Raw genomic sequence first — 121,896 nt, 5'->3', positions numbered from 1 at the left:
ATGGCTGGCCATTGTGGTGAGTGGCGGAGTCACTGGCCAGTCAGAGACCACCAATGCACAGTGAGAGGGATACAAGGCACGGTCAGTGGGTGTGAAGGAACTGGCACTGGCTGGGGAGGGAATGGGGAACAGCCAAGGAGTCATAAAAATGGAGGGTCAAAATAGGAAAGTAGACTGACCCCAGGTCTGGAAGGATTCACAAAACATTTAGCAGTTCAACACCCAGTGCCTTTAATTTTGTTAATAACAACCAGTACTGCAGAATGCCACGGCATGTTTCTTGGAAAAGGACCAGATAAATATGCTGTAAACCTCCAAAACATGTTGTACAATACAGCACCGTTCAACTACAAGCTTCACAATACTAAATGCAACGCAAAGCTCAAAGTAAATAACTAAAACCATGTTTAAATGGCTTAAATGACAGCCGAAATCTTACTTTTCCCGTTTTCCTGTTTGGCAGTAGACTACATACTACAGGTCAACCGATGATGTCTGTCCAATGCTAAGGACAAGTCACTCCACAGCACTTCAACAACTGATATAGGTCTGCAGGCTCTGCGTGTTGGCATGGGTATCTAGGAATAAACTGTTCAGCTTGAGAACATCAAGTAAAATACTGGCCCAGATTCTCTTTTACTCACACAAAAATGGATGCTCTCAAGAACATCCTGATAGAACTCACTTTGAAGTTCCAGACAGTACAGTAAGTCATGGTTTATGAGGCTGACAAAGAACTGAGAGCTTGTAGTCGGATTCTGTAACACCTTTTTATTATACGAGGGGCCCTAGAGGGAACCTCCTGGCCTTCTTCTCAGACACGATCGTTTCGACAACAGTACAGCTCTTGAGCATGGTCTGCATGAGAACCATGGGAAGGAGTGTTCTCTGATGTCACAATGAGGCTCAGGACTGAGAACACCACCCTGTCTGTATGAGCACAGACATTTATGGAAATGACACCAGTGCGTCAGCAATGCAACTTCAGGACTCTCAAATGTAAGGAAAATCTCTTGTAATATTACATCAGCATATCATTCAGTGACTTTGAAAATGGCTTCATCAAGGGTGACATCATCAGTCACCAACTGCAATTATGTTATATACCTGTGCGTAACAGCATTAAAACACATATGCACTGAGCACTTCAACTGTCAAACTTCTCAACAAATAGGGTGCTGACCCAAATTATTAATCTTTTGGACTTTACCATCAGCCAGAATAAGATTGTTGAGTGTTGTGAACAAGTGTTCTAAACGCAACACTTCTGTAGAACAGTTTGACACATGTATAAAAAATACACAGACTGTAACAGGATGAGGACTAGCCTCAGGGACTGTTGAGGTAAAAGTAGTTGTCTGGTTCCCAGAAGTCTTCATGGAAACCAACAAAGGAGCAAACCAAAACACAAACAACGATGATAATAACGCTAATCAAAATGAGACTAGTAAACACACAATCTACAATAGGTAGAATCGCTTGAGTTTCAATACTGCTAGGAACCATAATCTCCTTTTCACTGTCAACAAAATGACCTTCTCTGCATAAAACATCCTGAACCAAATTCAGGTGCCATGTCATCAACAGTCTGAAACGAACATCTTTATCTATAGAGGACAGATAAGCGGCAGGCGCTGCAAACGGATAAATCAGTTTCCTGCTCCTTGGTTTCCTGTTTCAATTCCGTGTCTTGTGGCCTGAGCATAAGCTTTTCTCTTTCTTTTTTAAACCTACTACGACGTGCAAATGAACTGACGGCCTACTTATAAAATGTGCTGTGCTCAATTAGTCTGTGGGGGATTTGTGGACATGCCTAATAAATACGGATACTACGGTGAAGCTACCCGAAAGGGGCACGCGCCTGTGCATTTCGATCCGTGGCAAGAAGTAGTGCAAAAAAAAAAGAGTATCACAATCACTATGTGTTTCACTGTGGATCACAGAAGCCACCTGCAGAAGCGTGACCCTGCCAGCATGCGCTCAGGGCGTGTGCGTGTGTTTGCGATCACATCCGCTGTGTGTTATCTGTGCGTAGCGCAGCCCTACTAGGCCCTGCCAGCTGCCTGTGCTGCTGCTGCGTGGGAGCGCTCTCTCGGCAGCAAGCTACTGGCCCAAAAGGCCTCTCTTTTGTCCTCCCAACGTCCAACGCTTTGCTTGAAAACAGAAATTCGGATCCTCTCCCCCATCGATCAGCCCCCCTCGGTCTCTCTGTGTCTGTTCGGGCTCTTTCCAGAGAGACCCCAGCTCAAGCCGCAGCTCGGGCACAGGACGGCGTGACTTGGTCATGGGGACGTCGTAAGGACAGTTCCGTGTCGGTATTTTTTTCCCCTGGTGTTTTGACTCCCCTCCTGCTTTTTAAAGGAACCCGTGAGGGTTGCTCTCTGAATTGTGCAATGTTTCTATCCAACTGGGGCATGTAATTTATCTGAGTATATATAAGTAAGTGCTTGAAGATTACACCCAGGGAGTGTGTTTGGTTTGACTCAACAAGAGCACATCAAGTACATGGTCCTTACCATCATTACTGATAAATGCCCTGCAAGCCAAAAACAATGTTCCCTGGGTATACTTGTCTCTGAAAACAACCCTTGGATGCACTTTAAATGAACAGTCTGAAATTAGGCGACACTGAAGTTTGGGGAATTATAGCTCAGCAGTGTAAGGTTCAATGTAGTGTGAAATTCAATGTGCTGCATGATGCACTTTATATGACAAATATATAGAATAACGTCTCTGTAATGGCCCAAACACACAAATATGTAATAAGGCTGGTTGGTTCTAGACAAGAATTGATAGGGTAAATCAGACCGTGGCTTGTTCAATGGATCAAACCAAACGTGATAATAAATCAGGGATATACTTGTCTAGAATGAAGTGGGCCTCCCTACTGACGCAAAGGGGCAACTCAGTGTCGACCATGGCACCATGTTAATATTGAGCTTCAACTGATACTAACAGTGAAAAAAAGAGAGAAAAAAACAGAGAAGGGAAATCGGAAACACCAAGAGGAAAAAAGGAATGTCCCACAGCTCTGAAATCTCTCTTCTGTAACTCTTCCTCTCAACCCCGCCGCCCTGCTATACGCTACTTTCCCCACCCGCAGCCACGCCTCCTCCTCCCCCTCCCTCCCCTCCGCCTCTCCCTCTCCGACACGCCCCTTGCGCCACCCCCATCCAGGAGTACCCACTGAAGGTGGGGCTGATGGGCAGGTACTGGAAGACGCGGTGCCTGCGCAGGAAGTCCATGCCGAACGGGAGGTCGTAGGAGCGCATGCCCTCCAGCTCGGCTGCACCAGGGCCCGACCCCCTCTTCAGCTTCCGGATACCCCGCTCCTCCGGAGTGCCTGGGAGAAGGGAGAGGGGAAGAGGGAGAGAAAGGGGGAGGAGGAGAGGTACGAGGTAAGACAGGTGAAGACAGTAAAGAAGTGAAAGCACAGAGTTTCAGGAAGTGAAATAGTGACCTGTCAATTCAAGACATCTTGTGAGACGGACGAGGATAAGATGCTTCACAGAAAACATCCTCCAGACCATCAATGGCTTAAAAGTGCAGAGGACGCTCACCAGGAATAGTGTTGTCCAGCACAAATGCAACTGAGCCCCCTACAAACATGGCCGTTGTCAAGAGCACGTTCAGTACTTGGTCAATGCTGACGATGCCTGTGAGAAGGAGAGGGAGACAGGATGTGTGAAACTCTGGTCTCTTGGATCATGACCGTTTTCAGGATGTGTAGGCAGGTGTTTCTCAGCGGCTGTGTATGTCTGTGTTAGCGTGCCAGTGGGATTAGATATTTACATGAGGTATTGCACCTGTAGAGAAGCTGCACTGGTTACTTCAGTGGTTTTCACAGTAGCTAGCATGTGATGCTGAAATGAATCCACTGGCTGTATGTATAGCCAGCAATGCTGAAATGACTGCTTCAGCTTTTAGTCAGAATGCTGTATGTGACTGAAATTGCTGCTTTAGCTGTAAGAGTAATAAATGATACTGAAATGGCTGCTTTAGAGTTAAGAAGCACAGTAGATGGTACTGAAATGGCTGCCTTAGCCAAAAGCATGTGCTCTTGGTCAGCACCTGTGACCAGCGGGTTCCCTTTCAGGTAGCTGGGCAGCATGAGGCCAAAGAAGATGGAGAAGCCCAGGACGAAGAGGTTGCGGGAGGAGTTGAGGTCGATGAACTGCAGGTTGGACAGGCCCACGGCCGTGATCATGCCAAAGAGGGTGCAGAAGAGCGCCCCCAACACCGGGTCGGGCAGCGAGGCAAACAGGGCACTGAACTTCCCCACCAAACCCAGGAGCAGCATCAGGCCTGCTCCGTACTGGATCACACGTCTGCTGCCCACCTGCAGGGGACACCCGGCATGGGGTCTTAAGACCTGAAGGTTGTGGGTTATGTACCCTTGAGCAGACAACTCAGCGTGAATCATCTGGCTTTATACACTAACAGTATTTAGAATAAATTAAACACAATGTCAGTTGCGCTGGATATATAGTATTATAATAAAAACAGTCATGCTACACAATGAGACTAATGCTGTAACCCAAGACCCGGGTAGAAGGCGTTTGTGTGACATCATGCATGTGGACGAGCTCAAAGGGCCACACCTTGGTGATGCCCAGCACCCCGATATTGGGGCTGGATGAAGTGGAGCCGTTTCCTGTCCCGAAAATGCCATCCAGGACACAGGACAGCCCCTCTACGAAGATCCCCCTGAGGATTGGAGGGTTCGAGGGGATCACAAAGTGGAAAATAACAATGCTATTTCAAAAGCCAGGATGTGCACTGTGAGATAAACCTTCGCTGAAATAACTTGATGTCATAACCTCAAGCATTTATGGTCAGTGGCTAAAGAGTGTGTCACATGTCAACGTGTGTCAATGTATAGACACCTAGCTATTAGCTCTAGCCACTGGTCCCTCGGAAGGGGAATTGCTGGTATGTGTGTATGGTGAGGAGACGACAGAGGGCCTTCCGTACCTGTTGATGGCATGGATGGGGGGTGGGGGGGCGCAGGAGAGGCGGGCACAGGCGTAATAATCACCGATGGATTCGATGATGCTGGATACCACTGCACTCATCATGCCAATCACCCCTGCAGCTGACACGGTGGGCAAACCCCACTGAACTGTGGGTAAGAAGAAACGCACAACACTGATGACATTACTGCCAGCTCCAATGCTAATGCTCACTGTAACAGCATGTTACTGCCAGCTACAGGCCTGACGCTCACTCAAAGAGCACTGCACTGACTGCAACAGGGCTAATCCACCCAAAGCATAGTGCACTGCTGGCTACAGGGTTGGCTCTTAAGCAAAACAACAGGTGAGCACTGTCAGGTACAGGGCTGGTCCTCTCACTGATTGCATGTGGTTTTTATTGCATGTGGGGCAGCTCATGGTTCACAGGTGTGTCATATTAAACTCACAGGGGTAGGGGACCTTAAACCAGGGGGCGGCGGTGAGGACACCCCGGCGTGCATCGGTACGGGCGTAGAAGCCATACTGATCCTTCTGTGGCGGGAAGATGTCCGTCACCGTGAAGATGAAGCACAGCAACCACGACACCAAAATCGCCATGATGATCTGAGACAGGGAGGGAGAGAGAGAAGGGGAGAAGAGGGAAGGAAGACAGGGGGGAACAGAGGGGGAGGGACAGTGAGAGAAGAAAGGAGGATGGAAAGGGAGACGGGAGGTGTGAAGGCAGAGGAAAGAAAGAGGGAAATAGAGAGAGAACCATCAATACAAGTATCAAGCTCGACCTCTATATGGAACTCCAAAAGAAATACAATTTAAGCAACTCATATATTGGGGGGGGGGCTTACTGGAAACATTTTGAAGAGTTTCAGGCGGTAGGATGTCCAGCCCTTCTTGGACTGGTAGACGGGGAGGGGCAGCTGCACATTGCGGGCATACTGGGAGAACAGCAGCACCAGGAAGATTGTCCTACAGAGAGAGACACACACAAAACAAGGTCATCTCCCACACACGGTGTGGCTCTCCACCATCCCTTTTTCATCACAGGAGCTGGAACTCGAGAGAGAGAGAGAGAGAGAGAGAGAGAGAGAGAGAGAGAGAGAGAGAGAGACATCATGGCAACCTCCCACACCCTGACAATACACTCAGTAATGTTCTCAATAGCCCCTGAAACATTCCATCTCAAATAATGCAATGCTTCATGTAAGTGGGTCCTCAGGTGCACTTCAAGTTGTTAGGAAGTATTCTTCAGTCACCAGCTCATGTGAGTGATTGAGATATATTTCCTAACAAACAGGAGTAACTCCAGATACCAAAGTGTGCGAGGCCTCCCCAAATACACTTGACTAGAGATAATATCTCTTATAAAAGAATAACATCACTTCTACCTTTTCCACCATAGGAATAGCAACTCACAGGAACTGAGGCTAACAGTCAGCCAAGAACTTAACCACTAAATCTACAATCCTCAGTGCTTTGGACCATTCAGAGCCTGGGACTCCCGTGCTTAGGAGAGCACAATGGCTGTAATGTGCTGTACATAATACATGAAGCACCCGAGCCCTGAGGCGGCACACTCACAGCATGGCGATGCCCCAGTGCTTCCCCGCTCTCTCCCCGGCCGCCTGGAAGCCGGACAGCCCGATGAGCGCCACGGTGGGTGTGATGGTGAGGGGGCCAATGTATTTGAGCAGGATCCCCGGGAGACCCAGGGCCCCGATGCATACCTCAACCAGCGACGACACAATGATGGCCCCCTGGATCTGCGTGAGGGGGAAAACAAGGAGGGGTGCTCTCTGAGTGTGTTCCAGGGAAGCCTGTCTGTGACAACACCCCTATTCTCAGTCTACAGCAGACAGACCAGCTAACTACACCTTTATATCTTTTGATAAGCAGACTCCTGGATCCAGAGTGACTTACATCTATTTATATAGACAGTTATTGTATCCATTTATCTGGACGGATTTTTACTGGCTTACCTGGGAATTGAACAGGTAACCTTTGCGTTAGCCCTGAACATTAGCACCACACCACAGCCCAGCGCTGCCAGCAGTTTAGAGCAGGTAGCACACGCTCAAATGCAAGTCGATACATAAAGGGACTGATCTCCGCAGTAAGATGCCTGAGCAGAGCATTACCCTGAGGGCCTCTCTCCTTCCCTCCCTGGCTCTTACCTCCCGAATCCGTGGGTGCCAGATGTGCTCGGTGTGTAAGAGCTCCGTGCCGTTCAGCACAGGGATGGCTGGGAACAGAAGGAGAGACGGGAGAGAGTGGGAGAGAGAGGGAGAGAGACAGAGGGAAAAGAAAGACTTTTATAATCCATGGTCTCTGATTCCCAGGAGAAACTTTGACACTGATCACACCTGTAGATGTTGCCTCTAGTTCTTCTTAGCAAACACTGAGCATGTGTATGTGTCTGAAGGTATGTGTGTGTGTGTGTGTGTGTGTGTGTGTGTGTGTGTGCATATGTGCCCATGAGAGCATGGATCAGTGTAATTTACCTGTGTCATTACACTTCCACTTCTCCAGGGACAGGATGGCACGGGCAGGGGCCAGGAAGGCAAAAGCACTGGCCTGGAACAGGGGAAGGCTAGGGAGGGAGGAAGAGAGAGAAAAGTGCAGAGAGGAGACCAAGAGAGACACGAGAGAGACAGGGAAGAGAGCAGGGAGAGGGAGACAGGAGTGAAAGGGGAGAAAGACAGGAGAAAGAGGACAGAGAAAGTCCAAATGTCACTTTGATGCCGGAGACAGTACATACATTGGGACTGCGTCTCATGCATTTTTCTGTCTTAATTTATGCTGCACCAAAGCGTTATCCCTGTGATATAAAGGTGTTAAAGGCCACAAAACTGCAATGGGCATATTATAAAGAATGAGAGAATTTCAGATCAACTCAAAAAAGCTCAATATGCAAACTATGGATTTTTCTGCTCCCTATGGCAAATTGCATTTTGCTAGGCTAGAAATCGAGATGGAGTAACACAGAAGTACAGATGCGGAATAATGCAATATTTACTGGGAAAAATGTACATCAATGCAACATCAAGGCACAGAAGTCACTCCGACAGCTAGTTCACCACTGTTCCAGTTTAATTTCCCTTGGTGGTGTACTACCACTGAGCAACCACATGATGTCGCCACAAGCTGCTGAAACGCAAGTTCACACATAACGTTACAACAGAGCAAAGGATGGCCGGAGCAAAATTACAGGTGTTCTCCAGGCCGCGCCTACCAATGCAGTGCGCTTCTCATTCTGCTGCTTCCTGGCCATCTTTAAATTGGAGATCTTAACTTGTTAACTTTGTCTGAATTTTAGAATCGGCTGCGGTATGAAAATGCTCCAGTGAAACCAGTGGTTGGGGTTGCCTTCGTCAACCAGAAACAAGCTTTCACAAAAAGAGGAAGAAAACTTCCAAATTTCACGAAATGCAATGTGAAGTGAAAGTGAACACTGCCTTGGGTCACACAATTATCAAGGGTATTCTTGCCAGATGGGACTAATGTCACCAGTCCTCAGCACAAGGTGGCAGAGAAAACAAAACTGAAAAAACGAAAAGCCGCATAGTAAAACCCAGAGTTCTCCTTTCCACAAAGAACGTTTCCTTTCGCTGGTTTTACAAACTCCGCTGGAAGTACAGCAGGCCACCTGGAAACATGTACACTGTAATAAGCAGAATCTATTTCTGGATGTCTGGAAGCAAAAATAAATTGCGAGGGAGGCAAAGGAGAAAAACCCAGTGCCAAGACCACAGGCATTACTCACATTGCTTACTTGTCACAGTGAGTCACCTAAGATGACCATCCTTCCATCAATCTGCTCAACACTATTTCTCCCCATCCCTCATGTGGGCTGGGCTGATCATGCCCTAACAAGCTTTGCCAACAGGGGATAACTTGTGTCATGATAATAAACATGACGCGATAATAAACATCCTTGAATCAGATCCATCTCTCTACCTCTCTACATCCCTCTCTTTCTCTCCCTCCTATTCTTTTGCCCCCCCCCCATCTTTCTATTTTCAGTATTCAGTGCTTTTTTTTTTTTTTCCTTCACCCCAACCTCTCGCTCTTTACCCTCTGAGGCAGTCAGAACGGCACAGTGGTGTGGCACAGAGACCTCCCATGTGGAAACATTCACCCTCTGAGCCCGGTGCTGCAGAATCCCTTGCAGTGCCTGATGGCAGAGGCCACTGTAATAGGCTGTTGTCGTTGGATGACATCAGGCGTGACACTGTTCGGCCCTGAGGATGATTCGTGGCAGTGATGTCATTGAGATGTTAGGTCTCAGAAACGGCATGTCTCCCATCATTACAGAGACATCAAGGCAGTATTTATCCATAGGCCTTTAAAAGACAACTAGGGTGGTTACATCAGAGAAATAAACCCAGGAAGAACCTTCAGTTGAACATACAATGTATACAAAAAAACTAAACTTACAAAAAAACACTTCAAAAGGATCATTTAACTTTCCCAGGAGGTGTTACGGTCTGATGCTTATTTATGTCTCCCAAAACCTTTAATACTTTTCAGGTTCACTTCAGATACATTTGCTGAAAGATAATGGTGAAGAAAAGGACCCTGTTCAGAAAGTAACACTCCTGAAAACTGACCTGCTGCCTGTGCAGCACAACTTTAACGCAGTTTACACTATTGTGCAAAATTAGCACAGCTATAAAGCCTTTCCACAGAAACTTTCACTGTGGACCAAAATGAACGCTTTGGAAATCCATATATTGCCACAAGCCACACAAACGGCTACCTCAAAGGAGTCCCTGCCCCCTCGGCGCAATGCAGCCAAACATGAAAACCAACCTCATCTGAAGCTAAACTGACCCCCGCTGGCCAAGACCTCTACTGGCCCGTGCTGGCCAAGATCTGTTCTATCCCATCATGCATTTCAACACACCCAACAGTTGGACAAAGCCAGAAAGGGTGTTAAGCTATGTGAACAAATGGGTATTTGGACTTCTAACACCTTGGTGAAATGATTTGATTGTTTGACGCATTCATCTGTGTAACCCATTCACTGCACACAGACACCTGCAAGGAGGCTCTGACACCACTGTGGGAAGTTTCCCTTGACTTTTGCTGATCAACTGTGAAGCATGAGCCTGGACAGAATTAACTTCAGTCCACTTCATTTAATATGTAAAAAAACAAGTCAGGGTGACAGAAGACGACCTGTGGTCACTGCGGCTAAAAGAGAGCACAGAAGAGAGAAAGAAGAGGAACTTCTTAACTGGAAAAAGCGAGTCGGGGTGAGGAAGAGAGGAATGACCTAAAGACAGGAAGAAGAAAAATAAACAAAAAGAAGTTACTGAGATAATGGGTAGTTACATGCTGCAGAGTGAGCGAACAGTGAAGACTGTTACATGCCTTCCACACCAGCTGTCCATTTATAGTGTTTAAAAAAAGCCACATTCCTCTGTAGTCAGTGGTGTCTTGTACACCGGCCCCCACCCCCTGCTGTCACGACTTTTCCCCCTTCTGCATGACACACCAGCGTGGCACTGTCACTTGAGGGTCTTTGCCCCACCAGGTTAGGCATCCATCTGTAGCCTCACAGGCCAACCCGTGGGCATGCAAACTGCGCGATTCTGACACAGAGCCTTAGTGCCACGATGGTGGTACCCATAAGTGAACCATCACAGACGAACGTCTGGCTGTCGAAACATGCTGCGCTGAGGGTCTTCAACAACAACCAAGAGCATCTAAAGTGAGGCATTTGCTGGCTACTACAGCCTACACAGTCTAGAAAGTGTAGGTTCACATCGGGCCTGATGTGACACAGGTGTGCAAAAACAGAATTACTAATTAACTAGCACCATGTGAGGTCTACCGGGCAGTGTCCTCGAGGTGGGGTAACTTGACTGCACAGAGTGGAGACAGTCACATAGCTGAACTATGCTTAACAACACGCTTTTACTATATTGTATTTAATGATACCCTCTCTTGTCTTCATAATTCACTGCAGTTGAATTGCTTTGAATTGATGTAAATAATGGTTTTCAACAGTCCCATTTATACTTTTGCAGACAAGATGACATTTGTAATGGCTTTGTTTGAGCTTCCCCAGTTCTCTCTCTGCACCACATCCCCTCCCTCCATATTCTGTGTGTGCTCAACAAAGGGTCATAAAACTAGGACCCTCCTGTGCATAGCTCACTTTCTGAGGTGTGAAACCTGGTTATTGGGTGACATTGAATCCATGCTGGCCTTATCTTTCAACCTTTACAACACAGCTATTGGAGAGATTCTGGGAGACAAGAAATGGAAAAGAGGTTTTGCACAGCTGTTGAAGATCTCAGCTGTGCCCACATCCACAATTGAAGAAGGGCAGTGAGTGAGTGCCTACTTCAGGTGACATCACAAAAGTACATAGTGGAGGAGGAAGGGGAAGGGTGTTATTTGGGACTGCATTTGAGACACACTCCACTGTCATCATTCCTGCACCCTGGCTTACGATGGAACAAGAGCAACTCCAAAAAAAAATTACACAAAACCATGGAAACGGGAGAAACGCAGACATCTGGACATTAGGGCTGAAACACAGTACTAATCTGAAAGTGGGTTGTAACTCAATTTTGAAAATTCCCCAACTTTCCCATTATTTCAAGTACAGTCTGCAAATTGAGGGACTGTATGGAGGTAAAGTTAAATCAATCTGCAAGAAGGAATATTAGATGCCAAATATCGATATTGACAAATGTGCAGAACATTGCTGTAAAGCAAGAGTCCCACTCCCATTAATCTTCCAGTTTTAGGATAAAAATGTAACAATTTATTTATGTTGATTGTGTTTGCCCTCATCAGGCTACGTACACTGTAGCAAAGGGCAGTCATTTATAAATCTACTGACAATCACTGCTTGATAATCAGAGACTAGCACAGAGAGAACACCACAGTCATTCAGAGTAGCTTGAGCCTTGAAATCCTCGATAAGAGCATCTGGCAAATGAATTCACATAAATGCTAAGATGTTTCTCACAGTGTCTGTTAACTTCTAATTAAAACGCACTGGAATCATTCGGTCCAACATCACCACTGTTTTGTGACTGCATGTGAAAAACATTAAATTATACAGTAAAATTAAATACTACCTGTGGTAACATTCTAGTATTTTTGGTATCCCTGTGGTTGAACTGAACCCTAAGATGGTGGCCAGATAATTGCTGTATGTTGTTATATTCATAAGAAGAATGCAATATTCACCACATTACTAGGTGCCCATTGTGAGGATGGCCACATTCACTCCTTTCATACAATAAGGATTACTATTATTATTACTCGCTAGGCCTTTCACAGCTCTCTGAATGACAGCTGTTCTGACAGACTCAATGAGGCAGGCCTGTTTTGTTGTTTGAATCAGCATCATGCAGACAGTACGTGGACTGGCAGATGGTGTGGGGCCTGTGAACATGATGGGCCATCCAGGTCACTGAAAGATCAGTGACGCATCTGCCAAACACTCAGGCACAGAGACCCACCAACTAAGTGACCCACTGACCCCCTGATAGCACACAGCCAAGTCACAGGGGAAAGTGATTCCACACCAACATTCACCACAGTGGATGACAAGTGTGATGTCAAAGGAGCCGAAGACATGGCGTGACAAACAAAATTAACTCGTCCTCTTAGTTTTTCTCTTAAAAAAAAAACTCTCTCTCTCTCAAGAGTCAGCAGATTCAGGTTCATTAACGCATGGCCCACAAAGTAGGGCAAGACAGGTCACTCGACAGGGTGAATTATCACGGCTAATCTACAGCTGAAATGACACACACCTGAAAGCAATCATTTCCACGCTCTTACTTATTTATGTTCCAGGACCCGCTGAACTAATAACATGATAATGTAGAGAAGATGAAACTCCCTTAATTCACTGCACTACTTTAAAGACAAATCAAGACAGTGCTTAGATTGACCCTAACCCTAGACTAAATATACAGGAAGAGAAGACGAAATAAAGAGCAGTGGCTAGCCAAGTAGCATCCTCTAGTAATTAGTTGTACAGCACACCTGCATAAGCCATTAGGTATTCAGATACACGATATTATGAAATGCACCTGAATATCACGTAGCTATGAAGCAACATATGAAATCAAATTAAATGAATACCTAGCCTGCTTTTACATTCAGACGATGTGTGTAACCTTACCTGGCTCGCTAGTGTTCTGCTCAAATTACCACCAGCCTCTCTCCATCTGGCCATCTACTAACCCCCCATATTAACTGGCTACAGAATTCCCTCCTTCTCCAACCTTGCTGGTGTGTGGTGAGCATGCTGCTGCAAAGTGAGGTGTGTGCTACACACTGGTGGCCGAGTCACCCCTGGTCAAACCGTTCTCAGAGATACCAGAACACCACAGTGCAATTTATGACAGAGGAGGAAGTACAAAATATTAACTACTGGGGTGTGACTAAATGTGACCCTTGTGTTTTGTGGAGTAAAACTTTGCTCTCTGCAATGACGTTCAGATTAAACTGTGATATTTATGACATATACCTTTTCTGTGGTGTCATGTTTTTTTTTACACTGGAAATCAATTCCATTGATATTATATTTATTTCGCAGCTGTTTGACAGCTCCAGACCCCCCTCGTACCGGCAGCCCAGCGTGGTCTGCAGCAGGGTGGTGATGCCCACGCAGAAGAAGATGGTGCCGATGAGCTGGCTGGTGGCCCACTGGTCGAACCCCACGCACATGGCGTCAGCCAGCAGGAACGGCACAGCGATGGTCCCGCTGAAACACGTCAGGTAGTGCTGCAGACCGTGAGAGAGAGGGCGGTCAGGACCCTGTGTGTGTGTGCGTGTGTGTGTGTGCGCGCGCTTATAGACTCACCTGCAGGCCCAGAAACAGACAGAGGTACCAGGGAGGAGTGTCCTCAATAGTGTAAATCATGTCCATTCGTTGCGCATCCAGGCTTTCCACACTCTCCAATGTCTCAGACAAAGAGCTCTGCAGACACACACACAAACAGAAGGACACACTGTCAACATAAAGGAATACACCGTCAGCTGCGTATTGATATTTTTGAAACGCTGTCTAGAACAACTCACAAAACAGGATTAAGTAACTTGTGACATACCGGCAGTTGAGGTCTTTGAAGCTAAAGAAAAGAGAAAACTTTCACTTCCCGATGATCATTTCTTGGTTCTGGGTTGGATTTAATGTAAGAAGATTACAGCTCCCCCCTTTCTGCTTCTGTGTAAAATATGACTATCAACTAAACGTGGTGGTGTGAAGAATATGAATGCTGACTATACACAGAGAGAGAGAGACCTCTCTCTGGAGACTGTGTTGACATCACTGTAACAGAAGCTCAGTGAGCTGAGGGTGGGGTCAGGAGAGAAAAGCCAAGCAGCTAAAGGTGAGATCATGGGCAGGGCAAAAATCCTCATCATAAATCTGGGTAGAATGTTTGACTGGTGCTTGACACATCTAAAATTACACTTGGGGACCTAAACCCAAGACAAGCCGAACCAAGGGCCAAACTCTCCATCTGCTTTCTCACTGTGTGATCTTAATACGCTGCCAGTCCCTGGGTCTGCTTGTTCACAGAAGGTTCCATGCAGATCCATATGTCATCTTGACTGACTGATAGTTCACACCAATGATTACACAGAATGCCCATCCATGAAATATCTAGATTGGTGCAATGGTCCTAAAAACTCTTCAGTGACCTAACTGGTGACTCAGTCATTTTGATTTTTATTCTGGTATATAATCTGCTTCTGGTATTATATTCTGTGCACACCCAATATGTCATTCACTCCTTAAAATGTCTATCATGTACACCCTAATAAGATTCATTTACCCTAATAAGTCCATAACTGCTGGGTCTGTGCAGGGCCTGACTTTAAATGGTTTCTTAAAGCTCTACACTAAAGGAGGTTGTGGGTTGAGAACATGATGTGCCCCACATGGGAGTGCGGCATTTCACAGTCCCATGGAGGTGTGTAAGAGTGAGTTTGTGTGTGTGTGTGTGTGTGTGTGTGTGTGTGTGTGTGTGTGTGTGTGTGTGTGTGTGGAGACCCTGAGTGGTCAGGTCTCTCACCTTCTCTGTGGCTCGGTTCTCCTTGGTGTAAATGGCCATGAGTTCCGTGTCCTCTGTGTCCTGGTCTGGACTGGACTGGGCCACCCCACTTATCACCACCTGCACAAGAGAACACATGGGGCCTTAATGTACACACCTGCGCACGCACGCACGCACGCACACACACAGAGAACACACAAGGCACTGCCATCTGCACACAGTGGACAGGGAGACGTGCTGGCATCACGCGACACATGCAAGGTGAGAAATTTGCATTTCTATAGTGACGTCAGCACAGCAGTTCTAAATCTGGGTACGCATTGTACGTAATGCTGGGTGTGGTGGGGTTTGCAAAGTGGTTGGGTTTGCAAAGACAAAGAAAGAGAAGAAGAAAAGAGAGAAATAAAAAAAGTCAGCTTCAAGCTGTGAAGGAATGTTGTTGCCCACTTCTGGGCCAGACTGGCAGTGGCTTTGTCCCCCTCTCCAAGAGAATGGACATGCTAGAGAGGCAGGGAGATGGACGAGGGATGATGGGAGACCGTTACGTAAGCCGGCCAGACTCCTCCCCCCCTCCCCCTCTCTGGCCTGTATGAAAAGACAGCACTGTGTGAAAGGTGTGAGACGGTCAGAACAGACAAACAGGAACACTCCCTGGCCCCTAACCTGCTCTGATAAGGCAGAGCTGAGCCCAAAAACAGGACCAAGGGTATGGCAAGGAGTGAGGGCCACTGGGAGGTATCCCAGGAGAGGAAAGCCCATGGCCTTATCCTGTTATGTCTGCTGCCTATCGTTTACTGTGAGGAATGAGCGTCCTTGTTTGGAGGGGTGTTACTCTTACCATGAATTTATCCGTGTTACTCAAAGGGGAGCGGGAGGGGGTGGTTTTCAGGCCACTCTGTGAGTCACTCACTGTGTTCCACTCGAGCACCCGGTTTCGACCACATTCCACATTTTTGCCCTTTTCAGCCCCAGGCTCTGAATTTAGTACCTCTTTACAATGTCTGCCCCGTTAGTCTTAATATTATCTATGATCACCAAGTGGTTATGACTTGATGACTTGGGACTGCAATGACTTGCAGAACGCTTGGGGGTGGGAGAAAAATCAACCCAATCTGGTTGAAAATCAAGTGTCAACAGCAGAAGGCAGTGTCGAGGGAAAAAAAAACACATCGAACAACAATGAATTTGTGTATTTCTGTATTTGTATTTTTGTATTTGTGCATTTCTATACTGACTTTTTCCACCTTTTAAGCATATCAGCCATTGGCATGGAAATGCTGTGTGACGCTGCAGAAGGACAGGGAACAGGAGCAGGTGGGTGTTGATGCCATGCTTGCTGCTGCAGGGAGCAGTCAGCCGACACTAATCACTAACCTCCTTTTACTGGGGACACACCCTGTTATTACCAGCAGTCCCATCCGGCCAACCTGTCCCAGCATGAATCATCACAAATCGCTGTGCGTCAAAGGGGGCCGATTGTGCACCAGTGATTCCAGCTACTGGCAAGAATGAATGTGTGTGTGTGTGTATATGAGAAAGAGTGAAGGGGGACAGAGAGAGGAGGAGAGAATATGTGGGTGTGGTACTGTATGTGTGCATGGTATGTGATAACAGGTACATGGGCTTGTGTGGTATATGTATGCATGCATGTGTGTGGTATGTGTAAATATGGAATACGAGTATGTACAGTTCGGACGGGTGACTGAGGGGGTAAAGGTTTTCCTGGCGACGCCACATGGTTTGAGGATTAGAGGCATTGATTGTCTAGAGTTTAAATAGCTTGAGCCCTGGCTGAGAGTCAAAACTCTGGAATTTGGCTTGATCCATTAAACCCTGCAAGAAAGTGTGTCAGATACAAAGAAAATGGGAACAAAGTGGAGACACAGTGAGACTGTAATCTCACATGGAGACAGAGGAGACTATGGAAGCCCAACAATGCACAGCCACAGACCACACACACACACACACACACACACACACACGCACAAAGACACACACAGTTCACCTCAGTCCAAACACATGCACAAGCATGAGCACACACCCACACCCACCCTACCATGCCCACAGGCACACTCACTCAAAAACCCCCGAGAGGAGCAAACACTTATGCAGAAAGACACACACACACACAAAAGCAAGCAGCCATGGGCTTGAAAAAGGCACAGGCCCACATTACTTACAGGCATGGGATAGAAGTCCTCATTGTGCTTGCTCTCCTCGTCGTATCTGCCTCCTTCTCCTCCCGAGTCCAGAGATTTGGAGGTGGTGTTCTTCCCCACACCCATGCTTTTCTCTCCTGCTCTCTCTCTCTCTCTCTCTGACGCCTTCTGTCGGGTGACTTGCTCTCGGCCGGTCTGTCCCTTGCGAGTCAGTCAGTGTGTGTAAGTCTCTCTCGCTCTCTCAGCACGTGTCACATGACCCAGGGACTGGTCATCAGGAAGGCCTGAGGAGGGAAGAAACAAGTATCACCATGGTGACTGTTCACAGGGTTCCAGCCTGGACAAGAGAAATAGCAGATGAAGCAGGGTCCTGCTGTACCGCATGGGATTTGAACCCACAGCTGCCCACGGGCATTAAACAGAGACACACTGAGGGACTACTGCAGTGGGCGTCTGTTTGCCGATCAGTGTCACTACAGCTGGCTGGATGCAATAACCTACAAAAGCGAATGGAGGACCAGAGCGACAGAGGAGGTTGAAGAAGAGGGGGAGGGAACAAGAGAATTCAGGCAGAGAATGGGAAAAGGAGAGCAAGGGGTATGAGAGAGGGATGGCAAAATGAGTGGGAGAGAAAGAAACAAGGTCACTTTATCCCTCTTAAGAGGTGGCCGTTTATTACTGGCGCCGCGACACCTCCTGTTGACTTTGGACACGGCCTTCAGCTCCTCTCCCTCACTCGTGGGTGTCATCGTCCTTCCCCCCAACCCACCCCAGCCGTCACCTCAGTGTCTGTTAGTTTTAGATATATCTTCATCTCCATCAGGACTGCCAAGAGCCTGGGTGCACATCGACGTTAAAGTGAAAAGCCACGGCTGCTGTGACAGATTGCCATCTCCGCTCCACTCCCCCTAGACTTCCTCATCCCAGTGTCCAATCATCAGAGCGTCCTTCTGCGCCCTGCATTTCCGTCAAGTGATGATCTGTCCGGTGGGACGCTGTCATGGCCACGGGAAGCATAAACAGAAAGCACAAACAATGACAGGAAGTACCTGGTTCACACGCTGGCGGGGCTGTGGGGATGTAGATCAGTTTGGGGGGGACATACTGGAACTACAGAGGGTGGGGAGGGGAGGAGCAGGCTAGGTACGGATTTGTGTGTGTGTGTGTGTGTGTGTGTGTGTGTGTGTGTGTGGGGGGGGGATTGTGATGGTTGAGAAGTTGATTAAGCAACTGACATTCATCCTGCCACAGCCAGGCAACGACATCACAATGAGGTGGTAAATGTGTTCCAATCAAAGAGAGAGAGACAAAGACAGGGAGAGAGATGTACTGTACAGGAATATATCTGCAGATATCAGATGCCTTGACTCACTTCCTGGCCTATGCTAGCTGATTAAAAAGAACATGAAAGCTGAAAAGAACAAAGAGCAGGCAGGGTGTACGAAAGACAAAGGGAGTGCGTAAATACCTGTGACAGAGAGAAAGAGAGAGAGAGACATAGGGGGCAGAGGAGTCCGTGGGAGAAAGGTCACGAGTGTGAGTGTGTGTGTGTGTCTGTGCCAGAAACGTTCTAATAACTCAATCTCCTCGCCTCACTCGGATCAGACTTCCTGCAGAGCCTCCGGCTCTTCCCAAGACACAACAAAAGGATAAAAATGAATATCTCCTTTTTACAGCAGCACAGCTATTTTTACACGGATGCTCATGTATACTGTGTGTGTATTTGCAAGTGTGTGTGTGTGAGAAAGTTCCAAACTACTGCGCATACCCAGTGTATAACCATGCACAGAACGGGAAATCCAACAGGCAAGATGCCCTAGCTGAAGTGCAGTCTGAGTGAACGCAATCTGGGATGTTTCCTCTCTGTGTGAGTGAATCTTTCAGAGCAAACTGTTTATATTTTTCTTCCTCTGAGTAAGTCAAGGTTGAGGAGGTTTACGCAGAAAAGAGGGGAGAGGAACGCGGTTAGTACATGGTGTTGAGATGTGTGTAGGAAATCTTTCCGGTTATGCTAATTACAGTTTCTAGTGTGACCACAAGAGGGACCGAAATAAGATCATTACAGAGAAGTCTCATTTCGTCTCCAGTATTATCACAATTATGTTCAAAACCTCAGAACAGCTTCATCAGCAGTATTTCTCCATAGCACTAAATTTAATGAGGTGTGTCAACACGTGCTCTCACTACTGCTTTCCCATGATGAATGACATTAACGGCTCTCCTGAGAAGTCAGAAACACACGAACATACAGACACACACACAAGTTGTTCCTTTAAAACTATTAAGGCTTCAACGGCATCTGAGATGAGAATGATGCTCAATAACCTCAGAAAATGATGTGACAAAAACACTCCACTGAAGAGTCCCACTCCAGCTGACAATTAACCCCAAGAGCTGAGGCAAGCTGTAATACACGTCCCACACCCCTCCCTATATCCATGCCTTTTCCATTTTCATCTGGAAAAAGCACGTATTCCAAATTCCCCTTGTGTGGACCACTGTTGTTCCATGTTAATACAAGCGAAGAACCCTGGCTGAAGAGCCTATCTGATTTGTTCCAGACATTCTACAATCATGTATTTCTTCCAGAATGATGTCATCCGTCGTGACCTACATGGATGAAAGGGTGCGCTCTGCCTCTCAAGCCTCCTGTAATAGTGTGCACCACGGGGGGTGGAATATGCGGGGAGGGCGGAGGAGGGGGGGCTACTGTTCGCGAAGATTATGTGCTAAATCTGCTCAACTGGAGACCACCTTTCAGCACAAGCGAGCGAGAATGCTTCTCCACCGCTAATTCATGGAAATATTTATTCAATTCCCTCTCCCCGCGGGGGCCGGCAGATTACAGTACGCTGCCGCCTGGTAACCGTGGCTACCGCAGCCCCGCCGCGGGCTCCCTGCGGGGCGCGACCCAGTCCCGCTACGTGTCGTCCTCTGGCATTCCTCTTATGACATTAATCTCGTTAACCGTGGCACGATTCCTGGCCTTTCCGCTGTAAGCAGGCAACTAGGGCGAGTGCTAAACACACTCAGCACTAAAGTGCAGGAGAGTCTCTCAGCATAGGAAAACTGCCTGCTTCCTGAAGGCAGCACTGGGGCAAAAATGGACCGTGCACCTGTGGGCAGCTACAGGGCAAATCTAACCTAATCCTAACCCTAATCCCTGTTCTGTTTTCTTCAGAGCGCCTAAACTGCGATTGCTGCCTTTGTTCAGATTTACAGTGAATAAATGTCCACTCAGTGAAATTCAGAGGTTGCTGCTTCCTACGTTGATACCACAATAATTAGTCAGGTATAAGCCCGCTAATAGAACAATCCAACACAAGGCTCCACTAACAGCAGATTACGCTTGGTCAGCACACTGCCTCACATAGCCAAAAACTGGCAAAAATCTGCCAGGGGAGCATGTGGTGTAAAGGCTAGAGCACTGGACTCTGGCCTTGAGGTTGCAGGTTCAAATCTTGTGAGGAAGGCTGCTAGTAGAGCAGTGTTTTACCTCAACATTTTGCTGAAAACATCCAGCCAAATAAACAGGTTACAGAATGTGTAAGATGTGGTGCTTGACGTGCTCTGCATCCCCCTGTACAAGTGCGTCCACAGCACAAGCAAGCACACAAACAATACAACAAAATAGTAGGGATGCAATATATGTACAGAGTAGCCAATCATTACGGGCATCATGGGCCTCGTGAGAGGATGTTGGCTATCTTTGTTACGTGTTAAATACCACTTCCTTTCAGCTGGCTGAGGTTGAGAAAGAATGGAGGGTTTGTTACAGTATTTGTTGTGTTCTGTTCCCTAGGGGAAGTCTTCTTGCCAGTGTACAATGGGATGCCCGGATAACTGGTACCTGAATGCGTCACGGCCAAGCGCATGTTATTATGTCCACCTCTGCACAAAATGCTGCAAGGAGTGGCTCATGGGAAGAACATCCACCTATTGGCAATGAAACTACTGTGCATTACTCATAGGCTGATGCAAGTCACAAGGCCATTGTGGTTCTTTGTGGCACCTCCACAATGAAGTGTGCATGTGTGGGTGGGGACCAGCTGGAACACAAGCACATCTGGCCACAAAGGGTAGTGTCATCCCAATCCATCTCTCTAAATTTATTCATCAGGCCAAAACCTCTCCTGTAGTCAACCTATACTTAGAATAAGCAGACTCTTGCTAGAAGGGCATCCATTGTCCATTAATGAAGAGGGTCACTTGGATGATGTTGCATTTTTGGCCGTATCTGCCTTCAGCACCTGCCGCAACAACATAAATTAAGACCCTCCAGGACTAGGAGAGGTAGAAACAGGATGTGGAGTATGGGTTACCTTCAAAGGGGGCAAGAGGACATTTTGATATGAAAGGGGTGTCTGATGTGGGTCTGAAAATTAGTTCTGTTTTCAGAGGTGGGGCTCTTCCTGGGCACATCGTGATCCCTTACAGTGCACCACAAGCGTCACTCTCACCATGTCTGCAAAGAGCAGAAACAACAGGCAACAGAGATGACCGAGGGCCGGAAAGAGATAAGAGCGGAGAGGAAGAGATAGGACACGGAGATGAATTAAAAAATGAAGAGGGTGACAAAGGCTGATACTATCACGGTGATGCACTCTGCAAACAAGCAACCCAGCTATGAGGCCTTTACTGATGGAGTGAATGCCTTGAACACACATCTGTTAAACAGCAGGTGTGAACAGCACTTGCACTGCTCAGTAATGCTTTACCGTAAAACTGCCACAACAGTCCTTCAGCAAGGGGCAACTCTTTCAAGGTGACACACTCCAGTAGTGACTATTCGATATGCACTACCTAAAAGCCAAACATCACATAGAAACACAGCCCACGTGGTATTTTGAGGAAGCAGTTACTACACACACTCATCCTGCAGTGTGGAAATAGGGGGAAAGTAGCAGACGTTCATATTCATATCTATCCATGTTAATCTTAAGGCAATCTTGTCTTAAGGAACCTTCCCAGGGGTACATCAACAGCAGGCCACCTCCCAATTAAATCAGCAGGAACTGTTCTCCTTATTAATGTGCCATACTGCTGGCCAGCTTTACTAGCTATGTTTTCAGCAGTAATGAGATACCCAGTTGTGGTCACATTAATGTACCATGGGAACACAAAAAAAAAACAGTTGATGCGCCATTTCATATTTCATTAATTACACTTCTGCTCTCCGTTGCTGAGGAAACACGTGGAAAATTATGGACCTCAATAAACACCTGTTTAGGTGATGCAGGTATTACTTTGCGATCCAAGACTAAATTCTAAAACAGCAGTTTGCTGTTGTCTGTATAATCAACGGCACACTATGCGCAAAGTCTTCCATATCACTTCTAGCTATAACAAAAACATTCACAAAGCTGCTCAGATTACTAGCTAAACATTCATTTCTGGATACTTTACAACGCTCGTGCCGCTCACAAAATTAACTATCTAGCCTCTTACGGGTGATAGTGCGACTGGGCTACACTACTAATCTATTGTCATATTCTATTTACGCTCTTTTCTCAACTGCGAATTGTTTCAGAAAATTAAATACAAAGATATATAAATGTAAATCTTCACATAAGTGAAATGACCTGTTCTACAAAGTCAAATGTCGTGTACCGAAGTGCAGTACCTGTTAAAGGTCTCCCAGATGAAGTTGCCAAGAAGAAACCTGCAAACGTACACATAACGTTTGCTGCCGTGCCTACCAACATACCACTAACGTTATTAACTAGTTAGGAGACTTTCTTGGATGGGCTGAGTTTTTTTGAACATCAGAGGGTCTCCGCATCGTTATTTAAAAAGTAGTTTAGCTAATCACAATGTTTTACATCATGAGTAGCTAGCTGGTAGGATAACGTTAGCTACCCAGCTAACTATTCATAAACATAAGCATATGCTTGAACGCGTGGCTCGCGGGAAGACACAAAGCGGCATGCCAGCTACACCAAGCAGCTAGGATGCTAGTTTTGCTCTCCCCAGTGAGGATTATACACGTGCTCTAGTTAACCATAAACCACCTACTCTCCCAAAACTGTTTCCTCTTATTTGGTGAAAAGGAAGCCGCATCGATATGGTACGCTGTTAGCTAACTAGATTGTTTACATTATAATACATTCGTACTCGGCAGCCGGTGGGTTACCTAGCTACTTAATGGGCTGGTTTGTTAGCTAGCAAGCAACAGACTGTGCAGTTCACTGCAGTGGATTGATGTAATACTATCCGCAAGGATTTCATTTAATCAGTTAGCTTGCTACAGTTATTTAACCCCAGTAACGTACAATTAGTTAATGTAGCTAGTTGGCTACTAAATTAAACTCGTGATGTGAAGTCTATTTCATGACGACAAGAGTTAGCGCAGACTAGAGGCATCTAGCAAGCTAACCATCACAAGGATAGAACACACGATTCTTTCTGACTAACGCTACAACGTTAGTCTATCTGAGTAGATCGATAAATTCGCAGAATGGGCACTAACATGAAGCACATAACCGACCCTGCCACCGACCTAGAATCTACATTCCTTAGTCAAAAAACGGATCCCAGTCCCCAATCTCAAGTAGTAGCTAGCTGGCACCCTCGTGGTTTGCGGCTTGCTAAGTTAGCCTGCATCACGCCACTGTGTTACCTTACCGTAGGATAGATGGTTAGCTGTCTGTCCAGTCGCTGAGTCCAAGACTGCTGGTGACCCTCAAGCTCAAATGGATGCAGAAGTGATGCGACTGGAATATGTGCGTTCAGACCCTGTTTTATGCGCTAAATTAGATGGTGTCGGTAGCTACCGCGCTTGCTAGTCACACACAGTGTCGGTGAAAAATCACCACTGTACAAATCCAAACAGATGATGACGTCAAGGGCCGGCCCACTCCGGCCCGCCTCCGGAGAACACAGCAGCCAATCAACAACATTCATTACTGTACAGTTTTCGGGCTTTACCGCATGCTCACTTCTATTAATGATAATATGATAATTATATGTAATTCCATTCTTTATAGATGCGTGGGCAGTAATGCTATAAATGTAAAAAGGTGTCTGCACACATTTGTCTTACGCGCTGTTTCCATGACTCTACACGACCCTCTAGCGGTCTTTCTCTAGGTGGGTCATACTTACTTCAGTGACCTATATTGACAAAGTCACTCCTCTCTGCCGTGACACCTCCCACTTACCCGAGACTCAGATTCCAAGTTCAAGTCCAAAGTTATGCAGGCTGACAGTGAAATAAGAAACCAATACGTGTATCCCTGTATTTTAAGCAGTAAAATACATTGTTCCATTTTGACTATTAGCAATAAAATCACGAACACTTATTTTTGTCATTAGGTCAACGGTTAACATTGAAGCAGATGAAATTTTAATGTTGAGACCAGTCCTCTGCTTGGATGTTGAGCATAAACAGGGTTTAAAAAGACGCTCTGAGTTTATATTAGAAGGGATTTTACACAATGACAGATTTTTTTCAGAATCTTAGACATTCTGGAATTCAGGTCTCGTTGCTATGCCTCCTAGATGCTTTTGGAGAAATTTATTCAGTGAGATTACTGTTTCAGCCAGGAATCCTGTTGGAATAAAGAGAGGCAGAATGAGTCTCCTCTGTTCAGTAGGAAATTGCAGAATCTGATACCAGCACAAACTATATTGTTGCCAAGAATGAAATGAATTCAATCAAATGTATTTGTTTATTGAATACACGTTTCGGTGGCTGTGTAGTATTGTGATTAAGATACTTGTCTCTTCGCCAGAAGGATGAAAGTTATATTCTGTTTGAGATGCTGCTGTTGTACATGAGAACATACTACTTACCAGAAATTATGAAAGTGAATACAGCTAGCCACTTTGGAATGAACAATAGATAATTTAGTTAGCTAGTCACATAGCACAGCTGCTTTGCAAATCATGTATGTATATGATGGTATTTTTACTCCACTGTTGTCAATACAACACACAAACAAACAACAAAAAGATAACTGTTCCCCTTATAATAATGTAATTCCATATTTAGAAGTCAAGATGAGAGTGTTAAACCTGTGTTTTGAAGAGCAATGTCCAGGGGAGCTCATTAATCACGAAATTGTATTTCACCTGTTTATCAGGTGAGGTAACCCTTAAGGTTTAATATTTGCAATCTCATATCTTTGCCTGAAGGTAAGTGAAATGCACAACAATGTTGAGGATAATTTTTACCTTAACTATTATGATCCATTGTGGTCGACAAGGGTATTTATTCAGTACTCATATGCAGGTTCATCATTTAATGAATAAACAAATCTAAAAATTCAATCCCTTGTGTTAAGACACACATGTGTTATGGTGCTTTATAAGTGACCTGTCTTTGTGTTCTTAACATTTTGCAAATATAAATGCACATTTTACAGGTTTCTGCCCATTCCAGGCCTCAGCTGTCTTGAGATCGGTATGCCCTCTGGTGGCAAATTTCATAAACTGACGGTTCAGCCTTTTCGTGGCAGCGCTCGTCGCATTTCGTGCAAGTACGTAGAAGTAGGGTGCACGATGAAGATGAGTATTAGTGTAAATACAAAAGTTCCAAGAATCAATTAAACCTGCTCAGTAAGGATGAATTACATTCATCATTCACTACACTACGTTCTCGCTTTTTTATTGTAAATGTGCACTTTGTGTGCTAAGACAAGTTTTAAAATTTGTTAACATTATCACCTGCAGCTGTACCTCGAATTTCGATCTGGCTCCCCAGTAACGTGCGTCTCATATTCTTAACTGGCACGTCAAAGCTGGCCTTTTTCATAATGATACAACATTCCATCAAAACAATTCATGCAGTTAAAATCACAGGCACGCGCTGTTGGAGCTGGGAACAAAAGCAATAACGAGTAACTGAGTCACAAATCCGTGTACTATTACAGACTAAACTCATAACCACGAGGTTGTAAACCCAGGGCTCTATGTCTACATGTATATTGCGTACTCTGCATGAAAGCAGTACACATACTGGGAGTCGTGCAATTGCTGTCACGTGTCTCTATCCGTTTCAGTGAGCGATGGAGTCCTGGTGTCTGCTTACAGGTTTAAACTAAACTATACATCATGTTCCTAACCGCTCAATTCCCACCCCCTCACCCCAGCGTCCTTTGTCAGGGACAGCATTCACGCCGGGCGTTTTTTTTTTTTTTTTTTTAACTTAGGGGCCATGTTGGGCAGAAAAAAAAATACAGAAAAGAATAAGATCAGAACATACATGAAAAACGACAGTAAAACAATGGACACACGACTAAGAATAAGAAATAAAAATAAGAGTAAGAACACAACTTACTGTACATTTAGTGCAAGGTGCTTTATGTATAATGACAAAAAACAGGAAATGACATTCATAAGAGAAATAAGGGAATGTATTGAAACATAAAACATGACTTAACACATAAAAAATTAGACAATGATAATCCAAAATGAACAAAATACAGTGAAACGTGTAACCACTCCATTAAACAAAAACTTAAAAGTGGGGTTTAAAAGAGACATAAAGGAACACACCTATTTAGCTAGCCTGATATCTTTAGGAAGACTGTCACAGAGCTTAGGAGCTTTCACAGAAAAGCACAATCCCCTTTGGCTTTCATTCTGGACTCTGGAACCGTCAGAAGGACTTTACCCAATGATCTAAGTGGCTGATAAGTTCTACATGGGGTTAAAAGGTCAGTAATATAAGCCAATCCATGTCTTGTTTTAAAAGTAATTAGGAAAATCTTAAACACTAACCAGAAGCTAGTGCAAATAGGCTAGATTACTGGTTATGTGATTTCTCTTTTTAGTCAGGTTAGGAATCTGCCTGTTGTGTTTTGAACTGTCTGAATATGTTAAAATGCTAGATGACTGAGATGTGTATACAGTGAATTACAGTAAACATAAATATTATACTATCCTCCTGCAGGCTGCTGCCGTGCCATGTTGTAAGAAAAAAAAATACATAAATATCCAAATCCGCTATTCCTAAGGGTTTAAGTCTCAGGATTTTTTCCAGTATGTTTTTTTTTTCCAGAGAAAAAAAATGGGTCATTACTTCTGGGTTGCACTTGTATTTTAATTGTGAGCTTTGTGAGTTTGTGAATACCCTACTGTGCAGGCTCACAGGTGGTAATGACCTTTGCTGGAGCTGAAGTGAGTGTTTTTCATTGTTCAAAGCACAGAAAATTGTTGTAAAAAGGACAATGGTAAAAAAGGAAATGTAAAAAAAGGAGGCAGCTCTGGTCTCAGGTGGTAGGTAGGGCGGTCGGTGGGAGCACATTGCTCAGTCAGGCCATGCTGTAATGCTTGGCAGTGTGAAAGCCTGGCTGTGGCTTGGGGATCTCGAGGACGCTTGAGGACGCTTGAACTGAAGTGTGTCCTCTCCAACTGGCAGCATTAGAGCTCTCCATCTCCAAGTGAAGCCATCACAATTCCTCAATCTGTGTTTCCCAGAGGCCTGTTCTGCCAATGGCTCCATACCACCCAATCAACAGTAACACAACCAGATTTTATTCTGGAGGATGTGTGAGCAGGAAAGTATGTAGGGTAGGATAAAGAGGTTTAATGCATTTTGGGCACATACATGTTCTCTGTGAATAGAACGGATTACATGTCCAGCCATGGAAAGCAGGCCGGCAGGAGAAAGGCAGCTTTTGTACTGCTCCTGTACTAATTATGCACTCAGTCTGGACACAGCCCACAGGGGGCGGTGTGCCAGCAAGTCATGGGACTCAGGCTTTTGTGAAGAGATTATAAGTATTACAGCACATATGTGCAATAAGCCAACACCGGGACTTGCATAATGGTAAAAGCTGATCAAATCCAGGTACCCCACCTCCCACCTCTGCCACGCAACAAAAGAAGGCATGAGCAGAGTTTTAGTTAGAGAGACATGGTTATGCCAGCCTTCTGTTCTCCTGTCAGTGCAATAACAATAAGGGATTGTCCAAGAATTATGAATGGGAAAATCCGATGTCATTTCACATACGTTATATGGCCAAAAGTATGTGGACACCCATTCTGATTATTGAGTTCAGGTGTTTCAGCCACACCAATTGTTAACAGGTGCATAAAATCAAGCACATAGCCATGCAATCTCCATAGACAAACCTTGGAAGTAGAATGGGTTGTACTGGAGAGCTCAGTGACTTTAAACGTGGCACTGTCATAGGATGTCATCTTTGCCACAAGTCAGTTCACGAAATTTCTGCCCTGCTAGATCTGCCCCGGTCAACTGTAAGTGCTATTATTGTCAAGTGGAAGCACCTAGGAGCAACAACAGCTCAGCCACAAAGTGGTAGACCACTCAAACTTACAGAGCGGGGCTGCCGAGTGCTGAATAGTAGCAAGTAAAAGCCACCTATCCTCTGTTGAATCACTCACTACAGAGTTCCAAACTGTCTCTGGCTGCAACATCAGCACAAGAACTGTGTGTCAGGAGTTTCATGAAATGGGTTTCCATGGTCAAGCAGCTGCACACAAGCCCAACATCACTATGCGCAATACCAAGCAACGGCTGGAGTGGTGCAAAGCATGCCGCCACTGGACTCTGGAGCAGTGGAAACACTTTCTCTGGAGTGATGAATCACGCTTCACTATCTGGCAGTCTGATGGACGAATCTGGGTTTGACAGATGACAGGAGAGTGCTACCTACTGGAATGCACAGTGCCTACTGTAAAGCTTGGTGGAGGAGGGATAATGGTCTGGGGCTGTTTTTCAGGGTTTGGGCTAGGCCCCTTAGTTCCAGTGAAGGGTAACATTAATGCTCCAGCATACAAAGACATTTTAGACAATTGTATGCTTCCAACTTCGTGGCAACAGTTTGGGGAAGGCCCTTTCCTGTTCCAGCATGACTGTGCCCCTGTGCACAAAGCAACGTCCTTAAAGACATGGTTTGACAAGTTTGGTGTGGAGGAACTCCAGTGGCCTGCACAGAGCCCTGACGTCAAACCCCATTGAACACCTTTGAGATGAATTAAAATGCTGATTGCGAGCCAGCCCTTCTCGTCCAACATCAGTGCCTGACCTCACAAATGCTGTTTTGGCTGAATGGGCACAAATTCCCACAGACACACTCCAAAATCCTTCCCAGAAGAGTGGAGGCTGTTATAGCTGCGGGGGGGGGGGGCAACTTCATATCAATGCCCATGGTTTTGGAATGGGATGTCCAATAAACTCATATAGATGTGATGATCAGGTGTCCACATACTTTTGGCCATATAGTGTATTTAATACAATGAATACGTTCAATTAGTTGTCCTTGAAGGGGTGTGTACAAAGTGGTATAGAGGTTTCAACTGAACTTCAAAAATGATGGACTGACAACACCTGTTCTAATTCATATTTTGCAGGCCATTGAAAATTTGCCCTCTACTCTCTTCTTCTGAGGAGAAGAAGCTATAAAAAGGTGTAAGAATAACAGGATGTTCTTTGACCTTTGAGGAATGTGGAAATGGCCCTTCAAGTCCATCTGTGAGCGCATGAAGAGTGAGACCACATGTTGTTCCCATCAGTTATTAATTTGACTCTGTGTCTGATGCACTTTAAAAATAATAACAGATTTCATTGCACTTTACAATTTCCACAGCATTTTTGGGGGGTCTGCCATAGACTAGAGATATTCAATAGAAATTATTACTGGAGTGTAGGCTTACTAAGGAATGTGTCTCCTTTTGTCAGAAGAGGCCTGTGAAACAGGAAAAGAAGTTAAAATCACCCACTGAAGAGGCAACCTGGGGTTTCCAGCTGGTATGAATCACAAATGATGATGCAAGACCTGAAAGAATGCAACAGGATCACATCACTTTTAAACTATGGGAAGCCTTGACCGACATTATTCAACTCAAAGACTCTTTTCAACTCAAAAAGTGCTTTATTTTCATGACAGTCAAGTAGCATTATTTGTCAAAGCAATTATACGTAGGTGTGACAACAAAAAGTATATGTCAGAACATAACATGATTTTGTTAATGTAGTTCTTTGTTCAGTTTCGGCCATCATTTGTTTAAATCTAACAGTGCTAACTGGTTCTGCAGCCAGGACTTTACAGGGCAAATGCAGGTAGGTAAAAGCACCGCCCCAAAGGTAATCTGAACTCTAAATCAGTGACTGAAAACTAGAGATCTCAACACTTTTACTGTTGCTGGAACCAAAACACAAACCAGTGCCTTTACTCGGACATAACACACCACAGGGATATTCTACAGATCCTAATTCAAGTCATAATAACTCAACATATCTGGGTTTATAGTGGTTAAAATCATTGTGTTATGTTAAATGTTAAATAAGTGCTTTTATAAGTAGCCAAAGGCTAAGTTTATACTGTATGTTCCTCAGTCCAAACAAAACAAAATTTCAGACAAGCATGCTTATAAGTTACATTTTTTATTCCAGCAGAAATCTTTCTGTCATGCTTTCTTTTTGAAGACTGTTTTTTCCTTTGTATGAATGTTCTTCCTCCATGTGCCACACCAGCTCTCGACTCTCAACTCTCCCAAGCTCTGATAGTCCTTGAAAATCTGTTCCGCAGTCTGAGTCTGGCCCCGCTGGGCTTCCAAGGTCAGGAAAGCAGGAGGCTGCATGAAAGTTGCAGGCCTCTGAACCAGAAGTGACCATAGACTGAGTAAAAACAGATCTTTCTAGTACTTTCATTCCCCATTTCCTGATGTTCTTGAAATCCAATATGAGAAAAGCATAATTTCTTTTACCATTTTCTTCTTTAGGTCTGTCAGAAAAAAAATATCACATTTTTTCCTTCAAAGCAGAGGTTCCTTGAAACAAGTGAAAGCTGGGTCCAGTGCCTTGTCTTTTTCTGCTACAGAACCCAGCACTTGCAGGACTCTCCTTTAAATACACACACATAAAAAGTCTGCTGTGTTTACTTATCACCCATGTCAGGGTCTAGTACTAGGCAAAGGAGCATGCTGAGTGCTGGGAGTCAGGGGCTTGGCGAGATTATCGACACAGGATGCCAGTGGATATCAGGATAGTTTATTTTGGAGATGTTTCGTTGTGCTAGATGACATTCTCAAAGAGTTGCATGGAACTCATAATGTCCTCATCCTAGGGTAAAGGCAAGAGTGGAAGGGGAGAGAAAATTAGGGTAGAGACATCAATACAAAGTGACAGCATAAATGTCATGTATTACAGACATGTCAATTATAAATTATATTACATTACAGTATTGGCATTTAACAGACGCTCTTATCCTGAGAAACCTACACAGGTTACAGTTTTTACAGGTCTTATCTTTTCAAAGATATCCGTCATACAGCTGGATATTTACTGAGGAAATTGTGGGTTAAGTACCTTGCCCAAGGGTACAGCAACAGTGCCCGGGTGGGGAATTGATCCAGCAAACTCTTGGTTACAAGTCTTACTCCTTACCACTACACCACACTTGTCAGAATTTTCTTTTATATACATTAGAAATTAAATGTCATGCTGTAGCACATATCGTACAGGTTCATATAGTGTACACATAACACAAACAAACAATGACAAACATTGTCAGGATACATTGCCATCACTGTGGCGACAATGCATGCATCATTATCTGTGGAATGTGTTTGCATAATGTAATGTAAAAAGTGTATGTCACAGTGTTTGCCGTGGTGTGGCAGAGCTGTGCATTGGTACAGTGCATGGGTGTTCCTCTCACTGTTCTCTCCATTGAAGAGTCAGTGTGTGATTTGCTGGGTATTTCTGTGCCATGTTACGCCAGCAGCTGTGCCCCTGTGCGCACAGAAATAAACCGTTCCCAGGGGGTCAGTTGGTGGCACTACCTTCTGACAGGTCTCTATGAACTCATCAATGGTCACCACTCCGTCTCGGTTTCTGTCCATTTTCTGAAAAAAAAAGGGAGGAAGGATAGCAAGGAACATGGTGTTGGTGTATGGTGTTGTGTTTAACCTTCACTGGTCCACCAGAGTGAATCAGTGAGCTTTGTAAGCATTCGGGGGCTAAATGCTACAAGAACCCTATTTTTCACTAAACCCATGCAAGGGAAGGACAAGGAAATAGAGGATATACTTCAGCACAAAATAAAAATGGCACAGTACAAACAAGTAATGACTTTTTTGCTAACACATTTCCTCTTCATTGTCCCAAACATGCAACTTCATTACTGCAAAGTGCCATGTTGCCATCCACAATACAATCATAGTAGTTGACAAGAGCTTTTGACAAGCAACATGCAGTACTTTTTGAAGCATGACTAGTCATAACAGGTAATGCTGGTCACTGTACTGCAAGTTTATGAACACTTATGTTCATATAATATTATGTGTTATAAAAGTGTTATACATTTTAAAGTGTTATAAAGGTGTTATAAAATTGATGGATGACATAAACCATGCATAACAAATGACTGCATAACACTTTATAAGAAAGTACTACATAAGAACAGAGCAGGGGGAATCACCTGGAAGAACTTTTCAACATGTTCAAAGGGGGCGTCATCCCTCACACTAGGGGAGGTGTACCTGCCCATCATGTCGTAGATTGATTTCATGATCGCCAGCATCTCCTGTGGGCCAACAACCACAGCCACAGAGCAGCAATGTTGGGGGAAGCAGGTGTGGCAGGTGGTCATTGGACAAGAGACACATAAAGTACAAACAGTGAATGGGCCCATTGTCCTTTTTATTCCCCTGTAAAGTGTGAGTGGCAAATAAAACTGATCACTGCCTAACTTATAGAGGTGGTACAGAGTTTTGGTAATGGAATGCTTAGGATGTTCAACATAAAAGTCTAGAGTTTCATATCTCGTAACTGAAGAGAGTCTTTGCTACCTCTTTGGTGATGTAGCCGTCCTTGTTGATGTCGTAGAGGTTGAAAGCCCAATTGAGTTTCTCTGTCACAGAGCCTCTTAAGAGCACAGAGAGTCCAATCACAAAATCCTGCAAATAATTTTCACCAAATAAAGAGCCAGAAGATAACTACATCTGTAATATATGATACTAACATTTTAATATTTCTTATATTTTTGGTTTATAGTTTAACATTTGATTTTTTTCACAGATAAACATTTTTCAGAAAAGAGTAGAAGTCTTTCTCACCTCAAACCGGATAGAACCATTTCTGTCTATATCAAATGCATTAAACAGGAAATGAGCATACGTTGTAGCATCTGTGGGGTGGAGGAAGACAGGGAGAGACCGAGGGATAGGAGGGGAAAAAGAGACAGGGCTGATAAATATGTTGAATTGTCAGAATGCCTATCTACATTCACTATACATCCTACACTGTTACAGGTTGCAGGATTCCTTTTTTCACTCATTGAATGATACTTACTAGTCGTATGAGTCCTGCTTTATTGGAATAAATCTCTTTCATTTGTTTACCTGTTTATTTTCCACTCTGCCACTCTACCCTTCTTGGTACTTTACCACACTGAGCCCCCCCCCCCCCCCCCCCCCCCCCCCAGAGTGACTGCCAGGGCCTTGGATCAGTGCTTTATTTAACCACAATAAAATGAGAGTGTGATATGATGCCTACCTCCTTGAGGAAAGAACTGGGAATAGATAGACTTGAAGGTCTCTTCATCCACCAGTCCACTGGGACACTCCTGTGAGAGGGGCAGTGAGAAAATAAGCTGTGGGTTGTGAGTGCACATGCGCGAACACAGACAAAAACACACACATAGACATACACACAGACACACACACACACACACACATAGAGGCAGATCACAGAAGATCCACTACAACTATAAGAAAGCTTGGGTAGCTCAAGGTCTATGAGATATCATAGAGCTACAGATATTCTATATATTGGGCAGATATTCAAGTCTGCATGCTACACACTGAAAGCTCTGTGTTATGATTTGCTGGCTCATTATGAACATTCTTGAAGGAATGTGATCTAAAACAGCGCATCCATAGCTACACAGCATAACAACACAGACAGTGCTGAAATGTCTGTAATGCGGGATGGAAAGAACAAAGGAGCTGAAAAGCTTGTCATTACATACAACATCTGTGATGTTCTGTATATCTATGGTACCCTCCCTGTGATCAAGCAGCTCCACAGCCCCACCCAATTCCTAGCTTCACCCCCCAGCCTCACATTCTTGAATCCTCTGTAGAGTGACTGCAGCTCCTTCCTGGTAAACTTGGTCTGGGCTTGCAGCTGCTCCAACCCCTCTGGCTGATGCCGCACCGTAGACAACTCCAGGTCACTGTCACTGCTGTCTGTGAGAGAGACAGGAAGAGGGAGTGGAAGAGATCAAGAGAGTGAGTGGGCAGGAGGAAAGGAAGATGATAGGTGAAAATGGGAGAGAAAGTGAAAAAAGAAAGAGAATCAGGGAAGGGAATGAAGAGGAGGAGGAGAGAAAGGGGTGACTCAGAGAGGAGAATAGAAAGAAAGAACTACAGAGATTGACCATGGATAAAAAGACATAGGGCACAGATAGAAGAGTGGAACAGGAAGCTGGAGTGACACAGTTGTGGCCAAGAAAGATTGAGTGACACAGGTTTTGGAGTGGTACAGTCAGAACAGAGGTCACAGTGTAGATGGTTAGTAGGGAGATACAGAAACCCAAGTGTTTGGATTCACACAGGGTGAAAACTCACCATCTGTGGGATATGCGCAATCATGTAGAGGGAGAGAGAGACATAGACAGAGAGACAGAGGGAGAGGAGAGAAAAGGAGTTGGAAAGAGTGAGAGAGAAAAAACAGAAAAGACTCCAATTACACCGAAGCACCACTTTTCTATCATTTGAATTGGAACCGACGGAAGACAGAAAGGGAAGTGAAGAGATTGAGGAAGAGAATGAGAAACAGTGACGAAGCCATTAATCCCCTGTGGTGTGTCACTTTTTTTTAAGACCAATTGCCCACCTTTGATCCGTGTGTTACTGTACACTGATGCACCTGAAAAATGTAGAAGTACTGAAAAGTCTTGACCCTCCCCCACCCTACTAACCTCCCCAAATATATCACAACAGATAATGTCCTTGCTGATGGATGCTGGATGAGTCAAAGAAGCTTCATCAGTCTTTTAACACTGATGTTGGGGAATGGGGAAATAAACACAAATAGACGACATCCCTTCTTCTTATTCTTTGCCAGCATTACTCAAAATCCACACTTTCCATGCTCACTTAGCATATACCTCCTTAGACAAGTGATGCAAACAGAGGAAAAAATTGGCAAACATATAAATGCAGACACTGGGGTGAAGAGAGAGGTAGGAGATCAGCAAAAAAGGAGGGGGAGGAATGTGAAAGGGACTTCTTCCCCTCTGCAGGATTGTCTGGCTTGGTGTGCTTGCTGTTAGGTTGCATAGTGACTTCTGACCCACTGGAGCGGGAATCCCTTAGTCAGCTCACGTGGAGCGGCACCCAAAAATTGTGGTTATTATGCCACTATAGTATGGAAGCATTCTTCAGGGAGAAAGGAAGAGGATGCACATTCATTGCTGGGGCAAAAGCTACAACAGCTTTCTTTTAATTTCTGCTTTTTCTGTTGCTTGCATCTTGTAACAATGTGGATTTTTCCTCTTTTAAGGGAAACACTGTGAAAAGTTCAGCTGTTATGTATGAATTGTTGCAGTCAGTTTGGAAGCAGGGAAGCTAAATGAGGGAATGAAGGGAGAGTAGGAGGAAGGGGTGGAGAGTGGGACAGGCACAAAAATATGAGTGCACAAAAGTAGGGGGAGGAGTAATTCCCTGATGCATGTATAGTGTCCTTCAGAACCCCCAGCGACAGAGAGCAAGGGTCCATATTTAGCTGGCCGTAAGGCCAGCTCAATACCACATGTATAATTAATGGGAGGTAATGCTGGAACTGGCCAGGGGTAGGTGCTGACTCCCTCAATGGCCAAAAGAAGGGACCAAAAGAGAGAAAAAGACAGAGATAGAGTGAACAAGCCTGGGAACAGAGGGGAGAGGGGCAAAACCCACATACCTGCTAGGTGAAAAGGGAGATGGAAACGGGAGGGCAGAGGAGAAGCAGGGATTCAAAAAGTCAAGCAGAAAATACAGGGAGAATGAACCTGAGTTGAGACCTGCGGTTTAAGTAAGATCATTAAAGACAGCAGGGAGAAATTTGAGGATTCTGAGACACTCTGCATTGAGTGTGACATTACTGTTAGTGAGGGGCAGCAGGCCAATTCTGTGTGTTAGTGACATCTGTTTGAAAGTTGTAAAGTATATCAACAGGAAGCCTGCAATAAGTGCAAACTCTCTCCTTATCTGTGCATTTGCAAACCACACACAGATCTCCCCTCCTATGATAAAGGTAGACATTAAAATATAAAATCCAAAGTATGAAGACTATAACATACACATGCCCGCACTTATGCACACACACAAGCATGCATGCACACATGCACTCACCCACCCCCATAGACATACACACCACAAATATATTGATGTGTGTGCGTGTGTGCACTGATTATTTTTTTTATTACATGCCACATGTAATTTCACACATACGTTATACTGTAGAGCATATTGAAACCTAGCATATCTTACAAATAATATTTCACATATAAACAGACCAGTTTGTAATGGATAGGTCTGGTCATCGTAGAGGGGTGGCTTGAGGTGTATGCATGGATCTGCCTGATATGTACCTTGAACACATCGTCCAGCCACAGACAAACCAGAGGTTTATCCAGATAAATAAAATCCTTCCGTCTGTTAGTGCAAAGACAGCCCTGGAGACACAAGCCGGGACCAATGTCTCAAGTGATCCCCAGACCTAGTGAGGTAAGCGGCCTTGTTAGCGATGTCTCAAAGACAAAAGGACCTCTTTCATCACACAGCGCTCAAGGAGGCATTTTACACTATGGTTAAACCAGCAGCAAGAACACTATACAGCTCATGCAGTTACCTGCTGGACTGCACTAGGGTTGGACTTTGGATAAGGTTTAAAACTGGGGTCATGTATAGGGTTGGGGTTAGGGGAAGGAATGGAGGTGAAGAGTGGGATCATTTGTACAAGAAAGAAACCTGAAAATTGGTATTTCACATTAGTTAGAATGTATATAGCATATCATATTTAATTAGCATGTTCACATGCAGCAATTGCACAATAGATACACAGTCTTTTCAATGTAATGACATCTATTCTCCTAAGAGAGGTTGGCTGGTGGCTGATGGTGCTGTGATTGGACAAGGTATTAGATCAACATAGTCTGCAGATGTTCAGTGGGTCTGTGACAACAGAAGAGACTAAAATGATAAGGCTGCAAGTAAAAAAAATAAAAAAGTGTATTTTGATTTTCTTTCTCTAGTTTTACAGGTCCTTTAACCTCAGTGACACTAGCATGTCTATCTGCTCACTATGACTAAAAAGAATAAAAATCACACTGGAAAGCCAGCAGTATTAATCCTGGAAAATGTGAGGTGTCAGTTTTCCAGTTTGAGGGTTGAAGTGTCACCACACTGTTAGATACATGACCTGAAGGAGTGACTACCACAGTCTTATAACCCCCAGCCTTGCCTCTATCTTCTGATGTCAAAATGGTCAACAAGTCACAATGGCCAGGTTTATGTCAGTTTGTGCTATCACTGATATAAGCAAACTGACAGCAGTATCAACAGCAGTACTGTTCCCCTCCTATTTAAAACCAAAATAGCTACTCCCTGCACTCTCCCCTACGTTGCGTAACGTGCGTGTGGACTGAAGGAGATGCTCCTGTCCTGTTACTACAGTGCAAACAGGGCTCCCATAACCAAATCCTTACCTTCCATGGACATTGGTTCCAAGATGCCAAACTGCTTGAGCACGGCCACAAACAGAATGATGACCACGCCGACAGCAAACAGCTCCATGCCCTGCATCCCCATGACCGGTTGCTGGGGACAAAGCTGTGTGCTAGACTGGGGAGGTGGAGCTGGCTCGTGTTGACTCCCAGAGAGAGTTAGCTAGGACTAGTGGACACTTGCAGTAAGGTTGGTGCTGAAAGTAACGTGGACCAGTCCGGTGAGACTCACAAAGTAAACTGGAACAATGTAGGCCATTCTGAGACGACAAAATCTCAACAGTGAGCTGGCGTCACAGCGGGAATTACAGTCTGGTCACAGTCACAGTTTCTGGAGAATGTTCTCATTTTTTGCCTGCTAGAATTCTCCTCACCCTTCTTGACCCCTCATGAACGGACAAACACACTGAGACACAAAGGTACAAGTCTATTTACCAGACACAGAATGCCATTGATCACAGAGAGTCCAAGGATGTATCCTTCTCCAAATCACACTGTCACATCCCTGAAAAGGACTCTACTGCAACTAGTTCAGTGCAACAGTTGAAGGAAAGTAATTGATTTTCCACAATATCACAAAATTGTCATCCACATTTCCAAGCTTTGACTTATAGTGTTTACTAGTCCTTATGCCATGCTGCACAGCTGACACAATAACTGGGAGACATGCTAATCTACTGAAACTTTGAATCACAAGCACTTCGCACACAGACACACACAGGTGCTTCAAACAGAATGTAATCTTCTAAAAATCACATTTAGAAATTAATATTTTACTTTCTATCAAGCCTTGTTTCAGCCAGTGCATTAAGAACAGATCAGCACAAATGGTGGCTGAACTAATCTCTCCTCTCCTTCCCTTTCTCCTCCTAATGTACTCCCCCACTCCAAAGGAATACCAAATTAATGAACAAGGTCGTGCTTAAAAACCCTTGAGTGCCAAATTCAAATGATTCTTTATCAATATCTCATTTTTCATTCACCTCTCATGATATTTTTCCTCAGTGTCCTATGCATGCCACCTCATCAGCTGTTTCTCCTGTGGAAGCTCTCCTGGTAAGTTTTCAGCTTTCTCATGCTGTTTTTTTCTCTCTCATTCTTTCTCTCATGTCTTTCAGTCAAATCCAGGTGTTAGTCTGGTCATGCTATCCTCCATGCTGTCTTGGCTTCCAGCAGAAGCAAATGAACTGGTGTGTTTTTGATGCAAATAAGATGATCAGAATATGTCCAGTTTTGTTGTGTTCAAGTCCCATGCAGTCAAACCATATTTATACTATTTCTCCTCCACTTGTATTCCCAAAGGTGGAGTGCTGACTTGTCTCTCTCTCACTCGCATCTTCTCTCTGTCTCTCCTTTGATTGCTGTGATTTTATTGGCTGCCTTGTCCAATGACTCTTGTGCTCTCAGGTCCCGAAATTCATGTCAAGGGCTGCTCTTTCCATCTCCTCAATTTATACTCCCCTCCCCCCTCTTCCTCAGTCTCTCTCTCTCTCTCAATACTGTAAGAGTAACTACAGACTCTTGAACTTGGAAGCCCTCTCTTTCTCTCTCTCTCTCCTGCTCTCTCTCTGTCTGTCCTACACTACAACAAAGCACTAATAATTTTTGGCGAGCCCTGTGGCTTTCTCTCTAATGCTCTCCAATGAGTTAGAACTAAAGATTCTTGGGAACTAGAAAACTCGGGACCTCTCCTATTTCCTTGTTCTTTCTCTCTGTCTCACATCCTTCTCACTTAATCTATCTCTCTTTCTTTCCCTCTCTCACTCTCTCTTTCCCATCTCTCCAGTTTCTGCCTCAGTGCCTAGAAACATTTTCTTCTACTAAGCCCAAAGAGGCAGAGATGAAGAGGATTTCTTTCTGAGGACATCCCCTCTATCCCCCCCTCCCTCTCCCCTTCCCTCCACTTCCCCCTCCTCTTCCTCTGGACCATATCCCCAAAGCTGACACTACTGTCTGAATGAATGCTTTTGTACACATATTCTCTGTCTTTCGGACACTCTTTTGGCTGTTCTAAAAGAAACACAGCATCTCTTCACCGATGTTCCCCTCTCAGTTTTTCGTTTGCTTGGTTTTGAGAGCTGACAGGTTCTAACAGTCCAATTTAGTTTCATCCTCATCAATATGGCAGTTATTGATTTATCAATATATTACCGGAATAGTAATACAGCTTGTTACAGCAACACACTCACACAACTCTGATGATCCCACTGTTTCTCCCCTATACCTTAGCATTAAATCACCCACATTCATATACGTGCGATTATGTGTGCATTTGGAACTACGTATGTATACTCACATGCTTTTAAGTGCATATATATGTGAATGCTGTTACATAAGTTTGTATATGCACATTTCTATATCCACATTTGCACATGCATGCTAATGCATGCCCAGTTATATGTACACTTGTATATTTGCTCACAGGGCCTAATGTGAGGGACACATTGCGCAGCATGTGATGTGACAGCACCTACATTCAGGTTTTGCCTGTTATGCTGCTGATAATAGATGAGTGGGAGCAACTTCATTTAAAACTATGATATATCTCGATGCCTGGGAGGAATCGTTGCATGAAGAAATGGATTAAAAAGGGAGGGAGGAGCCTCCTTCACTTAAAAGTGCTTTTAATATTTTAACTGACAGCAGCAGATCAATGGCCTCTTTACAGATCTGTGTGCAGGAAAAGACATAAAATGGCAAGACTCAGAAGCAGTCCATAAGGGATGATGAATAAAATCCCCTCCATCTCTCCCTCCTCCCGCTCTCTCTCTTACTCATACTATTTGAGTCATGATAGCTATATCTCCATGTCTCCTATCCTTTTCCAAGATTCCACAAGTAATGTAGATCTAGGCTGGTACGGGAGTATTTTATGCGGACTCCAGGTCTTACAATCCTCCACAGTTTGGTATTTCATGTACCAGGTATTGTCTGTCCACAGCTACAGTTATGACTGGGGAGATCAGACCTCTGTCCAGAGAGATGAGATCACTGGCTGGGCATCGGCCTGGATCACAAAATAGTACAGAAAAGCATATGTGGTTTCATTTATACTTACAAAATTTATGACACAAGAGAGTTGGCCCAGCATGCACTGCTTTGTTGCATATACTGAAGCTGAAGAATGACATCCATGTATCTGTGTGTCTGTCTTCTTGTTTTTTTTTTCCAGAAAAGTAAACCTTTGCAGACAAGGCCACCAATTACAGAGTATCTCTAGGCAGTAGGCGACCATGCTAGGTTTTTAGCCAGATTTTTATGCATTGCTGAAGCTCAGAGGGTGGGCTATACAGAACAGTGTTGCCATGTCCCACCCACGGAGGGTTCCAACTGGGCTGGTGTGTCTTCCTGGCAAAGCAGGGCGAGGGGCTCCAATACCATACCACTATTTCCAACATGTTAAAGTGAGGCAAGGTTTGGCTTTACAATGTTCTGCCACTCAAGCCTGAAGTTTCTGAAAGCCGAGTGTGAAGTGTATCTGTGAGGGGAGTCAAGTCGGTGTGTCAAAATGGTGAGAGGGTCAGTACTGATGTGGCAGACATCTTTGTTGTGGCTCCAGGATTTCTGGGGTAGTGGTAGATTGGGTTTGGTTTGTGTTTTGGCTTGGGCCGTTATGCATTATATATACAGCCGTAAATGTATGAGAGTGTGTCCGTGTCCTCAATTTACAGGCAGGCCTGTCAGAGGTGATCTGCATGTCTACCAGTGCATCTGCATACATGTGTATGTGTGTGTGTGTGTGTGTGCGCGCCTGTGTTTGTGTGTGTGTGTGTGTGTGTGTGTGTGTGTGTGAAAGAGAGAGAGAGAAAGAGAGACAGGAAGGAGAATGGAGAGTTGCTGGTGATGACTTTGCACTCACTAATGCACAGAGTTAACAGCGATGGGAGATGAGGTGGAAGGAGGATAGAGTCAGAGCTAATCGATAAAGGACTTGTACAGTTCACTTTTTGTTTGTGGCTGAGATGGGCATTGGCCAGAAAAGCAATTTACTGGGGAGAAGTGGACAAAGAGAAATGACCACTGCCCTGACTTTAAAGAAAGAAGGCAAAAATCTCTTTTTCTTTAGAATGCCTTGCTCCTAACCTGATGCCCCCCCCCCCCTTACCTTTTGTAAATGTCTACCTTCTTTCATTGTTTTATCTTTAGCCTTAAGGGACTGTTATGGTTTGAATTCTGGTTGGGGGTGCACAGCTGTTGTACACCTGAAAAGAGTGATTATATCGAATGGCTGGGATAAATGTTCAGCTATAAAACGAAAGGGCTCTACTTAAAGTCACAGTGGACAGGGTCCCTGACAGGTAACTAAATAATGTATCACAAAGGCAGCCTCATTCACAGTAATTATATTGTGTATGCCCTTAATGAGTACCTTTATACTTCTGACCTATTACTGACTACCCGCTCTGTTTCAGGGATATAGAGTAGGGATGTATTCAGGAATTGTACAAGCAGGTTGGTGAATGGAATGAATACCAACAGGCAGCTTCCACACGAAAAACAAAGGATGGCTAAAACCACTATGCATTCTGTTGACATAAAAAAGACGAAAGTGTGATTGTTCACTTCAGAAAATTAAGGTTTTCTGTGAAGGACAATATATAATCAAAGCAAAAAAACATCTCAATGTCAAGGATCAATGTGTGATGATAAGTTCATATTGTTATTTTCATTATTATTCAACATTGATGAAACAGGTTCACTATTACATACAGTATATCATACTATCATATATATCATACACCTGGAGAGATCCCTGTAAAAGACGGCTACAGGATGTGAAGTCTAGCTTTTAGTGTATCAGAATGCCATTGACTCCTTGCAGACAAGCATTAAAACACTAACAGGTTTTTAAAAGGTGTAGACAGTGCTGACATTAGGTTCCACTCAAGGGCTCAAGTCATCTTTGGCGTCTGACATTACAAATTATGGTACAGAGGGTGCTCTTTGGAAGCGTGTGCACTGCAATGGAGACTGACAGGAGAGCTCTGGCTGCTGGAGCTAACATGTGCACCAGCTTCATTAGCTCCTGTTTCAAATTTAAAACAATACAAGTACCAATTGGTCATGTTGCAGTCACACTAGCTACCTATTTGGGCTAAACTAAACAGCTAGTTATTTTAATGGTAGGAATGTTGCAAAAAGCATTGTCAGCGTACCAATGGGCTTAAGAGCAAGCTTAAATCGTTAGCTAGCCAACATTGCAAGGTCTGACTAAATTAATTTAGTCAAGATTGATATGATGTGGATAGCTATCATAAAATGTCTGTGAAGTTCCCAAGCTAACCAACTGTTTTAAAAATAACTTATTCATAGGACATTACCAGTAACTTTATGACGCTTCATATAAAAAATTGTTTGATTTTTGATTTTGTTTGTTTGATTTTTGTTTTGATTTTTTTGCTGATGGATACTGTGAAAAAAAACACTGTGAGAAAATAGTCATCTATTGTTCTATGACTTACTGATTTATCCACTAACGTGACTACTCTCTCAGCTTCTTACTCACTCTCACTTTTGCTCGCTCCCTAAATCACTCATTCACTCTCTCCTGCTCACTCCTTACATCACTCATTCACTCTCTCCTGACCACCCCTACATCACTCATTCCTTCACTCATTCACTTGCTCCAACTTAGTCCCTAAATAAGTCACTCATTCACTTATTCACTCGCTCCTTTGTTAAGTCGTCTTCTCCCAACATCCTCATGCCTTGCTTTCCTTCTCTGGATCACAGAGAAACACAAGCCTCAGGCCCTGGCCACTCATTTCCTGATTCCATAAAACACACATACACTTACAGAGCCTTTAGTGCTGCATTAAAAACACTGATATGCAAACAGTTTGATGGCTCAGCATTAGGAGCTGATAGCAACGTTATATTGCCCATGGAGCCAACTTAAAGCCTTGTCCCAGGGGTGCACTGTGCACTGAAACTTCAGCTCTCTGCAATCCAGCTTTAATAAAGCACAATAAGGAAGGCATTATGTTTCATAACTCCAGGCTTTCAATCATGCCACAGATCAGACTCTACATCAACAACAGACTGCTCTGCACTCCACATGTCTCTCTGCTTAGAAGAACAGGAGACTGATGCACAGCTATCATTCCGTTATGCTATCCACTTCACAATAAAGCACTACTCAGAGCTGTCACTACAGAGATCGCAGGGAAAAGTATACAAAGGAAGTCAATCAGCCAGTTTTAAAGACTGGTGGCGCATGCACTACTCCTGGACATGATTGGTGCTGCTGAAATGCACTGTAAAAACCATATGAACAACCAGCAAACAGCAGTCAACTTCAGCAACTTTGGTCCTGTTTTGAAGACAGAGTTCTGAGGGCAAACTGAAGATGTGTCTCTTTAGAACATGGCAGTGCCCCCATGTGGTGAAAGTAATACAGAGCTAAAACCAAAAAAAAAAAAAATAAAATCCAGATTATCCCCAGCTAAAGTAAAAGACCCTTTACAACAAACAATAATGCATGGGTTTGTTCCACCTTTATGGTCATCACAGAAGCAGCTCTGATATCTAGCAGAGTCATATCTAAGCAGTGCAGCTAAAAGAGCCAAGACTCAGACAGACTGTGGCTAAGCTGATGCGCAGTGAGACAGACAGAGAGTCAGTCGCTTTTTTGAGTGATGGAAACATTCAGTGAAACAGACAGATAGGCAGACAGGCAGAAAGTACCTGAGCAATGGTAGCACATAGTAAGACAGACATGTAGACAGTCAGGCTTTACCTTAGTGTTGAAACCGTACAGTTAGACAGACAAACAGGCACAGTCGGTACGTGAGCATAGAACCATGCAGTGAGACAGACAGACCCACAGACAAACAGGCAAACAGAGACAATGTGGCCATCGAGTGTTGGTAGAGTGTATTGAAAGAAAGGCAGTCAGTATTTCAGTGATGGTGTTTAACAGTGAGACGGATGGACAGATTGTCAGTACCTGAGCAATAGTAGAGTATAATGAGACAGACAGTATCTGAGCAATGGTAGAGTGTAATGAGACAGACAGACAGTCAGTACCTGAGCAATGGTAGAGTATAATCATACATACAGACAGACAGACAGTTAGTACCTGAGTAATGGTAGAGTGTAGTGAAACAGACAGACAGGCAGACAGTCAGTACCTGAGCGATGGTACCGTGCAGTGCTGTGTCTGCAGTTGGACAGGAAGCTTTGACAGGAAAACCGTCGCCCCATCTCCATTGACAATGTAGCCATAATCCCCCCCATTGCTCCACACAGCAAATCAAAACTCAAAAAATCCTGTGGAATTCAACCAATAAAGTGACCAATCAGTAAATCAGATAAACCGTACTATGCAAAATTAACAAGCAAAGTGAAAAGAGAAGGACATTAAGATTCTTTTCCTAGGTAAAATCTCTGATCTTTCCAGAGCATTTGAAAAAGACTCAACCAGGTGCATCAGTGACTTTTAAGCCTGTGTGTGTGTGTGTGTGTGTGTGTGTGTGTATATGTGTGTGTGTGTGTGTGTGTGTGTGTGTGTGTGAGGGGAGGGGCATGCCTAGAGAGCAGTGTCAAAGGCAGTGACCAAAGCGTGTGACCTTTCTAATAAAACATCACACAGGCCTCCAGCTCTTCTTTTCTCCATGACCATTTTTATCTGCCCGCCCACTGCTATCCCTTCACCTGCGTTCCCCTCCTCTTCTCTACCTCTCCCTTCATTTCTGCCTCCTGAAGGTCTCTCCATTCTTAAATATGGAGTTAGATAGATAGATGTTCTCTGGACAGGTATCGTGCTAAAATCATTCTTCGGATCAGTCCATGCTGATTCATTTTGAAATACAGACCTGCACAAGTAATGCTTTTGTCTTGAAGATAGTTTTTTGGAAATGGGCATGAAACTACTCTTCATACAATTACTTGTTGACACCATTGTAAAATACAGCAATATGCATCTGAGTTGGTTATCAGGGGACTGTAACATAATTATCTAAGGATCTTAGCATAACCAAAATGTTTATCTCAAGAGCAGGAGATGTATAAAGAGCTTACAGATAACATCAGTATCGCTATTCTAAATTTTAATTCTAAATCCAGTGCTGTGCATGAGGCAGATAATGATCTCGTGATGACTAGGGGCTTGTAGAGCCACCTCAATTTCTCTTTGTTCAAGCCTCTAAAGTTCTAGCTGCCTATTTTTGGGGACAGTACTCAAAATATAAAGCATTCTAAAAGCTTCCAATTCATGGGTGATCATGACAGGCAAAATGCAAAGGAATTTTGTCATTTTGTAGATGCTCGTATTCAGACCGACTTACTGAGAGAACGAAGTGCATAGACTCAATAACACACATGACACATCTGCATGCATGTACAAGCACACACACACAAACATACACACACAGTAAGTGTATGCCTGCATGTACTTACAAACACACACATGCATAGACACACACTCTCTTTCTCTCTCTCTCTCTCACTCACACACATTTAGTATATGAATACCTATACATACAAATACACAAATGCATGCACACATGTACAGTCTTTCTCTTTCACATGACAAAGACACAGAGATGAATATGAACAGATACACAGTGCTTTACATTCCAGGGAATATGCACATGTAACCAGTGGTGCCAGTGGAGCAACAAGGACTGACAAATTGGCAGGCAGACAGAAAAAAAGAATGTGACCAATCAAGGCCTAAACAGTAATGTGCGCAAACAGGTGTGCACAGTGGCAAACACAATTATTAAAATTAAATTATTTTAATTAAATTATCCTCCCCAGCAGATACACAAACTAAGCTGGGCAGAGTTCTGAACAAGTTCTCCAGCATCACGACTAGAGTGAAGAGTTCTGCTGACCTCATCCTGACTCAGCACTTCTCCTTCTGCTTTTAATCCCATTTAACGCCAACAAACCGCCAGGAACCCTTGAAACTTGAGAGATAAAAGAAATGGACTCTCTAGAGTGTCTATGTGAAGCAGCCCGAATGGATTCGCCAGAATCGCAATGCTGCGCTGTATGAATGCATGCTGCTGCTGTTATGAGAATGTGTTTTACAGTACCCTCTCCAAATGTCCTCATCTCTGTACTCTGTGTGAAACTCCTGTGCAGCGAGTGGGAACAGTCTCAACCATTAAAATCCAAACTGCGCCGTGGAACTATAGAAGGAGAGGTGCAGTTTTAAATCCAAAAAAAAAAGCAATGTTAACCCCACTGCACGTGAAAACACCTGTGACAAAGGGAAATATTGACAGAGGAAAATACAATCGGGCAGGAAACATGGCTCACACAGCATTGGCCCCTCTCTTTTGGCTCCCCGCTTCCAGAAAACGGACCTCTTTCACTCTTTTTTCCCAGAGGGAACACTTTGTTTCTTTCATTTTTCCCTTCTCTGCTCTATTTCTCGATAGTGCTATCACAGCAGCGAAAATAACAGCATGTGACGTGGAGTAAACTTCACCATGTCTTCTTTTTTTGCTGAACTAGACTTTTTGAACATGTAGGTTGTAGCTTCAACCCGCCCTCTCTTATAACTCTTCTGCTTGTCTACTGTGCCTCTGGGTTACACTGGGCTATGCTTTGGTCAAATTCATCCGGGCACACAATGGTGTATAGAAACTGCTGACACATACAGGAAGAGTAAGGTAGCTGGAACATCAGGGGTAAGATTGCTTCTGCAATGAGGTGTGACTCTTCAGACAGGGATGTTTATGTCCAAACTCCCTAACTCCATCTCTCCACCTTTGGTCTCTGTTTGGTTTCTTTAAACCTTCCTCTGATCTCTGATCTCCCTTCCATCTCTCTCTCAAAGGTCAGAGATCAAAAGTTCAAAAAACACTTTGCTGGTATGAAATACCACACAGTAAATACTGACAATGCAATAACAAAGCATTAGAACATAACATACATACATTAAATATAGAACACTAACATATAGGAACCTACCAAAAAAAAAAAAAAAAAATTCAGCAATCTTTTAAGTTTATTGCAAGCCACACTGTGCGACATGGATCTAATAAACTTGGGTACGACATCAAGTTTGATGTATGTAGATTGTATAAAGAAGAATAAAATGTCATCAGCGTTTTACCTACGTTTTACCTACGTTTTACCTCCATCTATTACATTTGGGTTTGGCACCAGTGTCGCTTTGATCAGTGCGTCATTTCATGCTGCATTCCTATTGGTTGGTTAGTAGACGTAGGTTGTAGCAGCAGTCACATTGTGAGATGGTCATCCTAAATTTGCTTCTCACTCAGTTTAGACAAATCATCCAAATTGTTTGGTGTCATGGGACCACCATGGCTTTTACAACTCTCCAGAACAGTCAATGTTTTATTAGCTTTCTTCTTCAGATCTTCCTTCTTGTGTAGTGCCAATTTCTTTGCAGAACGTACTGTGGCAAGAAAGTCCGCCTCTAGCTTCTTTACTTGCTAGTTATTTTTGATTTTTAAAATTTAATTCTTCAATATTTTTACCTGACCATTTACCAACACCCTTGATCTTTCTGATTTGCTCATATTTGAATACAGGGACCCCTGAAACATCATAAAAATGACACATTACAAGCAATGGGTGTGGGACTTCTGATGTCTTTGTCAAAACAAGTCTTCTGTGTAGACATGGTTATGCTGAAATAATGAAAAAAACATTAAAATTTCATTGTTTTCGTCTTGATGGCAATATGAATGTACCAGTGCTTTGATTCATTCATTTCTTAATTCAGCAACCTTGAAAACCTATAGAAAGATATATTTCAAGCCATGTTGGTAAATTTCTAAGAAAATTTCCAAAAAAAAAAACCCATGAATTTTTCGCCGCCATTTTGAAAAAGTCCACTGAACCAGTTCAAAAAATAATTTTAGGGCAAAAATCTTGATGGATTCGTGTTCAGCAGCCAAAACGGCCATAAAATCTATTTGTCTATTTGTCTAATCTATTTTGTTCAGATTTGCCCACCCCTAGTATACCCGCCATTATAGGAAATATTATCCATTTAGAAGCACTAGAGGGCGCCAAACTCCTTCAACCATAGCGTGCACATCGCAATACGAGGCATTCTCCTCTTCCTGGTATCAACACACGAGTACTAGTCGCATCATGAGAGTGCTGCAAATGTGGTACAGGTTCTGAGCCTCTCTAATGTTCGTTCTCTTTCAGTCATGAAAAATACAATGTGCTCTGTGTGAGAGCAAGCAACACAAGGCAATCACTCACAGTGAATCGTCCCTTTGAAAAAAATTAAACTCATACTACCATATCTGCTTTGCCAATGCTATCTTCTTTTTAATTACAGTAGTAAAAAATGTCTAATTGAGTTTGTTCGGTCATAAAAAAAAAAAACATCCCCGAAATCCCAAAATGAATGAGACAATTATAACTGTCTGTGAGTACAACAGACAAAACCAATCTCGTACAGGAGGAATTAAATGAGCTTAATACTGGAAAGCAAACAACAGTAAGGAGCTTATATTTAATGGCAGCAGAGATAGTATTGTGCTCATTAAAATGTATGTGTGTGTGTCTCTCTGTGTGTGTGTGTGTGCTCTTATGCTAAAACTGGTTTCCCTTGTCCACCCATAGCAACAGCACAAACGTGTGTTTTTAAGCAGTCTAGTTTTTCCCTTCAGAAATCTGATATCCCCGATCCCATCAGGGACTCTCTAAAAGCAGTGCAGGTCAATTCACTGCCAAGGACGTTTGTACTCCTATGAGTTCATCTGCATGACAAAAACGTGGGAAAATACAGGCGGCAGAGAACCTACTGTTGTGTGTCCTAAATGTATGTTCCTCCCAACCGGCAAGTTTGCCAGTTTAAGAAATGATTGCCAATCTGCTTCTGATTCCTTTTTAGTTAAGAGCATCTGATTACAGAATTCAGATTACGGTGCTTCTGTGCACGTCACCTCGGTCATCTTGATCTGAGATCAGAGACTGGTTTAAACTTATTGGATCTTTTAAGAGCTTTCAAGTGAAGTGCACATGCACAGATCTGCTGCGGATGTAATCAATTAAAAAGAAATCAGCTGCTGGTGCGTGAGCCTTATTTAATCAGACATTCGTGTTGATCATGCCAAACAATCTGAAAGGAAAAAAAAAACACTTTTCATCAAATAAAGATAATTTCTGTGCCTCTCTGTCTGTATCCCCTGCCGCTGGTGCATGGGGTTTCTGGCTAGACCTTGATACACTCCAGGTCAAAGCTCAGCACAAACAACATCATGCTGGAATCAGCAGAAAACTAAATAAAGGTCAGGCCTTTGGGGCCTTAAGCTCGCCCGCCTGAGTGAACAGTGTCTCTATAGAGGGAGGTAGAGGAGGGGGGGAGGGGGGCGGCAGAGTCAGAGGTGGGGGCTGCAGCTCGGCACAGCTCGCACGCACACGTTCGCCACAGCGCCAGCACAGAAGGGGAACTGTCAATAATTTCACTGTCAAAAAGATCTGGGGCAGGGAATCGGGGGGGGGGGGGGGACACAGCGGAACCCTGCACAACCTGTGTTCTGTATCCACTCTCTGCTGCACATCCTCAGCTGTCCTTGTACATACAACAGTGTTAGGTGTTTTAATCTCCCCTCTGGATTCCTACACCTATTCTCTCATACAGTCAAAAACACGTGTCTTGCAGAAAAGGCATGACCGCCAGGTATTACCGTTGATATACGTGAAGGGCTGGTAAAGTCAGTCTGCTTAAGCCACACTGCATCATGCTCTCTTGATCTATATTACTCTCTTGCGCCCCCTACCTGGGCCCTGCGGTGCTGCGCTAGCGATGATCCACTTGACCAGGCAACACTTCATGAGGGCCTTGCGTGTCAGCCGGGGTTTCTGCCACTTCCCGCCCTCCTTCTGGCCTCCGGGGCCTGGCTCCATCCCGTTAGCATCGGCCAGCAAGCTGCCATCCACCGCCTTCCCATCTGCCTGCATGACAGAGAGTGAGGAGAGAGGGGTTAGGACATTACTGAGAGAGAGGAGAGAGGGGTTAGGACAGTACTGAGAGAGAGGAGAGAGGGGTTAGTACAATACAGAGTGAGAAGGGAGAGGTTAGCATAATACAGAGAAATAGGAGAGAGGGTTTAGTATAGTACAGAGAGAGAGGAAAGGGAGGTTAGTATAATAAAGAGGAGAGAGTGGTTAGTGCAATACTAAGTGAGGAAAGTACAGTACAGAGAGAGAGGACAGAGGTAAAAACAGTATGCAGAAAGAGGAGAGGATACAGGGGAAAAAAAGTATAGAGTGAGGAGAAAGGGGTTAGTACAGAAAGTAGAGAGAGAGATTAATACAGTACAGAGAAAAATGAGAGGGGGTTACTACGGTACTGACTGAGAGTGAGGGGTTAGTGCAGTATAGAGTGAGAGGAGACAGAGGTTAGTACTGTGCTGGGAGAGGATACAGGTAGTACTCTAGTATAGACAGAGGAGAAAGGGGAAAGTAAAGAATGAGAAACAGAGATTAGTATAGCACAGAAAATATGGGGAAAGAGGGGTTAGAACAGAAGGATGAGAGAGGGTTTATTCCAATACAGAATGTAGATGGGGATTAACACTGAGTAGAACTGGAAGGTTTTTTCAGTACAAAGAACAGAGAGGGTTCACTGAGTAATTTAGAGAGCACAGTGAGAGGGATAATTAAGCACAGAGAGAAGTTAATACAGAACAGTGAAAAAGACAGTAGAGTGTCAGGTCATAATGGCTCAATAGCTGTTTACCTTTAAGATGAATCAATAACTTGCAGCCTTTAAAAATATACTCAGAGCAGTAATACGTATAAAAATACAATTTAGTACCTTGAGAATAACATAAACAATAGTTAGTTCAGGTACATGGAGACAGCAGGTTAATGTATCAGAGAGACTCTGAGATGTGGATCAATATTGCCCTCTGTGGAGCAATTCTGACAGTGTGTTTTGTGTTATCATTTTCACAGAAGACTCTCACTGGACCGTGGCTAAGTAAATTAAGGGCAGGCCTACTGCAGGTAATGCAAGCCCCCAATGTGACCCTTTTCCCGTGCAGCCAGGAAGCAGTTCAATCCCCATTACAGCTCTTTTTTGGCTTGCTCTCATCATTTGTGCCACACAACGAAAGACACACAGAGGATCCCATCTCGTCCCACCAGTTTCAGGGGGCAATGAGGAATACCACAAGACTGTGCGAATGCGTCTGTAGACACACGCAGATGAAACGGAATAAAACATCTGAGCAGAGCACAGGTTGCAGCAGCTCCAGAGTCTCCCGGAGTCTAGGAGCCTGAACAAGATCAATGCAGGGATTGACAGAGGGAGACAGAGAAGGGACTGAGAGAGAGAGCGGGCAGGAAGGAAAAGGGTGGAATTCAGAATGATCGTGTGCGTGTGTGTGTGTGTGTGTGTGTGTGTGTGTGTGTGTGTGTGTGCGTGTGTGTGTGTTGGGGGGGGGGGGGGTATAGTGGGCTGGGAGGAGGGAGCATGTGCACTTCCTCCTGTTTATGTTGTCGTGTTAAAATGATATGGGATAAAATACCTTGGGAGACCCCTGCAGACTCCCGCTCTCCAATTTGAATATGAAGCAGCACACGTGGACCATTCAGAAATGCACTCAATAATTCAGACTCCTTAAAAACAGCATCAATAAAAGATCAGGGAGGACCAGTGGGCTGAGGAACAATGTGTGGAAGGCAAGGAATGATGGGAAAAAAAAAACACATGCACATGCACATGCACACACATGCAACACACACACACATATACACGCAGGTATACACACATCCATGCACACACACACCACTATTCTGAGACAGGGAGGAAATTCATCAACTCTATGCCCTAGTGCAATTGCCATCCAAGCACCTAAATGAGCTCCTAAGAAGGTCATGCAGCTACATAATGAGATAGGTCTGATTTTGTCATGGTTTCAGAAGCGAGTGCCGACCCTTTAGCAGAGGTCTTTGGATAAAACAAGTGAAATCTTCCCTTCTCCGGCACACACTGTGCCCCTTTTCCATGTCCATGACAAAACAAACTCCGGGAACCATGCAGTACTTGAACAGCCACATATCAGGGACAATTTCCTGCCCTGATTGAGAAACGCTGCCCCAGCCACACTGGACCTTGAAGAAGGGAATCAAGTGATGAGACTCATGACGGAATCAAGACGAGGGGAGGTGACGTCATCAAGCTCAAATATTTTTTGTGCCACTGCAAAATTTTATAGTGTGCTATGCTGAGCAGAAAAATGAAAAAACACAGTGCCCTTTGGTTTAAGATCTGCAGACTACATTTACCCCAAAGTAAGGTCATAGAACTATCTGTTACCTTATTAAGGTTCTGTAGGAGTCACTAGTGCTCCCACAACAAAGGAGCTGTAGAGGGACTGCGAGGACACAGTGGGGTGGGGGGTTGCATATTGTTGCTGCACCCGAAGGAACTGTAAGCCCCCCCCCCCCGAACTCACAACCAGAAGGCAGTATGTGATAAAAGGGACAGAGAGGGGGAGGGAAGGAGATAGACAGATAGGAAGATGATACAGAGCCGTTTTACAGAGCATACATTAGCATAACTATTTTTGTACATTCCACAAGAAAAGAAAAACCAGAGGGAGGGAGGGAGAGAGATGAGAGAGAGAGAGAGAGAGAGAGAGAAGGAGGGAGAAAGATAGAGTGAAGGAATGTTGCATAACAATCACACGTGACAATTTAAGCCCACACATCATTTGCTCAAGATTGGTCGATTTTCAAATACACGCACACATACAACACATGCATGCAAACAAAAACAAACACAACAGAGATTAAAAAAAAAAGAGAACAGAAAAGCTCCCAAGAAGAGTTCCAGTTTCTGGTGCTAGGAAGGACAACAAGAGCAGAGAGTGTCCACATACTGATGTGTGTATGTGTGAGCGTGTGTGACTGTGTGTGTGTGTCTCTGAGCAGCTGTGATGTACACTGAGGGTCAGAGAGGAACAGAAGGCATTGACATTGCATCTAAGATGCCACTGAAAAAGGCAAAGTGCACCCCCCATCTCCCTCAACCTCTCTCTCACACACTATCAAACATCTTTGGTGTCTCGAAGGTGACTGAATTAGGGCCCAAGCGAAGCTGCATTATTTATGAGGAGCCAGTGAATCAGACACACACGCACAGAGTTTTTGAGTAAGACCAAGGGTGCAGACTCAGACTAATTCCTCCCAATGAGGCTGGTGCCGTCCGCCTTCCACAGTCTGCTGTGTTTCAGACCCGCCATGACTCACGCCCCATTCCTCTCCACTACAATTCACACACACACACACACACACACACACACACACACACATGGGCTGAGGCACAGAGCAACTCTGCACAGAAACTCCGGTACTCAACATTGTACAAACACAGATGCGCACAGCACACAGACTCTTCAGCATTCTAAACACACACATTCAAAATTGTTCGCATGCACAGGTTTACACGGAGTGTAAGCACAGCTCTTCTGCCACTCACTTCGCTGGTCAGGAAATCCATATGGTAGAAACGTATCCATAATTCAGTGGTCACTTTCTACCACTTTATCTCTGAAAAATGAATCAGTTTCCCCCTTTATTTTTCTCCCTTCTTTCAAATAACCCACCTGCTCTCACTTTGGAGCTCCCCTCTCTCTGTTTTACTCACACTGTACTCCTGTGATCTTTCACAGTACTGATCTCTCTGTATCACCACAGTCTCTACATTCTCTCTTGCTGCACTGTAATGCTGCATTTTTTTTTTTTAACCATATTACTAATCCCACTCACAGTACTGCACTGCTGATCTCTCTCACTGTAATGATCTTTCTCACTATATTGGTTGTCTCTCTCATATTGTACTGCAGATTTCTCAAGATTTCTCTATAGATTTTCTACTGTACTGTATAGAATCACTGTATCTTTAAAAGTTTCCTACTTTATTTACCATTACTTGGGTCTTGATTAATAATGACGATTATAGATCTTTCTCATTGTACTGTGCTTTGGATCTCTCTCACTATAATGCATTGCTGATCTCTCTCACTGAATGTCTGATCTCACCCTCTGCATGGCTGATCACTCTAACACTGATCTGCCCCCTGCAACCGTACAAAGTCTGTTCTCTGATCTGAGGCACATCACAGCAGGACGAGACAGTGCAGCAGTGCTGTACGAATCACAGTGAGACAGCAGGATCACCCCCCACAGGAATATAGGTGCATTCAGAGCTTGCATACGCTCAGACATACGCTATCTTGCCAAAACACAGACTATGTGACCCACTGGGAGGGGATGGTGGGTGAAATAAGACTAGAAATAGAATCAGCATGCAGCTAGTCCTGGTGTTCGGTCCTCACCACTGCAAATCAACACCACAGCTGCCCTGTTGCTTTTTTAGAAAAAAAAAAATTGTCGTGCATGTGCCATTTCCTTGCCACATTCATTGTTGACACACTGTGCTTTTGGGAGTCCATCGAGGCATCATGAAATATGTTCTGAAAGCAAACCAATTCACAGATGAAGAATGCAAAAGCTTTAAAGGAGGAATCTCTCTCTGTAAGATAGATGTGCGCTTCAGTACAGCAGGGGACCTCCACCCTGTCCTTCCACAGAAACTCAGACCCCCACACATTACATCCTGAGACACCTACACATAAACATCCCCCCCCCCTTCACCCCCTCCTACTGTAATAGGCCTGTGTTTTCCCCTTTCTGCCAGTCCCGCTGCTACTTATGTACTTTAACCCCGGGGCAGCTCTTCAGAAAGCTCCATTTGACAACAGATTCAATGGCTGGGGAGCAAGGGAAAAAAAAACTTTCTCTTCCTGGATGGGTCTTGGATGAAACTGTGTAATCAAATATTTAATATCCGTCACACTGCTATTTTGTCTGAATCTTTCTCTGCACTCATACAAAGAAAGCATAAAAGCACTCCCTCGCTCCCTTTTTCTGTGTGATCTTTCAATATTATGTATTTCACAAGATTCAGGAAGCCATTTTCCAATCCATGACTCTCTCATAGACTTTTGTTCTGATTCTGTGTGGCCAGAGATGTAATGGTTTAAATGTATTGTCCTGCAATGTGTCAGTTATGAAATAAGTTTCAGGTAGAAAGACACACCCATTTCAGGTTCATAAGGACATGACCTCCATGTCTTGTTTTGTGCATTACAGAAATGAGAGAGCAGTGGAGGGGACTTGACCTTTGACCTGCTATCCAGCTCTGTGGACTTGGACCATCCACTCACAGTCCTCACAGGACAGCAAAAAGGTCCTTATATTCAACCTCACCCCTCTACAGCATATCCGCACCCATTTCCAGGAGTTTACCCCAAATGATTTTTGCAAGGGGTCAGGGGCATAATTTATCTTTTTTTTCCATTCAGTTTTGCTTTGGGATTTTTGTCTTTAATTACCTCTGGTGTGCTGTAAAATCTTCTGTGGTTGATTGATTTATTGATTTATTGATTGACATCTGGGCTGTATGTTCAGTGCTGCTCTCCACTTAGCTGTCATTAATCTGAGCTCTAACTCTGGACTCTTCTGAAGGTCATCTTACTGCCTGGACCACACACATGCACCCAGCCAAATCTGACTCCTTTAGTCCGGAGCACAGACTCTGGTTACCAAAGATTCCCTCTTTCACAAAATGTCAGGGGGAGGGAGAGGAGAGCTGAGAGGAAAGCAAACACAAGGACAGCCTGTTCTATTTCCAGGGTTTTTTTAAACTCTGCACTTGTCTTTTTCTCTCTCACTCTTTCATCAACTTTGCACGAGTTGCCTTCTCCGTCTGTGTCTTCCTCCCACTCCAACTCCCACTCCTGCATCCTCCCTTCCTTCCTCTGTCTGCTTCCACTCCTGTTTGTCAGTTTATTCCTGTATCAAGTTCTCAACCCCAAATTCTCTGACTCTGACTGCAAGTAGAGAGTGTTAGCTGCTCAAAGGAGGCTGTGGATCAAAGTTGAGTGCTCCTCTCTTTCAACATATATAACTTATTTTTAAACAAATGCTCTACGTAGAAGAACAGGCTTGTTACTGTTATCTGTGTCTGAGTATTGTCTGGGCAGGTTATTTTTGAACATGTGCCACGTCCCCAACCTCAGGAAGAAAGCAGGTAGGGAATGCATAGCCAATGAACTGTAACGGGATGTTTAGGTGGCTACATTAGGAATTTGACCAAGTCACCAGGGTTACTGTGTTTTTCAGTAAGTTCCATGGAAGCTGTATGGATGGATGCACAGGCATATGCTAAAGCATGCTGTAAATGCAGGTGAAGCATGAGCCTGTTTCCGCTCTACATCATACAATTCTCTTAGTGAACTAGCTGTTGTTAGATTCGTAAGACAATTCCCTCGCCGTCATCAATTAGATGTGCTAATTGATTCCTTTCAACGATGATCTGTGCTCTGTGTCAATCATCCCTGACGACCGAGGAGAGGACAAAGGCAGCCATCACTCACAAAACACAATGACGCAAGGTAAACTTCAGCATTACAGGCAGGAATCTAACCTGTTACTGTGAGAAAGGAAAAACAGTGCACAGAGGGTACAAGAGACATGGATTCAGAGAATGAGAGAGAGAGAGAGAGAGAGAGAGGGAGCAAAAGAGAGAGAGGGAGTGCAAAACAGAAAAAGAGATCAAGATGGTACATTTATTGTTTTTGTGAAAGAGATATGTACTGTATGTGTGAGTTAAGAAATTTACGTGTTGTCATTGTGTACTTTCATTTTGTCCTAGTGCTACATGTGTGAAATTTAAGCTAAAATACAATTTCCAGCTGTTAAAAGTAAAAGCCATTGGAAGTTAAACATGGAAACCATCACACAATGTGGAGAAATGGAGAGAAAGACAGGATGAAGCAGTCAAAAAGAGAGGGAGAACAAAATGAAAAGAGAAGGGAAATACACATGCTAGAAGACGTGAGAATGAAACAGCTCAGGAGAAGAGGAAAAACAAACAAGGGTGAAAGAGGAGTCATCACATTTCTCCCTCAGGACTGAAAGAGCTCCCTGTGATCATTTGGACTAAAGCAAAATTCTTACTGAATTTTGAATAGTGAGCTCCATATCCCATCATGCAGCACTCATCTACCATGATGTTCAACCCCATTACTGACAAAGGCATTCTTCCCTTCCAGTCATCCTATTCCCTCTCCAGTGCTGTCAGATAGCTCATCCCACCCCTCAGTCTCCAGCTTGCCAGTGTGCACAACAATGTATCACCCCCAACCTTACTTCCTTATCCCTGCTACCATCGGCCTCCAGCTCAGAGCTATGGCTATGAGGGACAGCTTGACAAAGCCACGGTGATAACAAGATGTGGGTCGTTTGACCAGTCATAGCTGATATAACTGTGTGTCAATCTGCGCTGATCTGACAGCGTGACCACCCAGTCTCTGCGCTCGCTTATGGTAATCTCTCAGGAGAGGATGCATGATTGCTGCGGTGGACCTTGACAGGTGCCACATTCTCTGTGCGTGGGTGGGTGACAGCTCCTTGTGTGCGTGTCTGTGTGTATGTGTGTACGTGTGTGTGTGTGCGTGCATGCGCGTGTGTGTGTGGGATGGTGGACGACGGGACACGGGTATTGCCGTGTGCATGTGAGCATCTGTTTGCATTGTGGAGTTCAGTGTCTGTTTTTGCTACGGCACACAGAATGTGAGAGTGTCTGTGACTGTGTGTTTATAGTGTGGTTCACAGCGTTTCTGAATACATGACATAGGGAACGAAATAACATAACGGGATGCAACAAAGCGAGGATGTGTGTGTGAGTGTGTGCGTTTGCATGCACATGTCAATGATGACAGAGCGATGCTTCATGAATCCCATAAGGACTGGAGCTCTTTAATTCACCAATCACCATTTCTTGAACCAATCAAAAGATCGCTCCCTAGCAGAACATTTTGAATAATTCAGACCAATGAGTCATTGATAACATGATATCTCCAACACTTTAGGGGTTCAAGAAGCCTTACTGCCCCATCTCTAGCATTTGTGTTAAATGGACGTGTACAAAGGTCTACTGTACATGAGAGGAGCATGCTGTTTCAGAGTTTTTCGATTGGTTCATACAAGTTACATTGACAAAATATGGTAGGACTACCATGACTAGTTACAGACACAAATTAATAGACCCATCTGCATAGTGCCTAACCATAACCCTAACCCCCTCCCCAGACCCATCTGATGGCTGCATGTCTTCAGGGAAAAGATAAAGGGGCTGCTAGATACAGGCACATCATCAGCAATAACGTGTTTACCTTCCCAGAATAAATGAACCAGTTTGTCATCCAATAATGAAACCAGCGACAGTAAAGGTGTGGGAGCGTGCGCGAGACTTACACATCTCATTCATCACCTGTTTCCTTGGAGACGCACAGAGCACCAGTCCCCTGACCCTCCCTGCTCTCCTGTCTCTCAGCTACAGCAGGTACAGTGTAAGAGAAAGGGAGCGTAATTCTTTTCCCCAAACATTCTTTGGTCTTTTTTTCTTTTCTTTTTTTTTCTTTTTATCCATGGGGGAGATTTGTTTTCTTTTCATCCATGGGGGAGATTTGTTTTGAGATTAGTCCCTGAAGTAAAACCAATGCTCAAATAACAATAACAACCAAAACGAATATTTAAAAACTAATGTATTTAGTATTTAAAAAGGCAGGCTTGTTTCAAAGAGCCCAAGTCACAATGCATCACCACCAGCCTAAGAAAAGATAATAAAAACACTATTAATAAGTAACACTGTGCTCTATCTCCTACACCTTTCACAATGGAATGTTTGAACAACCCATGGGACTCCCCTATGAGTTTCTTTCATTCTTCCAAACTGGGTGTGACTACAGTTACCCCCACCCCTCAATAAATTATACATGAAAGAGTGCCTGTCCCTGCCAGGACTAAGTACTGAGGCAGGAAGCATTGTTGTGTTGTATATGAAATGCATGTCCATCCATCTATCCTGGCGGCTTATTGCATGCAGTATGAAGCACTGACATGAACCATGTAACACAACCAGTCATGTGAGTTTTACAATAATACTAATTAACTTTACACAAGTAAAGTAAGACATTCTCCAAGTAAAATAAGACATTCTCAACAACAAATCTTTCTACACACAACTGTTCCGCCAGTGAGTGCATGCCAGCCTTTGCATGAGTGAAATAAGAGTGGGGCTTCATGACCCCCAAAATGGGTGGGGCCAGTGTGAAAGAGTGAGAGTGCTAAATCAGTGATTCATTGATTTGATTGAATCATGACAAACAAGTCAGTGATTGACAGCACATGGTAGCTCCACCCAGTAAGGGGTTTATGAAGCCTCGCTCTGCTATCACGATCTGGCATCTCTTTGACCACTCTGTCAAGGAAGTCGCCCCTTGCTGATGTGTTGATACAGTGCATGCAGCTGAGCACTTACCCTAGGATTCAGATTCAAATACATCTTCATCTTTTTTTGGGAAAGCTTCAAACTATAATTATAAGGGACGAAAGTGATATTTTTTTCAGACAGCTTTGCCAAGAGCCTTTCAGCACACAGGCAATTGTGTCTGGATTGCAGTACCCCATCATAAGGGAGCCAGAAGTGCAGACCAGCCAATTGTAAACCAAAAATGTCTTTCTCATTCAGGCTCATATTCCTTATACCATCAACATGAAAATGTATCTAACCAGACAGTTTATAGTTAAACAGTCATTTGCGTGTAAGGTAATTTAAAACAATTATTGGGTCTATGGAACTGCTGTCTGAGAGAGAAAAAAATCAGGTCAATTATACAGTAATTATGAATTTCCAATTAATATCGCTAACAGAAACTCTGTACCTCTGACATGCAACACTTGGACAAGCAACACTAAGTGGATGAACACAGAATTAGTTTAGGAAACATTTATGCTTACCTCACTGTTTGCGTAATTAAAATTACTACTGTCAGCCTTTCATTTGATTAAAATGGATCAGTTTAAGATAATGTATTGATACCCTGGAAGTACATTTGACACAAATTTTTCATGTGGCCGAACTCACATGAATTAATGTAAGATAATTAACCGCGCAAGCCTAAGTGCTGCTCATGAAGTTAAACTGTGGTTTTGCCTGCGGCAATACTTTCCATAAGCCAAAACTCATTTCCATCAAAACTGATACATATCTGGAAACAAACTGAACACATGCTACTGCTTGTCTTTATCTTCAAAGGTAAACAGCATGAAATGAAAACGGAAATAAATTAGATGAGTGTTCAGTACGTCATTAAACCTAAAGAAACCTTCAATGCACATTTACGGTCTTTAATTCACATGAAAACACTTCAACTCAGTAAAGTCAAATTACACAGTTAACTTTTATCGAGAAAACTCGAAGCAAAACAGCACTGCCACTGCGAGACAGTAGTGTCTCACGCGGGTCCGAATGTAACGCTTCCGTGATAAATAGCTATGCTGTAGCCTATAAGAATAAAACTAGAAAATCAAAACAAAAGAAAGCATGTTGTGTCCACTTAATTGAACAGGTGTGCGTTCAAACAGCACATCGAAAAGAAAGCAAACATAGCGCTCGTTTCAGCGCAACCCACCACTCCATCTGACAGTAATCGCACTGCAAACGCTTACTCTGCGCTTTACAAATGATGCACAACGAACTAACGGTCGGACTGCGCTGCATTGGACAGAATGGACCCTAACGCATCAGCCGCAAGCATCTTTTCATGATTTCAATGAATCAGTGTATAATGCACAACAATATGAATATTTTGAAAATATTTAAAAATATAGAGTCCTTCGTTCGAAATATAGTAACAATCGGTGACAAAGAAAATCTGTTTTACAGTAAAGCCAAATGAAGCCACTGTTAATGCGCTCAAAGACTAACAACTTCAGTCAAACCACAGCATACGTGAGGGCAGTATTGAGCGAGCAATGAAATATTTTTAACCTACAAGCAAGAGTTAGGGTGCAATACAGTGGTGACATTAAAGCCATGTGCGCGTTCCGCGTGCCATAGGCGGCAGCCCAATGCAACATCTGTAGCAATTATGTAACTCTTAAAACACAGTAACTCACTTGAGCGTCATACACTAAAAAGAGTGGATGGAAAAAGTAACGGTTTTCGCTCTTGCATCGATCGAACCGTTATGGCTTTGCGTTCTAAAGAGCATATCTCCTTTAGTTACACTACAAATAACACCGAAAACGCCACAGCGACGCCGACGAAAGTGATCGAAATAAAAGTGACAATAATCATGATAATAATTTTACCTGCATAGTATTCCTCTAATCTGCGTGCACTCGTGTTGTGCTGCCTGTGGTCTTCGTTGTGTTCTCACTCACTTTCTCTCGGGTGACTCTTGACAGCTGGACTGTCATATAAATGCCCAGTGCTCTACTTCGCGCAAGAAAGACAGTGGGTGAGTGTGAATGAGAGAGAGAGAGAGAGAGAGAGAGAGAGAGAGAGAGAGAGAGAGAGAGAGAGAGGTTGTGGGGAGCAATGGAGAGCAATATGCCAAGATGAGACACACTAGAATTCCCTTACATTTTTAACTCTTCATTCTCTGGCAATAGTCTGTTATTATGACCACGCCTTCCAGAGAGCAGTGTTTCTATTCTTTTTAAAACGGTGAAACAAAATAAGAACAATTAATTGCACCAAATTGACCGTAAAAGTGTTCATATGCGGAACTTATCAATATGCATGCTTGCTTTTACAGGTTGAGTCAGCTTTTTTTAAGATACAAGAACACTCAGACTTCTATCAATGAATCTGGGCGAACATTGCGGGCGAACATTGCGGGGCCACACGTCGTACGCAGGATGGTAAAATGCATGGACTGAAGACTTGCTTTAATGTTTTAATATCAAGTCAAATCAAGCCTATTTTCAGTGTCAATTCATATACAATTCCGCAATACACCACAATTAACGATAAAATGTTACTTTATCGTGCACGACAAAAGACGCGAGTTAAAACGGGGTTTATTTATTTATTTATTTATTTATTTATTTATTTTTATTTTATTTTTTTGCAAATTCCTGTAACACCTACAGCCATCACTGCGATAATCATTAGCCAGGAAAGGACCTAACACATTCACTGGTGTCTCATTGCATTAACCAAACATTACACGACATTACATCATTGTCATTTAGCAGACGCTCTTATCCAGAGCGACTTACACAGGTTACAATTTCATCTATTTATACAGGTGGATATTTACTCAAGCAATTGTGGATTAAGTACTTTGTACAAGGGTAGGCCTACATTTTCCCATGCTACCCAAATACACGGATGAATCCAGTCAGATGGTATGCCGCCGCGTAATATCATCACCATAATCATTAGTTCGCAAATTGCCGATCTGTAAAGGCGTAATGCAAGTGTGAAGAGACGAGGCCCGCTTGAGTGGACTCTATGGGTCCTTCAGATAGGCCTACCCTCCGTTGACCATAAAACAATAAAACTAAGATAATCTGTATGGCACGGAATCCGAAGACCACAGGTGTATGCACACTGACCGAGGCGGTATCAGAAATAAAGCAGCGTATGATTGTACGCGTCTTCTGCGTAAACTGACACAGATGACGAGAGTTTAATTCTATAAGCAAAACAGGACATGGACCTATTCATTTAAGGTAAAGCTTGTTGAAATGTCTGCATCAGCTCCAGAAGGCGAGCTTAATCTAAAGTCAGCGCTTAGTTGCCTGCACAGTCTTAATTAACACTTTCATTAGTATCACCGCTGCAGTCTTTTGAACTCTGATTGTGTGGGTAGAGTTGCTGAGAAACGTCTCCTTGTACAACCAAGAATAACTACTTGACTCATGTTAAGTGGACTTTTTTTGTGATCAAGGAGCCAGCAACGAAATTGCTTCCTGAAGTACATGATCAAGCCATTATTTCCCCCTCCACTTGCCTGAGAATAACAACAGTTTTCTAACCTACAGGTGAACAGGACAGCCATTCCTAAAAGAAATCTTGGTCTACAGAGCTGCTGCTCTGCTGTTTCTGCCAGGCTGAACATCAGAAACCCCTGATATGGAAAGGGGTGCAATGGCAAATTGCTGACTTTGTTATCATAAGGATGTATTAGAATTCCATTACAAGCTTCACAGGTCTGTTACAACATCCTAAAGCCATGCAAAATGCATCAAAGAACCACCGGTAATCATGGCGATTTTAGTATGCAAGGAAACACTCAAACCCAGACCTGATGGACCACGGTTTGTTTTAGTATAAGATGTGTTGGGCCAAGGGAGCCTGCAGTAGTCAAGGATTCGTGATAATCAGATTGAAGCTTGTCCTTGGAGCAGCCAGATGCAGGAGCGGGCCTGATGCTATCATATATCAATTAAATCAATTCCGAATTACAGTGGGATCGATGGCCTCTTCAGAGGGAAGACGATCCTCTCCTCATCTTGCACAGTGCTTTTAGGAGAAAAAGGGAGACACACACAGCATTCTGCTTCTCTACCCAAAGCCCTGTCACTGCTCCAGCAGAGCAGAAGCCACCGCTCCAGACTCATTGAGATTCAGTAATAACGCTGCGCAGGCATGGGTAATGTCTGTTGCCATGTTTCAAGTTTCTATGGAAAAGCTAGAACAATGTGGCTAATTTTAGAAGGAACAAAAAATAGCTTGCTCTTTGTCGGTTGGATTTACATATTTTTTTCCTCTATAATTTAGACCGAATTATACAAAGATATAAAGGCCGAATGGACACAATAGCATTCTTCAAGTCCTGTCTTTACTCTCACACTGTGAAAATAAATTGTTAAGATCACAGGAAAAAATGTAATGTGATGAAGCAACCGTTTCAGTTAAATCATAGTTTTAATCATCAGTATTATATGATAAATACTTATTGGTTTGCCAAAACAACTTCAGGTGCCTGGACAATGTGGGGATAACAGGGTATTTTAAAAACCTGTATGACCTCAAACCTCAATGAACATTTAGAACACCTGACTGAAACAAAATACTAAAAAGCACTATGGCTTATTTAGCCCTCTCTAACCAAATGCATTTACATGCATCACTGTGTATCATTCATGATTGTCAAAATATTTATTGCAACGAGTGAGAACACCATCTACTACTATTCCTAATAATACTATGCAGTATAACAGTGTGAGAATACGGGGTAGAAAACATGCAAGCTGAAGCATAGACCCACATTTTCAGAGCTCACATCCTTTACACTAGTGGGGAGTGTACTTTGTAGCTTTGACCACTGTGCAATCTCTGCATGCGTCATGCAATAGCCCAAATACTCAGCATGCAAACCCCACCGTCCCTAAGCTTTCTGGGATGTGTTCACCAGAAACTGGACATGACTAAAGGATTGTTCATGGCTTATTTCAAAGAGAGAGAGCAAGGGGGGGGGGGGGGGGGCATTTAAAGGGAGGGGGGGTCTTTGTTGCCATGGAAATTGTTGCTAAGTTGCTGTTCCAGAGCTGCTTAGGAAGAGAGGGATGGGGATTTAAAAACTAAGTGAAGGAGAAGTACTGCCAAAGGAAGAGAAAAGAATTCAGGGAAGTAGGATGGAGTTTGGGAAGAAGGGTGGGTGTTAGTAGGTATAGGGAAAAATAGGAAAATACCTGCTCGACTATCACATGAAACCTGAGCTGATTGACAGATGCTAGTTACATAGGTAGTTTTTTCATAGTTTTGACTCTTTTGCTGTTGTTTAGGTTCAATTGCTCAGTTGATCAGTCAGTCAACTTTTATCTGGGATGGAGCCCTTTAAAATCTGATTGTCACAGAGTGCTTTATGGTGCTCTCTCTGTACTTACTTACTTATTTTACTCCTTCAATCCTTTCAAAACTCTGCTTCATCCCATTTTCCCTCTCTCCCTCTGACTCACTCACTTACTCCTTTTTCGTTTTTCCAACATCATTAGCAGATGGCACTGTGTGAAGTTCTAATATGAGCTTGCAAATACCATATTTGTCAGTATTTCCACAACAAAAGTGAATTTCTGAAAAAATAAAATAATTAAAGCTGATCCGTTCTGCCATTTGAGCACATGTGAGACACATGCCTGTCGACATGCCAACCTCATTGCGTGTAGCTGGCTGGCATGTCACCAATGTGTGAAGGGTTCCTTGGAGTTCACATCAATTATTCGTAGGAATTGCTCCTGAGGGATCAAGGAAGGACTTAAAGTAATCTCACTACCCGTGTTGAACTTGGACTGTCCATTGGCTGCTCTCTTTCCAGCTACAGCTTCAATCTTACTCTTCGCTGTTTATTTATTCATATATTCAACCCCATTCTGACTTGGAAGGTCAACAGAGAGATTGTTTCTCTTTTACAATGGCCACCTGGGGAAACTAAGCAGGTAAGGAATAAAAGGGGACTGTGGTGTCAATTATTGGTAGGTAGATGATTAGAAGTTTAGTCATACAATCCTACTGGTTCAATGGCACTTTGCTTCATAACAGTGAGTCAGGACCTCAGCGTGATACCCTCAACTGAAAGGTGGCACCTCCTACAATACAGTGCCCCTGTCACTACACTGGGGCACTGGATTTACTTTACCGAGAAGGAAGCCTCTTCTGCCTTAACCACTTGCAACAGCTCCTATATTTTCCTAGAACCCTCATTCAAATACTAAGTATAAACCCAGTCCCACTTAACCTTAGCTTTTCAGTAGGTTCGGTACCCCCAGGGTGATATTACTGCTGGCAAACCTCCACACATATCTTCCCATCTCATTCCTTCTCATGGCCTGCTTCTACTGTATGTCCAATAATGCTCAGAAGGCTGGAACATCTTTATCTGCACATGCACATTTTGACTGTTTGGCTTTTATTTAGCAGAGATTTCATTCTATTGTGCATTTTTGATTTCATAAGTTGCAGTGTGTGAATTGCTTTCTTCTGTTAAATTATTACTAATCCCTTACAAGTTTTTTTAAAGGATGGGTGAAGTTCTTGAAGTTTCATGGCTTCTATTTCTCTCTCTTCTCTTCTTATCTGTCTGAGGTAAAATTCCTCCCGCATTTCGTCGCAATTTGTCCCGCTGACGGAAATGCACCGCACCAGCACGGACAAAGCTACTGAACAGTTTGGACAACATTGATTTATGTTCCTCCCGGCATCAGTGGGGACAGCATGTGTAACAGTAATAGAAGTACCATCAAGCCTCTCTCTTGCCAGCGATCCATCAACCTCTCTTCCTCACAAACATTCTCCTATCCTTTCTGTCCCCCAGTGCCCCCCTGTCTTGATTTCCATTCCTCTGTGCCCAAATTTTTAACCCCCGCCATCCTTCATGGTCTTTTCCATCATCACCTAAGTACAGACAGACACAGGAATCAGTCACCACATAGCACAAGGAGATTTGATGGAGACGGGTCTGTGGTTGATTTTGAACTATGGTCTTCACTGTCTGTGCATCACAATAAGGTGCACAATTAGGTAAGGGAACAAATCAAGGTCATGCTCTGGTTCTAGGTGGTGACATCACTTTCTGAGGCTGCTGGTCTCTCACACTTCTGCGCTCCACTAAATCCTCCCCATCTAATCTCCTGCAGCAAACTCGGTCCCCGGCAGTGTAACAGGGTTACGCCTGCTGCGAGTTTCAAACCGTGGGCCCTCGCCATCCTCACACTACAACAACAGACACGATTAACTCACCAGGCTAAAAACCCAAGGTCCCACTTCATAGAACTTGTTGTGTTCTTGCTCTGGTTGTACAAGGGGACATCACTTTCTCTTACAGTTGCTGTCATTTTTACTCGCATTACTGAGCTCTGCAACATACGCGGGCACATGCACAAATTCAAAAGCAGACAGTTCAAAAAACAGCAGACCCTACAGAATCTCAGCTTACTCATAGCCCTCTGTGAACAGAGACACTTGACTTGACTGCAGCCTCATCTCTCTCCTCACTGCTCACCTAGCTTCCATCACTATGTATTCACTGGCCAGGCAGAATGAAAGAAAGAAAACCAAACCCAAAGAGTACAGCAACAGAGAGAAAAAGGGGCATTAAGAAAAGGGGAAAGGACAAGCATGGGAAAGAAAGGCTGAATACATTTAGGGTGAAAATCGTGTTGGAAGTGGACCATGAAATGTGCATCTCCCTTTACATAAGACAAAAAACAGCACCCCCACCATCCCCTGAAACACAGACTCAACAAGACTTATCAAAAATAGATGTTTTTAATTTTACATAAGCAGGCTTAGTTCTTGGTGTGCAAAAAGTGCAAGATGTGCAACAGCGGAGGAGCTTACAGGCATTTGAGTTGAACCAGACCGTCATCAGTCCCTTCAAGTTGGACAATGACTTCAGAAACCACCTTCCGGGATAGCTTGCGCAAGCACCTTATCTCTCCCGTCTCTCTGTGGAATGCTTATACTGCTTAATTAATGGGTCAGAAAGGGGGAGGAGGGATGAGAGAATGATGGAAGAACAGACAAAAGAAAAGAGTACAGACACTTTAACATGACAGCCACCGACTGACATAAATAATGCAAGACTCAACAGAATTATTGCTGCAAACACAGACACACACATGCATACACCCACAGAGGTAAGTACAGAGATAGACAGATAAGTGCAACTACACACACACAAGCAAATGCAATACAATACAAATGCAATACACATATAAATGCAACAGTGAGATACACACACACACACACCTTCACCCACACAGATAGAGATCATACACAGTGACACATGTACAAAATATGAAAATGCACGCACACACACACACACACACACACACACACACCCTCTTCCTTACTCCATGCCTGACCCCCAGTGCAAACACAACTAATACCCAAATCAGCAAGAAGGTCTCCTTGCTAATGCTTTCCAATTAATTCCATCTTTATCTGTCGCAGGGTAATTAAATATTGAGGCAGCTGATGGGCTCTGAGGACACACTGTCGCCTTTTTATCAGCCGTTGACAAAGCTGACAGCTTAATTACTCAAATCCAGACGCTCCAGGGTCCCCTTCAACTTCCCAAGTTCATTTCATTCCAGAACCTGATGGTAATTCCGAAAAAGGAAAACAGCACTCCTGTGAACCACAGTAGTTGCATTTCTGTAAAAATAGTGTGCTTTGCAGATGAACTTTGGTGTTGAAACAGTGTCCTTTGGAGATTAATTTTAGTGTTGAATACTAACTGATGAAAACTTACTTGACGCTGGCTTGCAATGAGATAAACATAGAACTAGTTTAAAAAGGAGTCTTGCTGATTAAAGATATGACAAGAAATCCTTTGCTCATCATTAGAACATTTGAAAAGCAATAAAAACAGTTTTTTGTATCTGCTGTTTTGTATGTTAGCACTCATTTAACACTAAAACACCGTGGTTACACTCTCTGGTGTTCTGCTGGTCTGGCTTGCCCTGTCCAGGTAACTCCTCTGCTATTCGCAGGCTTGCCTTGTCCTGTTTTGCCCCATGCTCCAGTTTTCCTCGTGAGTCTGTGGCCATGGACACATAGCACTAAACACAACAATCTCGAGAAGACATGAACATCAAGAGACTGCTCCCCTGCCAATGAAAACATTTTCAGTTAGCAAGTCAGCTGCCCCTCTCTCCCCGTAAGTCGCAAGTAACCCCTTCTGAGTTCATCTTTTTGATGCTCCCTATTAAGGAAAAGGTCAGTATGACAGTACTACAGGGTCGCCTGATTTAGAATGGATTATATGCACATATCAACTTCCAGAGTGACCATCATCGATAGCTGTTTGCAAATTTTTGTTCAACCGCGGGGATGACTTATACCAGAGACAGCGTTTTGAGAACAGTGACATTGCCAGCTTCGTCTTGCTTTAGAAATCCAAGACTGAAAGCACAATTTTGACACTGCTTCCATAAATAACCAGAACTTTGAGTCCCTGGTCTATGTATTAATGAACTCTTACAGTTGTCATTACATTCCTTCAATCACCAGTCTGTAAGCACTGATACCTGCAATGCTACAAAAATTGTTGTAAGTAAATTCCATCACACATTAAACCAAGGAACATTAGAGGGATAAAATAAATGGGAAAGGCGACATGTTTAGACAAAACCTGCCTAGCAGCAAGGGCCTTTTATCTGAATGCTATTTAATGATTTTATTTCAGTACATTTCTATCCCATATGCTGGGCAATTGCCATCAAAACGAACATTTGTGACATTCCATTCATCAGACATCAAACACTCCATTCTTGGTCACTTTTTTTCCATTTTTCCCCCTTCTACACCCCCCACTTTGGAATTGCAATTGCAATCACAGCATCATGCTCTTGCATAGGAGTGCTGAGGTATAATGAATGCAATCTTCTCGTACACATGCACGTCAAACATGACTGTTTTATGCAATACAAGAGTAAAAGCCAGACAGAGGACAGGTGCATCTCCCTGAAATCATATGAGCGGCTCATAAGTGCCTGGTGATTCGCAGTGCGGCATGAGAACAACAAAAGAATCTTGGCTGAGAAAACCTACCCCACCCCAAAGCCAGTCAGATTCCACCTCTATAGAGTCCTAGTCATTGTCTGGGAACGACACAGCTTAGACTAAGACCCGATCCTGAGCTGTACAGCTCAGTCTCGAGACACCAAAGCCGCCTAAGCCACTCAAAAGCCCTTTGCTCTCTTGATCTTAACTCATGAGAGACACCTAGTGGTTAAAATGATTATAGAATAGATTTTCAGTGAGGATCTGTCTTTAATCCACTGAACCAAGTTCTGTTCTGAACCTAGAGGGTGAAGTGTTTTCTTTCCCAAATAAGCTCTTAATAAGCTCAATTGAAAGCCCTTGAGCAATCAGATTAATTTTGAATCACAGGGTGAAAAGATTTGTTTAAAACTTTTCCCTAATCACAGTGCTTTTTTTACATCCAGTCTTTATTATATTTATCCATTGGCACAGCAGACATCTATACAAAGGGAGATGTAAAACGCTCACTTATTACACATTACTCATATATACAACTGGGAATTTTCTGGAGCGTCTTGCCCAGGGGTTCAAACGCAGCACTTTATAGGTCTAACAGTGCACCCCTAATCAGCAGTTAGGACATGATTACTTAACAAGTGCTTATACCATCTTAAACTGTTCAGGTATCGATCATTGTTCTCTTCACAATTCAGAATAAATTGCTTGTGATGTTGAGAGAGGGTGTTCACTGTACTCAAGTGTCTATTTCACAGCAGTAGATGAACTCAAAATGAAGTATCCATAGCACTCTAATGGTTCAGAGCAGTGTTTCCCCAGCCCATTCTCCAGGAACACCCACAAAACCATTGTCGGTTTACTTTCAATTTGACTTCGCATCAAGTAGGTTTGATTGAATGGGAAAACTGATCATTATTTGGGATCTTCAACTTTCAACTGCTTTAAATTCTGAGAAAATAATCAGAGGAGTATTTCTGTCAGCATGCAGACAATGTTCCTCATACTTTAACAAATGTATTCCTTTGAAGATAATCAACGCAGCTAGAAATTAGCAAATGTAGGTGTTTTTGTGCCAGTATAATACATAATACAATATAATATATAACATATATATTACAGTAAAATCATCTTAATATCTGTCCTGTGAAAACATTTAAGGAAGCTGACTCAATTCATCTTAATTACTTGCTCAATTAGTTTTCTAGACTTCACTGAATGACATATTGCTTTTCATTAGTGAAGCTGAATACATGTCTGTATTACTCATGTGTTAAAACGACTAAAATTGTCAAGATTAACCTACAGAAACAACATCGTGTTCTTCTAGTAGAACAATGACACTTCCAACAACCAACCATGACAAAGATCAAACAGTAGATACTTGTCAGAATCTGATTGGTCTTCTATTACGAGCTACATTAAACCAAACTGACTGAGAATTCAGCTGGAACGAAAACCTGCACACACAATGTGCCTCCAGGACTAAATCGGGGAAACATTGCTTCACACCAGGTGAGTCAAACTCAATTTTTATAGGGCTGAGGCGTATGCTGGTTTGTGTTCCAACCCATTACCCTGGCTTGATTGGTCAAAGTAGCTAGTTGGCGACTGGCAGCCAATCGCTTTATTTCAGTGAGGTACACGTGTTGCGTGCAGGAAGCGTTGCCTTCATTATGTCCTGTTACGTCCGCTGCGTACCGTTGTGCGATCGGGATTTTTAAACTTTATTATAACCTTATGGGACTACGGACGTATGTGTGAACGGACGTTGTCAAAATGGACGTTAAGCGGCGCACGACTTTATTCCAAACTATGAATGGCAAATCTGTGAGCGGCCAAGGTCTCCAGCACACATTTATGATGAATTCCACAAAATCCACTACAGGTAAATCCTTGCTATTTGAGAATAGCACCAATGTGCAGTTATCAGTTGCAAGGCGTTTTATCAAGAAAATGTCAAACCACGTATGATACATGTGATATAATGATATTTGATGATATAATTAAGAAATTCTATATAAGTTGAAACAAATATCAACACAGCACTCCCAAGATGTACATTTGACAACAATGGTTTCTATCTTAATTCCCGAGATCTTACAGAACTCAGATCTAATTTACTGTTTAGATCGGGGTTAGGTAATTGTGGTCCTGGAGAAGCTGGTGTGTTTGTCTTTTGTTACATCAGAGCTTTGATTCACATAATTAGATTAGTTACCATGCTTCTTTGCTGCAGGTGTCTGTCCACTAGAAGTGCTGCGCATTCTGCCAAACACACACGGTCAATGCAGTGATTTACTGTAATTAAACTGTGTGATTAAGCCAATCCCCAGACACACCTCTGACACTCCAGGGGTGCCCACCCCTGCTTCAGATTATTATGCGGGAGAGGTAATGGAATGCAAGAATCTCATCTACCATTACCATTTGAATAAGCGCACTTTGAGTGATCTTTCTTTCATATAAGGAGATGTCCGTATGCTAATACGAGACTGAAAAGCAGTAGGCGAGCAAAGCGCTCTGAAAAACTGGCATGTTGTAACAATCCAATAGGCAAGGATTAGCAGGTCTTTTTGATGCACAGTTCTGCAGATTTTCCAAGTTGGCATGTAGGGCAAGAGACTGCAATGGTGCCAACATGAGGGGAAGTCCAAAAAAAGAGACTGAGGTACTTTTCCCTTTACCTTTCAGAACACCATGGGACATCTTGCTAACTGAACGCACCCTCATCTCTTCACATTTGTTCACTGGACTGACACTGCAATTGACCGCAGATACAAAAATCAATGCACTGCCATTGTAGGAAACAGTGCCACAATGGAAGTAATTACAGGCATAGGGAATAAACTATTACTGTAGATTTTGAGCAGCAATGGCTATATAACTGATTAGCATCAAATCCTTTTATTTCAATCCGTTTAAGTATACGACTTATACTGTACTGACAAGTTTATATAACTTATGTATATACACTAATAACAGTGCATGCAGTATAATATATTTACATACAAAAACTCTACAGGTGTTTATCAACTGATTTCAATGCAGTAGATTCTGGTGCTGAGCAGACTAGTGTCATGGAGGACAGAGCCATACATGGTCTTTAAGAAATTTTCTTTGAAATTAAGACTGAACATATACCCCTAAAATAAACAGTTTTAAATAAAGGAGACTAACCATCACAACAGATACAAAAGTTTTTATTGGAAATGAGGGAAAAGCAAGTCATACAAAATGGAGGTCTGAAAAAGCTGTGGTCAAACGCATATATTTACAGAGGAATCTACAAATAAGAGTGAGCGTTTAAAGGAGTTTGACCATGGAGCAGGGCTCGAGGAGAGGAATAAGCGAGGGTACACAGGAATGGGATGCTGCCAGAGGTTGAGGTTAAGTGCTACTCATGTAATCTGATTCGACTCCCTGAACTAAACTGTACATATCACCAGTTTTGAACACATACATCCCTTTACATTACAAAGCAGGTACTTAAATCTGTTAGGAGGTCCAAACAAGGATCTTAAAACTTTATATTTCATTGTCTCCTCAACCTCTTAGCATCTAACACAAATGGCTCTTCAGTGTCAACTCGATCCTTTACACAGCAATGAAGATTTTATCAACTGACACGGATATAAAACGAGCACAAACTTAACAAAAAAAAAACAACAAAAACCAGAAAAGTGTAGAAATCAGCGGGAATAAAGGGATGTTCCTGGGGGAACCCTTTGTAAAATTAATGTCACCCCACCCACTCCTCACTGCTCCACCTTTCTCCAGGACCAGTTGTGTCCGTCTTTAGGACGCCTCTTCATCAATTTTAGGTGCCAGGTAGTATTTGACGTGTCCCATGTCAGCAATCTTGTACTCCACCACTGTGAAGAGGAGGGGGAGAAAATGTGACAGCACAGAAATTGTCAATAAGAAATGTGTTGCATGGAGATGCAGTATATGTGTACTTTACTGAACAAAAAAAAAGTAATGAAATGGCAACCTATGATGGTAATTTCAGGCACTGACCTTTGACATATATGGTTAATGTACTAGACAGATCTGCCCCTCCCGACACAAAAGTTAAGTGACTCAACCCCCAGTACATTCTCTCATCCTTGCCTGCTTTAAGTTCATTTTCAATGATTTCCTCCTTAAAAGGCACCACTACTACTACTGAGTAACCACCCATTGGATATGACATTTTCAAAGAGAAGCCATTTTCAAACATTACATATTACACCTTTAAAGAATGTGTGCTGTGGGTCTGCTTTGGGCACCTACCAAGGGGGATGTCAGCTGACATGCTTAGGGTGACTGTCTTGGAGAGGGGCGTGGCCTTGGTGAAGAAGTTGAGGTAGTTCAGTGCAAAGATAAGCTGCACTGGCTCGCTCATCTCGATGGTCACCTGGGGGTGGGGGGCACAGGAGGATTACTAACATTCAGGGCAATCTTCATTCAACAAATGCAGCAGACACAGAGCCCACACCGCAAGCTGTAGGTGCATTCACTGTTTTATTTGCTTACAGTACAAACCTACTGAATACAACAATGAACTAACCCAGCACTCTGAGTGTGAAACTGGGTCTTATATTTATTACACAGTCTATTTCTCAAGAGCAACTTGAAATACTGCACTGAACGTCTCAACTGCAAATAGGAAAATATTTTTACTCATCGAGCATTTGACCTGGGCATTCCCAGGCTAAGTTCTCAGTCTGGGATATTATGTCATAGTGGTTCAGCCTCAGGCTATTGCATGGGATTAATTTTCTGACTGGCAGCCCAATTACAACAGCTACATTTCCTTTGCCCGGAGGTGCGTTTCACTGACAGGCAAATAACCAATCAGACACCACACACAGAACACGACTACCGAATGCAAGGATAACTGAACCTTTAACATCCTTCCCAGGCAAAGGTGCCTTCACATTCAATACCAGCAGAACGACCTGCCCAGTGTATGCTGCTTACAGTAAATACTACTCTTAAACAACTAGGCTTCCTAAAATGTTCAATGAACACTGAAATGGAGGTGACTTCAATGGGTCTACCAAGTACAGTCCAGATCACTCAAAGCCCAGGTAGAGGTGTTACTCACTGCCTCGTCCTCCTTGTCCACGTTGCTAGTCTGGGACAGCTTGATGTTCCCTGTCCCGAGCTCCCCGCTGGCAGAGAACTTCACCCCGTCCTTTGCGCAGGAGATCATGACTGCATCGCCGATCTGCGACAGGTCCCGGCAAATTCGGGCAAACTCCCCTGAGGGCATCTTCACCACACAACTGTACTCCTGCTCCTGCGGGAAGCAAGGGGTTACAGGCACAAGGGTTCACAAATGACCAAACTTCATTTACACAGTAGCTTTCAAGTATCTCAAAAGCACATGGGAGACCCCCCACTCACTGCTACCAATATCTAGCACCCAGCTGGGGGATGCACACAATGCTCCAGCTTTAGATGGAGATACAATTAATTATACAACCAGTTACACTGGCAATTCAAGGTACGGATTCAATCAGGCAGAGAAAAGGAGCAAGTTTTAGGACTGACAGGACACCACAATAATAATAATGAAGCACAGGATATGTGACCACTTACTGGGATTCCAAGCTGTTCGACATCCAAGTCCATCAGCTTCATCTCATAGTCTGATACTTTCTCCTGGTCTGGGAGAGGCAGAGAGGGTCAACAACACCAGAAGCCAGAAAAGCACCTGCACCCTAGCACACTACCATAGCAACAGACTGTCTTAGCCTACCTACCCTACCCTGCCTTTGTTGTGTTTTTACAAATGGGTACCTACACTTTATTTCATAGTATAGTTAACTGTGATTAGGTGTACTTTGTGTTCACTTGTCAGTCAGGGTACTCACTGGTAGGTTGTGAGAGGGATAGAATTCAGTTAAGAGATACATGTAAAACCCGTCTTGACCCTCTCTCACAGGCATTCACACAAATCAAATGAAAGGCCGTACTGGTTAGTGTTTAAATGTACTCAGACATTAAAAATAATTCCATCAGTGAACACAGGGATGAATATTATAATAACATTACACTCATTAATAACATTTCTAGCCAACATAATAAGATGACTGCAATCATCAATAATTGGTCAAACTAAATGCATTACCTCATTGTATGCTTGTTTGGAAACAGTGTGCTGTAGTTTGTTTATTGTAACGTATGCAGCAGTAATCATGGTGGGGGTATACTTACTGGGAGTCTCAAAGACCAAGGCAAGTGTGTCTGCATTGTCCTCTGCCCGCAGGGTGATGATATCATCATTGCCTGCACACTTCAGTATCTTGGACATGCTGCAGACACAAAAAGATTGGTCAAACCTGAGGATTTGCTCCTTCCACCCACTGTGAACTCGTTTCTTGGGAACCTACTCATTGTTTTTGGTATCACAGTCAGGAATACTGACCAGAGAATTTAAAACAAATAGGGCAATCTATCCACATGAAACACGACCATCTGCCAAGTTGGACTTTCACTTGATACACATTGCTACTCTTCATGAGTTGACATAAATCACAACAAAACATCTGACAGGAATTAAAATGGCCAGTAAATGTGCCAGCAGGCTATGTCCTTTAATCTCAAAATATAATTAAATGATACACTTCCTAACTGCTATAAGCCCAGCTATTAAAAACCCCAAGAATAACGGCTGACAATTCCAACCAAAACCTGCCAGTATGCCAGCAGGTGTTCAAGACTAAAGGAATGGACTTCACACTGCATAACTAGTTTAAAAAAATAAGACCAAATTATTTTTTAAAAAAATATCACAGTAATTTCCTTCTATCAGACCAATAACTCAGATCAAGACGTTCTCAGATTTTCCCGCCAAGGGCTCATTTCACTGGCGCCGAAATGACGTCAGAGGTTACTTAACTCAGCTTCCTCCTTCAAAGTTGAAAGCTGATGGCGGCAATGGCGAAGTGATTCGTGATAGAATAGCAAGTACCATTCTCAACTCCACTACAGTGCAAGTAAGAGCAATTATGTATTGAAATATGAACGTTACAGTAAACAGCTAGCTACTTTCCCAACCGTTGCCCACTAGTTATCTTGACATTTTTTGCAATGCCTACAACAGATAGCTAGCACTACTTAAGGTAGCCTGCCAGGATGCCTGAATTAAAGACATTATAACATGTCATTGTATTAAGCGCCAACTTCCAAAGGTTGATGACACTAACTACCCGACTAAGTTAGCCACTCTTTAAATTTACTTTTAGCCACCTCTGCAATGTCGATTTGGCGCGCGCCACCGTGTCTCAACGTTGCGTGGCGCTGCATCCCAACCCCGCTTGTACATTGGACATGTTTGCACATGTTTTCAAAAGGAACAATCAGACAACAGGGCCGACTATGGCAAGCTACCTAGCAAGCAGCCATATCCAAGCTTTTGATCCGGTAGACCAATTCTAGTCGTGAGTCAAGCTAGCCGATCTCAGGCCGTCCGGTTGCATTTTGAATATCAAAGAAGGGCGCAATTTTACACCATACTCACCTGCCCAAATTAACTCCCATGGCAAGATTGCGATCACAGCGGTACGAGTCAAATCCATCACTGCGGAGGGTTAGCTGCACCAGGGAGACGTGGGACGAGTCCATGCTTTGAAGCGAGATGCCCGATGAGCTAACATCCCAGCAGGCTTCGGTGATAAGGTCTTTAAGTGCCTCCAGAACCTTCTTCAAAATTGAACCCTGGACTAGCCGTGCCTCGAACATTTTTGCGCGTTTTCAAATATGTAAAAACCTAGCTAGCTAAATAGAGGATGTACCGTAGCACAAACGTCCTTCTCAGTGGACTGAGGATAATATAAATATGTTGGTAGTTAAATACAACTGTAAAAATATCTCTTTGTTAACGCTTAAGGTATATTTAACTTAGATGGTTGCAGTGACTTGCAGTTAACTTCCAACAGCCCGCGACAACTGAAAGCGCACCAAATCGTGCGCTCCAGTGTTATATGATGATGTTTGTCGTCATTTCCGTTCATATCTGAACTCCTCCCCTAGGGAAACTGCGTTGCATAAGTGTCCATTTTGGCTCACATTCTTACGTTTACGTTTAGGACAAGATATGCTCAGTTTGCCAATGAAAAGTGTTAATTACACATAGAATGCGCATCTTAATCGTCTGTGTGTGCTTAGTGACAACCTTTACCCTGAATATCAGGATCTACTGTGTCCTTTATTACGGCAAAGTCTCTACACAATATACGTATTAAAGTTTATAGGAGCCGGAATGGCAGCTTCTTCATGCTTGGAACTTATGACGACCTGCTCAATGTCGATAGGACGAAAGACTGAAACCGGCGGAAGATGGAAAGCGCGCCAAATAAATGTTCTACTCAGTTTGCCAACGTTCATACTATGGCAGTGTTTTGTCATACTGTACTCGCAGCCCAATAAAACAAAATATTAATACTTTTGTTCGAACTATTAACAGTTTCACATTATCAATGATTAACTATTACTTTCTGACTCTGATGTTAGTTGAAATTAAATGACAATGGACGGTCACGGGGGTTTTCACCCCCCCTCCCCCCCCAGGATAACCTGCATTTTGTGCCTGGAAGGAGGTTAGTGCCAAGTGCTGTTGTTTGGGAAGCAGGAATTTTAATATGATATTCTTCCTGAGATGGAATCCTGATAAGGGGACACTGTCATTTGGAAAAACACTAAATCCTGAGAGTTATTCTGAAAAATGGAGGAAAGGAATGAAGGATTAGTGACCTCTCTCTGGATTGGGTTTATGGGCCTGACCTCACACATATCTTATTGCTAAACATCTGGTGAGCATGGCAGGATTTTTTGGGTGTTTGACAAGTACCTGTACCTGCTTCGTTTATTTGGATGTGAGAAGACTCTGATGTGAACCCGTGCTTGGGCCTAAAACTAAGGATGCACACAGGACAGTCAGTTAATGTGTTCCAACAGTATAGCTGGTCATAAAGGTGTGCCAGAACATACAACCCAGACCATTTGTGACAGTTGAGACCACTGTTATCCCTTGACTCTGTCTGTAAACACTCAGTTAGCTGCAGGTGCGTTGACAACAAGGAGAAAACTGCAAACAAGTAAAGGAATTTCCAAAAAGCTACAGAACATTTTCTTTTATTTAGTAGTTTCTTTTATTTAGTAGATTTAGTGATGTTTTCATCACAAGATCATTGTCAGTGCCAAGACAACTGACAGCTTATTTAGATAGACATGTATATTTTGAGTGTGCTTGTAAAAACAAACTCTCCTCACCAGGAGGACAGCAGTGTCTGCAGTTGTAGCTAACCTTTCCTCTACAAGCTATCTAGCAAACAGTGTACACTAGCTGCCAATTTCATCTGAAACAATAATGATCTCTGTCCATTTGTTTTTCAGTGAAACAGTGTAGCTAATATGAGGAAAATAGCTTTGTTAGCTAAACAACACTAGCTAGGTGGTCCTCAATATCCCGCTAGAGAATTGATTTAATAGGCTTGTTGCAACTGATGTTAGTTACTCTGTTGTATGGAACAGCACTGGTCTTTCCTCAGCCAAGGTGACCAATTTATCCTTGTTCTCGTCTCTTGACATCACCACCACAACTGCAGTTAAAAAGTTTCTTTTAGCCCTCTTTCTTCTTGTCTCATTTCTGGTCTCTCATATGGATGCCCCCTACACTCTGATTGGCTCAAGAGAGAAATGCTCTCAACAACAGCTGATGCCGATTCCACATGCTGAATAGATACCAATGGCCATCACCGATGGGCAGCTACAGACTAAGTGCAAGTCGTCTTGCAATGGTTTTTGACTGACCGTGGGTGTGTGTGTCCTCATCTTAACATGTAGTTGGCACTACTAAGGAAACCCAGTTTATGCCTAGCCCCAAAACTGGGCATGTCCAGGACATAGGAGCAGAAGGACCTCTGTTCCCAAATGATCTGTGCCCACCTTAGTTATTACTGACAGAGGAAATTTTCCCTGACACTTAATGAAATCATATCTGTCTCATGTGCTAGAAGAACTGTTTATTTTGTGTTGTTGGAATGCCCCTCTATATGGTCCTGTACCATGAAGAAGCTTCCCATTGGTTTTGATTTGGTGTATTCTTTGCAGGACAAATTCTCAATACCAGACACACCAGATAAATGAAAATAAGTAACACAAAAGGCAATGTAAAAATTCCCCTGCAATCCCACACTCGTGCAGAGTAGCATGATACTTGTCTGCATTTTCCAAAGATAGTGCTGAAAGAACAATCTAAATGGCAGTCGTGTTCCTAAAGGAGCACAAGGTTGTTCAGCATTTAAGGGCAGTGTGAATCAAGGGCAGAAAAATCACAGTTATTCAGGAGGGTGTCTTACATTTCAGGCATGCCAATGAATTATTCAATAACAGAGATCAATTTTCAACAACTGAAGGATGAAACCTGTCAAAATATAATGAATAAATAAAAAGTGTTATTCAGACAAAATAAAGAAATAAGTAGTAAATGAGTAAATATGCAGCTAATAAATAAATGCAAAAGGACAAGTTGGGAATGCTTTTTCAAATTTATTTACATGTTTATTTCATGATTTATTTATTTATAAATAAACTATTTATCCAACTTACTCTTTAATTATTTATTTTGACATTTTACAGGACTGTATTTATTTATTTGTTTAGTAATTTTGACAGCTTGCCTCCCTTGTGAGATGATACAGAAGCTTCTCACTTTCTAGCACAAGGTGGCAGGCTGACCTTGTTTTTCACATTTAAGGCGAGTCTAACGTGATCCTTTGGAGGGACAATGTAGTAGTTGACAGCTGTAATGTGGCACAATGGCTGGGGAACTGGCTGGTCCAAGCTCTTTTGGTCTTCCTGTACACTCCTCAAAAGATTTTTATAGATTTTTCTGCCTAGTTGCTATATTATCATGGTGAACTGAACGCAGCTTCTCTTTTCTGTGTGCTTCTGGTAACAGTGTCTTGACTGAGCTGTCTTTTCCTTACTTTTCACGTGATTTTGTGTGATAACTCAAACTCAAAGCAATGTATTATGTTCTATATGAAAAATTAAACAAATATTCTGTAAAGAAAGTTCTGAATTCTGGGACTCTGGGATACAAGCATCTGCCAAGTACATTCATACTAACACACAGTGCTGAAGCACTTTTTAGCTAGAACATCCTCCTGCTGTGCTAACTGTACTGATGTGATAACACACGCATATGACCAAGAGATGTACAGTAGTGGTGGGAGAGTGGATGCTTCATCAACCCCAAAATGCATGGAGCTGTGCATGACCCGAACATACACGGTTCATGAAAGAGTCTTTTGATCGGTTTACACAATTCATTAATTGAGAGCACATAGTAGGTCCGCCCATTATGAAGCTCATGCTCTCCCATTACTACTTTAAGTGCAATTACATATTTGGTGACCATTAGGTAAATTAACAGTAGTTTAGACAGGGGGATCATTTCCAATGGCATTAGTGAAAGTGTAAAATCCTGTAGGATCATTGCGATCAAGTACAGTACCAAATGACTTGCTACAATTTGTCCATGACTTGCTACAATTTGTCCTGTCCATTTTCAGGAGGTCGATCATGGGAGGCAATGATGCATCCATTGAACTGCACACACAATAAAGGTACGAAGTCACTAACTTAACTCAAGAGCCCTCCACAGCTAAACAGCAAAAATAACAATTCACACAGTTTGTTGCATCTTTGCATTCTAATTTGGTAACACTTTATTCTATCCAAACAGTAAAAGGGGAATTACTTTCTTAACACAAACTTCATTTTAAAATATAATCAAGTGCACTAATTAGCATCCTACAGTACATAAAACTATGTACTACTATAAGAAAATTAAAACTAATAGGAAATAAAATAAAACTATAGGAACAACAAGACAGGAAACAATAAAAGCAATGTTGTTGCGGATTTGGTGAAGGATGTTTTTGTGTGGTAAAGCGGGTACTCTACACACTCATTTTTGTATAATAAAATAAAATGTTTGTGCAGGCAAAGAACATTAGGCTTGATACAGATGATCACCCCTGTGATAGTTTATTGTACAATATTGTAAAACGCATAATGCATACACATGCATACATGCATACACAGTAGTGATGGGAGCGCCACCTTCTGCTCCACCTGCTGGCCTCTGCTGGGATCCGTATGTCTGTACACACGCATGCTTGTGCACACATACTGTATATACACAGTAATATGCATGTATGCACACACACCTGCACACATACTACCTGACTGAAACACACACACACACATATTCTATCTCTCCCCTCTACCGGCTCCTCAGCGATCACGACTTTCCTGATTCTGCCTGTGAGTCCATTCTCTGATGCAGCGCGGTACCCACAGCTTTAGTCATTCCAGCACCGGCGCGCAGGAGCAGCAGCAGCCATTGTGGCGGTGTGCGGGCCCAAGATTAAAGGCCTGCCAGTGTGTCAGCAGGAGGGAAATAAGGAGCTCATTAATGAGGCCAGGAGATCAGAGGCTATTGCTGAGTAGGCAGAAGGTCCCTTCAGGGGGGGCAGGGGTTTGGGGGTGTGCGATGCTTGGGTCAGGAGCGCAGATCAGACCCCAGAGGCGGACAGATGAAACAGAGGTCAAAAGAGGTCACGTACGAGCACAGATTCCGGAAGGGCGATGGGAGCGGGAAGAAAGATAAAGGGACTGCAAGCGTGAAAAAATTTTTGCTGCGAAAAAAAGGGAAGTGAAAAAATAGTGCACTACAGGCGGTAGTTTCACTTCAGCCTTGTGCCTCTACCTTCAAACTCAGATGCTGCCAGCCCGCCAAGCGCTCAATCACGGTCGAGGTTGTGCAGCGCTGCTCTGAAAGAAGAATTTCAGCCTCCATTCAAGGCCGAACCGTATTTTTCAGATGTGGCGTAATGCATTACAGCCAAACAAAATGAAACCTATTCCAAAGAAACACCTTATTAGAGTGGAAGCGAAAGATTTATTTCATAAATATCTTGTCAGCTTTATATATTTCTTATGGGCTGAAATCCATCAAATGCTTTTGTTTCAATATGTATGTTTAATAAACCTCCAGTCACGTAGACACATTCTCGCTGAGGGAGGACAGGACAACTGCAATAGAATCCAATAAAAAGCAGATTAAAGTTTTGAAGCATGGTCATGTTGCAGTCCTTTTTTTTTTTTATGAAAACGATTCCTGCAAGGCAGAATGAGAAGTTATTGTTGTGATATCGATTGCTTTTGTGTGTTTTTAAATTGTTTTATTACAGACTTCACCTGAGTAGGCAAAGGTGGGGGTTGGGGGGGGGGGGGGGGGGGTTAAGTTGCACAGTAGTATATATGATCAAAGACAATCCAATATTTTAAGAAAATAGAAAAAGTAACCCTTTGTGAGTAAAAAAGACCCTGAAACTGCAGTCACAACAGCCTACATCTAAGATATGACAGTTTAAAGTACAGAGAGTCTGTGCCAAATGACAGGTACTCTGTTTCTCTGGGCAGGGCTGAGCAGTAGAAGGCTAATGGGAAGGCTAAAGGGAATCGCTCCGTAGAGGTATACTCGGCAAGGTAATGCTTCCCATTAAGACCACCCTTCACCTTGCCCCAGGTGTAAACGAGCCCAGGTGCACACATCACTTACTACGATAATGTCATAATCGGTGCCTGGGTGTTGCTATGGTAACACAGTTTCCTTTATTTCCTTTTTTTTTTTACTTTTTTCCCTTTGTGCACCATGGCACCTTGGCTTTTTGCTTGTTTGATGAAAGGCATTACAGTGAGCTGTAATGGTACAGGGGAGGTCCTGTATTTCAAAGATTACATGTTTGATTCTCTGGTGGGGCACTATTCTTGTACTCACGAGCGTGGTACTAAACCTGAATCGCTTGCGTATCCAGCTCTATAAATGCATCATATGTAATTTTCAGATAAATAAGGCAGTAATACAGTGCTACTTGTTGTTGATTTTGGCAGAACAAGCCTGTTGGTCTCATTACTACAGTGTAACAATCTGCCTTTTTAATGCCGTTTTCTGCTGCCATGCAAATGAGGATATTCTCATTTGATATGTCCATCACCATTATGAATGCATTCTTTACTGTATGCCTGCAGCTGTGTGAAAGCGCTTTCTGGCACTGTGTGCCAGACGTCAGCTGACGGGATGTCACTAGATCCCCGTGCCGTTCTGCCGAGATATCACTGACACACTCAGCCGCTCCGTGGAGAGGAGGCCTGCTTGACAGCCCATTGTGACTCAATGCGTCAATTTACCATCGCTAAACAGGAAAGGACGAACGTGTTCAAGACCAGGCGTGTTTTGGTGCCAGATACTCTGGAGTGTAAGACTACAGGCAGAATGATGAGCCTAGATTTAAATTTGAATTTTGAATATGAATGCCAAGATAAACTTCATTTGAATGCTTTGCGCGGTGTGAAATGACTGAATTCAAAACTGAAATAAATTCTAGTGGCAAGAAGTGGCAAGTGATATCGCCGGATGTCCTCATTTAGGTGACTTGATATGCATGTGTGCATGTTTGTGAAGATGAGAGAGTAGAAACACGGACTGCAGAGAAGCTGGCCAACCCTTCTCACGAAAGGTGAACACAGAAGGCAAAATCTACAAAAAAAAATCAGATAATCTATGTAAAAAACAGCCAACAATCGAAACCAGCCTTGAGTACATCCATCACAGCAACAGACTACTCTCCAAAATGTGTGTCCTGCTCTGCAGTGTCACACCGGTATTTATCAAGCCTGAGGCTCATTAACTGTTTGCTGGTTCACACACAAGAGAATGACAGTCATCGATGAGACAATTAACCTGTTTAGATACATCCAATGTGAAATGAGCTCAATTATCAGCAGAGTAATATTTCAAAATAAGCCCTCAGACACCTTTAACAAAGTTAACAATTAAACAATTAAAACAAACCATCAAAAGTTTGGGGGAAAGGTGAAGGCTCTCCTTCATGTTTCCTTCCTTCCTCTCCAATTTCATGAACTGCGAGATTACCATTGCTTTGGCTCTACTAAATGTCCTGCAATTGTCCATGACTTCATACAAAAAAAAAGGTTGTTGGTAAAGCTCTCGAGTCCCCTGACACACAGGACCACCAGACTCCAGGAAACTTCCCTCCAGCTCTGCAATAGCTATTCCCCCCTTTTTCAACCCTGGGGGAACAATAGCTCTTCCCCGTGGCTCTATCCAGACTCCTGAGGCTCCCAACCTATCCAGCCACCTAGGGCCATGCGATTACCTCTCACTTGTCACTGGGCTGTTCCTCTCCAGCCACTTGCACTGCTACCTTCCTGCTGCACCTGGGTTCAGCTCTCTCTCCTGGTCTCACAGGTTACTGAGGGCTCCCTGAGCTGCTCCCTCTCCCAGGTCCCATGTGTCAGCCGAGGCACAGAACCTTTCAGAGTCCCCTCCCGATAGAGACAGATCATTTGATTCTGAAACAAGCATAAAAAACAATCACTCATAAAGCAATTGAATCATAACAACAAAGAAATCTCTTAAGCAGCATGGGATCAGCCCAACAACAGCACAAGGGAGAAAAACTAATTTTGCCAGAAAACTCATTTCTGGCAGCTAAAAATTAAAAACCTAAAATTTTGGCACATATTCAGTGTTTCTTTAGCACCCAGTATCTTTTTGAATTCAGCAAGATGACTTTAGAATTGAAAATCTCCGTGGTGTGTGAGAGAGAAGGAGGGGTGGTGGTGGAGTATTTATGACTTTGATTAAAGTACTGTAAAGGCAATGAAATTTGCACTTCGTCTGCCTGCAATAGATTTTACACTTGGATAGTCTGGCACTGGCTGGCTCAACAACTCAATGCATGTTTAATGGCTCAGCAGGACCAATTACTTCGGCCAACTTCTCTGACTCTAGAAGAATGAGCAGCATATGCGCTTTTCAGCTTTGATTGAAAATGTTTTACTTTGATGTGGCCATCAAAATCTACACCCAAAATGTCTAAGTGAAAAAAGAAATACTTAAATAATCTGGAAAACTATCTGAAATGTGGATCAATCTTTTTGGGAGAGATTTTGCCCATCTTCATATATGGGTGCAAAATTTGGAGGGCCAATGATAATCTTGACGCCACACAGCACCAACCCTAACACACACCTAGCACTGCTAACTGCTATCACTATGAGAAAGGACTCTAAAAAAGCCTGGAGTTTCCTCATTAAAGAGAACATATATGAGCATTAGAGGATATTACAGTTAAACACAATGTACTGTACACCCTCAACATGGGCAACTCTTGCATCTTTGATATGAGTCACCCATACAGCCATTAAAAATACAGACATTAAAAAGGCAATTCAGCATTAGTACTTCGCTTAAAGGAACAACATCAATAACCTAGATGTAACAGGTTCAAATGCTGTGCCCTGGAGGGAGTTCATCAATCAGAATTGCTCGAGTGAATATCCAGCTGCGTAAATGGATAATATTTAAAAGATAGAAGTTATATAAGCCAGTGTGGGCTTAGGGCATTTGTAACATGAATAACTATGTTAATAATGATACACACAGCGATACTCACACGCATGAATGCTTGTAAGCACGCAATAGCGCACACGCACACACAAACACACACACACTCGCACACACACACACACACACCCACACACACATACAAACACACACACTCTGTTTAAACATATATTACATGTATACACCTGTTCCAGTTAAATCCACTACATGTCCAATGAACATTCTTACTTCTTAAACGTTTAAAGATCCTCTGCTATACATAATTATTTGGCAGTATTTGATGCCTGTATCCAGTTTTTAGTGCTTAACAGTGTGGGGTAGTGGATAGGAGGTAGTTTCTGTAACCAGAATGTTGCTGGTTTGACTCTCAGGGCTGATGCTGCTTTTTTACATTTGAGGGAGGTACATAATCCAAACTGCTTCAGTAAATATTCAGTTGCTCTCGATAAGGGTGTGTGCTAAGCAGCCAAATAATAAATGATGTTAAATAGCATTATTATCAGAGAGCAAATGTCAGTGTGTGTCATATGGTTTCAGTGTTCATCCGCATGCATTGCATCACCCAGGAGAGGGTACCCTCGGGTAGGTGCACACTGTTTGTATTTATGCCATACTATGACGTTTGACCTGTAGGTGGCGCTCACTAACCCCATGAGTACATAGCTGTCATGGCCCATAAACAACGGAAGTGCACTATATACAGACGTACTAAAACTCTGAGCCAGTGTGGGCTTTAAACAAGCACTATGTTAGGTGACAGGCTCAGTAACAATCCCAGCTGACAAATCAATACTCTGCACAAGGATTTTAGAAAGACACTTATTACACATTACTGTGACTGTAGCATGACTGATTTTCTGGTACTGGGAGCTGGCTCACACTGAACATTAAACATTAAATCGAGAAAAAGGCTGTTGTTAAATGTTGTAAGGAGCAGTACTTCCTGCAGGGGGTGCCCTCTATCCACATGGCACCTCCAGCTCTTACACAACCCTGGGGGGTGTGGGGTGGTGAGCAGTAGAGACAGAATGGCAGAGAAAGGAGGGACAGACCAACAGATACATGGTTGGAACAAAGATAATAACATGCAGTACGTGTCACAGCTATCCATGCTTAAGAAATACCCAGAATGAAACTGCTAAGTGGGTGCGTGGGGGGTGCTGAGCGAGGAGAAGGAGTGAGAGAAAGGGTAGAGGAAGGGGGACAAGGAGTGGGGAAGAGAGAAAAGGGAAGCGATAGACTGAAGGAGTAAAGGTCAGAGAACATCAATAGTGAAGAGTATTCTTACCTTACTGTTATCTTTTTTATTTCTCCTATTTATGATATATTTTGTAAATGAATAAGGAGGGTTGGTCTGACATATTCACGGTGTATATACAATACGTACTTATATGCTTTGGCAACACTGGGCTCTTGTCATGCTAATAAATCCAGCTTGAATCCTTCCAATCCTTGTGAGAGAGCAATACAGAAAAAGAGAGGTTAGGGATTAGAAGAGGGCTGGGAGAGACAGTGAGCGGAAAGGAGAGATAGGTGAGTCAAAACAGAAGGGACTTATTTAATTATTGCACTCTGCCTCAGCCGCCTGGAGTATATACTGTCTGATTGAACTCAGTTATGACCTTCTTGACCTCTTGAGGCATTTCAGGCTTGTGTTTCTGTCTGTGTGCGAGTACCGCTAAATTAAAAGGCAATGAGTCAAAATATGCAAATCTGCCACTGCTTTTGCGAGAGGCGTTTATCTTTGTATTCTACGTGGTTTGCTCTCTGCAGCAGCCAGACTGGGACAAGAAAAAGCAATGTTTTACTTGATTAGATATCAGGAGGGCAACTTATTATCTTTTTCCCCGAGTTATCTGCATTCAGAAATGGGATAAGTTCACTTTGTGCCAACACAACCTCTCAACTCACCATTTTGAGGATTAGTTGACAAATTTTTGATGAAGAAATTGTTGTGATAAAAGTCCTTTCAAATTCTAGGGCACAACCCATAATCATGCATAAACTCAGAGGAGAGGACTCCCCCCATTTTATATTTAAAAACAATCTCTGGAATTCTGAGAAAACTTTTATTTAATTGCTACTTGTGTCTGTTATGGCTCAGATTGAAAGCAGTCAGCCAAATGGTCTGCTGTGTCTTTTAAGTGATGTTCTGTTTTGAGTAATCCAACCAAAGTCTGCCAAAGGAGAACTCCAGCCTATCAAAAGACCACAAAATTTAGATCCCAGAGTGAGCCTGTGAATATGAGAGTGAGAAACAAAGACACTGAAAAAGTTCATTGATGACAGATACAGATGGTAAAAATAAAGCACCTCTACATTTTCTAGCTTTGCTGGCTATATGGGTTCCATACTGTGGGTGTTCCCTTCCAGATTCAGCAAACATTATTATTATCAGTAATGATGAAAGGGTTGATGGAAAATAATAATGCAGACAGAAGAGGGAGAGAAAAAATGGACAGAAAAACAAATCAGGAGGGAGGGAGGAGGGAGGGAGGGAGGTAAAAGAAATGAAATGTCAAGAGTAGGCGGGGAGGGGAAAGAATAAACAGGAGAAAGAAAAAGTTTTGACTGATGGGCCACTATGGAGTGGCACATCTATTTATGGCAAATTCTGCCCCCATTTTATCCACATAAAAAACGCAGACAAAAACCTAGGCTCCCCTCGATGGATGATCAGATTTATCGCCATTACGCCTCGCTCCCTCCTCCAACTGGCTGCCTTTCGAACCTCGCTTATTTCCGGATAAATCTTGGGTGGCTGGGTGCAGCGCTAGACGAGCCAGGGGCGGCATGTGCTCAGATAAAGCTGATGCTATTACCCTACACAGCATAATGCACGAGGCGTAAACTGCCAAGCGATCCGGAGAAGAGTGATGGAGTGAGATTCTTCGGTCTTTCAGGCTTTTTTTTTTTGCTTCGGCCATTCTCCCTCTTCGAATCCCCTTCTCAATTCATCAGCTAAGGACTAAAACCTCCCCCAAAACATTCACTTGGAATACGGGGAACCAGAGAGCTTTTTATATTCAACTCCTCACCTCAGAAATATGAAATATTCTTTTTTTCCCGTTTTTCAGCTTACAACTCTTCATAAAGAGCACTGGAAGAGAGTAGCGACTTGGCGGTGAGGCGACCCCTCACAACCTGACAAAAATAGCTGTCCGTGTTACAGCTGCAGATGCCTGCTCTTCCCAGCATTCTGAGCAGATATTAACAAGATGTTTCACACAGCAAAATTAGCCAGAGAAAAAGAGGGCGGTTTGCTTAGACTTTCGCTTGCAGCATCACATCAAGGTAGTTATTTTAATGATAGTGTTGATGTTTTCATAACCATTATTGTCAAAGTGGCAACAGCTCCATGCCTCGCGTTAATAATTTGCATATCACATGCCAACTATCCTTTCATTTGCATTAAAATAGATAGGAAGGGGGTTTACGCAAGAGAAGAGACATAACCACGTTTAAACATTGCTTCTTGTAACATGAATTACTTATAACTCTGCAGAATTTCCTCTTTCAAAGAAAAAGGCCATCACGGGTCAGAGAAGAGCCCCTGAGACCAGAGAGGGTAATAAACAGGAAGCATCTAAGCCAGGTGAGGAGCAGTCATGAAACAGAAGAAGGAGCTGCTCCTGCTTTTTTGACAGGTTAGCCTGATGGTGTAAATGGATTGATGCAACCAAGAACCCTGCCCCCAGTGTTAGGTGAGAGGTATTGCTGAGAGGTACTGTTGACATACAGAAATACACGAACACATTGGCAAAGACTTGGGCATTGATGGTCAGGCACAGGTGTGAATGAGGGGGAGGATGTGAGAAGCCTGCCCCCTGTGGTGGTAGGTGGGAGGTACTGCTGAGAGACACTGCTGACAGAAACACTCACACACACAGCCACACACACAAACACAAGATGAAGTAGAAGTAGGATAATGGCCACTTCAGAGTACGAAGGGGACTTCATGAGCAGCAGGGTATACTAATGAGATCCAGCTTGTTTTGACACATGTAACTCCCCGCTGAATGGCTCACTAAAAAGGTTATTTAAAGGTAATGCCAATTCCACAGGAAAGCCTACGGACAGAGAAACATGGTGGAACAGACCAATGGGTGACAGAAATGACACAATTTGTGTAATGTTTAATCAATCAATCAATCAATCAAATTTTACTTGATGCAATATTCCTGAACAAAGGAGACATCACACCAAGCACTTCACTGATTCAGTCATTGTTATTCCTCCTCAGCTTGTTCTTGCCTAGAGGACAGTGAGAGACTGTACACACCCTTTGTGCACTGAGCACACTCAGCTCAGGCTGCCCATGTCCTGAGGGTTCTGGCCTTGTCCTTACCAAAACCCTTGAGTTTCTTTAACAAAAAATATGTGAACTTGATCTAATATCAATATTTCTGTAACTGAGGCACAAATATGGCATTATTAGGAGGCTAAAAGTGCATCATACATACGAGGCTAATCAGCATGGTGCTTTAAATATGTTACAGCATCAAGAAAAACAGTAATAAATACTGGAGGTGCTGGTAAATCTGAAAAACAATGTGAAAATCAAAACATAAACTGTAAAAAATATTAACCATCTTCCTTAAGACCAATGTGCTATATTATACCAAAGTGAATGCAGAACCTAACAGTGAACTACTAAAAGCATCCTTAAATTACAGCATGACAGTGTGGCATGTGTGGCATTCATTTTTCTTACTGTAACTGAGCCACATATTGCTCTGGCCAAAAACCCTCTGAAAGACGCAGATGGGGTTGTGTGGGAGACGGGGCAGGTGCTGTGCAGCCATTATGTTTTGGGCGAGCGTTGTTTGCTGACTCAGGTCACACGGATGACTGAAAGCGCAGTAAGACGCCTCAGTAATACTGTGGCAGCTGTAATGAAACACGATTACGTCTTTAAGCAACATCACTGTGCTGTGTCGTGCTGATAGAAAAGAGGTTTGTGTACACAGTAGGTGGCACACGACCTTAGACTCCTTATGAATAATTTCCTTAGCACATATCTGGGGCAACTTACCTTTAATGTATTATCCGTTTTTGCAGCAGCATAGATGCTGAAGCAAAGGCCTTCCCTCAAGGGTGTAACAGTAATTTTCCACCTGGGATTCACACCGGCAACCTTCTCTTCTCATGTCAAGTTTCATTCTGCTGCTGGGGCCCCCCACAAGATGGATGTGCACACTGTGTCTGAAGATGTACTTGCAATTTATCTAAATAACTGTATTTATTGTGGTGCCTATGAAAGGTTTTAAGCATGGGGACTCAGTGTTTAACTTTTAATACCCTTTAAAAGAAATGTTGAAAACAGAAGCCAAGGTTGTTCTCCATCTGCGGTGAATTTGAACGAACAGATTGAGTGGGCATACGTGACCATCAGAATACTGTGCTTCATCAATGAATCAGTGAATCAAACTGTTTTAAATGAGAGATTTCAAAGAGTCGAAGCCCATGATTAATGCCAAAATACTCAACCCTAACATACCATGCTGCATACACTATGAAGTGAGTGAGACTTACAGATGGCAGAAAAATCCATTTTGACCTGTTGGAAACATTCTCTCGCTCATTAAAGTTTCCTTGAAAAAAAAAAAAAAAAAACAAACATCTTGTCTCCCACATGTTCATGTCAATCAGTGACGATCAGCTTGGCAATTTAATTTTCCTTTAGAAACATAATTAATTACTGACACGGGAGAGTGATGCGCATAATAAACAGCAGATCCCTTTTCGCCTCCAGCAGGAAACATTCTACTCAGGTTCCACTGAGTCGAGAAGGCGCTTTACAGAGGGGTGAACTCAGACTTTCAAAACTGCCCGCATGAGTTCCCAGGTCAGCCAGCGGATATCCCATCATGCACCACTGGCACTGCAGGAGCAGAAGTCAAAAAGAATGAGGCAGATCTGATGTTTAAAATAAAACAAATGTTTTTCTATGTGAATTTTAATGTTTAAAGTTTTGATGTAGCTAGTGGAAGAGTATCCAGAATCCACAACCCGGAGTTTACAAGGACTTTATTGTCTCTAAATCTCCAGCTAAATCTTCATCATCACATCAGCTCTGAAATGTGAAAGCTAAAGGTTCAATAGAGCGCAGCACTACTCTCATTTTGATCTAAGCTTTACAAATTTAGGCAGAATTTGGCAATCAAAGTCTACCAGAGGAAAAGAAGAATGTGGCAGGAAGTGTTGTCTTTTGTCATGTTGAAAAAATGCTGCAAAGGATTGGCTGTACCAGTTTTGAAATATATTATGTAAACCAATAAATAAAGCTATCATTTGGGTTTCATGTTTGCTGGTTGTTGGTTTAGCAAGGCAGGGACAGGGACATGGCAAGTATGTGTCATCACAGCTGGTAAATAACACAGAAATTGTAGTAATATGGAAAAGGTCTTCTCAAAATGGAATGACAGAACATTAAACTGATGTGAGCCGTGGAAAGTGGCCGCTTGTCTATAAAATGGTGCTAGATGCCGGAAGATTGAGGCAGTCAATGAAAAACATCAGAAGACTGAAAGAGAAATGCTTTGGACCATCTATGGAAGGCTGCGGTTTTTACTAGCTGTCGTATTTGTCATGATTATTTGTCATGATTATTCCAATTAAAAACAATGAAATGAAATGCTTGCCCAAAGCAAATTTTTACATGACTCACCCGGAACTGTCAGCTGTGATAAAGATTCTATGGTAGAATTCAGACAAGGTCTTAATGTGTTGCACAATTCTTTGTGCGCACACGCTGCAGCATATCTCTTGGGGTGTAATTGCAGTCCTCAGTATGTAGACTTCTACCATGCCGCTAAAAGACACCAAACCATATCAGTGTTGGCTGTGAAACCGTGTTTCCTGTCTGGGGATTGGGAAGAGAATGTGTGCGGAAGATGGTGATGTCCAAAACTGAGGTCTTAAAAATCATCATGGGTCAAACATACACTAAACCAGCGCAATACAATGAATGGGAAGCCTTGGATGCAAAAGCAGTGACCCAAACTGGATTTGAACCTGAAACCTTCTGGTCACATTGGTGACCCAGTTCCGTGAGTTTGACACATGTGACCGGCGGTGTCAGGTGGGAAGGTAGGGCCCAGTGCAGCACACGTGACAGGTAAAGTGCTTTATTAATGGCTGCTTTGCTGAAGAATCTATTAGTACAGCCGCAGTCACTGTATTGCCATTACAGCGGCAGAATGTGCTTTATCTCTCCAGCAGAGACATAAAGCGGGGCTGGTGAAAGAGAGCAAAGAGCCACCCGCCCCCTCCAAACTCAATTACCCTGGAGCCGGTATCTGTGGGGCGCTGGCAGAGTTTTCGTTCCTGACTCATCCATCAGGATGAGGACTCAGCTCCTTTCCCAAGTCATTGTGCCCCCCCCCCCCCCCCCAACTGCCCCCCGCCCACCGACACCCATGCCTCCCCCTCCCTCCCCTCCCATAAAGCCCACGTTAGGCAAATGACTTGGAAAGGGAAACAGGGGAATTAGTCACAGAACCTAAACAGCACTAAAGTGTTTTTTCCTCGCTCTCTATCTCTCTCTCTCTCTCTCTCTCTCTCTCTCTCTCTCTCTCTCCCTGAGTTCAATTTTAATCCAAACTGGCGGAGTTACCAGGAGAGCCAAAGAGCTCAGTCTGACACACGTAATGCAGCGTTAACAACGGACGTGCCGCCAAGCCCCAGGGTCAACAGCACAAAATCGAACGACCCCTGTTTGGACCTCTTGAAGTGTTTTGTTTGCACATGTTGCCCTTCTCACCCAGCCTTTATCAATGCCAAGAAGTCTCTCTTTCTCTCATTATTGGCTCCTAACTCTCTCTCCTCTCTTCCCCATCCCTTTCTTTTTTCAATTCAACCTCAATTAAACTGCTTACAACTTACCCCCCCACTCCCCACACACACACACACACACTTTTGTCCCCTGTTATTCATCTTATCCCTGTATCATGCATCTCATTTCCCCAAAACCCGTTTAATTTTTCTGTTTGAGGTTGAACAGTATGACAAGGATATACAAAGAGAAACGTGTTCAGAACCTGTCTGGAAGAGGGGGAGTTTTCCCCAGCATCCCATTGCGGTTTGGTTATGAGAGCGCGGTTCTGAGGTCTCCCCATCATCCGTCCTCCGTCTATTACGGCCTTCCTCCCCACTAGGCCTTTGAAGACTAAATCCCTCCCTAATGAATCTCCCCATGGAGGTGTCTGATTCCACCCCACAGCACCGCGGCAGGGCAGGCGCTTTGCACTGCAGTGGAAGCCAATGAGCTCAGTGGAGGACACCTGACCTCATTAGAGTGAATGGCTGTTCACCTGGCCCACACATGCTGAATTAAGCTTTGACCCAGCTGACCTAACTTTGACATGACCTGGGGAGGATGGGGGGGCGGGGGGCAGGCCTGTTGTAAAGACCTAATCAGAAGAGCAGAGGAACTGAATGTGGGAATCCACACACACACACACACAGGCTACGGGCCCCTCAATGTGCACACACCTCTGCACCCTTCTTCAGATTGAGAGAAGCTTTACGTTTTCAGAGATATACATTTTAATATATATTGCCTTCCTGCTTAGAAGACACAATCATCTAGGGTTAATTACACAGCATACATGTAGCATACTATAATAGCTTATTAGAGTTGGATATGTATTGAGACCATTCATGTTCAGTACCTTGCTAAGGGGTATAACAGCCCACCTGGGACTTGCACATACAAGCTTCTGGTAACAGGTCAAGATGCCTATGAACTACACCAAAGTAAGACTTGGTTTCACTTTGGTTTCACAAGCTAAAAATATTTAGGTATAGGCAACCTTGTAGGATTTAAATCTATAAGTTTGTAAGCTGAAACCAAGTTGCTTCACTTCAAGGACACCATCATCACCAGGTTTGCTGTTGTTGATAGTCCTGCATATTTTTCTGCACATTACCGGTGAATATGACCTGCTGATTTTCTTCAATAGGCTGTGTATAAAGGTGAATGGAGCTAATTGCTCAATACGCTTATGTGCCAAATAAAGAAACTTTTTCATTCAGCACTGGCATCATACAATTCTTTTCAAAACATTACAATATCAGTGGGAGTAACAGGAACAATAGTGGATCAATAACTGCATGTAACTGCATGTAACTTGGTTAGGTCCAAGCCATGTATCCAGTTAGTTAGGACATTTAAATGTACATTGATGCAGCATTGATTGAAATGTGTGTGTGTGTGTGTGTGTGTGTGTGTGTGTGTGTGTGTGTGTGTGTGTGTGTGTGTGTTTGTGTGTGTGGGGAGGTGGTGTATGTGTGTGTATGTGATCTTAAGGATCAAAAATAAAAATACATCCTTTTTGAAAGAACTTCTTGAAGAACTTCTTGCAGGTGAATCCCAATACAGCCAGCCTCAGTCCTCTTTCTTCTTGCTATTGTGACCTCTGAAAACAATGACCTCTGGTCCTCTCTGAAGTTTTATCCATCGCAGCATTGCATTTATTTATTTTACGAGAGCAGAATTACTCTCTCAGGTGCTCTGCCTATATAAAACATTAGTTAGCTATGCCTGGCTTCTGCTCCACAGACAGTGAGCTCCTGGCTTGAATTATACATACTGTAGCTGAAGTGTAACTTCATAATTCCGCAGGGGAAGAATTTTTCCCTCCAAACAGCTACTGAGCTGTATTATTGTTTTGGCAGCTTTTCCATTTTGTTCTGAATATGCAAATTCACTTTCTGGGTGCAATTTAACAACTTTGGGAGACTTGCGTCCTGTTCCTACCTGAGATGCAACCTGTCTATCTCACTTGAGGGGCAACATATTTCATCTCCAGTTCTAGCTCAGCGAGGAGGGAGACCTATTGCTTGCAATTAGGTATGGAGTGCTGAGTATTGCATGCATAAAAAAGAAATAAAAATCTGTTAATTCCACTTGATGTGAAAAACATTCCCCGTTCATGATTTTAATAGGGGCTGATGGATCATAATTGTGCCCCTTAGCCGGTACTCAAAATAACCTCACAGAGCCCCCCTCAGTTTTATCCACCCATATCACTTGACTCGTCATCTGATGTAAACACGCCGCTCCATAGAAACGGCCGGCCGAACCAATCACATCCCTTCATTGTTGTTTCATTCTGGCGCCATAATTCTTGCCCAACCTGGAAATTCCAGAACCCTCCAAAGGCTACATGCCTAGTGGCATCTGAGGACATCTTTTACCCTAAGCATACCACCATGGAGACACCCAAGCCCTGCCTCAACACCCCCCCGAAACAAAAAAAATACGCTTGTGAATGATTCTTGGAACTGTTGTTGTGCAGATTCAAATAGCAAAAGCTATTTACAGATGTACAATAGTCAGACAAAAGTTAGATGGGCTGTTGGTTTTTCAGACAGTCATGAAGTAGTTAGAATAGAGGATTTAAAAAAGCATCTTACATAATCATTCTAATGAGATCCACACAGTAATACTATAATGCATTCTGTGAAGAAGAAAAACTGCTGCTTTTAATTGCTCAATAGGTGATTCTTCTCACACACTTTTAGTGATGTCCAATCTAAAGACATCATCCATAAAGAGACAGAGCAAGAGTAGGCAACCCTGACCTTAGAATCCCACAGATGTTTCTGGGTTTTGTTCTATGTGAACTCTTAATTACATAATTGGATTCATTTATTGTATGGAATGAATGCAGCCGTCTGTGTGCACAATTAGGGTGAGTGTGAGACAGAGTGTGAGCAGTGTATGACCACTGGAAACAAAGTGCTGGAAGAAAGAGTTAATTTTTGTTCTCTCCACAAAACAATAGAAGAAAAGCGCTCAGCAGAGAGCTGTCACGCTGTGCCTGTGTGTGTTGAGTCACTGTCTGAGGTTTGTTGGTGTGCGCGTGTGTTCGGGTGTGTGTGCATGCACGCATTTTATGAGCTCTGTGCATGGCCTAAAGTTAAAGCACAGTATGTCTCTTAAATATTGTATAGGTATGACCCAGTCTCCCTCCGAGGTATGATATTTGTAAAGATGAGTAAAAACCATAACACATATCAGAATGAGATTTATTCGGTTTCTGAATGTGAGCTCCACAGAATGCACTCATACATACAATTAATCAAACTCTATGCTGGCACATCAGGATATTTTATTACCATAAACCCAGGCAGCAGGTGGCCAGATAGTCAGTCTGTCAGTAGTCCATCACCTGTACAGTATGCCAGGAAAACAATGGAGTGATGTGAGGTAGAGAAGAAAGGAGACTGAAATGTGGGAGTTCAAATGTAAGTATAGTTGAGATACTTTGGTGACTAGCAGATTAGTGGGAGAAGTAATTAAAATGGAAGTACGGGAGGAAATAAATAAGGAAACAAGGATTAAAGCTGGAGCTTGCAACAAGCCTTCAGACCTCTGTTCATCCACAAGACCATTACATACGTCTTAGCAGCTTATTCAGAGCCAGCTAGATGAGCAAAGCAATGACAGTTTATAAATTTACACGCTGTCCTTTTATGCAGCTGGGTATTTACTGAATCAGTCTAGATTATTTGAGGGTACCACAGCAATGCCCCCATCTGGATATCGATCTTGCAAACGTGGATTTTCAAGCCTCGTGCCTTCTAGAGTCCGGAATCCCACGTTGTTACATAGTCCTGCCGATGTCCGTCAGGGGCGTTATGTCTTAGCCTGTTAATAGAAATGTCTAGATTCGTAAAAAAAAAGGACACTATTATATGCTGCATGATCATTTGCAAAACTTATTAATGTGCTTAGTAGTAACAGAGGCGCGCAACTGTCAGTGGAAGCACTTTCTCGGGGTTTATTCGCGCTTCAGTCTGAATCAGTCCTGTACTGAGCTTAATTTTCTCAAACATCGCCACAGAGTAATGAAAATGATTGTATAATGTAGGTGATACGCCAATATTGTAAACAAGAGGGGAGTTGGTGACTTGTAACATCGTTGAGATAGCATCGCCCATCGGCACAAACCTTGTGCCTTACCACTATGCCACACTGCGCCCTCTTCATCGCACAGGTAAAACGTGAAAAAATGTGGTGTCCACACCAAACCAATGACGTAGAAAGAGAGAGACCACAGCAACGTTCGGTGGAGTGACTGGGAAATCACACGTAACAAACACGCAATGCGATCACAACGAATAACAATGTCAGACGCATCACGTCATTTTCAAACCAACTGAAGTGTTGGGAAAAAGTCAATGGGATGTGTGCATACAACAGTTCAAACAAAAGCAAAGAGTTAGCCTACCGCATCCCTCGGTGAGCAGGCGGGTGAGTTCACTGACAGCTGTATGTACATTTACACATGCATTGTGTGGAGGTGAAAGCAGAGGCAACTAGCCAGCTGCTAATAGCAGCAGGAGAGTTGCCCTTATTTAATAACCATCCTGAACTTGTTTTTGATTGTTCTGCACAATTAAATGAGCACGTCACTCTAAGGAAGACTCACCGAATAGCAGCTATTCATTTATACTTGATTGTATCTACTATGACAGCGTCACCTTTGTACGATTCACATTGAAATCATCTATGTTCTAACAAAGAAAAACAACGGCTTTTAAAACCAAATGTCTATCTCTTTGTTGTTATCAGAATTTTTTTTAATGCACCCCAATCTATTTGTGACAATTAAAATGAATTAATGTGAAGTGAACAGAGGCGCTTTGATGCAACAGCATTAGAGACAATTAAGTTAAAAGGGATCAGCTGCTGAGGGGTGATCCTTACTGAAACGTGGTGCGAAAACAATCGAAAAATGGGTACAGGAACAATTATCAGTTTAAAAAGAAAGTTCTGTGCCTCCCCTGCTTCTTGTGCGCAGTGTGACAGTAGGGGGGAGAGAGAGATGAGCAACAGACAAGGTCACCTTTGTTGAGCGTCATGCTAACTCAGAGTGGGGTGCTGGGTAACACTGTGGTTTTCTAACACGTGTTAAGACTGCTGCACGCTCATCTGAAACACATGAAGCAGAGGAAAGGGCTTTGATGTCCTTGTGGAGGTCCTTGCATGTCTCGAAATGCACCTTTTAAAATGTGTAACTCTACATAGTCTATGGAATAATTTGACAAAGGCAATGCAGTTCTGCACTTATGGCGTTGTAATTTACTATGTTACCTTATCTCCCGAACAAATGCCCTAAGGCTTATTGTGCATTGTAAGACACCCTAACTGACTCTGCCTGCTATGGTCTGCCTGCTATGGAAGTTAGTAATTATTGCTCCCATTAAAACGTATAATCAGATGATCAATACCCCTTTTTTGTATAACAACAAATGTATTTGTTTCAGGGTAAGAACAGGGGTTATCACAACTTTGGGATTACAGTGCCGGAATATCACGGTTGTAGCTACCAACAAGTTTGGTGACTGGAAAATGGCAGTAGTAGTATATTAGTATGTATTTGTGAACCTCATTACAGCACGTATTCCCTTTGTTGTATGTGTCCCACAGTAGAACCAATAATCTGGTACCTACAGAGATGCTCGCAAAACCCTATTGAATGCCCTTTTTAGTAGCTATGCATAAGAGCATCTCCCAAGTGAATGTAAATGTAAGTTGGTGAAGCGTGGACTGGAGCATCTTATAGACTAAACATAAAAACCTGAATTTGTTTAATTAAGGCAGCTTCACATTGTTTGGATTTAAACTGAAAGAAAAAGTCTGCCTCTTCTCTCAATTCAATTACAAGTGAATTTTGCTGGATAGTCACATTAGTTTGTGGGCACTAAGGTTCTGAAGTCTCTTGAGATTGTATAACCTGCACGATTACCATTTATTTTCTGGGGTGAAAGCAGTAATGTGGAAGACATGCAGTGTAGCTGATGCTGTAAACACATGCTAATGTATAACAACAGCGGGTCGCACTGACTGCAGTTTATTCCAAAGGTGCTGGACTCCAAAGGTGTGATTGAGTACGGAACCAGATAGATCAACAAACCTTACCACCCCCCCCCCCCCCCCCCCCCCCACCCCCACCACCCCTCTTCAAACCTGAGGACAGAATGCGAAGTAGGTGTGAGGTTCAGCTGTTGGAGAATGTGGATGATAAAAATAACACATATATTGTTCCTACAATCCCACTTCACCCACACGCATCTCATCTAGTAAATGTGGGCCGAAATAATGGCCAGGCCAACACAGGCTGCATCGACTAACTGCTTCTGCCTTTAGTAGTTTTGAGCCTCTTATAAAAATCATTATCACATGACTGGAGAACACTCTGGGTAATATTTTCTAGTCAGTATCTCAGCTCCTGATAAACACACTGCAGCAGTTTTTACACTAGAGCTTTTTATCGAGCACCCCACTTTGGATTCTCTGATTACAGCGGTGTGCAGACACTATTTCTTATTAATGCTGTGTGTATACAGTATAATCACCGGCTTTTGGGGGAGGTGTTAGTTTGTGCTGTTGGTAAACTTGGTTTCCTACTTGTTGTTAACTGTGGGTCTATTGGATCTGTATTAGATTTTTTATTTGTTTAGTAAGCACTTGAATGTGATAGCTGTGTGTATTATAATTTATGTTTTTATACACATATACATACACACTACTTGGTTATACAGAATTTTATCATTAAGAACAGGAAAATGATCTCTTGCACTGTGTTTGGGCCCCCATAAGAAAGCAGTTAGAAGGTCCATCACCTACATTCCACAATTCAGTTGACCAATCAACATTTAGCCTCATCTTAGATCGACCTGCAGCAACCTCTACCCAACTGTGTGCAACAAAATAAGGCAAATGCTAATATTCATACTTTCATGAAGTCATGGGTTTATGAGAAAATATTGTTATATAAGATTTTTTATTAGATGTTGCTTGCTGAACATCCTTGCTCAAAGTTAACGATAAGGCTCAATGTGGTTAGACGTGTTGCTGAGCCCTTGCTTAAAGCAATATGCTGGTGTCAACGCTGAAATGAACAACTTATTTCTTCTGATTCGATCCCAGGAACTGTTGCAGTAAATGGCAATAAAAGAGCTCCGGGACAACGCTGACTCCGCCCTTATGCATAAACACCTCCCTTTCCTCCCAGCCATTTAATCCGGCTAATCTCGTTCATCTACTCAAAGTGAGATTGATGCCCGAGGAACCGCAAATCGATGGAGGCGTTCTCAAGTGGGAAATGATTAATGTGGGAAACAAGGTCTCTGGAAAGGCAGTAAAGTGGAACCCCCCCCCCCCCCCCGCAGGAAACCTCTCGGATCTTAATTAGCCATTAATGTGACAGTGGATTGCAGCATTTGGGGGTGGCTGGTATTTGCACAAAAGAATGAAATCCCTGTGTCTGCCCAGCTACATATAATTCATACCCCCCCAGCCATTCACCATTCATGCAACATCGCATAAGCCTGACTTGTAGGCACACATACACACATTGTGCTGTGTGTCTTTTGGTCTTTTGGTAGGCACATTTGTCTTTTGGTAGATAAGTCAGCATGTACTGCCATCACACCAACATAATCTCAGCATAAAAATGTTAAGACACTAAAGAGTTGCCCTGGGTACATGGGAACATCCAATAAACACTCCGCTGTATTTGCCCTGTTCTGAAAATGCTGTTCACTCTCTTCATGACCCCACCATGCATACTACCAAACACTATATTAAGTCTGCTGAAAGTCATAAATACAATATATTTCATATATTGTATGTATCCCTTGTAGAGTGTAGAGTATGTTTGTTATTGATTGCTGCATTTTCCTTTTAACCATAACAAAACTATGTGCAGAAAACAACAGCTGAGTCATGCTTACTCAAAAGAAACACTAATTTGCCATTTTGTCTTGGGACAGGACAGTTGGCTAGGACAGTTGTTGTGGTGACACTTCCTAATGCCACCAGATACAGATCACATCACAAAAATGCTGATGTTTTTTTTTTTTTTTATCCTGAACAAAAACTACACCGGTCTGATTTCATTATCTGTGATTTTTGTGCAGTCAGCCTCAGGTTTAAATGAGGAATGCCAGGATGCAAACTGGCCGCCTGGTAGCACAGTGGACATCATTATTTGTTTTGCCTCTGAATCATTCAAGCTGGGCATCGGGACTACAGCAGCAAACATTGGCTTGTAAATACATTGCTCATAATGAAACACATGCCCTGCACCATACCACTCCCAATTGGGATAAACTGCTACAGTATAAGACTGCATTTGACAAAACAAACACGCAAACACAAAAAGGCTGTAAATCTCCTGGATCAAGGTTTCCTTGGCAACCCTACTGCCGGCTATCCTACCACCCTGTAGCCTTTTCTTTCCAAGTGAATGAGAATAAGCATGGCAAGGTCTGTGTAATACTTAGAAAAACCATTTTCTGCTGGTTGGAATGTTAGTTAGCCAGTAGGGGGCAGTCTTCTCTCTGGACCGAGGAGAATACCAATACTGCTTTGCAGCATCGGAGACAGTGCTGTGAGACTATGGGGTACCATCATGTTAAACTGACAGTATGAAACTGCACAAATTCAAATATCTAGTGCAATAAGAGATTATTCATGCAGTTGGGTATAACTGTTTTTAAGTTTGGTGCCACCCTGTGGTTGCCAAAAATGCAAATGAAAATCATAATTGGTTAGATAGCTAACTGAGCTTCCTGACAAATTTGCCTTTTAATTTTAGTTTTAAAGATTGTTCTCAATTTATTCTCCTGCAATTTAAATGAATCTGTCTAGATAATAATAAGTCTGTTATCTAGAAGACCTTAAATCCTCCATGTCAAGACTTAATTCCTTATTCACTGTGGACTTCTAATCATCACCTGACATTCAACTTGGTTGCTTCTTCTCCAGTGTTTTTCTTCTCAGGATTTGACCATTACCCCAGAACACACTATGGTCTCAGCCTCCTATTGCCTCGAGGTGACACTTGACAGTGGACTGACCTTCACAGAACGTCAAGAATTTACCACTTCTGCACTACCTTCTTAACCAAGCTCCTGGGCCAGACCATGTTCTTCTCTCACCTGGACTAATGAATCTCCCTGCTTGCTGGCCTCCCTGCATGTGTGATCAGATCCCTGCAGCTCATTCAGAATGCTGAAGCTCAGCTGGTCCACAGCAACCCGCAGATTCTCCCGTGTCTCATCCATCCTGATCTTCCTCCACTGGCTAGCAGTAACAACAAACATCTGTTTCAAAACACTGATGGCAGTATACCAGGAGGTGAGGGGAATGGCTTCCCCTTCTCTTCAGCCTGTCATCATTCCCTTCACACTCATTCATTTTGGCCTACAGAGAGCTGACTGGCTGACTGTCAAAGTTTAATTCTGCCACCATGTTCGGTGATGGCTGAGGGGACTGCCATCTTATATCAAGAAAGTCTGCCCTGCAGACAATAATGATAATTCCTCTCTAGCAGAATAATGAATATTAGCTACCCTGCTGCTCCAGCACCACACTCTTTTGCTGAGTTGCTCGTAAAAGTGCTGAGATCCACACTTCTTAAATTATAAAAACATTCATGTAATTATTACAGTGCCATATTCTATGTCTTGCCAAAAAATGTGATAAATTGCAGCGCGGTTTGTTCATACTTCTCTTCATATGAGTCTTCCACATAGTTTGGGTGTTACTTTAAGCCCTGCAAATAACAGATTGTTTTAATATGTTGGGACTGGAACAAGGAATCCTGTTATTTGATCTCTTTTTTTGGACCTGTGAACTTGGTAAATACCAATACGTTAATCAAACTTTAAATTTGCGTTTAGTCATTTAGCAGACACTCTTATCCAGGGCAATTTACAAGTCATACTAGCGATTAATCAATTTTATTGAATGAGGAGCATTACCTTTGTGAAGGATTAATCAGCTAGTTGCATTTACTGTTGAACTTGCTAGCACAGTAACATGTTGTAATATCCAGAGAGAAAGGAGTACATTTTTAAAATATGTCAAAATATATAAGTCTTTGGAACTTTATTTCATTTCATACAGATTGCAGAATATTTTGTTAAGATTCATACATTTAAAATGCAGCACTAGAAGCATTATTTTACTCATATGTCTCTGGTGATAACTGAAACAATTTGAAAAATGTCAGTCATTGCCACTGTGTGCAGTGTCATGTAACATAAATTTCATCAGATATGAATTTTCATGCCATTAAAGTATAAACATTGCGTTTGATGTGATTTCAGTGATACTTTTATTTGGCTTGCAGTCTGAACAAAGGGATTGCACCTGGCCACAGGCCGAGACTGTTGATTTCCCCCCAACCAAAGGATCTCCCAAGCCAGAGATGCATGTGTTGCATTAGTTTGACCTTGCTCCTCTGTCAGTGGAAAGAAGTGCCCGATTACGTCTAATGAACATGACAGAAATGTTATTAATGGACCTGCCTGGCTGTCTGGACAAAGAAGCAGATGCCGGTTTGTCTGCCCTTTGGACAGCTGAACTTCCCTGGCCATTGCACCGTGGAGGCTTGCAGCTGCCTTTGTATTGGTGAAAAGTGGCTTGCCGTTAATGTTTACCACTGCTAATGAAACCTGCCTTTCTGTTGAGGCTCGTGACTGCTTTATATTTAGTTGAATAGGTTACTGCGAAACTATGAGTCCGTTAGTATTCATCGCTGCGAATGATGTCTGCTTCACCGACAGCATGAGGAGGATCATGACTGCATTTGTACATTGCTGAAGAACGGGTTACTACAAAACTATAAGCCCATTAATGTTTCACACTGCGAAAGACACCTGACTCTGGAGCTGGAGGCTTGTGTCTGCATGTGTGCCCTGTTGGATATACTTGTCACTGCGAATGAAGCCTGCCACACCACTGTGATGAGGACGCTCGTGACTGCTTTGTTCCCTGCTGGATAGATTAGTGTGAAAATACGAACCCATAAATGTTTGTCATTGCATATGATGTCTCCCTAACCACAGGGATGAGCAGCCTCGTGACTGCTTTGTACTGCTCTTCGTTGAAGAATAGATTACTTTGAAAAGGAACTTTGTTTAACTTCAATTAAATACATATTATGCATTATTAGGACTTTAAGTTACCATATCTTGACAGACATGGCTTTTTATATAATGCGCTGTGATTGCTCTTTATACACTGTACGTCACCAAAACAAAAGAGTAAATTCTTCCACACAGGAAAACCTGAAATTTTTATCGATGCCACTATTATGTAATTGCCTTACGGCCAACCCTGCAATGTTTTTTCCCTCTCAAAGATCATCCTTCAAATATACTCTGTAGATGCAACTTCCTGCCTGTTGCATAATAAATCAATAGCATTAATATTATTTTGTGGGCTGATAGAAGTGGGTATAGATGTTTGTGGGGAAATGGAGTATTTCTGGGACGGCAAACAGAGCTCTGTTAGCAAGATGTTTTCGTAAGCATAAGCACTGCAATCATTGATCTAGAACATTCTGTTTCAGTGTCATTAAGTAAACTTTTACATTGTATGCTTATTTATATTAAGTGATACAATCAAATAAGTCGAAACATTTTAGAGTGCTTTACAGCTCTGATACCACTATGTTCAGTGTAATGATCCACAGTCTCTGGGGGGTAGTTCTAGTAATTGCAACGTAACATTGTAATGCTAGCAATTGATATTCATATTATTACCACTGCATCATGAGTTTTAAGGTACAGTGCAACCAACCATTGTACTGAAATATTATGTAACACAAACTATTATATTTAATGCAATATTATGTTTAGCATATGCTGAGTTAATAAATTACTAGCATTGCTTGTAGAACTTGAGGACAGCTGTTTTCTGAGGATCGCTTCATTTTATAAGTGTCTTGGGTGTAACCCAAACTATTGACCATGTCCACGGATAAACTAAGTTCAGTGTCAGATGTTGTAAAAAAAAAGGTCCTATGAATACCTCTCTGGGAGCCATGTCAAAACGAATGCGTCATAGGGGTTGTGGCCGGGTTTGATATTTGCGTAAAATGTCACACGGGTGTCAAGTGTTCGGCCGTCCTGACAGCAATTAGTGGACACTTGAGGGCTATTGAATTAAACTCCGGAACAAGCACGAGTTAGATGGCCCAGAGCAGAGGGCAGGAAGAAGAAGAAGCCAAAAAAAAAGGAAAAAAACAACTCAATTCACAAACACATAGAGGTTGGACATTTCCCTGATTCAGGACTCACATGAATCTGATTGACCCCAGACCTGTGCCACATGAACCCTATCACCTGTCGCTTGTCACTGTGAGGAGTATGTAGCAGGGTTGGGGCTGGACTTCAAAGGCGTGTTTTTTGTCGAGTTTTTTGCTGCTCAATTTGGGTGGAATTTTATTAAGATAAATGACTGACCTACAGGTACTGCAATAACACATCACCCTACTTTTTATCTCTCTGTAAAGCACATTTAATGGCAAAGGTTTGTTCATGGTGTTATTAGAACACTAAAAACTGAATGACACTACCAACGGAGTACCCCAGTAGCCATCCTCCTCAAACTTATAATTTGCCTTTAATTTTGTCACAACATACACTAATTCCAACCTGTCTTTGACCTTATCTTTACATCATAGTGTTAAAAGCAGTGATAGCATGGTTTACACAATGGGAAGGTAGTCTGATCCCATCCTAAAGGGCAAGTGTGCTCCCATTGAAGGTTTGCAGGAAGGTGCAATGCAGAGTGACCATACCCTATGAGTAGAAGCAGGCTCCGGGGGTGGAGAGATATTAGCTGGACATGGCTAACAGTGCAACCCACTTCAATACCCGTATGTAAAGTACTGTTGTTGTCTTATGATGACCAGCATAAGAGATGGATCTTGAACAGAGGGAGGAGGTTGTTACTTAAAGATTCTTGTTAAAAGCACCCTCATTACTCTGGGCTCCAGACCGAAGTTCCAACTCGTTACTGAAACAAAACAGCTCTGTCGCTAATAAAAATGCAGACAATTAAAAGACGAGAAAGGAGAGGGATGAAAAATCAAAGAAAAAAGAAAGAAGAGATGAACTGATAAAAGGGAAATGAGAAAAACGAATAGCTATAAATAGTTAAAAGTAACTTCAGAAGGACTTTGAGAAAAGGAGTATCTTGTTTTCTGATGCAGTATTCAAACAAGGAATATGTAACATACTAAAGGGTTTGATCTAAGTTATCCCCCCCACCCTCACACACCCCCACCCACATAAACAAACACATATGTTAAAAATTATTTTATATACAATACATTTTGCATTTTGCATACATTTTAACATTTGCGTACATGTATAACTGAAACAATAGAGTACCTGAACCCAAACAGTGGAGTCAGCTAGTCTGCATTTCCTGAAAAAACAAAAAAATAAATGAAAACAAAAATGCCGCATCATCTTGATTGCAATGCAAATTTCACCACAAACAATGTAACAACATGATCATTTACGTTCATTACTGGGAAAAGGAAATAACAAAACACAAATACCAAAGACTCGGTGACTGTTGGCTCAAACAAAGAATTGTTTGTTTCTTTTGAAAGATGCTACCACAGAGTGTAACATGCACTGTCTGGGATGAGCATTCACAGGAGACCCTGTATGACCTTTCTGTATGCTGGTCCCTTCACATCTTCACACACAACCAGCTCATTCCTCTGTTCACTGTTTCAGAGTCTGTGCCTCGACATACTCTCTCTCTCACTCTCTCTCTCTCTCTCTCCCATCTCTGCACATCCAACAAGCTTATCCCTCTGTTCAGTGTTTCTGAGTCTGTGCCTCAACATCCTCTTTCTCTCTCTCTTTCTCTCTTTCCCTCTGCACATTCAACAAGCTCGTCCCTTTGTTCACTGCTTCAGTCTCTCTCTGCTGTCTGTTTTGTGCTCTTCTCTCTCTCCCTCGTTCCCAGTTATTTTTTCCACCATCCTCCATTCTCTGTTACTCTCATTCTCTTCCCTCTCACCATCATCTGTTTCCCTTCCCTTCAGCTTCTGTTGTCATAGAATGTCTCCCTTGCATCTGTGCCACAGTAACAGAATACAAAGCCTTAGGAATGGAATGTGTTGCAGAAAGGAAACAGCAGGCAGAGCTGGCCCTGACCAATTTGGTGCCCTAGGCAAGATTTTAGCTGGTGCCCCTTGCATCACAGCCAATTGCACTGCCATGGTTAATTGTGGTTTTAAACTATTCCTTATGGTCAGAACATGACAAACATTTGCCAAATAGCGGAACATTTCACAAATCTGAGGTACAACATTCAAAGCAATTATAATGATAAAATCTTTTTTCAACATCAAAATATGCATAAGTAAAATTAAGTAAAATCCTTTTCAGTCCTTTTCCTCAACAAAATAAATATCTTAATAGAAAAATTAAGTGCTGCAGTGTGATATAGCACACATGTAAGATGGCTCAGACTGCAAAGTTTAAAAGTGTTTTAAAGGATAATGTCAATAAATAAAACAATAAACAGACAAAGAAATCTTAATTCTGGTCAGCATGCTAAACCCTTTGTACAGATGGTTTGAAAGATTTTGTAAGTGTTTTTGCTGACAATGTAAACAAAATAAATAGACAAAAGAAAAATCTCAACTGTGGTCAGTATCTTCTGTACAAGTTTTAAACAAGCAAGCTAAAACAAGTTCTAAACAAGCATTACCCTTCAAGTTACGGGCAAGAAAGACAAGTCTGTCTACAGTCTCCGGTTTTAAAGCTGCCCTGTGACAGCTGATAAGCTTCTTGATGTGCCGGGGTGATGCTGTGGGCAACCCAGAAAATAGGCTATGTAGTTATGTTGTTGTTGGGATTTTTTTGGTAATATTTTGAAATTAAAAATAATAAAAGTTAAAAATTTTGATTTTTTTTTCGTTCTTCATTTGGGGCGCCCCTATGGATGGACGGCACCCCCTAGCATTTGCCTATACTGCCTATGCCACAGGCCGGCTCTGACAGCAGGTACTGTATGGTCAAAAAGGTTTTCGAAAGTTCTAGCAGTACGACCAAATTAAAGGTAAATCAAACCTTATCCCTGCATGAAAAATAACCTTATCATACGTAATGGAAAATTTTAATTTTAGGAAACCATACATACAGTATATGGACAAGATGCAGTGTCATAAAATGTTCATAAAGCATCCTTAGGAATGTCATGAACAAGAAATCAATAAATTATAAAGCAGTGCTGCCACAGTGACAATTACAGGTAATAATCAAAATACAACATCACATTTTTTGACAAATAGTCTCATATAGGGTGACCACTTCTCTGTCTCAAAATTCCAGCACACACATAAAATCATCATATTAATTTCAAGAAAATGTTTTATCGTAGACCAATGCAGCTTGCATTCCATAGCAGAACAATATGCCATGTGTAACGTCACAAGTGATTCTACTGGACATCGGATCAACATTCTAAACAGAGCTCCATCATACACAACACCTTATGGAGGGCTTCACAAGGCCCACATTATTACTTGGAAATTGTTTCAATTTTCAATTTTCAATTCAAAGGCTATAGCTCAGTTTATGCACTTTCTTTGTCCCCTGGGTGTTGTTATACCTCCCCCATCCTCCCTCTCCACCTTTTCAGCCACTCAGAGGTCCGTTCTGAGATGTGCCGATCGAGGCGGTTGCAATTTCCTCCATCAGCCAGGTGCAAACCCGTACCTCTGAGCCAAGGAGGCAGCCACTGAAACCGCATCCATCCGGTGCCTATTAACATTTTTGTGTTTAGTGTCTGGTTTCATAAATATGCTTGGGCACATTTTGTATGAAATTATTTCAGGGCACCCACTCAAATCAGACTTATGCTTTCCAAAAACTTGGCATTTTAAAATTAGATGTAAAATAGTTCAAGGATGATTTTATTTATTGCAGCAAATTCCTGTGAAATTGGACTACTTTGAGGATGCAGATGCAAAGAAGTACTTTTAAAGACACAATGCTTTTTAAATTTTGGTGTCTATACAGATGCACTCTGACACACACTCTTGAGAGCAAATACCAGTCACCCATGACTAGTGGGGCGTGAGTAGTGGGGCTTCATGTTTTTAGCCAGCAAGCTGTTTACTCACAGCGTCACCACATGGCATTGCTAAATTTGCTAGCACGTAACACCAAATCAGTAATTTTGGTCAGTGATTTCACTTTTTAACATATGAAATATGTTGAACATACACAGAAATTAACATGTTGTTTGATGCAACAGAAACAAACTGACTTACATTTACATTTATTCATTTGTATTTATTCATTTAGCAGATGCTTTTATCCAAAGCGACGTACAAAAGTGCATACAGTGGGCAGACAGGCACAAGGGCAAGATGTGTATAGGTCATACAATGCAGATAGTGCTTTTTCCTATTCCTACAATGCAAAACAACAAAATGAAGAATATTCATACTTCCCTGACATCATCTGAGCAACTCATAGATGACTAACAAGACACAGTGGATGGACAGTGCACATTGGAGGGGACCTTAATGGACTAACCCCCACATCAAAGACTTTCAAGATTCAAGTTCAACAACCATGGTAACTGTTTGATTTCTGCCAGAGAAATGTTAAATTGCAATGTTTACTTTTGTAGTTGATTACATTTTTACAATGCCATAAAACAGCCATGAGTTGGACACGTACAAAAGACGTCCTGACAATGTGAAGAAACCAATAAAAAAGGATTTTTAAATCACACCAGATATAAAGAAATGGTTCACTTACTAAAGGTAAAGGCAGATTACAACAGGCTAACAACAGAAGTGACAAAACTTAAAAACTACCTTAAAAACAACCTGGTTCAAACTAAATGGTTAAAAAAACAAGAAACATATTTTTTTGTTCTCTTCTAACCCTGTCCTTTCTTACAATCCTCTCTTTTCATTAATGTGACTTGGTCCATTAATATCATTTCTTTGTTCATAGCAGGTGTGCTCAATTAAACAATTAATCAATTAAATAATTACCAAATTCCTTCATCAGCATAGTCTCCCGCACACGCTTACAAGTGTATGCATTCATCCTCTAGCAACTAACAAAAAACATGCAGTAAACATTTGACAGTGAAGTTTGTGTCATCTTCACAAACAGCTATTCCCTGAAGCACTTTAAAGATTTTCATGAACTTGCTCTAAGGTGACATATTTATTTTTCATTCTTAACACCCAACTGTTGAGGTGATGGGCAAAATGGATTTTCACCATTTGTGTATTAGGAAATGTCAATGTCAATCAATGGGTGGCTTTTGGCTGAAGTATTGAGATGTGTCAATGGAACCCCATACATATTCACAGTGTTAATCTGCTGATTGATCGTTTTGATGGCTGCTCAAGATCAATATTACCTACAGCGTGTTCCAGACAGTTTTAGCAGAAAGACCAAAAGACATTCACATCCTGTGTCAAAGCAGGCTGTACCAGAGCCTCTATCAGTGCAGTTAATATTACTCTGAACTAAACGGTTCGTGGCCAGCACCGATGCCACTGTGTAAACTTTTCCTGCCTGAAGGTTAACAGTAAGTGGAGCTGAGCTTGGTAAGCATTTGGATGGAAGTCCTCCTTGTTGCTGCCAGGTCAGTCTTGCCTATGCACCAAAGCACACCAGTGCAGTGGTGCTGACAGTAGGAGATGCTGTCTCTTGAACGAGATGTTAATACAAGATTGTAAATTCATGCTGTGGTCATCTCAAAATCTAATAGCACTTTGAGCAGAGTAGGGAGAATCTCAACCAATCTGGTCCTCTCAGCCCGACCATCTAATCATCCACCAGTATAACTAACCAAACAAACTTCTCTCTGTCCACTTCGGCTGATAGGCGGTGAGAATTTTGTTGCACTACAAATTTGTGGTGTTTGAGGGGAAGTGAAATCACCCACCATCACATTCAATCATTCTGATATGCAGAAAAAGTGTTAAACAAATTCATTCCTATAAATAATATTTTGGTTGTCGGTTTGATCGCACACTCGACAGGGTCGCGGGTTGCATTCCCCGCACCCGAAGTGAAAGTGTAATCTGAGGCTTTGAGAACCGTCCCTCATTTTAGATCTGAACAGGCGTGGTGATCTTTTGTCCTCTACAGCACCGCTCTCGAGATCAGTGACAGGAGAGTGAACGCCTTCGCTGCACTCAAGCATAAACGCACTGAGCATGTCAGGCCAAATTCAGCGAGGCTCTGAATGAGAAATAAACTCTGTGCCTCTTCACAGTTTTCTGCAGTCTTTCGAGCAGCCTTTCGCCACTTCAAGATGCTTCTGTGTTTTATCTGGCCTTCAGTTCTTTTTTGGTGAACATTTTGGCAATATTATTTAACGCTGAATGTGCTGATATTTCATATGTATTCGTGGGGAAAAAAAGCTTCGAGTTGATGTTATCTTTTTGAAAATGCAGCTTTCGATTGTGAAAATTCAGTATTTACCACTTGCAAAAAGAGATAACGGAGCATATTTTGAAAATACCACAATCCCTAAATAGATACAGTAGGAGGTGTTATTTTAGGTATGCCTATCTCAGCATGTGACAGTTTCAGCTATAGAGTAGCTTACTATGTGTGTTGGCATCAATGAAAAAATTGAGAGAGCTTGGCTTACAAGGGTTGTAGCCCAAAGGTTGCTGGTTAAATTCCAAATAGGGCAGTTCTGCTGTACCCATGGGAAAGATGCTTAACCTGAATTACTCATCCAGTTAAATATACAACTGTATTAATAGATAACATGTAAAAATTGTCACATACAATTTTTACATGTGCTTTGCAATATGCCTTAAGAGTAACATAATAGCATCATACTCGGCTGAAGGTAGAGCTTGGTAATTATCTATGAAAGCAACAGTACTTTAAGTCATAGTGTTTACATGGTGTTGAACAATGACACATAAGAGAAGCATTAACTTGTATCATATTCCCATACTTACAGTATAGTTTCTTACATTGGACTGACACAGTTACGCTGAACTATATCAGAAAAGGGCTGAGTAATCTCATTGTGGGTGGTCGACATGGGACAGGTCCAAATTTTGGGACGAGACTGAGTGGGCGTCCTTGTCAGCAACTGAGGACGGTGATTCTGTAGTTCTGAAACAAAAGTTTCAGGACACTGGGTGACAAAATCTGATGCAGAACTGTTTCTGCCTCTTTACACTTCAATAAATAAATATGTAGTAAAAAAAAGCTGAAGAAATCACAGCAATGTTTAGAATCGAGAACAAAATGCAATGCAAATCCATTTGAAACAGCTGGCTCTAAGGGAGCCTAGACTGGCATTCCAAGAGCTGGGTGACAGAGACAGATGTGGCGCCTGCCCCCCTTCCCCCCACGCTCTCTATCTCTGCTTGTGGATGTATGGCATGGTGCCACCTCAATAACTGCTGCAAAAGCAATTACACAGCACCCTGGCCAGTTACCTGGTCTGCTAAATAAATAAATGTAAATGTAAATGTAAATGTAAAAATAAAGGCCAGTAATAGCCATGTGAGGTAAACAATGATCTGACCAGATCATTTTACAACTCAGAAGCAGAAGCATATATATATAAATGTAATCATCAGCAAATGCTTTTAAAGGAGAGCTCCGTCATTTCTTTTAAAATGATCATTTAGAGGATGTTCCAATAAGACAATGTAGCCCTTAGCGGAATCTTGCTAAAAATATATACTATAGATATATATAGACTATAGATATATATTTTGCAATATTCTTTGGAGCAATATTCTTTAGGGTTCAATGATGGTTAGATCTGGTGATTAGGGAGGTTTTGGAAGGTGTTTGACCTCAGGTGCTTGACCTTGCTGTACACAACTCCATTCGAATCAATTTAGTAGTATGTATGGGGGCATTATCATCTTGGAATTTGGAAATATTTTGAGGAAACAACGTCTGTACCATAGGGTACACCTGGTCATCAAAATGGGTTTGCATTCCTTGGCTGTAATTCTACAGTGTAGTGTAATGATTGAACCCCCATGTGCTGGCTGCCTATAACATATCCACAACCGTGTTTAACAGTTGGGAACAGGCAATGTGGGTTGAAGGCTTCCTTTGGCTTTCTCCAAACATAAATACATCCAGACACAGGAAAAAGAGTAGAAGATGACTTATCAGACTATATTACTTTCTTTCACTGCACAGAAATGGAGGTTTTCTGCTCCTTGCAACAGGTTATGCATTGTTTGTTACAAGGGGGTTCTCAATGACAGCCCTACTATAAATATCACCTTTCCGAAGCTCACAACATACTGTTTTTCTTGAGACTGTGTCACTGTGGTGTAAATACAGCTGTGATCATTTCTGAGGCCATCACTGCTCCTCTTTCCTAATGGAGTTTTACCATGTTTGGCATATGCAGTCATGATTTTTGACACTGCTCTTTTGACAGCTTACATAATTTTGCTGTTTCTGTAACTGGCACACCTACAATTCAGGCACCAACTATTTTACTGTTTTCAAAATCTGTTAGATCTCTGATGTTACTTTACAAACTCACATATTATATTATTATAACTCACATAATAATTAATTAATTCATTTTGTTTTACATCAGAGACGCATTGGTAACTAGTATTGACATTGATATGAACCACATGTGTAGACTCCTTCTTAACTGTAATTTAGTTACTTCAGAATAGAAATACCGTTTCATTTGATCATTTGATGTTTTTTCTACCCTCTGTGTGTGTGTGTGTGTGTGTGTGTGTGTGTGCGTGTGTGTGTGTGTGTGTGTGTGTGTGTGTCTGTGTGTATGGTTTTAATGTGTTACAAGTCCGTCATCTTTTTTTCTCTTTTCCTTGACCTGGTGCTGCTTTTTTGTGAGAAAGGATTCCAGTCCTCCAGACATATAAAGAAGCCCTATGCCACAGAACGAATGTGCCACGACTCGTAATCTGAACAAATGCTATTTTCTAATTTCTTTAATTGGATTAATTAGAGAAGCTTACAGGCACTCTGATTTAGGCAGGCAGGCTGATCTTTTTTAAGTTAAATTAGTTCTGCACAGTGCTGGTGCTAGTTAACATTAGCAGTAATTCAATTTTCATATTTGGTGTTTTGGATCCAGCACAGCTATGACATTGACAGATGAATCTGTGTCAAGTGCACACAAATGTAATGGGCAAACTCTACATAGACTCTTAGACTCATTAGTGTGTGTGTGTGTATGTGAGTGTGAGTGTGCACATGTGTATGTGTGCATATATGGGTGTCACATCAGTAGGGAGTGGGACTCATAACCCAAAGGTTGTTGGTTTGATTCTCTGGTGGGACACTGCTGGCACTTGACCTGAATTGCCTAGCTGGATAAGAAATGTAATATAAAACGTGTACCAACAACAGTACTTTGCCCTGTTGCATTCTGACCGCGCCTATTCCATAACATGTAATTGCAGTTTCGGTTAGCATTCACCCACAGTGCTAACCGTGAGAGTGTGTGATGAGATCTGGCTGTAGATTGTGTGATGCATCCACTCCATTTTGCAAATAAGAATGAATGCATAATGGGGTGTTTTTCTATTTTTTAAAATGATCATTTTTATTGTAGTAAAATGTATCCTGTTGTTCCTTCTTTTTCCTCCCATTAAAACTTTTTGGGGGTTTACTGGAATGAATCCAATTACCGTATCACTTAATGTGACAAAATAAACTCCCACGTCACATCATGGTAACTCTGCAACTTGTAATTCAAGCTAATTTTATTTTCTAATTTGTGTAATTGTGTTAGTTAAAGGAGCCTATTCTTATGATCAACTTCATTTGAATTTAATTCAGCATAGTGCTGGTGCTATTTAAAATTAGAGATGATTTAATTTTCAGATGCACTGTTTTACTTAAAGGCAGAGCAGCATTGTTGTCCATGGTTGACAGCTGTGTTTTCTGCGCTCTTGTGCAGCGGGAGGGCATTAAAGTTGATCTTAGCCCCACGTGTTCTTCTTGTTTGCTCACCTCACTCAACATGGACAGGCTTTGTTCCACAAAATGGCCTGGACTCCACTCCAAATGCAACAGAGAGGGAGAGAAATGCTCTCTGTGGCATGAGCGCTGATTTCCTCTTGAGCGCTTCAGACAACCACCCCCCCCCCCCCCCCCAAACAACCACCACCCCCACACTTTCTCTCCTTCTTTTCCTCCCTCTCCCTCTCTCTGTTTCTCTTACCTGCACCCTTTTTGTCTTCTTCCTTCTCCTTTCTCTCTCTCGTTCTCTCTCCCTCTACTCTCATCATCCCTCCTCCTTCCCTTGCTTTCTCTCGCTGCAAAAAACAGCCATCGTTTGTAATTTCATTCCTCGGTTTCTTCTCCTTCAGGATGCAATCTTGGTTTGATTGATTTCCTCCATTTGTTTTGCATTAACAGGCTTCTTCCTCTGGCCTGTGATAAAAAAAATAACCAAATAATCATAATAACAACAATCACGTTGATGAGAGTAATAAAGTAGCACAATACGATCATCCCAGGAGATTAACCTGATGCCAGATCAAAGCAGACTTTTCATGAACTAATTAAAAAAGAACTTTCAATCAGAATTAAGTTTGCTCTTAGTCGATTCAAAGAGATGTTGCTTGAACTGTGGTTATCAGCTCTGTGGTAGAGCTTAAAGATCACACTACAAATAAATTCATTGGTATACATCTTTAAAAGCTATACCCGTAAGCTCATGGGTCTACCTCTTTCACGTAAATCAAAAAGCTGGACATAGTGAATTGCAGCAGCATTGCTTGTTTTGCAATCAATTTGATGGGTAATCTGCTGAGTTTGTTTAGGTGGTTCAAGTGCATTGATAAAAACCCTGAGGAATGTAACCATACATCTTTTTATTGTAGGTGATACTGTAATGGCCTGTAGGCATTTTGTAATTGATAGTTTTTTAAATAAAACACTTGTGTGCTTACAATAAGGATAACATCTATAGGTGAGCTAAAGCTCTACATGCATCAGTTTTCAATAATAATAATAGGCTAACTGAATATAAGATATATACAGGCTAAATGAAAAGGTCATAACTTGCAAACAGGCACCTTCAACCTGCCTTGATGTGAAATAAGAGTAATTTTTATATGACAAGTCAGTCAGAAAAAGATTACACATGTGGAATTTTCCATTCAAGAAAGGAAAGAGCTTCTGTCTCTCCATCTTGCTTGATTGACAGCTAGTATGCTTACATCATTCATGGCTTACACTGACAGCATCCTATCCAATAATAGTTAATTTTGTGGATCCAGTTAATACAATGGATACACCCATCCAGTGATCAATCAATCAATCAATCAATTTCCCATGCATTTGGGTGAAAGGACGAACCTGGCCACAATAAGGTCTTCACATGCCAAGTTCTTTGGACAGGGTAGCACAGTAGTTTAGGACCTGGGCTCGAATCCAGGTTTGACTCCCGGGGGGGGGATACACAGACCCATTCAGCCAATAGACGACACAATGGATTGCACTGACGTGTTTTGTAATTGTGCATATATGACCTGAATATGAATGAAATCTGGGCCAGTCCTCTTCAAATTAATTTCACACACGGGACAACTGTCAGTGTATACATTTTAAGAGTGGCGCTAACTCGTTTCAATTAGGGGAGCGTAACTTGGCGCGAGAACTCAAGATCCCCAAAATAAAAGCACAGCCACAGCCTGACAGTCTTCAGACCAGAACAAGCTCCTCCTGGCACACCTGTTTAGCTCACCACGCTCATCTTGCCTGAAATAATGAGGGCTTATTTTCAACAACATATGGAGGAGCCCACCTTGTAATTTTCATTCTAGTCCGCTGTGACCAGGCTTATCCCTGCTCCGTGACACGGTGTATCAGCTGTCAAGGCTGCGCTGCGACGTACACAATGTACAGTATTACACATTTGCATGCTCCCTTGAGCCATGCCAACCCAGCTCACAAATCTTGTTTCCATAACGTTGCTGTTTTGTCACGGCAACATTGCACATGTGTATATGTCACTGGGGAATACAACTGCTGAAGTGATTCTTCTTCATTGGTAGCCTAACATCTTAGTCTCCCTGATGTTCAAAGAAAGAAAGATGCTGATAGTGAGATTTTCTTAAGGTTTAAGGAAATATTACACTCCCACCCCCACTTCCCCCTCCCACACATTGTGCCTTCCTCCCACCCCACCTATTTCTACTTATACATCTCTGTCCCTCACTTATTCCCCCAGTGGCTCATTAGCCCAAATATCACACCCCCATTGTGAACAGGACTGGGCAGCTTCTCAATACATCTGCAAAGGCGACTTGTGTTGGTTTTATTGTCATGGGAAAACACTGGCGGGAAATGAAAGGAACACGGTATCTAGAGTCACATCAAAAGAGGGAACCGCGTGGCGCGAGGCAAAAATCGCTCCACAAGGGCCCACTGCTCTACTTAACAAGGATGTGTTTTACACACCAGCAGCCAGCCCAACGCCAGCCAGGGGGCGGGGCCACGGGGCCGCGGGGCCACAGTGCCACCCGCCGCAGGCGTCGCCTCCACGTCAGCACGCTGTCTGCGCAGCCTGTCACCCTCCCACAATGCCCTGGGACATCTCCCATTCACGCCTGCATGATGAGTGCTACAACTCCACTGGAGGTTAATTGGGACAGCAGCAGCTCACCGTCCTCCACCTTCCCATCTTTCATTTACCCTGTTTTTTTCTACGTTTTTTAGTCACCAAGCCAAAAACGGCACTGGACCGTGAAGGGGCAAATTATTAACCCCACATGCAGTTTTAGCAAGTGGCAATGAGGGCTGATGCAGCCACACACATGTCATTTTAAGCAGCCTTACCCCTGCTTTCAGAATGCAAGGCATTAGTGTGACAGTGATACACAAAATGGCAGCAAAATATAAAGGACATGGAAACATTTCAACTGTTGTTGTTGTTGTTGTTTTTCTTTCGTTTTTGAATAATTTTTGCATTGAAATCTGAAGTAGACAGTGTAAAGCAGAACAATAAAAAGTACCTTAACTAAATAACAACCTCAATTCTTCTTACCAAGAACTATTCAAGTACTGTATTGGAGTAATGACTATGTTCTGAAAACAACCTATATGTCTCCGAGTCCTGTGGAAGTGTAGTTTCTAATTTGTACATTTAAAAAACCCTAAACCTAACCCTAACTCTATCCCTAACCCTAACCCTTACCCTAGCCCTAGCCCTAACTCAAACCCTATGAATACCCTAAAAACCCTTTTATTACCAGTAGCGACTGGAGTTCAAAGTCAAAATCAGTTTTATATTTGTCACATACCAAGGTACAGTGTACAGTAAGCAATGAAATGATGGTTGGCAGCAGGGCAGACTGTGCAAAACTCACAATAGAAAAAAAATAATTTAATTAAAATAATTTAAAATAATAACTTAAGGAAGATATAAAACACAATAGAAAAATGTGCAAAACGAAGTTAGACTCCAGTATGGGCTGCATTCAGCATTCTGATGGCCTGGGGGAAGAAGCTCCTACGGAGCCTCTTAGTATTTGCCTTGAGGTTGCGGAGGTGTCTGCCTGACCGCAGCCACTGAAAGAGTCCTTGGTTTGGGTGATGGGGGTCCTTCATAATCCTACCAGCTCTGGTGCTGCACTGCCTGGTATACAAGTCCTGGATGGAAGAACAGTCCCTGTGGTGCGCTCAGCTAGAATTACATAGACAATTATGACAGTGACATGTGTCATTCTCTACTCTTCGGTAATTACTATTGTTTTCACACAAGGACCCTCCCCACCCCAGTTACGTCGGGTTTGGGCCAGATTAGGTAACAGATAAAGTTAGCATGTTCTGGCCAAGTTAAGTTTGGGTATTAAAGTGTGGGGGTTGGGTTGGGCTCGGGTTTCAGTGTCAGGCCCATGCAGGCCATTAATGCCACTTTTATTTTGTCAATGGCAAGTCAGGTAGAAGTCTCCATGGTAACATGAGCTGTGTTATCATCATGCCAATAAACCAGGGCTCCGGCATTGGCTGGCCAGTAATATTGCTGAGAGTCCCAGGCTACCTAGCTGCTTTGCATAAATGAATTTTGGACATATGATATGCCTTCATTCCCCATATAAAAGGCATTATTGCGGAATCCAAAGTTTTGAAAAAGAGACTTATGAAAAAAAAAAATCTCAGCCAGGAAACAATTTTGATCAAGTTTAGGGGTCCTGTCACAGAGGGTATGATATTCTCAATTTTTTCAATATCCTGTTTCAACTTCTCAATCTCAATCATTACCAAAAACAATCACTTTGAAAATGAGTTTTCACTCTCCTGAAATGACTGGACTGAGACATGTCATTTTATCCATTGTAATCTGTAAAGGGCAGGTCATGTAAAAAAATAAAAAAGACTGAAATTGAAATTTCAGCCAATTTCACTAAAAGAGTTAATAAGATCTAGTAAGCAATCACTTCATACTGATTCCTCTGCTTCTGTTAATCCCTCTGAAACACCTTTTGTGCATTTAGTGAAAAAAAAAACTGCAGTTCTGGAGTCTTTTCTGTGATTAGAGTAAATTCATAAATCTTCTCACATTAAAAAAGAAAATCCCTTTAGTATGAATAGTAGATGAAATGCAATTACTCAGCTTGTTTGCCAATTATATCTTTATGTCTGAGTTTAATATTGTGGTTGGCGGAAATGAACATATGATTGTACCTTTAATCCCCCATGTATGTTGATCATTTCGATTTCATTCCATTGTTCTTTAATTGGTGAAACACATTATGTCCAATTGTGATGCAAAAGAGAGACCCATTTTTCATTTTGTAAATTATCACATTTTGCAGTTGCTGCACTCTATACCTTTAGTTAGGAGCCTTGTCATCCCATACACTTTAACTGATGACAATTTTGACTTCGCTCATCCCCTTTCTCTGTCTCTCTCTTGTCTTGATTTCTCTCACCTTATTTTCTCTCTCCTTATTTTCACTCTTCTTCCATCCCTCTGCTAACACAAACAGTAGGCTGAATGTGGCATGTTCAGGGCTTAGTCTGGTTGAGGGCCACAGAGAGGCACACCAGGGTCTGTGACAGTCATTGGGAAAAAAAAGTCTTTCACACAGATTGGGCACGTTGGCATGGTTACATGATTAAGTTGGGAAGATGGAAGAGCACATGTCAGAAGTGAGAGATCATCCAGACCCCCAAACTGCTGGCATGCTGTGACACAGTGTGTGCAACAGAGAGAGATACAGGCCAACAGATGAGCAGAAAAATAGCCACTCGTAGAAACAAACAGACTTTTTATTTTTGCCGAACATGCAAAGTAACCTGTTTTTACTATTATTATTTTTTTAAGAACATTGTTGTTAACACTTCAGGCAATGCACATTAGCAATGCCCTTACAATGTAACTAACATGTAATGACTGCATAATT

At 42.7% G+C, this 121,896-nt stretch overlaps 3 protein-coding genes across 3 annotated transcripts; all 3 read right to left on the bottom strand.

The window, feature by feature from the left end:
* Positions 1–1,577: 1,577 nt before the first annotated feature.
* LOC118777626 (solute carrier family 23 member 2-like) lies at positions 1,578–23,972 on the bottom strand. Its single transcript, XM_036528729.1, has 15 exons — positions 23,788–23,972; positions 17,185–17,447; positions 15,026–15,124; positions 13,810–13,926; positions 13,573–13,730; positions 7,472–7,560; positions 7,145–7,212; positions 6,552–6,733; positions 5,819–5,939; positions 5,423–5,579; positions 4,975–5,122; positions 4,602–4,707; positions 4,072–4,339; positions 3,561–3,656; positions 1,578–3,343 (listed from the first exon to the last, which is right to left on the bottom strand). Exons 2-15 carry the CDS (start codon positions 17,287–17,289, stop codon positions 3,078–3,080), a joined length of 1,980 nt encoding a protein of 659 aa, XP_036384622.1. The 5' UTR covers positions 17,290–17,447; positions 23,788–23,972; the 3' UTR covers positions 1,578–3,077.
* Positions 23,973–30,601: 6,629 nt separating this feature from the next.
* Positions 30,602–62,185, bottom strand: LOC118777747 (calsenilin-like). The gene is made up of 9 exons (XM_036528887.1): positions 62,028–62,185; positions 50,573–50,747; positions 34,202–34,326; positions 33,632–33,701; positions 33,193–33,263; positions 32,926–33,033; positions 32,556–32,660; positions 31,918–31,980; positions 30,602–31,195 (listed from the first exon to the last, which is right to left on the bottom strand). The coding sequence occupies exons 1-9, from the start codon at positions 62,031–62,033 to the stop codon at positions 31,148–31,150; spliced, it is 771 nt and encodes a 256-aa protein (XP_036384780.1). The 5' UTR covers positions 62,034–62,185; the 3' UTR covers positions 30,602–31,147.
* An 11,208-nt stretch (positions 62,186–73,393) lies between these two features.
* LOC118777742 (proliferating cell nuclear antigen) lies at positions 73,394–78,129 on the bottom strand. Its single transcript, XM_036528877.1, has 6 exons — positions 77,687–78,129; positions 76,381–76,478; positions 75,763–75,830; positions 75,266–75,460; positions 74,449–74,572; positions 73,394–74,048 (listed from the first exon to the last, which is right to left on the bottom strand). Exons 1-6 carry the CDS (start codon positions 77,905–77,907, stop codon positions 73,972–73,974), a joined length of 783 nt encoding a protein of 260 aa, XP_036384770.1. The 5' UTR covers positions 77,908–78,129; the 3' UTR covers positions 73,394–73,971.
* Between the last annotated feature and the right edge of the window lie 43,767 nt (positions 78,130–121,896).

This window comes from Megalops cyprinoides, chromosome 5 (assembly GCF_013368585.1).
Source record: "Megalops cyprinoides isolate fMegCyp1 chromosome 5, fMegCyp1.pri, whole genome shotgun sequence".
NCBI lineage: Eukaryota > Metazoa > Chordata > Actinopteri > Elopiformes > Megalopidae > Megalops > Megalops cyprinoides.
The sequence above is the reverse complement of the archived record's forward strand: the minus strand, read 5'-3'. Positions and strand labels throughout refer to the sequence as shown.

Coding starts and splice junctions, on each gene's coding strand:
- LOC118777626 (XM_036528729.1), bottom strand. CDS start 17,289: ATGGGTGTGGGGAAGAACACCACCTCCAAATCTCTGGACTCGGGAGGA. Junction 13,927..15,025: donor AGAACCGAGCCACAGAGAAG/GTGAGAGACCTG, acceptor GTGTGTCTGCAG/AGCTCTTTGTCTGAGACATT. Junction 4,340..4,601: donor GGGTGCTGGGCATCACCAAG/GTGTGGCCCTTT, acceptor TGTCCCCTGCAG/GTGGGCAGCAGACGTGTGAT.
- LOC118777747 (XM_036528887.1), bottom strand. Junction 33,702..34,201: donor TCTACAGAGGATTCAAGAAT/GTGAGGCTGGGG, acceptor CCCCTCTCACAG/GAGTGTCCCAGTGGACTGGT. Junction 31,981..32,555: donor ATGTTGAAAAGTTCTTCCAG/GTGATTCCCCCT, acceptor TTTTTTTTTCAG/AAAATGGACAGAAACCGAGA.
- LOC118777742 (XM_036528877.1), bottom strand. CDS start 77,907: ATGTTCGAGGCACGGCTAGTCCAGGGTTCAATTTTGAAGAAGGTTCTG. Junction 76,479..77,686: donor ATGGGAGTTAATTTGGGCAG/GTGAGTATGGTG, acceptor TTGTGTCTGCAG/CATGTCCAAGATACTGAAGT. Junction 75,831..76,380: donor CTTGGTCTTTGAGACTCCCA/GTAAGTATACCC, acceptor TGCCTCTCCCAG/ACCAGGAGAAAGTATCAGAC.